The sequence below is a fragment of the Cyanistes caeruleus genome, unplaced genomic scaffold (assembly GCF_971803275.1).
Source record: "Cyanistes caeruleus unplaced genomic scaffold, bCyaCae1.hap1.1 HAP1_SCAFFOLD_221, whole genome shotgun sequence".
Taxonomy (NCBI): domain Eukaryota; kingdom Metazoa; phylum Chordata; class Aves; order Passeriformes; family Paridae; genus Cyanistes; species Cyanistes caeruleus.
This window is the reverse complement of record NW_028256004.1, coordinates 1-119,000: the sequence shown is the minus strand read 5'-3', so window position 1 is coordinate 119,000 and position 119,000 is coordinate 1. Positions and strand designations below refer to the sequence as shown.

Sequence of the window (119,000 nt, the reverse complement as noted above, 5' to 3'; positions counted from 1 at the left end):
CCGAGGGGGTTTCTGAAACAAAGCCTCCCCTCCATCCCGTCTCAGGCAAGAAAGCTGTCACGGGGTCCATGGTTCTGTTTTCTTGTTAATGCTGTAGTTATTGTTGTTTGTTTGCCTGGTTATAAATTCTAATAAAGAACTGTTATTCCTATCCTCAGATCTCTGCCTGAAAGCCCCTTGATTTCAGAATTATAATAATATAGAGGGAGGGGGTCTACGTTTTCATTCCAGGGGAGGCCCCTGCCCTCCCTAGCAGACACCTGTCTTCCAAAACAAAGACAGATGGGGAGTTTCTCCATCCTCCTTACCCTTGTGGGGCCAGCAGTGCTCTTGGTTCCTCATGCTCTTTTTGTGGGGCCTTTTGTGTCTGTGCCCCTCTGACTTAGGGGGACAGGGGATATTTGCTGCCCCCTTTCTGCTTCTGGGAAGCCTGTGCGGGCTCTTTGTCCCTCTCTGATTTGGGGGGTGCCAGTGTTGTCACCATCCCGCCAGCCCCCGGCTGCTCTTTGTCCTTTGCCAGGCCAGGGGTGTTCTCTGTCCCCTTGCAATTTGTGGGGCTGGCACAGGCACAATTCCCCTCCTCTTTGGGGGGCCTGGCAGTCTCCCCTTCCCCCTCTGACTTGGGGGATGCTCTGGGCTACATCCATCTCTTATTTTGGGGGGAGCAGGTATTTATCTCCCTTCATTTTGGGGGGCCCTAGGATTGTCTCCATCCTCCTCCAGTTTTGAGGGGCCTGGGAGAAGTCTCTGCCTTCCACCAATTTGGGGGGACTGGTGCAGGCTCCACCCCCTCTGATTTTGAGGGACAACCTGGAGGAAAGACACCAAAAGCTTGACAAAGACTGAAGGGAATGCTCTGGTTACCTTTTTTGCCAAGAGGTTCCCTTAGCTGAAGTTGCTAACAAGGACCAGACTCGCCAGCCCGCAGTGGGTTTTGGGTTGTTTTATTTCCTGGGCCCTCAGTCCTGCGTGGGACACGGGAACTGGGTGCTGCAGAGGCTGCGCCAAGGCATCAGAAATGCCCGCCCAGCACCCAAGGGTGGTAGAAGATCTGCTCCAGCACCGGCCGGTCCATGGGGTGCTTGGACAAACAGCAGCGGATCAGATGTTGGCACTCTGGGGAGAGAAGGCAGAAAGCGGCGCTCACTTGCAGAAGGCTCCTGCCCAGCTGCTCCCGGCGCCTGCAGAAGCCGGGCCACGCTGCGTGTGCTGGGAGCTGCCCTTGGCGGGGGAGCGGCACGGCAGGACAAGCGTCCCCTCCTTCAGCCAAGCGTGCCACACCCAGCCTGCCACGGGCCACCTGCTGCAGCCGGCCCTTGAGGGCACATGGACGTCCCGCGCAGCTGCGGGAGGGCCGGGCTGGGCTGCGCGGTGCCACCTGCCAAAGCCTGCCTTCTTCAGGCTGCGTACCAACCTGGAGAGACCTCCTGCGGGAAGAAGAGCTGCCCCAACACGGTGTCACGCTCGTTCTCGAAGGGCAGGAACCCACACACCATCTCAAACAGCAGCACGCCCAGGGACCAGATGGTCGCCCCATCGCCGTGGTAGCAGCGCAGGCCGATCCACTCGGGCGGGCAGTACGTGCATGTTCCTAGGGGAGACGGGCGGCGCTGCTCAGGCGCAGGCTGCTGCCTTCCAGAGCCTGGTGCCAGCCTCCTGCCAGAGGCAGGGGCTGCAGCCATGGCCACAACTTCCCCCCAAGGCGTGCCTGCCTCCCCCTGACAATGGGCCAAAGCCAAGGAACCATTCTTCAAGGCTGAGAACTCCAGCGGAGCAGCCCAAGGCCTTGCGGGCCTGCCAAGCCGAGGATCCGGGGCCCGGCTTTTGCAGCCCCTTTCTGTCGGCAGGGATTGCAGCCGGCTCCTGGGGCACAGCACCTGCCCCGTGCCCCAGGGCAGCCGGCAGCCGGCTGAATGCCGCACCCCGCGGCCCAGGAGGGAATGGGGCTGTGCAGTGCCTGGCACTGGGAGCAGGGCCCATGCTCTGGGCTCACCAGCAAACTGTGTGAAGGCCCGCTCCTGGAGGAAGGTGCCGCAACCGAAGTCGATCAGCTTCAGGTCGCCAGTCTCTGGGTTGACGAGGAGGTTCTCTGGCTTGATGTCCCGGTGCAGGACGCCGCAAGCCGTGCAGTGCTATACAGCCTCTCTGAGGGATGGAGGCTGTCAGAGATAGTGGAGGCTTCTGGCACCATGGACGTTCTCTGACCGCCTGAGCTTCTTGCACGGACGGCGGGTCTTCTCTGCTGTGCCTTCCTTGCAAGGCTTGAGGCTCTCCCAAGGATGGTCAATCTTGCTGGGAGCATCCTCCTGAAGGGATGGTGGCTTCTGGAGAAGCTGGGAGAGCCACAGCAGGGCAGGTGGCCTCACCTCATCAGCTTCTCCAGTTCTTTCCACAACGCCAGCCACATCCCAAAGAAGAGCGGCACAAATGTCCCATTGTGTGCCCAGTGCCGGATCATCCCTTCCTGCAGCTCTTGGGCCACTGCCATGCAGGGACTGCAGCTGCTGGAGCTCTCCAGAGGGCTTGCGGGAGCACCTGGCCCCTGGCGAGGGGTGGCCCGAGGCCTGGAGAACCTGGGAGCTGCAGGGGCTGCTCGGTTCCTCCATGGGCCTCTGGGCCTAACCCTGGGGCACTTCCTCGTCTGCCGCCTCCGTGGTTGCCAGTGGCCACCGGCCCAGCAGACAGCCACAGCGGCCAGCAGGAGGACAAGGGCAGCCATCAGGACACCACCGTCAGCCATGGCTACGGCACGTCCCATGGCGACTGCACTGGCAGCTGCGGGGGCTGGCCCGGTTTATATAGGGCTGGCACGGTGATGTCACAGTGCTGTGGGCAGGACAGCTGTGTGACATCACGGCCCTGCATCACACCAGAGCTTAACCCCTTTGTGACATCACGGCCCTGCATCACCCCAGCCCTCCCCCGTTCCATGGGATCCAGGAAGGGGCTCCCTGTGGGCACTCGAGCACCCTCTGGAGCAGAGGAGAAGGAAGATTCTTGTCTAAATAGGACACGGTGATGAGGAGGGGTACGGTGATGGTGTCACCTCTTTGCTGGCTGAGCATGGGACATGGATTGTCCAACAGGGGATTGCAAAGTCCATGGACAGGACAAGCCCTGCTCAGCAACATGGAAACCATCGGTGTGCTGTCCACTACATTCCCATGCTGAATCCGAACTTGGATTCAAATCCAGCTCTGTGCCTCTTTCTGGGATTTAAATGGATGTTATCCCATTGAAAACCAGTACCTTTAAAAGTTTAGGTTTCTCTGACTTCAGGGAATTGAGGTGCAAAGAAAATGAAATAGTATGATGGAGTTTGTGTCCGCCTAAAATTAACACTTTAATGAGAAATAAAATAAGGACAACGCCTATAAACCGTGCGCAGTATAGGGACAAACTGCAAAGACCAGGACTATTAAATATACTACTAAATATATAGGGTAGGTCTGAGGGCAGAGTCTGAGGGCATGGGTCCAACCACAAACTGGGGTTAGAAATATGCAAAATAATGCAACAAATAACAACCAATCAGGGGAGAGAACCGGGAACATTCTAGAAACATAACCTTATAAGGGTGAGTCGATTAACATATTAACTGCCATAAGCCCTTTCTCTTTGCCATAACTTAAACAAATGCTTCCCAAGGCTTGAACTTAATCCCTCTTTTTTTTCTGGGTGAAATTCGGCTGGCTTGGATCCCCAGCGAGGCACATTCCCATATCACATTAGTCTGTTCTTCACCCAACACTCCCTGTCCCCGTTCATTTCACACCAGCACTTCTGCTCCAGAAGGATTCTCTGAGGGACACAATTTAAAGTCCCTCATGGAATGGGAGGATCCAGATTTAACAAGTGGGAAAGAGTTTAACCCCACTATCTGTTTAACTGGTCCCGAGGGTGGAGACCTGAAGGAAACTCATGACTGGATTCAGGTCATAGATCTGCAGATGCCAAGGAGATATTAAATTATCCTCCTTGGAATTAAAGCTGGGAATTTTTCTTTCTCTGGAGCAGTAAATTAGGATGTTGATGGGCCCCCCTTCTCTGCTCGCTCTGACCCTCCTGCCCCAGCCTCGCTCGGTTCCATTCACGTTCCTCCTGTCAGGGACACTCTCCACACAGATCATGGCTCGGATTCCTTGGATCCTCAGCAGTGTTTTTCCTTGGATTTTAGCCAGGGCTGTCCCTGGTTTTGGGGCAGGCTGGAGCGTGTGGAGCTTTCTGCAGCCACCGTTAGGGGTGTGTGTCTCCCTTTTCCCCAGCAATTTCCCTCTGTCTTCCCATTACCGACGTTTCTCCTCTCCACCTCTTCCAGCTCCATGCCATGTTGACAGGAGCTCAGAAAGAGCAGGAAAACAGAAACAAGCTCCACAGCGAATTCCTGGAAGAAAAATCCATGGATGGTCAGGTGACTGCTGTGACTCCTTCCTGAAAATCAGGGCTGTTGGGAACACGGCACAGGGTGTCCCAGGACTTAGAGCTGGACACTGAACCCTCCTGGATCTCCTTGGCACCCATCCCAGGCAGGGATGGTCCTGGATATCCTCCTGGATCTGCCCCAGGAAGATCCCTGCTCCCTGGGGCGGGATGGGATGGGTAGAGGACAAGGAATGAAGGTCAGGAGAAGAGTACAGAGATGCTTCTTGCCACTGTAGCAAGAAATTTGGTGCAGTGAAAGCTCAGCTGGAGATGAAGGTGGCCAAAAATGTGAGGCACAATAAAAATTGACTTGTTAAATACATGAAAGAAAAAAAAAAATTATGGAAATTATATCATCCCCTTCCAGGATGTGGATGGTCACTTGACAAACATGGACACAGACACAGTGTAGGTTTTCTAATGCATTTACTGCCTCTGTCTTCAACACTCATCCATCCCTTCCCAGAGGAAAACACGCATTGTACCAAGGGACACTGCAAAGTCCTTGAAGAGGGCAAGCCCTGCTCAGCAGAAACCAAACCACCCCAGACTGAATCACAGCATTCCCATCTTGAATCCAAACCCAGCACATGCCAGCTCTTGGGAAGAGAGGAACCCCATGGCAGTCAAAACCAGAGCAGTGGGACAAGCATGAGCGCTTTTTGGAATATCCAGATTTATTTAGAATGGAGGCTCTGCAGAAGTTGGTGAGCTGCTATGAGAAAACTCTTGCAGTCCTCGCCAGCCATTTCAGGAGAGCTCCCCAGAGACAGAGGAACTTCTCCTCCCTTTGTCTCTGGGGGATCTTCTCCGGCACAGAGTAGTGGTTGTTTGAAGTTGGTGCCACTGTGGCGTCCTGAGATCCAGGGCCTTGACACAGGTGGCAGCAGCACTCTTCCTGATGGTGCTGCCACTTGCTCCAGGGAAGGATTCATTGCAAGGGGCTGAGCTCCGGTTCTGATTTCCAGGCTTTTCCAGGCCATGTTCATCTTCAGGGATGAGCCAGGGCTGTGATCCCTGAATTGGGTGGGGCCTTGATGTCACAAAGGGGCTGAGCGTTGGGGTGATGCAAGGCCGTGATGTCACACAGCTGTCCTGCCCACAGCACTGTGACATCACCGTGCCAGCCCTATATAAACCAGGCCAGCCCCCGCAGCTGCCAGTGCAGTCGCCATGGGACGTGCCGTAGCCATGGGTGACGGTGGCGTCCTGATGCCTGCCCTTGTCCTGCTGCTGGCCGCTGTGGCTGTCTGCTGGGCCGGTGGCCACTGGCAACCACGGAGGCGGCAGACGAGGAAGCGCCCCAGGGTTAGGCCCAGAGGCCCATGGAGGAACAGAGCAGCCCCTTAGGCTCCCAGGTTCTCCAGGCCTCGGGCCACCCCTCGCCGGCGGCCAGGTGCTCCCGCAAGCCCTCTGGAGAGCTCCAGCAGCTGCGGTCCCTGCATGGCAGTGGCCCAAGAGCTGCAGGAAGTGATGATCCGGCACTGGGCACGCAATGGGACATCTGTGCCGCTCTTCTTTGGGATGTGGCAGGCGTTGTGGAAAGAACTGGAGAAGCTGATGAGGTGAGGCCACCTGCCCTGCTGTGGCTCTCCCAGCTTCTCCAGAAGCCACCATCCCTTCAGGAGGCTGCTCCCAGCAAGATTGGCCATCGGTGGGAGAGCCTCAAGCCTTGCAAGGATGGCACAGCAGAGAAGACCCGCCATCCGTGCAAGGAGCTCAGGCGGTCAGAGAACGTCCATGGTGCCAGGAGCCTCCGCTATCTCTGACAGCCTCCATCCCTCAGAGAGGCTCAGCCAGACCTGTCAGCCTGCAGAAGGTGCAGAGCCCAGGGACAGGTCTCCCAGCTCCCTTGGACCCTTGGACTTCAACAACATGGACACATCCCTGAGCACTGACATGGCCAGGGAAAGCCCACAGGTCCAAGTGGAAGCCCAGCCCGATCCAGGGGAGCCATCTCAGGAGCAGGTGGAGGAGCAGCAAGTGTCCTGGAGCAAGCAGCTGCAGGACCACAGCTCCCAGGTGATGGTGCTGGACGTGCCAGCTGGCAACAGCCCGTGCCTTGTGGAGGAAAAGATTCCCGGGGGACCAGGGAGTTTCCTCCATCTCCAGGAAGCTGCTCCCATACAGCCACCAACTACCAGCAAGACTTCCGTACCAGCAGGTGAGACCTGAGGAGCTGTCTGAGGCTGCCATGGGGCTCTGGAGGGGCATTCGTAGGCCAGGCCAGGGCCTCTGAGACCAGCCTAGAAGCAGGTCAGAGCAAGGTGGCCGGTGCTGGCTGTGGCCACTGCACTGGCGGGCACTTGGGGGGTTCCTGGCAGCATCAGGCCCTGTGATGGAGGCATTGTCTCCTCCTCACAGCCCAACGGCACCTGTGTTCCAACGGAGATCGTGCTGATGGAGAAGGTGAGCTTTGGCTGCCGCAGAATCATCCAGCTCCTTGACTGGTTCCAGCTGCCTGACAGCTTCAGGCTGGTGATGGAGCGTCCAGAGCAATCTCGGAATCTCTTGCACATCCTGCAGGAGCAAGAGTTCCTGAGCGAGGAGGTGGCGTGCTGGCTTTTCTGGCAGGTGCTGGAGGCCGTGTGGCACTGCACCGCCTGCGGTGTCCTGCACCGGGACATCAAGCCAGAGAACCTCCTCGTCAACCCGGAGACTGGCGAGCTGAAGCTGATGGACTTCGGTTGCGGCACCTTCCTCCAGGAGTGGGCCTTCACAGAGTTTGCCGATGAGCCCAGAGCGCGGGCGCTGCTCCCAGTGCCAGGCACTGCACGGCCCCATTCCCTCCTGGGCCGCGGGGTGTGGCATTCAGCCGGCTGTTGGAGATGGTGTGCGGGTTCCTGCCCTTCGAGAACGAGCGTGACACCGTGTTGGGGCAGCTCTTCTTCCCGCAGGAGGTCTCTCCAGGTTGGTACGTGGCCTGAAGCAGGCAGGCTTTGGCAGGTGGCACCGCGCAGCCCAGCCCGGCCCTCCCGCAGCTGCGCGGGACGTCCATGTGCCCTCAAGGGCCGGCTGCAGCAGGTGGCCCGTGGCAGGCTGGGTGTAGCACGCTTGGCTGAAGGAGGGGACGCTTGTCCTGCCGTGCCGCTCTCCCGCCAAGGGCAGCTCCCAGCACACGCAGCGTGGCCCGGCTTCTGCAGGCGCCGGGTGTTGAAAGACCCCCGAGCTGTTCACCAGTCTTCACAGAAGTAATTGTGAATGCTGTTTATTTCTATTATTAACACACCTTTTATAGGGTCTACAGGGTTTGCGGGCAGAGCAAGCTACTATTGGCTAGTACACACAAGTTTACATTCTTATCCTTGTACACAAGGATATTGTTTTGCTTTACTCTCTCTTCTGCAGGCAAGTTTCAAGGATTTTAGCCCTTAATATCATGACTTATTCCAAAGGCTGGTTTGTGCATACCAGCCTTTACTAATATATAAAATATAGCAACAATTCCCCCTTTCTCTTTTTGCACAAACCAGGCTTTGGATAAGATAACACACAACTTAGGCTGTCATCCCAATTAACACTATAAGTAAAGTCCGTCCCCCTTCTAGCACAAGAGACGTCAACCATCCAGTGATGCCCCAGCTGGCGAACCAGCTTCCAGTGGGGTCACTATCTTCCTCCAGGGCATGTAACCCATCCTGTAGCTGTTGCAGTTGCTTATGGATGGAAGCTGAATGATCAGTAAGATCCAAGCAGCACATGCCTTCAAACTCCTCACAACCATGTCCCTGTGCCAAGAGCAAAAGGTCCATTGCAGCTCTATTTCATAATACTGCATGATGTACACTACTCACATTGGCTGAAAGCTCACTTAACATTGTGGATGTTAAGTTCAATCCTTCCTTAGTCCAGCAAGCGAGCCTTTTTAGGGTGGCTAAACTTTCATTCATTCAGGCTTTGCTTTGACTGTTTGATGTTCTTCATTTTGCTAGCTATATTCAACAATTGGTGTTAGCTTGGGTGGAACAAGGTTATGTTTCCCAAGATAACAGGGTCTTCTATGTGGACTAGCAGGAATCCCATTCCATGCCCTATCCCCACAGATTAGGAAGATGGAACTATGTAATCGCTTTGGTAATTGTCCTGTGAGACTGCACCACAAACAAAGGTTTTACTTTCAGTGGTAGTAACGAGATCAGCTATAGGGTTGACTGCAGCTCAGGGCTACATTACTTTGTTAGAATGACTTTTTGTCGGGGGTTCAAACATTATCTGTCCACCTGAGGTATTGGTGGAACTTAACAAATCTAATTCTTCTGAGGGTTGTAACATTGAGAACTTTGGTAATTTTTTGCTTGCCAACAGGCTTCAGGTTGTCTTAATGTGAAGCCAACAGTGCAATTGCACTCTTGCAACATTGCCAATCGATTCAGTTGAGTCTCATTACTAATTAAATCTTTAAATGCTGGAGGATCCCATTCAGGGACTCCTACGAGACAGGTGCGAAAGGATCTCCAGGTGTGGCTAGGCTCAAACACATTGACCTTTGGCCAGTTCAATGTGCCAGAGTGACCCACATGTTCTGCCTCTTTTGGATGTTAGTTAGCAGACAGTTGGTTGGGACTATACACAACACAATTACCATAAGCAGTTTGTTCCATGCAAATGACACCATATTCGCAAACTTACAGCTAAAACTCCAATCGTTAAATGAACTTTCAAAGATGCTTACACTAGCTCTTGAAGGGGGAATACTTATACTTTATCCTAACAACAATTACTACACAGGCTAAACTCTTTATCTTAACCTATTATATAACTACTTTTAACACACGTGCTCTGGTATATATGTAGTCTAAGCGTGAAAGCAATTTGCTGAAAGGGTAAACACACAACTACAATTTGCTTTATATACAGTTAAATGGAGTCTCTACACTTCTTAGATCTTCTACAGAATTTCTCTAACACGATTCAGTCCTGGAACGTTCACTGCTCCCATGATGTCAGCTGGCAGCTGGTCGGTGACTGAGGGTTTTGATGTTCAAGTTGTTCTTCAGATCCTTCTAAATCTTGAAACAAAGGATACCTGAAAAATTGGTAGAGACATAACATCATAGTAACGACATAAAAGTTCTGTTGGCAACTGTCTGTGTAGTGTTCAGACACAACTGTGTCCTGACAGGTCCACTTCTGATCCATGTCTGGAGTACCAAGGCTGTGTGGTGACTTCTCTGTTCACTGGATCTCATGTGTTCAGAGGTAGACAGTCTGGTCAGATGGACAGGTGACCTTTTTGAACCTGCCAACAAAACACAGGCACTTCTCTCCTTGAAGTTAATGAATTACACTAATCAAATGTTTTTAGGGCATCCATTTCCCCCGTTTTCTTAAAAAAAAAAAAAAAAATGAGATGTACTTCTGTTATAAACATCAACAGCAACACAAAACCATATACACAATTAATAAGAACTTATACCGGTTAAAAATCAATTAAATCATAAACATTATTAATAACATATGTAATATAAAACTACTATTAATTACTAAAACACTGCACCAGCATCCCATAGTTAGCAAACAAACAGAAACAAAACAATCAGTGAAGGATTGGGTAATCACCTCCGGAAATGATTCTCCAAGCCCACTTCAAAATTGATCCAGCTGTCATATCAACAGGGTCAAATTGCTGAGTCAAAAAGTGACTCAAATACTGATTTGGGACAGAAAACATCTGGATCTGATGGCAAACGTTCCCTCCAGGTAAAGTCAAGGCTTGGCCAGGGCCTGGCTTTAAACTGGAAAGATGCCTCTTAACTCATTTCTAGAACAAGGTTCTCAATAGCAGCAGCTAGGAGATGCTTACAGCACAGCAAACTGTTAAAATGCATTTGTACAAATCAAATGATCAGAAGCCTCGGGTACCAGACCAATTAAACCATGCAGCAGTTGGTTTAATCTGAAGCCTCTCCCAGGGCAGCTGATCCTCAGCAATGATACATCTTCTTAAAATTCTGGAAACGCTGAAAAATATGAAAGCTATAACAAACAAAACTGCAGAGATTGCAACAACCAATAGAACCCCTGATGAAGTCAAGGGTGTCACAGACTGCATTCCCTTCTATCCACAAGCAGGTGTTCACCAGTGTTCCATCACAGCTGTTTCAGTTGTGGCTGTCTTCATATCTCTAGGAAAATAACTATACTTTGCAGTTTAAACAAGTGTCTCCAATAAAACATAAAACAATTTAAATTAAACAATATTTAAACCTAACAATAATTATATATGATAAAAGAAAATAACAAACTTAACCTTAAAAAAATATCTAAGTTAGAAAACTTAACTTAAAAACATTTAAGCCTAAACATTATAAAACTTAACTATCCTTAATTCTATTAACACTTAATCTATATTAAATAAAAACATTCAAGCCTAAAGATTATAAAACTTAACTATCCTTAATTCTATTAACAATCTATATTAAATAAAAACATAACTTAATATTATTCTGTTAGTACAAAAAGCAACTAAAAGTTTGATATATACTTTTTAAACACAATATAACAGTAACATGAATTCACTATAAAGATTATAAGAATGTAACAAATACATCACAATTCTATGTCATCTAGCTTTGAGAATAACTCATAATAACTGCAAATGTTACTAAAAATACTTATTTGCCTAGTATATGCTTAAATTGGTTAGGATTTGAAAGTGCTGTTTTTCTAGAGAAAAACCACAACAACACAGGATTTGGCAAGTTGCCATCCAGCTTTTGTAGCACTTTTCAGAAACATCAAGTCCAATTTCTAAACTAAAGTCCAAAATCCAAATTGGTATATGTGTTTTATATAACAAAAGAACTCACATTAAAATTACCTTATTAAAATTGTGGAAAAAACAAGCAAATAGATAATATATACTTTAACTTAACTTTGTCTTGTACAGTAAAGTTCGCTTAACTAATTATTTTTTAAACCATAAATCTCTTCTGTAGATAACATTAATTGGAAGGTTTTCCTAGAAGCTGTAAATCATACCATGTTTTAACCTTGGGTTCTAAAACCAATTATTGCAAGGCAACTTCTGTTAAACACTTTTTCTCTCTCTTTTTTTTTTTTTTTTTTTTTTTCTTAAATGTTCAAAGAATCACAGTAACTTCTCTAGTAAAATCTTAAAAACTGCAATTGCATAAACTCATAATTACTTAAAACACAAAATTAACTCTACAATGGCATATAAAAACATTTTGAAAACCCAATAAATTATGACTTTTTAACAAACTGGGTATTATCTGGGTGCTTCTTCTTAGAGAGGGAGCAGGGGGGTGAGCTGCCCACCCTGCTGCTGCTGCTGCAGCTCTGCTCTTATCTTCCTTCACATTCTCTACATACTCTTGCAGCGAGGAAAAGGGAGAGAAAGGAAAAGAAAACCTCACAAAGTTAACTTTAACAAATGCAGTTTTTTCTCTCAATCTCTCTTGTTGTTTGCCGATAGAGGAAAAAAGGGCACGATTTTACAAGAGCAGGCGATGTTACACGAAAAGTCTCTCATGGCCAGGTGCTGACAGCAGCGATCATTGCAGCTTATCAGCGTGGCCTTGGAACTTTTCTTGCGCTGCTTCTGCCCCCAGGGTGCCTTTGTTCTCACAGAGCCCACCTCTGTGCTCCCCCATGTCCCCCTGGTTCAGGTGGAAACCAATCTAAATTTGGCTTCTTTTCTTCCAGGGTGGTAAAGATGGAACTTTAATAAGATTGTAATGCTAAAAGTGACTTCAAAAATGAAGCAAATATTTCTGGATGTATCACATCCTGCCATAACTGAACAGATTCTGTTCGTTGTTTCAGCGTTCGCTGTGGAACTTTTTTTTTTTTTTTTTTTTTTCTTTATTTTCTTCTCTTTGACTCTCCCTCCCTCTCTCCATGGGCAGCATAGATAGGAGTGCTTGTCCAGCAGTGGGAGGTAAAGGCATCTGCCGCTGTGACGCAGGTAGAATTACGGGGCTCACAGCCTCAGCATATCTCACTTTTCTGTCTTTTAAGGTACTAATTAATTGCCGTTTCCCATATCAGAGCCGACATATCAGTCCGTTCTTGCACCGCAAAAAGCAGTGTGAGCACTGCAAATGCCCATGACAATTAGCCCATATAATGAGCATATCCAGATCCTTTTCCTGGGCTGCTTCGCCTCGTTTAACGAGGATGCAGAGAAGCAGTTTTTTAACCGCCGCAAACTCTGCCTCCATGCTGACGGCCACCCGCAAGGGGGAAGGTTGCGACCCTTCTACCACGCCCTTGCCTTCCTGGGCCCCCCCCAGCAGCCTGACTTTCCACGTCCTACCGCTCAGCGTTTCACCGCACTCAGGCTGCCTATCCGGTGCCGATCCAAGCCCGCGACGTCTAATGCCCAGATCCACTCCGCTGACTCCAAAGCCCCTCTGCCCGCAGGGGTGTCCTTGGTCGGAGCGCCAGATGTTGAAAGACCCCCGAGCTGTTCACCAGTCTTCACAGAACTAATTGTGAATGCCGTTTATTTCTATTATTAACACACCTTTTATAGGGTTCTACAGGGTCTGCGGGCAGAGCAAGCTACTATTGGCTAACACACACAGGTTTACATTCTTATCCTTGTACACAAGGATATTGTTTTGCTTTACTCTCTCTCCTGCAGGCAAGTTTCAAGGATTTTAGCCCTTAATATCATGACTTATTTTAAAGGCTGGTTTGTGCATACAGGCCTTTACTAATATATAAAATATAGCAACAACAAAGTTCCACAAAATCTAAGAAACATCCCTCACAATTCTTCAAGTTTGCTCCAAATACCACAAAATTCAAGAAAAATCTCACCAAACTGCAGAAATCTTCTCAAAACCCCACCAAATTCCAGTAACATCCCACAAAATCCCCAGAAATTTCCACAAAATCTAAGAAAATACCTCAAAATCCTTCATGTCTCCTCAAAATCCACAGAAATTTCACAAAACTCCCAAAAAATCTCCTCAATATCCAACAATATTAAAGAAAAATCCCACAAAATTGCAGAAAACCCCCATACAATTCCCTAAAAGTTCTCAAAACCCCACCCAATTCCAGTAATATCCCACAAAATCCCCACAAATTTCCAAAAAATCAAAGAAAATATTACAAAATTCTACGTCACCTCAAAATCCTTCAAAATTGTACAAAAATCCCACAAAATCTCAATGTCCTACAAAATTCAAGAAAAACCCCACCAAATTGCAGAGAAATACCACACAATTCATTAAAGGTTCTGAAAACCCCAGGAAATTCCAGAAACATCCCACCAAATCTCCACAAAATTCAAAAAATCTAGGAAAAATCCCTCATCATTCTTCAAGTCTCCTAAAAGTCCCACAAAATACCAGAAAAAATTCCAACAAAATTGCAGAAAGCTTCTCAAAACCCCACGAAATTCAAGTAACATCCCACAAAACCACAAGAAATTTCCTCAAAACCTAAGAAAATTCCTCAAAATCCTTCATGTCTCCTCAAAATCCCTCAAAATTCCACAAAACTCCCACAAAATCTCCTCAATATCCTACCAAATTCAAGAAAAATCCCACAAAATTGCAGAAAAATCCCACACAAATCATTAAATGCTCACAAAACCCCACCAAATTCCAGAAACATAGCACCAAATATCCATAAAATAGCTCAAAATTTAAGAAAAATCCCTCATAATACTTCAAGTCTCCTAAAAATCTCAAAAAATTCCAGAAAATCTCCAATAAAACTGCAGAAAGCTTCTCAAAATCCCACCAAATTCCAGAAACATCCCACCAAGTAACCATAAATTCCCACATAACCTAAGAAAATACCTCATAATTCTTCAAGTCTCCAGAAAATCCCACCAAATTCCAGAAAAGACTCCAACAAAACTGCAGAAAGCTTCTCAAAACCACACAAATTCCAGTAACAGCCAACAAAACCCCACAAATTTCCACAAAACCTAAGAAAATACCTCAAAATCTTTCGTGTCTCCTCAAAAACCCATCAAAATTCCACAAAATTCCCACAAAAATCTCCTCAGTATCCTACAAAATTCAAGAAAAAACCCAACAAATTGCAGAAAAATCCCACACAAATCATTAAATGTTTGAAAAACCCCAGCAAATTCCAGAAACATCCCACCAAATCTCCACAAAATAGCACAAACACTAAGAAAAATCTCTCACAATTCTTCAAGTCTCCTCAAAATACCAAAAAATACCAGAAAATTCCACAACAGTACAAAAAAATCCCACAAAATTCCACAAACATCCCACCAAATTGCCACACATTTCCACAAAATTTCAGAAAAATCCCACAAAATTCTTCAAGTCTCCTCAAAATCCCGCAAGATACCACACAACTCCCACAAAATCTCCTCAATATCCTGCAAAATTCAAGAAAAATCTGACAAAATTACAGAAAAATCCCACACAATTCCCTAAATGTTCTCAAAACACCAGCAAATTCCAGAAACATCTCACAAAATCCCCACAAATTTCCACAAAATCTAAAAAAATACCTAATAATCCTTCAGGTCTCCGGAAAATCCCTTAAATTTCCACAAAACTCCTACAAAATCTCCCCAATATCCTGCAAAATTCAAGAAAAATCCAACAAAATTCATTAAATGTTCTCAAAACCCCAGAAAATTCCAGAAACATCCCACCAAATCTCCACAAAATTCTACAAAATCTAAGAAAAATCCCTTACAATTCTTCAAGTCCCCTCAAAATCCCTCAAATTTCCAGAAAAAAATCTCAAAAACTTCCCCACATCTTCCCAAAACCCTACCAAATTCCAGAAACGTCCCACAAAATCCCCACACATTTCCACAAAATCTAAGAGAATTCCTCAAAATCCTGCATGTCTCCTCAAAATCCCTCAAAATTCCACAAAACTCCCACAAAATCACCCCAATATCCTACCAAATTCAAGAAAAATCCCTGGAAATTTCAGAAAAATCCCATACAATTCCCTAAATGTTCTCAAAACCCCACCAAATTCCAGAAACATCCCACAAAATCGCCACAAATTTCCACAAAATCTAAGAAAAATCTCTCACAATTCTTCAAGTCTCCTCAAAATCCCACAAAATACCCGAAAATTCCACAACATTACAAAAAAATCCCACAAAATTCCACAAACATCCCACCAAATCGCCACATATTTCCACAAAATTTCAGAAAAAACCCTCACAATTCTTCAAGTCTCCTCAAAATCCCGCAAGATTCTACAAAACTCCCACAAAATCACCCCAATATCCTACAAAATTCAAGAAAAGTCACACAAAATTTCAGAAAAATCCCATACAATTCCTTAAATGTTCTGAAAACCCTACCAAATTCCAGAAACAGCCCACCAAATCTCCAAAGAATTCCAAAGAAGCTAAGAAAAATCCCACAAAATTCTTCAAGTCTCCACAAAATCCCTCAAAATTCAAAAAAACTCCCAAAAAATCTCCTCAATATCCAACAAAATTCAAGAAAAATCCCACAAAATTGCAGAAAAATCCCATACAATTCCCGAAATGTTCTCAAAACCCCACCAAATTCCAGTAACATCCCTCAAAATCCCCACAAATTTCCACAAAATCTAAGAAAAACCCCTCACAATTCTTCAAATCTCCTCAAAAGCCCACAAAATACCAGAAAATGTCACAACAGTACAAAAAAATCCCACAAAATTCCACAAAATTTCAGAAAAATCCCACCAAATTCTTCAAGTCTCCTCAAAATCCCTCAAATTTCCAGAAAAAAATCTCACTAAATTCCCTAAATCTTCCCCAAACCCTACCAAATTGCAGAAACATCCCACCAAATCTCCACAAAATTCCAAAGAAGCTAAGAAAAATCCCTCATAATTCTTCAAGTCTCCACAAAAACCCACAAAATTCAAGGAAAATCTCACAGAATTGCAGCAATCTCCTCAAAAGACCAACAAATTCCTGAAACATCCCACAAAATGTAAACAAATTTCCACAAAATCTAATACCTCAAAATTCTTCATTTCTCTGCAAAAGCCCACAAAATTCCACAAATCTCCCACAAAATCTCCTCAATAGCCTACAAAATTCAAGAAAAATCCCACCAAATTACAGAAAAATACCACACAATTCCCTAAATGTTCTCAAAACCCCAGCAAATTCCAGAAACATCCCACCAAATTTCCACAAAATTCTAAAGAAGCTAAGAAAAATCACTCATAATTCTTCCACTCTCCACAAAATCCCTCAAAAATCAAGAAAAATCCCAGAAAATTCAGAAAAATCCCATACAATTCCCTAAATGTTCTGAAAACCCCACCAAATTCCAGAAATATCCCACAAAATCTAAACAAATTACCACAAAATCGAAGAAAATACCTCAAAATTCTTCAAGTCTCCTCAAAATCCTTCAAGATTCCAGAATGATCCCACAAAATTATTTAAACTTTTGCAAAATCCCATAAAACTCAAAAAAAATCCCATGAAATTGCAAAAAATTAAAAAAAAATCCCTCAATCTTCTTAAACCCCCAACAAATTCCAGAAAAATCCCACAAAATATCCTCAAATTTCCACTAAATTCCACAAAAATCCCAAAAAAAATTCCTGAAACATCCCACCAAATTCCAGAAAAGTCCCACAAAATTATTTAATCTACATTTGTCTAGGGAATTGTAGATCCCGGCTGCTCTTGCCCCTCTTCTGCTTGCCACCTGAATTTTAGCAGTACAGCTGCAATTGCCTCTTTCAATCAGTGCTACCCACTGTGCTTTTGTCACGGGGAACTCAGGATTTTTGTTTCAGGCATCATGATCACTAGAGATCAAAATGCTCCCAAGTCCGTCAGCACTAAGTCGAGGAGAATTAAAGCCACACAGGTCACATTTGCAGTGCTCAAACACAGCCCTGTTGCTGCTGCTGCTGCTGCTGAAATAGAATCAACTGACAGAGGCCATCACAGAAATTGCCTCTGCAGTGGCAAATAAAATGAAAAAATCCACCAGGAGAAAGAAAAACCAGAACTTCCCAACTCGCTTCATTGTTTCTTCTGAGCAGCAGCAGAAAAAGGAACAGGGCACCTTTCAGGCAGCTCCACAAGCTCAGGGTTCTCATTTCCTGGGGAATCTGAGATGCAATTTGCCTTGTTAAAAGGGTAAAAGCAAAGGGAATGAACTGGGAATTATTAGGAAAAAATGACCCTTCTTACACACAAAGTTCACCAAGTCATTCCCTGCATTTCTCCTTTTCACATTCTTTCTCTCACCCACTGAGAGCTCCAGCTTATCATGTTCTGCTGCTTATCATCAACTGATTGTGCTCTTGATTTCTCCCAGTGCAAGAGATGTAGAATCATCTCAACTGAACACAGAAACAAACTCCCTCTGTCAGCCCATCTTCATGTTCCAGATCACTTTCCAGATGTCCATGGGGCTGTTGGAATGATGAGCTCTCCACTGCTGGCTGCAGGCTCTGGAGATTCTTTCTCCACATTCAGCCAGGCTTGTATTCCCCAACAATTCCTGGTAGCCCATCATGTTTTCTTTGGGTAGAAGAGGAACAATGAAAACCTCACCAATGGCACAACTCCCCTGTGCACAAGGAAAAGAAAGAACAAGTTGTCAAGTTCTTCAAACATTTGTCCTGCTTTGCTGCAAGAGTTGTGCTGCACTCACAGTGTGGGAAGCCAAGAGAAGCTGCAGCTGGGGGCACATCTTGTGACAGGAGCTGCGCCTTGTTCTCCAGGACAGGTTTTTGGAAAGAACAGATGGGGCTGGGGAGAAGATTCTGGGAAAATTGAAACAGCTTTTTTAAGAAATTAAAATAAAATCCAAAGAAACAAACAATATGTTTTTCTCTATTTTTCTCTATTTATTTTTATGTTCTCCTTTTCCATCTTGCACTGTTTCTCCATCGCATTCATTCCAAATGGCTCTCACCTCTAAGATTTGAGACTTGGCAAGTTTTAGACACTGTAAAATACCCTGAGCTATAGCCAGTTTGCCTTGCCCTGTTTTCCTTGGAAAGCAATGCTGGAGACACAAGTGCAGTGCTTGGCTCAGGTACAAATTCTGCATTCAGGGAATGTGCTCAGACGGTGTCTGAGCCTCAGCAGGGACAAGGCACAGCAGCAGCCAAGGGCATTGCTGTGGCCCTGTGCAGGAGTCCAGACTCTGGCTCTTGGCTCAGCAGGGCAAAGTTGCCGTGTTTGGCCAGGCTCAGGGGCTGCCCGGGGAGCGCGGGGCTCGGGGCGGGGCCGAGCGGGCAACGGACAAACGGACACGGGGACAAACGGCCCCGGTGCTTCAGTTGCAGCGGCAGCGGCGGCAGCGGCTAAAGGAGAGAATTAATCCATTTCTGTGTCTCCTCTCCCTCTCCCACTGTCCCGGATCCTCTCCTGATCTCCCTTTTCCTGTGTCCCCTTCTTTTCCAGTTTCCCTCTCCCCCTGCCCACCCGGGCCATGCCCCCAGCCCGGCCCCGGCCCCGTCCCTCCGCGGTCTCGCCTCCGCCCAGCTCTGGCTGTGCTGGCGCTGGCGCTGCTGGGCGGGCATCATTGCCAGGGGCTGGGGCGGCATCGCTGCCCTTTGGCTCCGCCTGGCCCGACCCCGACCCCGACCCCGACCCCGGCCCCGGCCCCGGCCCCGGCCCCGGCCCCGGCCCCGGCCCCGGCCCCGGCCCCGGCCCCGGCTCCTCCCGGGGCCCGCGGAGGACACAGGCGGTGCGGCCGCTGCCGCCGCCTCCGCTGCGGCTTCCCCGGCCCGAGCTCCGCCGCTGTCGCGTTCCAATGAGGGAACGCCTGCGGGTGCCCGGCCCGGGGAGCTCGGGGAGCGCTCGGGGGCCGTTCCTGGCCCCGGGCCGAGCACTGACGGCCGCGTCTCTTCCCCAGGGAAGGCGCAGCAGGCCCTGCAGCAGCGCTACCGAGTGGGTTCACTGCTGGGGCGCGGCGGCTTTGGCAGAGTTTTTGCGGCCACTCGGCTCTCGGACGGACTCCCGGTGAGCAGAGGGGCCGGCGGCGGGCGGAGGAGGAGGAGGGGGCGGAGGAGGAGGATGGGGCTGGACACGGTGGGCGGTGAGCTGAATCCGCTGTTCCCTTTGGCTTGCAGGTGGCCATCAAAAAGGTGCCACGGAACCGCGTCCGGCACTGGGGCGAGCTGGTGAGTGAGCGGGGCCAGCGGCAGAAGCCGGGCCGTGCCGGGCGGGGATGAGCCGGGGCCCGGCAGGGTGGGAGCCGCCAGGACACCTGCAGGGAGAGCGGGCGTGGGGCCAGCGGAGGGCACAGAGCATCCCGGGCTGGCTGAGGGCTTCCCGAGCCCTGGCACGGCCTCAGCCCCACTGACGGCACCGTGCTCCTCCCGCAGCCCGACGGCACCAGCGCACCCCTGGAGATAGTGCTGCTGGACAAGGTGTCCACAGGCTTCCCCGGTGTGGTGCAGCTGCTGGAATGGTTTGAGCTCCCCAACACCATCGTGATGGTGCTGGAGCGCCCGGAGCGGTGTCAGGACCTGCGGCGTTTCATTCGGGCACGGAGGTTCCTGTCCGAGGAAGAGGCGCGGGAGCTGTTCCAGCAGGTGCTGGCGGCCGTGCGGCACTGCACCAGCTGCGGGGTCCTGCACCGAGATATCAAACCTGAGAACGTCTTGGTAGACCTGGACACCGGCGAGGCAAAACTGATTGACTTCGGCTGTGGCACCTACCTGCAGGACACAGCCTGCACTCAATTTGCAGGTGAGCCCACACAGGGGTGGTGATCCTGGTCCTGGCATCTCCTGGCCCAACCTGGGTGTGGCAGCAGGGATTCTCCCAGGACTGGGGCTGGGGATGGGGCAGCCAGCCTGACAAAATCCCCCATGGGTGGGGGTAGCAGAGAGGGGGAGGCAGAACCTGTGCACCAGCTGGTTTGGTGTGCAGGTGAGAATGGGCTTGGACTGCTCTGCTCACCTGGTTTGCCTTGGTTCAAGATATTTTTTGGGCAATGCCAGCAGGGAGGATGTGGGTATGGTTTTTCCCCAGCACTGAGTGGGTATTTCCCTTTGTGTGTCATGGTCGGGCCTTGCCAGGGTTTCCGCTGCCCTCTTCCAGCACCAGTGGCTTCTTTTCCAACCCCAGGTTTGTACCCAAGTCCCAGGTGCTGGTGAGAGGGCAGCAGGTCACCCCGTGTGCCACTGGGGCAGCCCCCACATGCCCAGGGATGCTGGGGCCAGGCTCTGGGAGCAGCAGCATCCCCCTGATGAGCTCCATCCATATTCCATAGGAACACCGTCATACAGCCCCCCGGAATGGAACGACTTCGGCTGGTACCATGGCGAGGCAGCGACCGTCTGGTCCCTGGGCATCCTGCTGCACGAGATGGTCTGCGGGGAGCACCCTTTCAGGAGGGGCAGGAACATCAGATGGGGCCAGCTCCCGCTGCCACAACGGCTCTCCCAAGGTGGATCCTCATCTCTGGGCACGGGGGGAACACCAGTGCTGGGAGACAGCAGCGGGCTCGTGAGCATCCCGCTCTGGCAGCTGCTGAGGAGGTGGCACATGTCCTGCTCTCCTGCTCTCCTCCAAAACAAAGAATTGATGGGAAAGTTTAGGCCCAGCTCTGAGCACATCCAGCGTGGCCTGGGCACGAGAATAGTGGGGCAAAGCCGACAGGAGCCTTCTCCAACTGACCAGTGGTTTGTGGTTTCTCTCCCCAGACTGCCAGATTCTGATCAGGTGGTGTTTATCCCTGAACTCCTTGGACAGGCCCTCATTAGAAGACCTGTCCTGTGATCCCTGGATGCAGGATGTTCATCAGCCCTAGAAGAAGGGAGAGAGCCACAGGCACAGTGATGCAGGGACCTGGTAAGTTACAGCTCCACACATGCCCTGGCAATCAGCAGCAAAGAAACCCAGACTTTTTTGTCCTGCCTGTGTCACTGCACTGCGGTCATGGAATGGGAGCACACAGCCCTTGTGCTGGAGCTGAGCTGCTCTGCCCAGCACTGGTGGGCACCATCTGAGCTGGTTTTGCTTGTCCTGCTTCACTGACAGCCGGGCCCTGGGCAGAACCGTGACAGCCTGGTGTCACCCCAGGGAAGAAGGAGCCCCTGGAGAAGCTGTACCAGGTGGGGCTGCTGCTGCTGCTGCTGGAGACATGGAGGACAACAGCAAGGATGACAACCTCTTCCTCCACCTGGCCAGCGGGATCTGGCGATGATGGACTTTGATTCTGGCACCTTCTTCAAAGCCAGGCTCCACAGGGAATTTTCAGGTAAGTCCAGACCCAGGGGGATGCTCCAAGATTTGTGCATTGGCCGGGAACCAAAGGTTTCCCTTTCACTGGGGCAGATGCAACTGATTCCTCAGTGGCTGCCCAGCTGGTTTTTGGCAGGGCTGGGGACGTGGGCTGGGGTGGTGACGAAATGGGAGTGGGATCCTGGCCCTGCCAACAGCCCCCAGCACCCACCGTGCCCCGGGCTGGGGCTGGGGCAGCCAGCCCGACACAAACAAACCCCCATGGCAGGAGCACAGGTGGGACTCCAGAACCTGAGCACGGCTGCTTTGCTGTGCAGGCAAGGAAGGGCTTGGGCTGCTCCACTCCCCTGCTTTGCTTTGGGATCACCGTGATTTTGGGGGACAGTGCAGGGGGAAAGGGAGAAAGCATGGGCTTCTCTCACCCATGGGTGGGTTTTTCCCTAGAATGTAGGCGTTGGGCCTTCCTCAAGCTCCTGACAGACATAAGATTTTTTTACCATTTTTCTTGTTTCTTCTTTTTGTCTGTGACCTATTTTCATTAATTTGTTGTTTGTTTTTCTAAAGGAAGCGTTCCAGGTGGGGTCCAGTCTGGATCAGGAAGTGCTTGGGACCAGCTGTGGCGTGGATGGGCCGTGCCCTTGGAGAAGACTGAGGACATGGTTTGGGACCAGCTTTTCTTGTGGCAGCGGATGGTGTGAGGTCGGTCCTCATCTCCTTGGCATGGCTGGGACAAGAGCTTTTGGGAGATGGCAGCGGGCACAGGAGCATCCCGCTCTGGGCAGCTGCTGAGGGGCTGGATCTGCCGTGGCTGGCTGCAGGCTGGGCACATGTCCTGCCCTCCTGCTCTGCTCCCCAAGGCAGCAGTGATGGGCAGCTTTGGGCCCAGCTCTGAGCACGGCCAGCATGGCCTGGGCACCGCGGCTGGCTGGGACAAGGGGACAGGAGCCGACAGGGCGGTTTCTGCTTTCTCTCCTTGCAGCCGGGCTCTGCAGATGCTGAGGCTGCTCTGGGCTCTGCCAGGGCTCTGCTGGGCTCAGCACTGGGCCGGGATCAGCCAAAGAAGAAACGCTGTGACCTGCAGCAGAGACTTGAGCATTTTGGAAATGCAGCTCAAGTCTGCACAGTGTCCACCACCAAGGGAAAACATGACACCTCCCAAAAATTAAACTTGTTCCATAACTTCTGAAATGAAATCCATCTGGGATGACCCCAAATGACATTTTTCAGCTTCCTCAAGCTGTAGCTCAGCCCTTCTCTGAACAGTTCTGTCCCCCACCTGCCTTTTACTTCACAACTGCTCCCTCCTTTCCCCCAGTGAGTTCCCAGCCCATCACAGTCTCCATCACACTGCAGCCTTCCTTGATGCACCTCTCCACGAGGAAAGCCAAGCCCCAGTCTCAGGGACTGTTGGGGGTTAGGTGTCTTTCTTTTTTATTTCTGGCTTGCCCATAGGATTTTTACCCATTAGTTTGGGGTAAAACCTAACTGTGGGTACTTGGTGGGTGCTTGAAAAAAGACAAAGAGTTTGGCCGGGACCAAGGAGGGAAGGGGGCAGGAAAAAAAGGAGGGTGGCAACAGTTTGGTGGGCTTTCTTCAGTTTTGGAGAAGGACACTTCGGGCGCAGAGTTGTTGTGGTGGGGAGAAGGGAATTTCACCATCACCCACAAAGAGCTGCTGCTGCTTCTCCTCCTCGCCTCTTTGTTGGTGGCCTCACACCCCCTGTCCTGACGGGACGTGTGGCAGTGCCAGGCACCGCCGCGGAGCTGCTGATCCACCTCAGCCACCGGCCCAGGATCTCAGCTCATCCCTGCTGTTCCAGCTGAGTGTTCCTCAGAGCCCTGCAGGAGCACCGGGATTGCCCGCCCGAGGGGGTTTGTGAAACAAAGCCTCTCCTCCATCCCGTCTCAGCCGAGAAAGCTGTCACGGGGCCCCTGGTTCTGTTTTCTTGCTAATGCTGTAGTTATTGTTGTTTGTTTGCCTGGTTATAAATTCTAATAAAGAGCTGTTATTCCTATCCTCAGATCTCTGCTTGAAAGCCCCTTGATTTCAGAATTATAATAATTCAGAGGGAGGGGGTCTACATTTTCATTCCAGGGGAGGCCCCTGCCCTCCCTAGCTGACACCTGTCTTCCAAAACAAAGACAGATGGGGAGTTTCTCCATCCTCCTTACCCTTGTGGGGCCAGCAGTGCTCTTGGTTCCTCATGCTCTTTTTGTGGGGCTTTTTGTGTCTGTGCCCATCCAACTTAGGGGGACAGGGGATATTTGCTGCCCCCTTTATGCTTCTGGGAAGCCTGTGCGGGCTCTTTGTCCCTCTCTGATTTGGGGGGTGCCAGTATTGTCACCATCCCAGCATCCCCCGGCTGCTCTTTGCCATCTGCCAGGCCAGGGATGTTCTCTGTCCCCTTGCAATTTGTGGGGCTGGCACAAGCACAATTCCCCTCCTCTTTGAGGGGGCTGGCAGTCTCCTCTTCCCCCTCTGACTTGGGGGATGCTCTGGGCTACATCCATCACTTATTTTAGGTTGCCAGGTATTTATCTCCCTTCATTTTGGGGGGCCCGGGGATTGTCTCCATCCTCCTCCAGTTTTGAGGGACCTGGGAGAAGTCTCTGCCTCCAAGCAATTTGGGGGGACTGGTGCAGGCTCCACCCCCCTCTGATTTTGAGGGACAACCTGGAGGAAAGGCACCAAAATCTTGACAAAGGCTGAAGAGAACACTCTGATTACCCCTTTTGCCCAGAGGTTCCCTTAGCTGAAGTTGCTAACAAGGACAAAACTTCCAGGCCCGCAGTGGGTTTTGGGTTGTTTTATTTCCTGGGCCCTCAGTCCTGCGTGGGACACGGGAACTGGGTGCTGCAGAGGCTGTGCCAAGGCATCAGAAATGCCCGCCCAGCACCCAAGGGTGGTAGAAGATCTGCTCCAGCACTGGCCGGTCCATGGGGTGCTTGGACAAACACCAGCGGATCAGATGTTGGCACTCTGGGGAGAGAAGGCAGAAAGCGGCGCTCACTTGCAGAAGGCTCCTGCCCAGCTGCTCCCGGCGCCTGCAGAAGCCGGGCCACGCTGCGTGTGCTGGGAGCTGCCCTTGGCGGGAGAGCGGCACGGCAGGACAAGCGTCCCCTCCTTCAGCCAAGCGTGCCACACCCAGCCTGCCACGGGCCACCTGCTGCAGCCGGCCCTTGAGGGCACATGGACGTCTCGCGCAGCTGCGGGAGGGCCGGGCTGGGCTGTGCGGTGCCACCTGCCAAAGCCTGCCTGCTTCAGGCCGCGTACCAACCTGGAGAGACCTCCTGCGGGAAGAAGAGCTGCCCCAACACGGTGTCACACTCGTTCTCGAAGGGCAGGAACCCGCACACCATCTCCAACAGCAGCACGCCCAGGGACCAGATGGTCGCCCCATCGCCGTGGTAGCAGCGCAGGCCGATCCACTCGGGCGGGCAGTACGTGCGTGTTCCTAGGGGAGACGGGCGGCGCTGCTCAGGCGCAGGCTGCTGCCTTCCAGAGCCTGGCGCCAGTTTCCTGCCAGAGGCAGGGGCTGCAGCCGTGGCCACAACTTCCCCCCAAGGCCTGCCTGCTTCCCCCTGACAATGGGCCAAAGCCAAGAATCCATTCTGCAAGGCTGAGAATGCCAGCGGAGCAGCCCAAGGCCTTGTGGGCCTGCCAAGCCGAGGAGGCGGGGCCCGGCTTTTGCAGCCCCTTTCTGTCGGCAGGGCCGGCAGCCGGCTCCTGGGGCACAGCACCTGCCCCGTGCCACAGGGCAGCCGGCAGCCGGCTGAATGCCGCACCCCGCGGCCCAGGAGGGAATGGGGCCGTGCAGTGCCTGGCACTGGGAGCAGGGCCCGCGCTCTGGGCTCACTGGCAAACTCTGTGAAGGCCCGCTCCTGCAAGAAGATGCCGCAACCAAAGTTGATCAGCTTCATCTCGCCAGTCTCCGGGTTGACAAGGAGGTTCTCTGGCTTGATGTCCCGGTGCAGGATGCCGCAGGCGGTGCAGTGCCACATGGCCTCCAGCACCTGCCAGGAAAAGCCAGCGCGCTGCCTCCTCGCTCGGGAACTCTTGCTCCAGCAGGACGTGCAAGAGATCCCGAGATTGCTCTGGACGCTCCATCACCAGCACGAAGCTGTCAGGCAGCTCGAACCAGTCTAGGAGCTGGATGATTCTGCGGCAGCCAAAGCCCTTTTCCATTAGCACAATCTCTGTTGGAACACAGGTGCCGTCGGGCTGCGAGGAGAAGACAATGCCTCCATCACAGGGCCTGATGCTGCCAGGAACCCCCCGAGTGTCCGCATGTGCAGCGGCCACAGCCAGCACCGGCCACCTTGCTCTGACCTGCTTCTAGGCTGCTCTCAGAGGCCCTGGCCTGGCCTGGGAATGTCCCTCCAGAGCCCCATGGCAGCCTCAGACTCACCTGCCGGTACAGAAGCCTTGTTGGTATTTGGTGGCTGTATGGGAGCAGCTTCCTGGAGATGGAGGAAACTCCCTGGTCCCCCGGGAATCTTTTCATCCACCAGGCACAGGTTGTTGCCAGCTGGCACGTCCAGCACCGTCACCTGGGAGCTGTGGTCCGGCAGCTGCTGGCTCCAGGACACTTGCTGCTCCTCCCCCTGCTCCTGAGACGGCTCCCCTGGATCGGGCTGGGCTTCCACTTGGACCTGTGGGCTTTCCCTGGCCATGTCAGTGCTCAGGGATGCGCCCATGTTGTTGAAGTCCAAGGGTCCAAGGAAGCTGGGAGACCTGTCCCTGGGCTCTGCACCTTCTGCAGGCTGACAGGTCTGGCTGAGCCTCTCTTAGGGATGGAGGCTGTCAGAGATAGCGGAGGCTCCTGGCACCATGGACGTTCTCTGACCGCCGGAGCTTCTTGCACAGACGGCGGGTCTTCTCTGCTGTGCCATCCTTGCAAGGCTTGAGGCTCTCCCAAGGATGGCCAGTCTTGCTGAGAGCAGCCTCCTGAAGGGATGGTGGCTTCTGGAGAAGCTGGGAGAGCCACAGCAGGGCAGGTGGCCTCACCTCATCAGCTTCTCCAGTTCTTTCCACAACGCCAGCCACATCCCAAAGAAGAGCGGCACAGATGTCCCATTGCGTGCCCAGTGCCGGATCATCACTTCCTGCAGCTCTTGGGCCACTGCCATGCAGGGACCGCAGCTGCTGGAGCTCTCCAGAGGGCTTGCAGGAGCACCTGGCTGCCAGCGAGGGGTCACCCGAGGCCTGGAGAACCTGGGAGCCTCAGGGGCTGCTCGGTTCCTCCATGGGCCTCTGGGCCTAACCCTGGGGCGCTTCCTCGTCTGCCGCCTCCATGGTTTCCAGTGGCCACCGGCCCAGCAGACAGCCACAGCGGCCAGCAGCAGGACAAGGGCAGCCATCAGGACGCCACCGTCACCCATGGCTACGGCACGTCCCATGGCGACTGCACTGGCAGCTGCAGGGGCTGGCCCGGTTTATATAGGGCTGGCGTGGTGATGTCACAGTGCTGTGGCCAGCACAGCTGTGTGACATCACGGCCCTGCATCACACCAGAGCTTAACCCCTTTGTGACATCACGGCCCTGCGTCACCCCAGCCCTCACCAGTTCCACGGGAGCGAGGAAGGGGCTCCCTGTGGGCACTCGAGCACCCTCTGGAGCAGAGGAGAAAGAAGATTCCTGTCTAAATAGGACACGGTGATGAGGAGGGGAATGGTGATGGTGTCACCTCCTGGCTGGCAGAGCATGGGACATGGATTGTCCAGTTGGGGATTGCAAAGTCCATGGACAGGACAAGCCCTGCTCAGCAACATGGAAACCATCGGTGTGCTGTCCACTACATTCCCATGCTGAATCCGAACTTGGATTCAAATCCAGCTCTGTGCCTCTTACTGGGATTTAAATGGATGTTATCCTATTGAAAACCAGTACCTTTAAAACTTTAGGTTTCTCTGACTTCAGGGAATTGAGGTGCAAATAAAATGAAATAGTATGATAGAGTTTGTGTCCACCTAAAATTAACACTTTAATGAGAAATAAAATAAGGACAACGCCCATAAACCGTGCGCAGTATAGGGACAAACTGCAAAGACCAGGACTACTAAATATACTACTAAATATACAGGGTAGGTCTGAGGGCAGAGTCTGAGGGCATGGGTCCAACCACAGACTGGGGTTAGAAATATGCAAAATACTGCAACAAATAACAACCAATCAGGGGAGAGAACCAGGAACATTCTAGAAACATAACCTTATAAGGGGTGAGTCGATTAACATATTAACTGCCATAAGCCCTTTCTCTTTGCCACATCTTAATCAAATGCTTCCCAAGGCTTGAACTTAATCCCTCTTTTTTTTCTGGGTGAAATTCGGCTGGCTTGGATCCCCAGTGAGACCCATTCCCATATCACATTAGTCTGTTCTTCACCCAACACTCCCTGTCCCCGTTCATTTCACACTGGGATTTCTGCTCCAGAAGGATTCTGTGAGGGGCACAATTAAAAGTCTCTCATGGAATGGGAGGATCCAGATTTAACAAGTGGGAAAGAGTTTAACCCCACTATCTGTTTAACTGGTCCCGAGGGTGGAGACCTGAAGGAAACTCATGACTGGATTCAGGTCATAGATCTGCAGATGCCAAGGAGATATTAAATTATCCTCCTTGGAATTAAAGCTGGGAATTTTTCTTTCTCTGGAGCAGTAAATTAGGATGTTGATGGGCCCCCCTTCTCTGCTCGCTCTGACCCTCCTGCCCCAGCCTCGCTCGGTTCCATTCACGTTCCTCCTGTCAGGGACACTCTCCACACAGATCATGGCTCGGATTCCTTGGATCCTCAGCAGTGTTTTCCTTGGATTTTAGCCAGGGCTTCCCTGGTTTTGGGGCAGGCTGGAGTGTGTGGTGCTTTCTGCAGCCACCGTTAGGGGTGCGTGTCTTCCTTTTCCCAGCAATTTCCCTCTGTCTTCCCATTACCGACGTTTCTCCTCTCCACCTCTTCCAGCTCCATGCCATGTTGACAGGAGCTCAGAAAGAGCAGGAAAACAGAAACAAGCTCCACAGCGAATTCCTGGAAGAAAAATCCATGGATGGCCAGGAGGCTGCTGTGGCTCCTTCCTGAAAATCAGGGCTGTTGGGAGCACGGCACAAGGTGTCCCAGGACTTAGAGCTGGACACTGAACCCTCCTGGATCTCCTTGGCACCCGTCCCAGGCAGGGATGGTCCTGGATATCCTCCTGGATCTGCCCCAGGAAGGTCCCTGCTCCCTGGGGCGGGATGGGATGGGTAGAGGACAAGGAATGAAGGTCAGGAGAAGAGTACAGAGATGCTTCTTGCCACTGCAGCAAGAAATTTGGTGCACTGAAAGCTCAGCTGGAGATGAAGGTGGCCAAAAATGTGAGGCACAATAAAAATTGACTTGTTAAATACATGAAAGAAAAAAAAAAATTATGGAAATTATATCATCCCCTTCCAGGATGTGGATGGTCACTTGACAAACATGGACACAGACACAGTGTAGGTTTTCTAATGCATTTATTGCCTCTGTCTTCAACACTCACCCCTCCCTTCCCAGAGGAAAACACGCATTGTACCAAGGGACACTGCAAAGTCCTTGAAGAGGGCAAGCCCTGCTCAGCAGAAACCAAACCACCCCAGACTGAACCACAGCATTCCCATCTTGAATCCAAACCCAGCACGTGCCAGCTCTTGGGAAGAGAGGAACGCCATGGCAGTCAAAACCAGAGCAGTGGGACAAGCATGAGCGCTCTTTGGAAAATCCTGATTTATTTAGAGCAGAGGCTCTGCAGAAGTTGGTGAGCTGCTATGAGAAAACTCTTGCGGTCCTCGCCAGCCATTTCAGGAGAGCTCCCCAGAGACAGAGGAACTTCTCCTCCCTTTGTCTCTGGGGGATCTTCTCTGGCACAGGGTAGTGGTTGTTTGAAGTTGGTGCCACTGCAGAGTCCTCGGAGCCGGGGCTTGACACAGGTGGCAGCAGCACTCTTCCTGATGTGCTGCCACTTGCTCCAGGGGAGGATTCATTGCAAGGGGCTGAGCTCCGGTTCTGATTTCCAGGCTTTTCCAGGCCATGTTCATCTTCAGGGATGAGCCAGGGCTGTGATCCCTGAATTGGGTGGGGCCGTGATGTCACAAAGGGGCTGAGCGCTGGGGTGATGCAGGGCCGTGATGTCACACAGCTGTCCTGGCCACAGCACTGTGACATCACCACGCCAGCCCTATATAAACCAGGCCAGCCCCCGCAGCTGCCAGTGCAGTCGCCATGGGACGTGCCATAGCCATGGGTGACGGTGGCGTCCTGATGGCTGCCCTTGTCCTGCTGCTGGCCGCTGTGGCTGTCTGCTGGGCCGGTGGCCACTGGCAACCATGGAGGCGGCAGACGAGGAAGCGCCCCAGGGTTAGGCCCAGAGGCCCATGGAGGAACCGAGCAGCCCCTGAGGCTCCCAGGTTCTCCAGGCCTCGGGTGACCCCTCGCTGGCAGCCAGGTGCTCCCGCAAGCCCTCTGGAGAGCTCCTGCAGCTGCGGTCCCTGCATGGCAGTGGCCCAAGAGCTGCAGGAAGTGATGATCTGGCACTGGGCACACAATGGGACATCTGTGCCGCTCTTCTTTGGGATGTGGCAGGCGTTGTGGAAAGAACTGGAGAAGCTGATGAGGTGAGGCCACCTGCCCTGCTGTGGCTTGCCCAGCTTCTCCAGAAGCTGCCATCCCTTCAGGAGGCTGCTCTCAGCAAGACTGGCCATCCTTGGGAGAGCCTCAAGCCTTGCAAGGATGGCACAGCAGAGAAGACCCGCCACCCATGCAAGAAGCTCAGGCGGTCAGAGAACGTCCATGGTGCCAGGAGCCTCCGCTATCTCTGACAGCCTCCATCCCTCAGAGAGGCTCAGCCAGACCTGTCAGCCTGCAGAAGGTGCAGAGCCCAGGGACAGGTCTCCCAGCTTCCTTGGACCCTTGGACTTCAACAACATGGGCGCATCCCTGAGCACTGACATGGCCAGGGAAAGCCCACAGGTCCAAGTGGGAGCCCAGCCCGATCCAGGGGAGCCATCTCAGGAGCAGGTGGAGGAGCAGCAAGTGTCCTGGAGCCAGCAGCTGCCGGACCACAGCTCCCAGGTGACGGTGCTGGATGTGCCAGCTGGCAACAGCCCGTGCCTGGTGGAGGAGACAATTCCTGAGGGAACAGGGAGTTTCCTCCATCTCCAGGAAGCTGCTCCCATACAGCCACCAAATACCAACAAGGCTTCCGTACCAGCAGGTGAGACCTGAGGAGCTGTCTGAGGCTGCCATGGGGCTCTGGAGGGGCATTCGTAGGCCAGGCCAGGGCCTCTGAGAGCAGCCTAGAAGCAGGTCAGAGCAAGGTGGCCGGTGTTGGCTGTGGCCACTGCACTGGCGGGCACTTGGGGGGTTCCTGGCAGCATCAGGCCCTGTGATGGAGGCATTGTCTTCTCCTCACAGCCCAACAACAACTGTGTTCCAAAGGAGATCGTGCTGATGGAGAAGGTGTGCTTTGGCTGCCGCAGAATCATCCAGCTCCTCGACTGGTTCCAGGTGCCTGACAGCTTCGTGCTGGTGATGGAGCATCCGGAGCAATCTTGGGATCTCTTGCACATCCTGCTGGAGCAAGAGTTCCTGAGCGAGGAGGCGGCGTGCTGGCTTTTCTGGCAGGTGCTGGAGGCCATGTGGCACTGCACCGCCTGTGGTGTCCTGCACGGGGACATCAAGCCAGAGAACCTCCTCGTCAACCCGGAGACTGGCGAGATGAAGCTGATGGACTTCGGTTGCAGCACCTTCCTCCAGGAGTGGGCCTTCACACAGTTTGCCGGTGAGCCCAGAGCGCGGGCCCTGCTCCCAGTGCCAGGCACTGCACAGCCCCATTCCCTCCTGGGCCGCGGGGTGCGACATTCAGCCGGCTGTTGGAGATGGTGTGCGGGTTCCTGCCCTTTGAGAACGAGCGTGACACCGTGTTGGGGCAGCTCTTCTTCCCGCAGGAGGTCTCTCCAGGTTGGTACGCGGCCTGAAGCAGGCAGGCTTTGGCAGGTGGCACCGCGCAGCCCAGCCCGGCCCTCCCGCAGCTCCTCGGGACGTCCATGTGCCCTCAAGGGCCGGCTGCAGCAGGTGGCCCGTGGCAGGCTGGGTGTGGCACGCTTGGCTGAAGGAGGGGACGCTTGTCCTGCCGTGCCGCTCTCCCGCCAAGGGCAGCTCCCAGCACACGCAGCGTGGCCCGGCTTCTGCAGGCGCCGGGAGCAGCTGGGCAGGAGCCTTCTGCAAGTGAGCGCCGCTTTCTGCCTTCTCTCCCCAGAGTGCCAACATCTGATCCGCTGCTGTTTGTCCAAGCACCCCATGGACCGGCCGGTGCTGGAGCAGATCTTCTACCACCCTTGGGTGTTTGGCGGGCATTTCTGATGCCTTGGCGCAGCCTCTGCAGCACCCAGATCCCGTGTCCCACGCAGGACTGAGGGCCCAGGAAATAAAACAACCCAAAACCCACTGCGGGCCTGGAAGTTTTGTCCTTGTTAGCAACTTCAGCTAAGGGAACCTCTTAGCAAAAGGGGTAATCAGAGCGTTCCCCTCAGCTTTTGTCAAGATTTTGGTGCCTTTCCTCCAGGTTGTCCCTCAAAATCAGAGGGGGTGGAGCCTGCACCAGTCCCCCCAAATCGGTGGGAGACAGAGACTTCTCCCCAGCCCCTCAAAACTGGAGGAGGATGGAGACTATCCCCGGGCCCCCTAAACTGAAGGGAGATAAATACCTGGCAACCCAAAATAAGAGATGGATGTAGCCCAGAGCATCCCCCAAGTCAGAGGGGGAAGAGGAGACTGCCAGCCCCCCCAAAGAGGAGGGGAATTGTGCCTGTGCCAGCCCCACAAATTGCAAGGGGACAGAGAACACCCCTGGCCTGGCAAAGGGCAAAGAGCGGCCGGGGGCTGCTGGGATGGTGACAACACTGGCACCCCCCAAATCAGAGAGGGACAAAGAGCCTGCACAGGCTTCCCAGAAGGAGAAAGGAGGCAGCAAATATCCCCTGTCCCCCTAAGTCGGAAGGGCACAGACACAAAAGGCCCCACAAAAAGAGCATGAGGAACCAAGAGCACTGCTGGCCCCACAAGGGTAAGGAGGATGGAGAAACTCCCCATCTGTCTTTGTTCTGGAAGACAGGTGTCTGCTAGGGAGGGCAGGGGCCTCCCCTGGAATGAAAATGTAGACCCCCTCCCTCTGAATTATTATAATTCTAAAATCAAGGGGCTTTCAGGCAGAGATCTGAGGATAGGAATAACAGTTCTTTATTAGTATTTATAACCAGGCAAACAAACAACAATAACTACAGCATTAGCAAGAAAACAGAACCAGGGACCCCGTGACAGCTTTCTCGGCTGAGATGGGATGGAGGAGAGGCTTTGTTTCACAAACCCCCTCGGGCGGGCAGTCCCGGTGCTCCTGCAGGGCTCTGAGGAACACTCAGCTGGAACAGCAGGGATGAGCTGAGATCCTGGGCCGGTGGCTGAGGTGGATCAGCATCTCCGCGGCGGTGCCTGGCACTGTCACACGTCCTGGCAGGACAGGGGGTGCGAGGCCACCAACAAATAGGGGAGGAGGAGAAGAAGCAGCAGCTCCGTCTGGGTGATGGCGAAATTCCCTTCTCCCCACCGCAGCAGCTCTGCACCCAACGTGTCCTTCTCTGAAGCTGAAGAAAGCCCCTCAAAACTGTCCCCATCCTCCTTTTTCCTGTCCCCTTCCCCCCCTGGGCCCGGCCAAACTCTTTGTCTTTTGTCAAGCACCCACCAAGTACCCACAGTTAGCTTTTCCCCACAACTAATGGGTAAAAATTCCATGGGCAAGCCAGAACTAAAAAAAAAAAGGGACACCTAACCCCCAACAGTGTGTCTTAATCCCTCTTAGAGTAAATATTATCAATTAAATGCAACTTCCTGTTTAATTGCAGAAATGGAAAAAATGTTCCAGAATTCTAAAACTACTTTGAAAACTATGTTATTAATATGGAAAAAGGGAAGAAACATTTGGGGATTGCTTCCTACTAAAATAATTCTAAATGTTTCAAAAAATTTCTAATTTTTAAAAATAAAAAATAAAGATAACAAGGTGGGTTCCCCAAGCCCGGCTGCTGCCTGCCCAGCCAAGGCTTTGGCCAGCCAAGCAGCTGTGCCAGTGCTGGTGGTACCAGCCAGAGCCCAGAGCAGAAGCCCAAAGGTGTTGCTCAAGCTCTGCCTTGGCAGGAGGGTCCTGCCTTCAGTCCTGTCCAGACACCAGGGCCAGCACTTTCAGGGACAGAGGGTCCTGTTCTGGGTGGTGGCCGCACAGCAATAAGCTGATAACTCAGCATTGGCAAGGAAAACAGACACGGGCTTGGAGACTCAGGAAGAGAGGTGCAGTTCTCCCTGACTGAGTGTAGTGATTTACAATCACACTGTTATAAATGCATATCATATTATTGGCTTTTTGCAAATATTATAAAGAATGTTATATGTATAATATTAGAAAATCTAGCTGTATTAATATGGTTTCCTTTATTTCTGTTATTGATGAAACATTGAAATAGTGGTATAATACATATATGTTAAGCTTTGGCATAGTATTAAAACAAAAACTACTTTAGTTTGTATAACCCAAAGACTGCAAAAGATAGCTGGAGACTCCCCCTACATTCAGAAACTATCTTACCCAGATGAAGACAGCAGTGACCAGAACTCTGGGGGAGGAATTTATTGCATTTCTGTTATCAGGAAATGTAAATCTCATTGGCGCCAAGAAGATTGATCTATTGGGAAGGGGGCAAGAGAAAACTAAACAGAAGTAAACCAAAGATCCTAAGAAGAATGTATGAATATGCATGAGAATATATGGATATGTAGTAGGATTCTGTTTTTAAGGGACAATTCTTTGCCAGTAAGGTGTGCTCTCTTGGCTGAATGCAGAGACACCTGGCCGTATCTATGTACTTTATTTTTAGCTCCAAATCATCTTTTTATTAAACCTTTAAATTCTATAAGAAAAATATGTGAACCTCATTTTTCACAACACTGAGCTGTTTGGCCGGACATCTGGAGGTGCAGAGGCGCTCCTGTAGAGAAAGAAAGTGGCTGAGGCCCCCAGCTGCCGCTGGCACACAGGGACCCTCCTGCACAGCAGGGCCCAGAGCTGCCAAGGCTCCCCAGCACGGCTGGAGCTGCTGGCACAGCTTGGCCCAGCTGGACAGCTGCCCCTCAAGGCCCTGGAGAGCAGGGGATGGCTCTGGGCAGGGTCCCTGGCCAGGAGCGGGCCCCAGAGCACCTCTGCCTGTCAAGGGCAATCTCGTCCCTGCTCTTTCTCCTGCCCACCTTGCTTTGCCTCTGCCCGCTGCTCCTGGGGCTGCTCTTGGCCAGGCAGCCTCAGTGGCAGCCAGCACTGGCTGCAGCCCCAGCGGGCTCCCCAGGACAAGGCCCAGCAATTAAGAGGCCAATGAAAGGTCTGGGCAGCAGCAGAACTCTCAGCAGAGTTATTTGGGCAGCCATGGACTATCCACAAGTCCACAGCAGCCTCACTGGGAATGTTTCTATTCTACAATAACTTTCAAAAGAAGCTGTTTGAGGGAAAGATGAACGAAACACTCACTGTTTTCTCCTGCAGGCATACCAGATTCCAACACCGCATAAAACGAAGAAATGCACCAAACAAAGCAGGCCTGCCATTAATTCTAGCCAACAGCGTGTTCCTTGACAGAAACCTCTTCCGATGCCCTTCTGGGAATTGGGAACACGTGTTGTGCCAGCTGCATCTGTGGGAGCAATGGGCAGCGTGAGGCCTGTGCTGTGCTCCACTGCTGAGCTGGCAGCACGGTGGGTATGTCCAGGATATTCCCTGTTTCCCCCAGAGCTGGGGCCTGCAGGCACCTTGGCACCCCTTGGCACAGGCTGTGCCACACAATAAAACCCAGAAAGCTGAGAGGGGGACCTAGGGACAGCACAGCTGCTTGGGCAGTGGCTCCTTCCAGGGACACGGTCCAAACCCATCCCTGAGCAGCCACTGCCACCCCTGACCCTCCCTGCTCTGTGACAGCCCAAGGGGACAGAGCCAGGCCCTGTCAGGGGCCAGTGCAGCCCCTGCCCAGTTGGGAGCCAGGGCTGGCTGTGGCCCTGGGATCGCAGCAGGGCTCCCACTCGGGGCTGCTCCTGTGCCTTGGGCCTCTGGATGCTTAGGGCCAACTCTGGGAGCAGCTGCAGTGGGATGGACACTGGTGCAGGAATCCCGATTCCCAGGGGCTGGGAATGAGCTCCAGAGGCCTGGAAGCTGCAGCACCTCCAGCTTTGGCTGCTGCTCAGCCATGCAAGGAGGGGCCCTGTGGGAAGAGCTGCTGGCACACAGCCCCACCAAGGGCTGAGCCCAGCACAGCAATTACCTCCTGTGCCTGGGCCCGTGCCTGCAATTGCCTCCCTTCGTTCAGGAAATGCCGCCTTCCATAGAGCCTCTCTGTCCATCCCTTGAGAAAGGAAGAGGCAGAGCTGGATCAGATGGAACCATCACATAGCAGGGAAGTGGCCTCTTCAGGAGGCAGTGCTTGTCAAAGACATGGAAGAGGATCAGGAAAAGGCCCAGGCTCTCTCTTGTCCAAACCACCACCTCTCCTGATCTGCTCAGAGACCAGGAAGTTGCAGAGGATCTCAAGGTGTGCATGGGCCATGGTGCAGTTTGGGTTCCCTGTCTGCTGATGCCAAATGCCTTCCTGCAGAGGCTGGGCAGAAACTGCATCCGGGCCAGGCTGGGAAACAGCCCTGCAGGGCTTGAAAGCAGCAGCAGGGCAGCGAGGCTGCCATGGATCCCTTCCCATGGTGCAGGGCATGGCATGTCCAGAAAAAGCCCCCGGCTGCTGCATCTCAGGAAAGGCTGAGGGAAATGCACCCACCACGCCCTTTGAGCAGTTCCTTCTCTATTTCTTTCAGGATGTGGTGTGACTCAAGTGATTCTTTCTGTCCTGTGGCTTTGTTCTTCCCTCTCAGAGGACCTTAACAAAAATAGTTCCATTTGCCAGGAATGGATCCCAGAAAAGCAATGCTCAGCCTGTGGGTACGGCAGGGACACACCACTCACCCCTGTGATGGGAGCCGGGCTTGCGGGCAGTGATCAGCAAAGGAGCTGGGAAAGTCCTCCCTGCAGACACACCTGTAACTCAACAGCCACAGAAGCTTCTGTCATCTCTTCTGATCTGCACAGGCAGCACTGAGCCTCAGGAGCAGTGAGAGGATCACACAGGGAGAGGGCACACATGTGCATGGCTCTATCCTGGCACCATCAGCGATGCTCTCCTGGCCAAGCCTTGAGCTCTGAGCTGGCAGCTCTCCCAGGGGGAAAGGCCTTAACCTACCCTCACCATCTTCCAGAGCCTCAGTCCTGGGTGTGGGTTGGGAAGCCAGATCACCTTCAGCAAGAGGCTTGGCTGAAAAAAAAGGTAGGACAGAACAGCTCCCGTGGCTCTGTAGGAGACCCTCAGGCTCCCTGGGGCTGGCAAAGGAGCCACACAAGTCACAGCCCTGGGGCACAGCCCTGGGCCTGGCCCTTCCCTCTCTGCTCTTCTCCGTGGCTGCACAGAGCACATGGAAGGAGACACTGGCATTACACACGGGAAGAGATTGGCAGCTAAATGCTCCTTCCTCCCACTGGTAGTGACCTGTGGGATCCCTCAGGGCTCCAGAAGGGAGCAGGGCGAGGTTTCCAGAACCCATCAAGCCTGAGATTATGTTAAGAGATATAGCACATGAGTGAGCTCTTGCCGCCTTGTCATTTTGTGTTCTGTCAGTAAAGGGAATAGAAGAACTTGCCTCCAGCATTCTCCAAGATATTCAAAGTATCATTCAGTAGCACTTCCAAATAATTGAGGTTGTGTTCCAAATCTAGAAGGGAGCACAGATCAGAACTGTTTCCATGGTGTTCCGAGATCCCCTTCTATCTTAGGGAACGGGGCAGTGCAAGGGAGTCGCGCTAAGGCTGTGGGTGCCAGATGTCAGTGGACATGGCCACAGCTGCAGAGGGGCCTGGGGGCTCTGGGCTGGCTCCTGGTCACTCTCCACCCTCTTTGCAGGCCCTGTGCAGCATCCCTGGGAGAGGTTGCTGGAGCAGCCCAGGCCCCACTGGGGCCCTCTCTCTGCCACAGCTGAAAGAATTGTAAAAGCAATGGGGAAGAACTACAGCAGGCAGTGCCACAACTGTCCCTCAGGCCCTCCCTCCCTCCTGCCCACGTTCTGCTGGGACAGCTCTCCCATCCCATAGGGACTGGGCCAGGCTCTTTCAGGATACAGTGGAACCTTGCCCTCCCCCTCTGCCTATTCCCCACCATGGGCACCCCTTTGCAGCTGCTGCCAGGTTTTGGGACGTGTCTCCCATGGAGGGACCCCAGCAGGACTGCTCAGTAGCCAAGTGCCCTGAGCCTGCTGGGGATAATTCCACTGGGCTGTGCCGGTCTTGTCCGGGCTGTGCCTGCACTGCCCAGCAGCAGAGATGGCAGCTCAAGCCTCAGCAGGGCTCAGGCCCAGGGGCACAGCAATTACCTCCTGGGACTGTGACTGTGCCTGGCATGGCCTCCCTTCCTGCAGCAGAGGCTGCCCATGGGCCACTGCTTCCTCCGGGAAACGCTGCCTTCAGCACAGCCTCTCCTTCCGTCTCTGGAGAAAGGAAGAGGGATACATGCATCAGGTGGGGCTGTTTGTTCCCCAACATGAAGGTGGCATCTTCAGGAGGCAATAGTTGTCAAAGATATGGATAAGTTTCAGGAAGGCATCCAAACTTTGGAGCCAGGCCAGCCACATCTACCACAAGACTGGGAAATTGCAGGGGATTTCAGGGTGTGCATGGCCCATGGTGCAGTTTGGGCTCCCTGTCAGCTGATGCCAAATGCCTTCCTGCAGAGGCTGGGGAGAAGCTGCAGCCAGGCCAGGCTGGGAAACAGCCCTGCAGGCTGTGAAAGCAGCAGAGGGGCAGCAAGGCTGCCATGGATCCCTTCCTGCTGTGCCTGGCATGGTGTGTCCAGATGTGCAGAGAAAGCCCCCGGCTGCTGAGTCTCAGGAGAAGGCTGAGGGACATGGACCCACCACGGCGTCTCTCCAGATCACTCAGCCTCTTCTCTTCTGTAGGTTTGTTCCTCCCTCTAGGAGAACCTTAACAGGAAGTATTTCCATTTCAGATGAATGGATCCCACAGAACCAGGGCTCAGCCTGTGGGATCAGCAGGGACACACCACTCACCCCTGTGATGGGAGCTGGGCTTGCGTGCAGCAACCAGAAAAGGAGCTTGAAATGTCCTCGCTGCAGACACACCTGTAACTCAACAGCCACAGCAGCTTCTGTCACCTGCTTCCTGCCAGGGTGTCAGTGTTTATTCCTTGTTGGGACAGTGAGAACGTACCTGCATGGGGCTCCAGAGGCAGAAAATCTTCATGAAGCCAAGCTGCTGGAGAAGCCTTCCTACCACCCTCATCTGGAAGGGAGCACAGATCAGAACCATTCCATGGTGTGCTGGGACCCCCTTCTGCCTTAGGGAACTGGGCACTGCAAAGGGGTTCAGGTAAGGCTGTGGGAGCCAAATGTCAATGGACATGGCCAAAGCTGCAGAGGGGCCTGGGGAGCTCTGGGCTGGCTCTGGTCACTCTCCACCCTCTTTGCAGGCCCTGTGCAACATCCCTGGAAGGGCAGTGGGACCAGCCCAGGGCCCCTGAGGCCTCTGTCCCTCCCACAGAGAAAACCCTCCCTAAAGCCCTGGGGAAAACCATCCCCAACACTTCCCAGGGAGAAGGGAGCACTGTCCTGGGAAAGGGGACTGAGGCCGCCGGCTCACCTGCTCGCCCTGCTCGCCATGGAGCAGCCTGGGCAGCCCTGTCAGGCAGGGCCACTGCCAGGAGGAGCAGGAGGAGGAGGCGCAGAGCAAAGGCCATGGTGCCTTGCCCACTGCCAGTCCTGCAGCTCTTGCTGCCACCACTGTCCTGACACCGCTGTCCCAATGTCAGCACCGCTGCTGCCGCCGCCGCTGCTGCCACAACAGTCGTGGTCAAGGACTGACTGCTCGGTCCTTGTGGTGCTGGGCAACCACGGGGCTCTGCGACCTCTGTGACCTCAGAGCCTGCTGTGACTTCAGCCTGCTGTCACCCCAGAGCCTTCTGTGACCTCATGGCCTTAGATGTCTATGGATGCTAAATCTGAACCAGAGTGCCTGTAGTTATTGCAGGCCACATAGCTCTCAGGCCTGACTGAAGCTGGCCTGGGAAATTCATGAGAAGGAATTAAAACAATTCTCAGAGATACTAAAACAGCCTTGCAGGTGTTGTTTTGCAACCTGTTGTTTCTCCTTGCAAGAGACAGTCAAGGGGGGCAGAGTGCCCCTGACCAATGATGGTGGTGTAGTACTTTGTTAACCAATAAGAGTTTCCTTTCTGTACTTTTCCACGTATCTGTCTATAAGACAGAGCTGAAGCAATAAACTGAAGAATTCTCCTGTCGTGACTCCCTTGAGAGTCCATGGTCGTTCTTCCTAGCCGTTCCCAATCGGAGCGACATCTGGTGACCGCCCGACGTGATGCTGAACCGACCCCTGAGGTCTGGTGACCGCCCGACGTGTGGTGCAGTCGACCCCCGAGGTCAGAAGGCAACCGACGTGATCTGCTAATCCCCTGAGGGTAAGCAGCGAGCGGGAAAAAGCCAGCCCTTCCCCCTAGAGGGGTAAGTGGAATTCCCCCGGGCTTTCCAAGAGGAAGCTGGTTCTGGAAACCAACGGGATAGTGGAGCCCTGCCAGTGAGCGGGTTTGGAACGGTCGTCTTGGTGAAGCAGAGCTCAAAAACCCCGGGTCCGAGCCGTTAGCGTGTGTGTGATTACATTCGCCGAGCCGCCGAGATAAAGTCCTCATAATGAAGGACTGCACTTCAGCTGATGAACAGCTGGTCTACCTTGCATGGCAGGATGCCCTGCCCCGCATGGGACTCAGTGTTTCTGAAGATGCCATGCGTGCTTTATTCCAGTGGGTTAAAGAGCAAGGTTTTAATATAACTATGGACAATGCCTTTGATCTCGAACTTTGGCTGTCAATAGAGAACCATTTACGGTCAAAATTCATGAACGGAGATATCAGCGTGTGTAGCCTAGCAGCCACCTGGGGAGTGCTTTTTAAAGCGCTGAAACGGAGCCAGTCTAAGGACAGTGAAACCGTAGATGAGCTGCATAGTGCTCTTTTAGCTCTGCCCAGACCCTCGGAGAACCTTGGCGGCGAGCGAGAGCAACCCGCAGCCCAGAGATCTCCCTCTCCAGAGAGGTTTGAGCGGCCGCCATCCGCAGAGCTGGGCGCGCGGGCTTTGCCAACGGGAGACTGCCCGCCTCCGCCTGTGCCACCCGCAAAGCCTCCGCCGGCGCCAAAAGCGCCACCGCCAGCCGCATAACCTGCTTTCTCCAGCGCCTCCGCGCTGTCCGAACTTCTTCCTTCTGTGCCGCAAACAGAAACGCAGACATCCCCGCTGCGGCCCGTCAGCGCGGTGGGGCAGGGGGAGAGAGTCAGCGCTCAACTCCCCCGCGCCCGGTGCGCGGGCCACCGCCGCCGAGGAGTCCAGGCGCGGATCCAGAGCGCGGCGGGCCGCCGCCGCCGAGGCGGGGGGAGGGGAGGGGAGGGGAGGCAGCGGCCGCGTTCCCCCTGCGCCTGCCCGCCGCCACCAGCCGGGGTCCGGCCGGCCGCCGGCCGACCGCGGGCGGAGGAGTGGCGGGGAGAAGGGAGGCAGCGGCCTCGCCTTCCCCCTGCGCCTGCCCGCCGCCGCCGGCCGCGAGAACCCCGAAAAACCCGAAATCAAGCCCAGATCAGAGGCCGGGGCCAGGCCCGTTGCAGGCATCGCGCCCCCCGCGCGTCCGAAGCACCGGCGAGAAAGCGCGGGGGGGGCCGGCGAACCTCGCTCTCCCCGCGCGTGCGCGGGACGACTCGCCCTCACGGTCCCCCCGCGCTCCAGCGGGGAGGCGCGGGAGGGAGAGAGAGCACTTGCCGTGCTCCGCTCCCGATCTGAACTCTAGCAGCAGCCCCCCCGCACCCATAAAGGTGGCGGGGGGAGAGAAAGACAGCGGCGGGCCGCTCCACCGGGACTTTCTGCATCGACCCGAGGAGATGCCTCGACGAAGTCTGTCAACTCCAGCGGCCTGAGCCGTGCCAGCGTCCTGCGGGACCCAAATTTACTCACTCATTTTGTATCTTTTAAATTTTGTGTTTACAGAGCTGACAAACAGCCGTGAAGAGATAGTAACTTCAAATTCCCTAAACCTTCCTGAAATTCATGAACTACTGTTCAAACCCGACGAACAATAACAGCAACCATGAAAACTTTATAAATCCCTCAAAAATCCTTCAATTGTATGTGAAAAAAAAAAAAAAAAGAAAAAAAAAAGCGGGATAAGAAGAGGGGATCAAATTGCATATAAATTGCATTGTGCATTGTTTTTATCACTTTAGTGTTCTTTCAAACTACTCTATTGACATGTTAGACTGTCAATTCGAACAGACTAACAATGTTGTATATAGTTTTGTATAGTGTGTGTATTAATTCACTGAATTAGAAATATTAGACTCAACCATCAAATCCTTGCAAGGAGAACAAATCCTAAATACCAAAACATAAACCAAAATTCTAAATTAATTCTAAATCAGCATCCATTCCAATTTCTAGTAAAAGAAACCTCTTGTGCTGTGTTTGTTCCTTTTCTGAAGGGCCCAACAGAAAATTACAAACACAGTACATTTTTTTTTTCCTAAGCGAAAAAGGTGAGTTATGGATGCTAAATCTGAGCCAGAGTGCCTGTAGTTATTGCAGGCCACATAGCTCTCAGGCCTGACTGAAGCCTAGCCTGGGAAATTCATGAGAAGGAATTAAAACAATTCTCAGAGATACTAAAACAGCCTTGCAGGTGTTGTTTTGCAACCTGTTGTTTCTCCTTGCAAGAGACAGTCAAGGGGGGCAGAGTGCCCCTGACCAATGATGGTGGTGTAGTACTTTGTTAACCAATAAGAGTTTCCTTTCTGTACTTTTCCACGTATCTGTCTATAAGACAGAGCTGAAGCAATAAACGGAGGAATTCTCGTGTCGTGACTCCCATGAGAGTCCATGGTCGTTCCTTTCTAGCCGTTCCCAATCGGAGCGACAGCCATGGACACCAGCTCAGACCTGGAGCCAGAGCCCGTTGCCATGGCAACCATTTGCAGTCCCATCCCCAGGCTCATGGGATCCCAGAGCCACAGAATTGGCTGAGTTGGGAGGGAGCCATGGGGATCCTCCAGTCCAACTCCTGGCCCTGCACAGGACACCCCAACAATCCCAGCCCGGGCCTGGCAGCGCTGGCCAAACGCTGCTGGAGCTCAGCCAGCCCTGGAGCTGGGAGCCTTCCCTGGGGAGCCTGTTCAGTGCCCCAGCAGCCTCGCGGGAAAAACCTTTTCCTCACATCCAGCCTAAACCTGCCCGCCTCAGCTCCAGCCGCTCCCTCCACTCCTGGCCCTGGGCACCAGAGGGAAGAGGTTCCCGCAGCCCCCAGCCAGGGACCCGCTCCCAAGGCTGCTGCCATGGCAACCAGGCCTGGCACCAGCTGGGATGCTCGGTTTCCACGGGCTGGGCTTCAGGAATGGCATTCCCCAATTTCCTGCTCCTGCTGAAACCGCGCTGCTGTTCGCTTCCCTCCCACCTCCCATGGAAAGCACAAAAGGCAAAGATCCCAAGCTGGGATAAGAACAATTTATTGAGAACAGCAATGGGATAAGGAACAAACAGACACAGAAATAATTTTGGTAACAGAATAGATAAGAAAAACTATTACAGGGAAAAATAAACAACCACAGACTAGCTCTTCCTGCCCACGTATTTAGTCCTGTCTGGAAAGGACACTCTTCTCCTCTGGTGAGAGAGAGGGAGTCCTTTACCTGCCCCTGGCAACAACCTGAGATGGGATTGAATATAACGAAAGGTCCATGGCCAGACCCTCATGTTCTTTGATCCCACATCATGACATTGCCATGGGCAGGAAAAGGTACAGGTGTCTTCCCAGCATGGATCACAGGTAACATGGATCACCAGGTCTCTTCCCAACGTGGATCCTGCAAGGGCAGATGAAGCTGGACCAGTGAACAAAGCTCTTCCTGCACTTTGGGGCAATCACAGGGTTTCCCTTAGTGGTGCCTCCGTTGGTGTTGGGTCAAGGTAGAGCTCTGGCTGAAGCTCTTCCCACACTGGGGACACTCATAGGGCCTCTCCCCAGTGTGGATGCGTTTGTGGGTAATGAGGTTGGATCTGTGGCTGAAGCTCTTCCCACATTCCCCACACTCATAGGGCCTCTCCCCAGTGTGGATGCGCCGGTGCCTGACGAGGGTGGAGTTTTGCTTGAAGCCCTCCCCACAATCAGAGCAGTGGAAAGGCCTCTTATCCGTATGAATTTGCTGGTGCCTGAGGAGAGTGGAGCTGGCCTGAAACCTCTTCCCACATTCCCCACACTCATAGGGCCTCTCCCCAGTGTGGATGCGCTGGTGAATGGTGAGGGTGGAGTTGTACTTGAAGCCCTCCCCACAGTCAAGGCAGCGGAAGGGCCTCTCATCCGTGTGAATCCGCTGGTGCACGAGGAGACTGGAGCTGGTCTGAAACCTCTTCCCACACTCAGGACACTCGTAGGGCCTCTCCCCAGTGTGGATGCGCTGGTGGATGATGAGGTGGGAGCTGCAGCTGAAGCCCTTCCCACATTCCCCACACTTGTAGGGCCATTCCCCAGTGTGGATCATCTGGTGGCAGATCAGGCTGTTGCTCTGGCTGAAGCTCTTCCCACACTCCAAGCACTTGTAGGGCTTCTCCCCATCCTGAAGCTGCTCATGGACCACCAGCTCAGAGCCCCGGCTGGATCTCTGGCCGCCTTCCCGGCACAGGGTGGGTCTTTCCTCCTCAGAGCACCCTGGGATGGGTTTGGAGCCCCTCCTCCTGCGGGATCTCTGGGGATTTTCCTTCCCGTTGGATTCCTGCACTGTGGAGCTGCTCAAAATGGCCTCTTCCATGAGGTTCTGCTGTGGGGATTTGTCCTCCCTGGTCTCCATCCTCAGCTCCTTGTCTGGGGGAAGAAGGACAAGGAGAGGATGGGATTTGCCTCCGTGCCAGAGGGAAGGGGAAGGAGATCCCCCCAGTGTGTCCCCGGCAGGACGGCGTCGGCAGCGGGGTTGCCCTGCAGCCGGGGGCCAGGCTGGGCTGGGAGATGGAGCAGGAGAGAGGGGGAAAGGGGCACTGACTTCCTCCTCACCTGCCTGGGTGTCCTGGGGCATCTTCCTCTTCCTCGTAGCCTCCTTCTCCATCCAGCCAAGGTTTGGGAATGGGAAATCCTGGTTTGGGGAAATATAACGGATGAGCACATTGAGTTGATGTCCCACATTGTCCACACATTGATGTCCCTCTGCCCAAGTCCATCTCTAGATGTCACCAAACATCTGGGGTCTGTAAAAAGCTCCCAAACATCAAGATTCAGCTCTGAAAATGCCTCACAGGAGTCCCCCATCTCTCCTCTCTCCCCTTTGGTGTTGAGGGGTTCCCCCGGTCCCAGCTGCTGGGGATCATGCTTGTACTGGGGGTCCCTGTTTGCTCTGTCGCTGCCCTCCCCAGGCTGCTGGGAGTTTCAGGAATCCAAAAAGTTCCCCCTGTTTCCATCTCCCCACTTAAGGATTCTGTGACCTCCCAAAATCATCCCAAGGGGCATTTTCTGCTCAGCTTTGGAGTTCTTCATTCTCCAAACATCTCCCCCAAGAAAACCCCAACCCAGGAACCTCCCAGGATATCTGGGCCAAGCTCCCCCTCCTTGGTCACCTGTGGGATGGGGGATGATGATCCCACAGGTACGGGATTGTGAATTCAGGGAGTGCTCGACCTCGTGGTTCCTTCTACTTTCCCTGATCCTCTTTTGTCCCTCCTCTTCCTCCTGCTCCTCCTCCCTAACTCCACCTTCTTCTGCTACTTCCATCCCTTCTCTCTCTCCTTCTTCATCCCTCCTCTTCCATCCCTCCTCCTCCTCCCCCAGGAGCAGTGACACCCTCGGTGCCCCGTTCCCAAACCCCTCACAGCCCACGGCAGGAGCGGGGATGGAGCCGGGACAGGTCGGGATGGGCAGCGCGGGGCTCTCCGCTGCTCCCACCCGCTGGGGACGGGGGGAACCCGGCCCGGGGAAAAGGAGAGGGAAACTGGGAAAATTGGGGGCTGCAGATCCAACCTGGGGCTGGCTGGGGACCCTGGCTGGGGACTGCCAGCCCTTGGGGCTCCTCTGGGGAGATGTGGGACCGGGGAACACAGAGAGGGCTGGGGGATCCCAGGAGTGGCAGCACTGGCAGGGACTGGTTTGGACTGGGGTAACTGGAACCTTACTGGGGTAACTGGGAATGACTGGGAATGAGCACAAGCATGCTGAGGGCAACTGGGATATACTGGGAGTGTCTGTGACCATACTGGGGGGATTGAAATCACACTGGGAACAACGGGAACCATGCTGGGGACAACTGGGAGCGAGTGAGAGTGACTGGGCCTACGCTGGGTGCAACTGTAATCACACTGGGAGGGACAGGGAGCAACTGGAACCATCCTGAGGGTAACGGGCATCCTACTGGGATCACAGTGGGAGCAGTTGGGCCATGCTGGGCAAGACTGGGACCATACTGGCAGCAACTGGGACTGCACTCAGGGTGACTGGGAGTGGCTGGAGCAACTGGGATCAGGCTGGAAGCACCTGAGGAGTGACTGAGAGCAACTGGGATATACTGGGAGAGACTGAAACCACAGCGCAGGTAAATGGGAGCAACTGGAACCACACTGGATAATCCTGGGAGCAGCTGTGCCCATGCTGGGGTCATACTGGGATCCTACTGGAACTAGCTGGGATCATACTGGGAGTGACTGAAAAGGTGCTGGCTGGGACTGGAACCATACTGGAGGTGACTGGGAGCAACTGGGCCCATCCTGGGAGTGACAGGGAGTCACTCTGGCCATGAGTGGAATCACACTGGGAGGATCTGGGAGTGACTGGAACCATACTGGGAGTGACTGAGATTGTAGTGGGAGTGACTGGGATCATCCTGGAAGTGACTGGAACCACACTGGGAGTGACAATGGCTCCTACAGGGATAGCACTGGGAACCACTGGGATTACAGTGGGTGCGAATGGAACCCGACTGGGGGTTACTGGGAGCTACTGGGCCCATGTTGGGAGGAAAATGTGGACACATTGGGAGCAACTGGGATCAACTGGAAGGTACTGGAACCATGCTGAGGGAACTGAGACCACAGCTGGAATCATACTGGGAGTAAGTGGGAGTAACTGGGAAAGAATGGGATCATTCTGAGGTAACCAGCACCTTGCTGAGGCAACTGGGATATACTGGGAGTGTCTGTGACCACACTGGGAACAGCTGGAACCACAGTGGGGCAACTGGGAGTGAGTGGGACCATGCTAAGATGGACTGGGACTATTCCAGGGACAACTGGGATCATACCAGGAGGAACTGGGAAGAATTGCAACTATTCTGGGATCACACTCAACTGGGATCATACTGGGATCACAGTGGGAGCAGCTGGGTCCCTGCTGGCTGAGACTGGGATCCCACTGAGGGTGACTGGAATCATACTGGGATTGACTGGGAGTGGCTGGGAACAACTGGGATCATGCTGAGAGCAACTGGGAGGAGCTGGGAATGACTGGGAGCGTGCTGGGGCTGACTGGGATATACTGGGAGAGACAGGGAGTCCCAGGGATCACACTGGAGGCTACTGGGGTCACACTGGCACTGCCAGGGAGCAACTGGGGGCCACTGGCCTCATACTGGGAGTGACTGGGATGTGACTGGGAGTGACTGGGATTAGACTGGGAGTGACTGGGATCAGACTGGGAGTGACTGGGATCAGACTGGGAGTTACTGCGATGATAATGGGAGTTACTGGGATCATACTGGGAGTGGGAAAGAAACTGGAAAATTGGGGAAAAATGGAAAAAAAACCAGGATAAATTCAAGGAAAATGGAAGGGAAAATTCAGGGAAAAAGAAAAATATCAAGGTGAAATAAAAAAAAATTAAGGAAAAATCAGGAAAAAATTGGGAAAAATTTGGGAAAAACGGGAAAATTTGACAAAAAATTGGGGAAAACCAGGAAAAATTTGGGAAAAAAAAGAGGAAACTGAAGAAAAAATTGTGAAAAATCAAGGAAAAAAAACAGGAAAAGAAAGTGCAAAAAAATGGGAAAAATCAGAAAAAAAATCAGGAAAAAATGGGGAAAAATCAGGAAAAAATAGGAAAATAAGGAAAAATCTGGAAAACACAGGAAAAATATAGGAAAAATATGGGGAAAACCAGGAATAAAACTGGGAAATAACTGGGAAAGGTCAGGAAAAAAATCAAGAAAACAAAGAGGAATAAAATCTAGGAAAAAATGGGAAATAATTAAAAAAAATTGGAAAAAAACCAGGAAAAAGCAGGGAAATTTGAGAAGAAATTGGGAGAACGCTAGGAAAAATTTGAGAAAAGAAGAGGGAAATATCAGGAAAAAGAAGGAAAAAATGGGAAAAGCATGAAAAAAATTGGGGAAAATTTGATAAAAATAAGGGAAAATATCAGGAAAAGAAAGACAAAAATCCCTGGGAAAAAAATCAGGAAAAAATTTGGAAAAATCAAAGAACAAACAGAAATACTTGAGAAAAATGTTGGAAAAAATCAGAAAAAAATTGTGAAAAAAGAAGAAAAATCAAAGGAAATAAGGGAAAAAATCTGGAACAAAAAAAATCATAAAAAAACAATGAAAAAGAATCAGGAAAAAACTGGGAAAACCAGAAAAATTTGGGAAAGGAAAAGGGAAAAATCAGGGGGAAAAATGGGCAAAAAAACGGGAAAAACTGCAAAAATCAAGGAAAATTTTGAGAAAAGATTGGGAAAAAACTGAAAAAAAAATCAGGAAAAGAAAGAGAAAATATCAGGAAAAAAAATCAGGAAAAAAATTTGGAAAATTGAGAAGTGAGAGGAAAGAAACCTAAAAAAATCAGGAAAAATCAGTAAAAAAACTAGAACATACAGGGAAATAATCAGGGAAAAACTGTAAAAAATTGGGGACTAACAAGGAAACAATTGGGAAAAGACGAGGGAAAATCAGGAAAAAATGGGGGAAGAAATAGGGAAAAAATGGGTAAAAATGAGGAAAAGAAAGAGGAAGAAGACTGGGAAAAATTTGGGAAAAATTAAGGAAAAAATCAGGGAAAAAATGAGGAAAAGAGAACAGGGAAAAAAAACCCACAGATAAATGGGAAAAAAACAGGGAAAAAGCCAGGAAATATTTAGAAAAAAAAAGGCAAAAGTCAGGAAAAATTAGGAAAAAATGGGGGGAAATTGGGACAAATCAGAGGGAAAATTCAGGAAAGAAATGGGAAAAAAATTTGAAAAAAATTATGAAAAATGAGAGAAAGATCAGGAAAAGAAAAAGTACATGAAAACTGGAAAAATCAGAAAAAATAATGAAAAAAATTGTGGGAAAATCAGGGAAAAATTTGGGAAAAATCAGGGGAAAAAACAGAAAATGAGGGAAAAAATTAAGAAAAAGTAGGGGAAAATCCAGAAAAATTTGGGAAAAGAAGAGGGAAAAATCAGGGGAAATCAGGAAAAAATCAGGAAAATTTGAGAAAGAACTGGAAAAAAAACCAGGAAAAAAATTGGGAAAAAAAGAGGGGAAAATCAGGATAAATGGGAAAAAAAGGAAAGAAAAAATTGGGAAAAAATTGGGAAAATATTAGGAAAATATTGGGAAAAATCGGGGGAAAAGTGAGGAATATAAAGAGGAAAATAATCTGGAAAAATCAGGAAAAAACAGGAAGAAAGGGGACAAAAACTGGGAAAAAAATGGGAAAAATCAGGAAAAAACCAGGATGGAATCCAACTATCCCATTTTTCCATGGAATTTTGGGAATTGCCTGCCTGGGAGTTTGTGGAAGAATTTCCAGACCTGGCAATCCGGGGACTAGGGAAAAATGGAATTGCGGATGAGCTGCTCCAGGTTTTTTGGAAGACTGATGGCTTGGTCCTCTTCCAGCTTCCAGAACATTGGGATGAATCCCACACCTCCTTCTGGCTGGAAATCATGGAAAAATCATGGAAAAATCATGGGAAAGCTGTGATTTAAATTAATGGAATTTTGCCACCAAAGCACCTTTTTTCCCACCAAAATTTCTATTTTTTTTTTCCCAAATTTCAATTTTTGGGATAATTAAATGGGGAAGATAGGGGAAAATGGGGAAAAATAGGATAGAAATGGAGGAAGAACGTGGAAAAGTCGGGGGAAACTACAAAAATATGGGGGAAAACTGAGAAAAATGACAGGAAAAATGGAACAAAAATGGGGGAAAATGGAGCCAAAATTAGGGAAAAAAATTGGAAAAAAATTGGGAAAAATTGGGGAAAATGGGATGGAAATGGAGGAAAAATTGGGAAAAATGGGAGAAAGAAATGGAAACAAATTGGGATAAAATTGTGGAAAAATGAGATAAAACCAGGATAAAAATGGGGAAAATAATGGGGAAAACTGGGGTAAAAATAGGAATAAAAATGGTAAAAATGTTGCAAGAATGGTGGAAAATATGGAAGAAAATGGGGAAAATAGGAGAGAACATGGGGAAAAAACTGGGGAAAAATGGAGCAAAAATATGGTAAAATGGGGAAATGGGGAAAAAACAGATTAAAAATGGAAAAAAATGGGTAAAATAGGAAAACCTGGGGAATAATTTGAGTAAAAATGGAGGAAAAATAGGAAAAAAAAATCATAAAAACTGGGAAAAAATGAGGAAAAATGAGATAAAAAAGGGAGAAATGGAGGGGAAGAGGAAAAAAATGGGGAAAAATGGGGAAAAATAAAAAAATAGGATAAAAATTGGGAAAATAATTATGAAAATGGGATAAAATTAGAAAAAATAGAGCAAAAATGGGATAAAAATGTGGAAAATGGGATAAAATGTAGACAAATTGTACTCTAATAGGGAATGACTGGGAGTGATTTGGCTTATCGTGGGGTGCAGAGGAAACTGGAGCCACACGGGGTGAGCAACTGGGCAATGCTGGGAGCAGCCACTGCCGGCACCGGGAGCCCCGAACCCCTTTCCCGGCCATGCCGGACCCGCATCCCCCCGGCCCCTTTGCCGGGGCTCTGCCGCCACCGCCACCGGGACCCCCCAAAAACACCTCCCGGGGACCCCCGGGGTGCCCCCGAGGGGCATCTGCGGCTCGGCTCTGGAGCCCTGCCATCCCCAAACATCCCCCCCAAAAACCCCAAAGCCAGGGAGCCCCGGGGTATTTGGGGCGAGCTCCCCCTCCCCGGGCACCTGCGGGATGGGGGGCGATGGTCCTGAAGGAGCTGCAGATGCAGAGAGCGGGGAGCGCAGGTGGAGCCTCCTCTGCCTGCTCCAGCTCTTCCTCCTCCTGCTCCTCCTCTTCCTCCTACTGTGTCCCTCCTCTTCCTCCCCCTCTGTCCCTCCTCTGTCCCTGGGCATGGTTCGGAGCCCTCGGGTGAGCGGGGCCGGGCCGGGACACGATGGGAAAGGGCTGGGTCCCCCCCAAACCGAGCTGGGGACAGCGGAGGTTTGGGGGAACAATGGGAACGGGGCGGGACAGGGGAACAGGGGGAGGTGGGAGCACTGAGGGTCCCCCAGTTCACCCCAGGAGCCCCAAGCCCCGTCCCAGCCCCCCCAGTTCCCCCCGCAGCCCCGGCTGAGGGGGGCTCAGCCCAGGAGCCGCCGTCGTTCGGGGCTCCCCCGAGTGCAGGAACGGGAGAGTTCCCGGCTCGGGGAGGCCCCAGCACAGGAGGGGATCTTGTCCCTCTTCCAGGGCCCTTCAGGGTCTTCAGGCCCCTCTCAAGACGAGTTTTTCTCTTTTTCAGGTTTTTTGGGGGGGATCCCACCACTACAGGGGTGTTTTTTCCTCCCCATTTTAGGATGTTTGTGCCGCCGAAGCCCCACAAGCCCCTTTTGAGGAGGGGATCATGACGGCTTTAAGTTACATTTTTAGGGATAGGTTGTTTTGGGGAACCTGCTGGTGATGGACATGGGGACCCCATGACAGGTATGAACCTTCTCAATGTCTGTATGGGGTTTTGCGGTTTTGGGGAGTTTTTGGAGCATCCAGGGCTGTGTTTGGGATCAGGGGAGGTTGGGGTGTCCCGGGGGGTTTGGGGGTTCTCGGCAGGTTTGGGGGTACCTGGGCAATGCGGGTGGCAGTGCTGGGGACCCCGTGCCGGGTTTGAACCTTCTCACTGCCCACGGGCAGCGTCAGCGTGTTCAGGGAGATCCTGGGGGGCCCGGGGGGTCACCCCAAATCCCAGGGACCCCAAATGCTGAGGGACCCCCCGAACTGCCCTCACCGCAGGATCTGCTGCAGGCAGGGGGGCACCAGCACTCGGCCCCCACCCTCCACCATCACAGGGGGGCTGTGGAAGAAATCTGGGGGTGCAGGGACAGGTCGGGTGGGACCCCCAAAGTCCTGGGGGAGGGGACACAGGGGGACTCACAGGAATTCCTGGTGTGGGGGGATGAGGGGGGACCCAGGAAGAGTTGGGAGGGCTGGGTGGGTCATCGGGGACCCCCAAGAGTTTGGTTGGGTGGGTGGGGATGGCAAGGAACAGGGCGATCCCCAGGATGGAGTTGGGGGTGAACTGGATTGGAGCTCCCATGGCAGTGGGATGGGAAGATCTGCCCATGGAATTCCATGGGAATGGAATGGCAGTGACATCCATCTGGGGAATTCCCATGGGAATGGGACAGCAGTGGGAACCATCCGTGGAGATCCCATGGGAATGCGATGTCTGAGATCCATCCATGGAATTTCCGTGGGAATTCCCAGGTTCCCAAATTTTGTCCTCCCCGATCCCACATTCCCATTCCCATATTCCCATGGGAATTCTGCCCTCCCCACCTTTACACTCCAGCGCCTCCCGCCCATATCTGACATATTTCCGGAGACATTCCCTGCAGCTGTGAGCCAGGGAATTTGTTAATCCCTCAGCCTGGATCTCAGGGATCCCCATGGCGGTGCCACAGTTGCCATCGCAGCCCCACACATCCCCCAGCCCCGGCTCCCCCCGCTCAGCCCCGCTCTGGCTGTGCCGCTGCTGCAGCATCTGCAGCTCCCCGCTGGCCCCGCCATTGGCGCCGCTCTTTGCTGCCCGCCAGTGGCAGCCCGAGGCTGCAGTGACGTCACCGGTCGCCGGGCAGATCCCGGCGGCGCAGGGCGGCCAAGGCGGAAGCGAAAGTGCCCGAGGGAGCGCGGGGGGAGGGGACGGGGCAATTCCAGGGAATTCCCCTGGATCCCCTCCCGGGATCCCCCGGGACCCTCCTCGGCCGCGCACTGCGGGACCCCCGGGACAAACTGGGCTGAACTCCCGGGCCCTGCGCCCAAACTCTGCCTGCAACCCGCCGGCTTCGGCCCAAAGCGGGGGAAGCCCCGGGATCCGCGGATCCCATTTTTCCTGCGGCTGCGGCTCCCCAGCCCCGGCGGAGCAGGAGCGGGCGCTGGGAGCCCGAGCCCCGATTCCCAGTCTCCTTCCCTCTCTCTCTGCTGCTCTCTCCCTCTTTTTTGGGTGATCAGAAATGCCAGAGCGGCTGGAGAGCCCCGTGCCCAGCTCGGCTTTCCCTGGAAAGGGAGGCCTGGGGGTGCGGTGCCCCGGGATGGCCGGGAATGGGGCTCCGGGGGTCCCCGGGCTGACGGAACCGGGGGATCCAGGGGCTGCCAGGGGAGGATCCCCGGGAAAGGGGGTGCAGGGCGCTGTTGGTGCAGGAGAAGGGGGTGCAGGGGGTCCCGGAGCTGGGGAAGGAGATGCGGGGGGGTCCCAGGGCCCAGGAATGGGGATCCAAGGGGGTCCCAGGGGGGCTCCCCAAAGCCCCTCCCAGGGCACAGCAGGAGCTGGCTCAGGAGCTCTGGCAGAGACAAAAGGGGGTGAGCCCAGAATGGGGGAGTCGCAGGTGCTCCTGCGGGGGGACACGACCCCCGGGTACCCCTCCTCACCTTCTCCCATGTACCCCAACAGAGCCTCTAAATGGATGAGCAGAGCTCGGTGACTGCAGTATGAAACTTGTTCAGTGGCACAGGAGGATTTAGAATTGAGGACAGGGGAAGGGTTTAACCCAGCCTCCTGTTTGAACAGCCTGGAGAGGGGGCTGGGGAGAAACCCATGCCTGCATTGAATTGAGAGAGATCCAGACCCGGGCTGGGAGAGATTTGAGACACACCCACCTTTGGACTTTGCTGTCCACAACACTCTGTCACATAAAGGTAAAACCTTACAAAAGAAAGGACTTGTAAAGTCATGGTTTAGGATTTGTTACTTGGGTTAAGTATAGCTAGCAGCTAGCGAGATAAGTTCCCAGGCAAAAACATCTTGAGAGTGATGTGTACACTCGCCATTACCAACCAGTGAACTGAGTTCCCAACCAACTGGAATTAAGCACGGAGCCTTCTGATAACCATGTAAATATAAGCTGTGTGCAATAAAGCTTTGGCTATGGTGGAAGAAGAAACAGGTGTCATTGTCCATCTCTACTACGACACACCCAAGCAGGACATCGGGTCCTGCCGAAGCAGTGGAAAGAAGCAGCTCTGGTGGCCAAGTGGCACGGCCCATTCCAAGTGTCCCTGAGCACAGAAACAGCCCCAGCACAGCTGAACACGGGGGGACCCCTCAGCCTCGGCTCAAGGGCTCTGCAGCCCCGCAGATTTGGATTTCCCGGCTGCAGCAGGAGGATGGGAGCCGCCCCTGAGCCTGCACTGAAGGCAAGGCAGCAGCAGCCAGGGCTCCCCAGCGGGGGAAGCCCCTGGGCCTGCCCACAGATCCTCTGCTGAAATCCTCGGCCTGGGCACCCTCCTTTGGCATCTCCAGCCCCTGCGGGACAATCCTGGCTGGCACTGCTGGAGCTTCAGGGCTTTCTGTGCCTGCCCTCGCCACAGCTGCTGGGGAAGGCACCGTGAGAATTCCACTCTGGCTCTCAATTACACTCACACTCTGGGCTGGCTGGGATTAGAGTATTGGAAAATAGACCAAGTGTAAAATTATTTTTTATTTGAATTCTCCAGTCAGGCTTGGTTTGCATTTGCCTTGGGGAAAGGAATTTTAAAGGGGTTTTTAAAGGGATGTTCCACCACTCAGCAGAGATGAGCTTAACATCTCAATTGACTGGGAAGAGCCAAAAAGATTCCCACAAAGACAACGACCATCAACAAAACATCAAGGCCCCACAGCAAACATCAACCAACATCTACCCCAGACACTGCCCTGGCACAGCTGGAGACACCTGGTCTGGAAAAGGCTGAGCAGGAAATCCAGGAGTGCAGACCTAATTCACATCAGAGACACAGAAATCCGGGTTCAACAGGAAACCAAACACTAAGGACTCCACAACTTGGAAACAATGAACACTAAACCAATGGATTTCTATGGGTTCAGACTGAATGAAGTTTAGGAAAGATCTAGTAAAACTCACATGTCATGGAATGATTTTCTCTGCACATGCAGACTATGTGTGGTTGAAATGATTCTGTTCAGAATCAAGTGATGCTTTATTTCTCTAAAGACATTGTTGGAGAGTTTTTGCTTTTCACAGTTTCAGTGAAAGGATTACTCCATTGGAAGAATTTTTCATAATTATTCTACTTTTATACTGTCAGTTCTGTTTGGGCCAGGGGTGTGAGAATCAGTTTTTAGTCAGAAGAGAAGAAAAAGAAAATACTTGATTTCTTTCTAATTTTTGTTTTTATGTTTGTGCGTGGCTCTTAGGGATGGCAACATTATGGTATGGGTTTTTCCATGTTCACCTTTAAGCTGCATTTTGAAAAGTAGAAGAGTTTGAAAGGTGGCTTTTTAAAATGTAAAGAGTTAATAGAAAATTGTTAAAAAAAAACAACAAAGAAACAGCAGATGGGGGAGGGAGCCCTCCATGTGAGTCATCCCATGGCTGCCCTGGAAGAGAAGCTTCATTCCAGGCAGCCAGGAGAGGAGCTTTAGAAATGCAAATTAACACCTCTGGGGCAAAGCCTGGACAATGTACCAGGGTGTTCCTGCCTGGGGGAGGAATTGGGCTGAATTCCTCTGCCCCTCACCCCAGCTGTGCCTGGGGGCACAGATGGAATTTGCACAGCTAAAGTCAGAGCCCATGGTGAGGATATCTGACTCTGCAGCAGAAATTGGTTAAGCTAAAAAGGAAAACTGCAAATGGAGATTGTTGTGAAAACTTCACTATAAAAAATGGGGGAGAATCATCCCACTCCCCACCCCAACTTGTGCTCTCACTTTCTGTGTTATCCAGGGTGAATTAGAGCACTGGGGTTTTTTTGCTACCCCAAGTTAAGGGAAATCAGTTGGGAATCCAAGTATGTGCTGATTTAATTAGAGAAAAGCCCAAAATTGATGCAACCCTGGCTGGAGGGAGCACCCAAAAATGGGGAAAATATGAACAGCCACCAGAACAAATCCTGCAACACCATGGGCCAGCCCCGGGGAACCCTAATGAATTCATATCCGGTACCAGAGAACCCATTTATCATTTCCATGGCATAATTAGATTACAGGATGTCTTCAAAATAATACCAACCAGACAGCTCCAGTTCCTGACTTTCTTCACAACCAATCCACCCAGATGAGGAACACATTTCACCATGGGATGGAGTCAGATTATCTTTTAGCAGGAAAAGGAGGCAGCGTTTGTGGAAAATTAAATGACTCAAACTGCTGCTGGCAAATAGGTCACAGAGGAAAAGTGGAGAAACAGATAACAAAAGATATAAGAAAAGAGCTCATGTACCAGTCCAAATGTGGAAAGGATGGGCATGGGCAACTTTTTGTGGTTCCCTGGCAGACCATGGGTTAAACGAATGCAGTTTCTCCTCTCATGTGCTACAGCAACTCTCATCTTTTCACCATGCACACACCTTGCTGAGTGCAGCTCATTCAGCAGCTGAGCAAGGGGATGCAGGGGGCAGCCAGGCCTCCTGAGCCACAAACGGCTACAAAAGGACTGAGAATGAGGGCACTGAGAGCAATCCCAAAATCAAAGAACACCCAGGAAAGAAAAAACAGAGCCAATGAGTGAATCTGCTTGCAGATAGGGCCAGGGACTTGCACATAAGGAAACAATGGGAGAAAGCCTCAGTTTCAGAAAATGTTACCAATTGACAAGGACCGCTGCTCTGACAAAGTCCCGCTAAATTCCTGAACTTCCAGAAGAACAAAGACTTAACAGAGCCATCAATATCGGATGTTCTACAAAAGTGGGGGGTACATATTAACCGGGACATGCAGGAGGCAGATGGGGAAGTCTGAACCTTCCAAGCACCTCCGCCAGTGGGGAAAGGGACAGGGACACGCGGCCGGGAAAATCAGGACAAAAACGAGGCCGCGTCCTCCAGCAGCTGGAGAGAGCGCACGGCAAATGCCCCACGGCCTCTCCCTTTGGGCAGCAATAAAGTCACTCTCACACCGCTCCTCTGCCTCCTTTGGCCACACAAACCTCTGGCGCCGGGAATTTTCCCGCCCAGCCCCGGGCACAGCGCAGCCACCTCCGGGCTACCGACACGAACCGGGACGAGCCAGCGCTGCTCCGGCACCGGCTCCTGCCGAGGCCCCAGCGGGAAGGAGACCGCGGGCAGCCGCTCCCGCAGCGCCCTCACGCCAGGGCCAACACGGGCCAGCCACGGCACAACCCACCCGCCACAGCCCCCCGCCGCCCCCTCCCGGGCCCGCAGCGAGCCCCGAGCCCCCGCAGAACCGAGCGCGGCTCCCACCTGCGATGGCTGGGGCCGCCTCCGAGCTCCGCCGCCGCCTCACCGGGCTCCGGCCGCTGCCGCCGCTGCCGGGCCCGCACAGACGCTCCGGCAATGGCGGCTCTCTTGCCCCACGGCCGCCCTGGGGGCGCCAGCGGGGCCGGGGTTGTCCCCGCTCTGCCCAATCAGCGCGCGCCAGAACCACGAGTGACGGCAGCAGCAGCCAATCGCAGCCAGTGGCGGGCTCTGCACACGGCACAGCCCCGCCCCACGCTCTCAGGGCCCGCCCCGGGCTGTGTGAGGGGAAGGGCGGAGATGAGGAACAGGCCTGGAACGGGCCCGGCCCGAGCCGCCATTGAGCTCCGAACACAAACAAAGTTCTCCGCAGCTCCCAGCCCGCCTTTCCCTGCCCTGGGTGTTCGGTGGCTCCGGCTCAGCGGGAAGCCCTGGAGCCTCACTTCTCCCACCTCTAATTAGGAGCATCAGTGCATCGCTCGTATTTCTCCCAAAAAGGGAAAACTGCCCCAAATCCCTGTGGATGAGTGGGGGAGGAGAGAGATTTCTGGCAGAAAACTCAGAAAAGGATCATGAGAGGTAAATTAATACCCCTAAAACCAGCTTCCCCCCACCCCTCCCTCCTCCCAGCTGTGCCTCCTCCCCCGGCAGTGCAGGTGCGGTGAATTACAGGGCCAGGAGACCTTCTGCTCCCACTAACAAGCCTTTATTAGAGAGAACTGGGCCTAGAGGTGGGGGCTCGGGGTGCACGCTGCCGCTGCGGTCGATGTGGAGGAGGAGGATCACACAGGCCTGTCGTCATCCACTGTCAGCAGGACTGGAGCCTCTATCCTCGCTAGGATTGCCTGGAGGCTCTGTTTCAGGCTCGAAGGTCTAGGGGTGTCTTCCCTCTCAAGTCCTGCCCAGGTCATGGCAACCAGCTTGCCAGACTGAGATTGGCGCACCCAGTCTCCCCAGGTCCCCGCTGCCTCCACAGTGGGGTCCTCCAGATGTTCCCTGAGCGTGGCTCGTTGTCCAGGGCTGTCTTTGCTCCCAGGTGGTAATATGATTTTAATATGCACCCATGTGCAAGTCTTTATGGGAAATGGGGAAGTTCATCCTGGGCAGCAGCGGCTAAATTGCCTGACGGGTTGGAAGAGAATAAGGGATGGGGATACAAATGCAAGGATAAAACAAGTACAAACTTCTTGACAGTGGGCCCTTTTAGGGCTTGCAACACCAAAAAGAAATAAAACAAATATGAACTCCTTAACAGTGAACCTTTTTGGGACTTACAACACCAAAACCCCTTATCCAGGGACCCAAACTGGGATTGAAACATGAACATATAATTTGAACATTGGGATTTTTATTTATAACAATATCTCCCCTCTTTTAATTTGACCAGGCATCAGCCTGTGTCAATTTGTTGTTTCAGGCTCCTGGTAGTGAAACTTCTTTAGTCTTTGATATTGGTCATATACCCTTTTTGCTGCTTTCCGCTCTGAACTTTCTAATATTAGGATCTTAGTTTTTCCATTCTCTTGGGTTATTTCTAATGAGTTGTAGATCGTGCTGCTAGACTGTATTACTGAGGTAATCATTCTGATCAAACACAGGATGATGCAGGGAAGAAATAACAGTCCTGCTAGTCCTGCTATACCAATGAATGCCACCTTTTTCCACCAGCCCTTAAAGGACCAGAAACTATCCCACCAATCAGTATTCAGGATCGGCATCCATTCTTGGTTCCCTACGTAGGAGATTTTTCTGATCTCTTTAGAAATGTTCCAGATTACTTCACTTTTATCATCTATTTCTAGGCAGCATTCAGAGGTGTTGAACTTCCCACAGATTCCCCCCTCATCAGCGAGAAGGTAATCTACTGCCAGTCGGAGTTGGTACACCAGGTACATCAGGTCTGGGAGAGGTGGTCACTTATATGATCAAGGCTGGGGCTGTTTTGTTCCATGTTATTTCAATTACAGCTTGGAGCCTGATTATTCTGTTTAACATGTATATTGGGGTCCTATATCCCCAGGACCCATCCTGGGCCCAGGTCGCTGGCCCATAAGTTCTTATTATTTCCTCCAGGGTCCAGACTGTTCCTTTCCAATTCTGGGTCCCTCCTGTGCTTATTACACTCCTCTTCTTCCTTTTTAGGGGCCTCTTTAGGTTGTCATATAGTGGTACTCCAAGCTCTGAGCTAATCTCTTTTGGGAGCAGGAAGAAAGCTGGCTTTATCACCCCAATCGTGCAGCTACCTGACCAGTCTCCTGGTAGATGTGTATAAGCTGCATCCTCGCAGATCCAAAAGAAATCATCTGGGGCTTCCCAAAAACCCTCCCTGTCTTCATAGGGGTACTCCCAATGCTTTGATAGGCTTCTAATTCCCCAGAAGGGATTGATCCCTTTTTCTGCACATTCATAAGGGTTATATCCTTTGTGATGAATGCACCCTTCTTCCCTTTTCTCTAAGGATCAATATTGGTTGGGCTCTTGGGGAACCCATTTAGTTCCTAGATTCTTCGTTATATCTTTTGCATGCCATCCGCCCCACCAGGGTTCTATATCTTTTTCCAGTATGTAGAATACAGTCTTCCCCAATTACCTTAGCCTTTAATTCCCATTTTTCTCTTCTCCTATACCCTAGTGTGCTTTGGCCGTCCCCAGTTCATTTTATGCTTAAAATTTCTCGAGGTTTCAAGCTAATTCCCTCCCAGGGCCAAATATCAGACATTTTAGTACTCCCACATACCCAACAATCAGTTATATTTAATTCCTTGCTGATGTTTTCAACTAAATCAATGAACAAGTTCTTCCCACTCAAATTTTCCCATTCTTCATTTCCCACCCTCATGTCCACTCTTTTCTCCTTTACTATATCAGGTTCACCTTTTACTGGTTCGTTCTTTTCAAAGCACAGCCAAGTATCCCTCATGGGACAGTCTCCCAAAAGACGTTCTCTAAAAGTGGCCATATTTCTGGTAATCCAATATGTTTTTCCGTTTTCCTGGCATTCTTCTAATTGTGATTTGTTGTAACAAGAAGGACTCAAGTTTGTGTGGACCCTTACCAGGGACCCTAGATTTTCCCCATCATACAAGGGATAATAACGTTTCATGCAAGAGTCTGTCCCCATGGCATTGGTGAGGTGCATTGCTATCACCAGACCTACCATGAGCCTTGTGATGATCCTTTTAGGCTCCCTGCAGTCCGTGACTCCCAAGAGTCCAGCAGGAACCATGTTTGATCTCCCCTGGTCTTGCCTCTTGGGGTTTTCCTCACACTTTTTTGGGAGTCTGGGTCCAAGGCTTACAGCTTTATTATTTTTTTTGTCCTTCTCCTTTTTACTGTTGTCGGTTTTGGTCTTGGGAAAAGCTGCCCAGGGAGGGATATAGTCTTGGCTAGGAAATTGGAGCCTTATTCGGGGGGGAGGGGAGGGTTATTTTACTTTTTAAAATAATAATAATAATAATAATAATAATATAGTTACAAGTTAAGCACAACTGGAAAGCACTTTAACATGAGTTCACAAACTTTAAAGAAACACTTAACCACAAATGTAGCAGCCAAGAGAACACTTAACAACAACTGTTGTAATTCCAGTTCCTGGATGGGGACTTTAGTCTCTGGGTTTCCTTCTTAAGGTTATTTTCAAGTCCTTGGTGTTGGGGACAACAGTCCAGTTAGAGGGATCTTTTTCAGAGTTTACTTCCCCATCTGGTGGTGCCACTGGTCCTTTAACTCGAGTCACGTGTGTCCACCCTTTTTCCCGGGTTCTCACAGCCGTATGTGTGGTGAGTTGAACTTGGTAGGATCCTTCAAACTTTGGAGTGAGAGGAGAGTTAGCCCAAGATTTTACCAATACCCAATCCCCAGGGTTGATATGGTGTGTGTCTACCTCAAAGGGAGGAGTTTGAGGGAGATACCCTTTTTTCCTGAGGTTTTCTAAAGTTATAACAACAGTTTCCAAATACCTCCTTGAGGTTTCTTCCCCTTCCGTATACTGGGCAGTGCTGTAAGGAGTAATTAGGAAGGGGAGTCCAAATAACATTTCATAGGGGGATACCCCTAAATCTGCTCGAGGTCGGGTTCTTATCTGTAATAAAGCCAAAGGGAGACATTTTATCCAATCTAATTTAGTCTCCAGAGTCAGCTTGGTTAAGGTCGTTTTTATGGTCTTATTCATCCGTTCTACCCGACCAGAGCTCTGGGGATGCCATGGGGTGTGTAACCTCCACTTTATCCCCAGGGCTTCAGTGGTTTCCTGGAGGACACGGGCAGTGAAATGGGGGCCTTGGTCCAAGTCTATGTTATTGATTAACCCATACCTGGGGACAATATGTTCCAAAAGTATTTTGACTACTACTCTTGCTGTTTCATTCCAAGTGGGAAAAGCCTCTGGCCAATGGGTCAGGTTATCTACGATCACTAGCAGGTGTTTGTATCCCTGTGCTAGAGGCATTTCTGTGAAATCAATTTGCACATTTTAGAAGGGTCTCTCCGCTAGTTCCCTCCCCCCTGGTACGGGTTTCGTCATCACTCGTTGGTTTACCCTTTGACACGTTACACAGCCCTGAGTGATGGCCTTTGCTATATCATAAACCCCTATGCAGATGTTCTCCCTCAAGGAGTGGTCACATAGACCCTGCGTCCCCCAATGTGTCAATTTGTGTATTTCATCCAATACCCTGCTGTTGCAGTCTGCAGCTCCAGGATCTCATCCAGGGAAGCAGCAGGATTCTGGGGACCAGCATCAAACACCAACCGAGATGGGCTCCCGTTCATGAAACCATTTATTCAGCATGGGAACAAAGTCAGGTCCAGAACAGAGAGCTCTGAACAGAGGCACAGCAGGGGTTTTTGACGGACAGAACCCCCGAGGGTTTCCACCTTTGAGGGTGGAGTTCAGGGTCAGGGACCAGTAGAAGCACACCAAGGGAGAGCCCCTCAGGGACTCAAACCCAATCAGAACTCCTGGGCCACCCTTCTCAAGGGATTTGGGGTGGGACAATGTAACTCTTTGTCTCCCTGAGGCTGCTACCACACCACTATAATATTTTTTCCCCTGATCTATCATGCTGAGCACCATGCAAGGCTGTAGAGAGGTCAAGAGAACCTCTGTTTTTAAAACTCTGCCCTGCAGCTATTCCTTATGGTGCTGTCAGCAGGGAAGACATTTTGTCTTCTAAAACCTTACCTCTGATAGTTTTTCCATCTGAAAACTATCTGGGCCAGGGGCAGCACCCAGGGACCTGCCCTGCCTGGGGGAACCTATACCTGGATCTTATAACTAAGTATCAGAAACAAGGGCACACACTCTGTATTCCAGACTCCAACGTTTTATTCTTATTCTTAATTTTCCATGTTTTAAGTACTACTACGTCTTCATCTACTTCAGCTTCTACCTCTTCTTCCTAATATTCCTATTCTTATTCTTTATCATTTTTTGGTTTCTGGAGGGTCTTATGCAGGTTTTAGTGGGGGGGGAGGGGTGTTGGGTTTTTTTCTTTGCTATTACTACTTCCTAAAAACAACTTTCTTTTCTTTTGTTAGAATTGTGTGTGTTGCAGTCCAGCAGGCCGCCGTCGTGTCCTGGGAGCAACACCTCCTGTCTGTGTCCATTCCTCATGGCCAAAGTGCCCCAGGATCAGCATGGAGTCCTTTCCTGAGGAGAGGAAATGGCCTTGGAGTCCAGCAGGGAGGAGCTGGAGCCAGTGTCCCTGCAAAGGGCCAAGAGCCGTGTGGCTGTGGCCCTCGGGGACCCGGTGCAGGGGTGCTGCTGGCGGTGCCAGGCTGCCGCTGGGAGCCGATGACTTTCCAGGTGCCTTCCCGGCCGGACGATGGGCCGGGATGCGGCGCTGAGCCCCGGCAGCGAGGGTCCCCCTTCGGGTGCCGCTTTGGGCTGCCGTGTGCCCTTGGGGAGCCGCCCCGGGGATGCCGCAGAGCGGCCGGGGCCGGCTCAGCCCGCAGGGCCAGCGCAGGCCGGGGCAGCCCGTGCGGCTCCCTCGGGGCGCCGGGCAGGCCGCGGGGCAGCCGCCATCTGCAGCCCAGCACTGCTGGCAGCGGGCGCTGATCCTGTGGCTGTGCCGCCAGGCAGGGGCAGCGGAACAGCCCCCGCAGCCCCTGCAGCCCTTGCAGCGCCCGCAGCCCCCGCAGTGCCCGCCTCAAGAGCGAGCGGCCTTTCCTGTGGGGAAGCGGCTGCCCAGGAGAAGAGACATCTTCCACCGTGGCTTGGGCTGCCAGAGGGCCAGGCCCGGCACAGAGTTGCTCTTGCGGGCACAGCTCGGGCTCCTGGCACTCCACCCAAGCTTCTCGAGGGACAGGCAGCAGGATTCCCTCTTGGGCTAAATCTGCCAGTCTCTGCTGCCTGGCCTCTTCTCCTTCCTCGTGCAGCTCCAGGACGCTCACCTCATCCCAGTCATCGTCCTCCCGCTGCCAGGCCTTGAGCTGGCTGCACAGGATGTCGCAGTATTCCCTGCTGTCCTGAGCCAGCTCTCCATCACTGTCATCATCCCAGCTGGACCTGAAGGATTTTCTCTTTGCTTTGCCTCCAGTCACCTCCTGGCCATCCTGGCACAGCTCTTGCTTGCGGCAAACTTCCCAGTCCAAGAGTGCCCGGCGGCTCGTGCCTTCTCCTGGGGACAGCCGCTGCTCAGGAGATTCTTCCCAATCTGAGAATTCCTGACAGTGATCGCTGTCCGCCTGCCACGGCTCCTGCTCCCTGCACTCGCCCCACTCGGAGACAACTGGGGAGGGCTCTTGCTCCCTGCCCTCATCCCAGTCCCAGAAATGCCAGTAGCTCCCCCATACTTGGACCAGCTCTTGCTCAAGGCCTTCATCCCACTCAGAGAGCTCCTGGCAGCTCTGGGCTTCTCCTGGGGACAGCTGTGGCTCAGTGCAGGCTTCCCCTGGAGTCCCTTGCTGGAACTTGTTCATTTCTCCTCGGCAGAGCTCTGGCTCTTCCTCAGCGCAGGACTCCACGGCTCCTCTCCTCCCTCTGCTTGCCCTCTCAGCCTCCTCCTGCTGCTCCCTCAAGGCCTGGGCTCTCTGTGAGCTGGGCCAGGGCCTGGGGGGCTGGGACTTGGGCTTCGCCTTCTCCTCCTCCGTGCCTGCAGTCCTCTGGCACACACAGGTACCTGGACACAGCCACTGTCCTGGGACTGACCCAGGCCCCACAAGCCCTTTATATACCCCCCAGCCGGGGCGGGGCTCTGCCATGTCACAATGGACATTGGGCAATGCAAGGTCCCGCGTCACCACGGGCCCTGACGCACCGTGCCTGTGTCACAAAGGCCACCCCGGCACCCTGTGCCTGTGTCACAAAGGCCACCCTGACACACCGTGCCTGTGTCACAAAGGCCACCCTGGCACCCTGTGCCTGTGTCACAAAGGCCACCCCGGCACCCCGTGCCTGTGTCACAAAGGCCACCCCACACCTCTTCAACAGCCCAAGGCACCAGGAGCGGCCTGGAGCGGCCCAGGCCTTGGGGGATTGCAGCCCCTTCTTCTGAGCCGCTCCTTCAAATGATCAGGAGTGGCTGGGGCCAAGTGAAGGTGCAAAAGGAGACCGTGTGTGTCTTCGTTTGAAAGACAGGGGCCTGCTAAGGGAGGCAGGAGGCTCCTTTGCAATGGAAAATGTAAACCCCCTCCCTCCCAATTATTATCCCTTTGAAAGGCACTCTCTGGCAAAGATAGGAGGACAGGAAGAACAGTTTGTGCTGCTTTTGCATGAATTGCTATTTGGTGAGCAGGGAAGAAGCCCCCCATGGAAATGATTTTACTGAGAGGAGCTGCTAAGCGAGAGCTGCCCCTGTGCCAAGCAAAATCCAAGAGCTGGCTAGCTGTGGGAACTGACTACCTATTAAAGCATTTAAAAAGCTGGATCCACCTCTGTGAGATTGACATTTTGCAGACAGGCAAGCCCGGGAAATCTCTCTCTTGCTTCCACCTTTGAGGAGGTACCCGGCTGCCGGTCGGGCCGGGCCCCGCAGCACTGCGGCCCTTGCAGTCGTGCTGACAGTGGCCACAACAATCCTTAAAGCTTCAGGGTCCCCTGACACCCGGGCAACCGAGGAGGAAATTAAAGGAGCGGGTTCGCTGGAGTCCCCAGAACCAACTGGAATAGGAAAATCAAGTAGGGATGAGGCCCATAAAGCCTGCGCAGCACAGGAGCAAAGTGCAAAGACCAGGCCTAGGGGCAGACACAACAATATCTAGGGGAGGTGTGAGGGAGCAGTCTGAGGGCATGGGTCCAGACACAGACTGGGGTTAGAAAGATGCAAAATACTGCGACGAATTGCAACCAATTGGGGGAGAGATACGGGAAGATTCTAGAAACATAACTTTCAGTGGGGTGACTTGATGAACACATGAATTGCCATCAAGCCTTTGGCAAGTGCTTCCCAAGGCTTGAACTCAAAGCCTGCTGCTTCAGGGCTGAAGTCTTTCTGGCCCTGTGTCCCAGAAGGGCTGAATCGCACAGGCTCGGCCTGGCGGGGCCGGGCTGGCCCCAGCAGTGACCGGGTGGGGACGGGAGGCTGCGGGACCCCGGTTGAGGCTGGGCCGGACCACGGCTGCTCACACCTTGCCGAGCCTAAGCCGTGCCCCGCTGCCGGCCCCTGCTGAGCTGGAGTCCGCTGGGCTCCGGGAGGAGCTCCGGGTGGGTCCAGGCCCACTTGGCCATGGCCTGTGCAGCACATGGTAATTGAAAGAAATTGGCCAGGAGACAAGACTCCTGTTTGATGCCTTTATTAGGATTCAGCTCTTGGGGTGGCGGGGGCCCAAGGGGTTGTTTGCACCACGGCCATTCCCACACTGTCAGCTCCAAAGAGGAGACACAATTCAGCTTTGCAGCACACACTGCAGAGCTGGGGCTTCCATCCTCATGAGAGTAGCCAGGGACCTGTCATCCTGGTTCACTGTCTAGGGCTGTCAGTCCTTTCCAGTCCTCTTTAGGTCATGGTGATGCAGGAAGATGGTTTCTAAGCAGGCTTAGGTGATGCAGGGAGATGATCTCGCATCATAGCTTGCTCAAATATGTTTCCTTGTCCTTTTATTCCTCTGTTAGCTCATTGTTTTGGTGTCCTGCATGCCTTAGTTTGCATTTTACTCGGTTACACAGCTTCCTGGGAGTTTCTTTGTTCTAGTGTGGCACAGCGACCATGGGAGTTGCCTCATTCTGTGGCACACCTTTCTAATGGGTTGCTTTTGTTAGTTGGATTTAGCCCCCATGGGAGCAGCTCTGTTACAAGGTAGCAGGGAAGTAAGGGGAAAGGGTACAAGAATGTCTCATATGAACCTTTAAAGCACTTCAGAAACTGGTAAGTAATTAACATTACTAATAACCATCCGAGTAAACAAGGGGTACAAGGTTTACAAATGGGATAAGAACATTAACTGTACCTAACTAAACACAGTATTTTATCCGGGGTGGATTTCTTCAGAGATTTTATTCATGACATGTGCCTGCAAGGATGCGGCACCTCTCTGAGCTGGGGGAGAGGCCAGGGCTGCACAGGGGGATGTTGTTGGCAGCTCCATGAGGACGCTCTGGGATGCTGCCCTGGGGTGTCCAGCGCAGTGGGGATGGATCAGCCCCTGCTCTGCTGCTCCTTCCCGTATCCCCCAGGGACCTTGCAGAGCCCCAGCCATGCTGTTTGCCCCCAGCCTGCCCACGGCCAGCCTGGGGCTGCTCACGGGGGTTTTCTGTGCTGAGCTTTGGCCTGGCCGTGTTCTTGAGAGAGCCTGGGCAAGGAGCCTGGAGCCCCCAGGCCCTGCCCTGAGGCGTCAGCGCTGCCCCAGCAGTGCCCATGGCCTGTCCCTGCTGCAGCCCCGGCACTGCCACCCCCAGGGCTGTGCCCGGCCCCAAGAGCACTCAGGCCCTGCAGCAACACCAGGGCCAGGAGGGCAGCGGGGCAGTGGCACGGGAGCAGCACTGGCAACACCAAGTGCTGCTGCTCCTGGCCACAGCTGCTGTGCCAGCACTGATCTGCCCCAGCTCTGCACACAGACACTGCTGCTGCATTTCCAGAGAAGGGAACAAAAGGGACATCTCTGGAGAAAACTTTGCTGGGAGATCCTTTAGTTCCTTTAAAGCCACCAAGACCTCAGCTCCTTATTGACAAAGTGTGTGGGCACAGGGAAGGTGAAGAGAAACAAAATGAGAAATGGCACAAACAATGACATTTCTTTGTGGACAATATTGAAAAGTAAAACAAAGAAAAAGAACCTCCAAAATGAAACCACCAAGAAGTATCAAAGATTACTTTTATTACAAGTGATTTGCAGAAAGTGGCCAACAGTTTAATGTTTCTGAAATGATCCAGTCATCAGTGTCCACACTGCAGCCTTGAGCTCCTGGTTCCTCAGGCTGTAGATGAGGGGGTTCAGGGCTGGAGGCACCACCGAGTACAGAACAGACAGTGCCAGATCCAGGGATGGGAAGGAGATGGAGGGGGGCTTCAGGTGAGCAAACGTGCCAGTGCTGAGGAACAGGGAGACCACAGCCAGGTGAGGGAGGCAGGTGGAAAAGGCTTTGTGCCGTCCCTGCTCAGAGGGGATCCTCAGCACAGCCCTGAAGATCTGCACATAGGAGAAAACAATGAACACAAAACAGCCAAGTGCTAAACAGACACTAACAGCAAGAAGCCCAAGTTACCTGAGGTAGGATTTGGAGCAGGAGAGCTTGAGAATCTGTGGGATTTCACAGAAGAACTGGCCCAGGGCATTGCCCTGGCACAGGGGCAGGGAAAATGTACTGGCTGTGTGCAGCAGAGCAGTGAGAAAGCCACTGGCCCAGGCAGCTGCTGCCATGTGGGCACAAGCTCTGCTGCCCAGGAGGGTCCCGTAGTGCAGGGGTTTGCAGATGGACACGTAGCGGTCGTAGCACATGATGGTCAGGAGATAAAACTCTGCTGAGACGAAAAACAAAAAAAAAAATAGTTGGACTGCGCATCCTGCATAGGAGATGTGTCTGGTGTCCCAGAGGGAATTGTGCATGGCTTTGGGCACAGTGGTGCAGATGGAGCCCAGGTCAGTGAGGGCCAGGTTGAGCAGGAAGAAGAACATGGGGCTGTGCAGGTGGTGGCTGCAGGCTACGGCGCTGATGATGAGGCCGTTGCCCAGGAGGGCAGCCAGGGAGATGCCCAGGAAGAGGCAGAAGTGCAGGAGCTGCAGCTGCCGCGTGTCTGCCAATGCCAGCAGGAGGAAGTGGCTGATGGAGCTGCAGTTGGACATTTCTTCACTCTGGCCATGGAGTGCTGTTGAAGGAGGAGACAGTGACAAGTCAGGAGAGACTTTGCTGAGCAATGTCCATGTCCCTTCTCCCAGCCCTGCTCCAATTTTCCTTTTCTCAGAGCCCTTCCTTCAGCCCCGTGCCTGGAGCTCTGCTGGGATCTGGCCTTGTTGCTGTGATGAGCAGGGGCTCTGCCCATGGACAGTGAGGAGTGAGCTCTGTTCTGCAGCAGTGGGGTCTTGGGAACGGGGTCAGGGGCCAGTCCTGGGGTTGGACTGCATCAGCCCAAACTGCTCCTGAGGCAGAGGAGCCTGGCAGCATCTCCTGTCCCAGGGGTCAGGAATGGTGATGGCCAAAGGCCGTTTGAGAGGGTTTGGGTGTGCCCAGAGAGATCAGAGAGAAATGTGCAATGCAGGAGCATTGGCTGTAACTCAGTGGAGGGTGCAGGGAGCTGCTCTGTCACTCCATCTGTCCCCAGATGCCCTTTCTGAGACTGAAGGCAGGCACTGTGTTTCCCTGAAAATCAGCCTGACACAGCTGAGAGCAGAGGGACCCACAGCACAGCAAACTGGTTCAGCCTTTCTCAGAGTCTCAGCCCCACTCCTGGCCAAGGACACTCTTGTCCCCAGTGTCCCCTGGAGACAGCTGACAGCTTGGGTGGCATCCCAAGGACACACCAAGGGTCCTGTCCATGGCACTGCTGGAGGAGAGTCGGGTCATTCCCAGCCTCCCAGCCTGCCCTGCCCAGAGCTCCTGGGGCAGAGGGAGCTGGGACATCCCATTGCTGTGCCCAGCCTGCACAGGAGGAGCCCAAGGGCTGGGCCTGCCCTTCAGCTGGAGCTGCCATTCCCAGAGAGCTGTCAGCAATGCCAGGAGCACCTGGGCAAGGCAAGGAGAGAGAGCCAGGCCCTGAGGAAAAGCCTTTCCTTGCCCAGCCCTGCCCAGCCCCTGCCAGGCAGCACCAGTGCAGGACAATCACCCTCAGGTATTTGCATTGAGACATTTGCATTGAGACATGTGTCTTGGCATGGGGATCTGTAAAAGAGTAATCATGGAATAGTTAGGTTGGGAGAAGACTTTAAACATCCCAGCACAGCTTTGTGGCACTTTCCCCCCACTGCCTGCCCAGGGCTCTGCTGCCTGGAGCTGTCCCTGCCAGCAGCTGCTGCCCTGTGCCCAGGGCTGGGCCCTGCCAGCACTGCCCCAGCCCAGCCCAGCCCTGGGGGCTCAGCTCTGCCCTGCAGAGCCCTCCCAGCTCAGGGCACTGCCCAGGGGCAGCTCTGGCTCTGCAGGCTCTGATGGCAATGGCAGAGCAACCCTGAGGAGGCTGGAAAAGGACACTGATGCTGCCTGTAAGGGACCCTGTGCTGATTTCTGTCAGTGCCTGTTTAAGATCTGAGAATTTTCTTTTTTTAATTTATTGCAACCTGTCACAAGAGGTTGAATAGAGAAATGAAATGAGAGCTGAATATCAATGTGCAATTTCCCATCCAGGCAACCCAGAGCACTAGATTAAAAAAGCACAAACTTCCCTTTTATGCAGCCCCTGTATAATTTACTTGGTGTAGTCCATGGGCAGAATGGCTGAAAGCACATTAGCAATCTCCTGTGAACCTACTGATCACTAAAAGTGTCTCAGGGACTTGTCAAAATTTGTATTACCTTTATAATTCAGAATACCTTTAATATTTTAAAATTAAGAAATAAAAAGAAACAATAATAATAAATTATTATAAAATAATTTAATATTTATCCTCCTCCTCCCTGCCATTCTGAAATAGTAGGAAACTGAATACAAAGTCTTAGGAAATTTCCTCATTTTTATCAAAATCCTTGCCTTGGAAATATTCCTTGACAGATCAGAAACCATCAGCAGTTCAGAGCTTCAGGAGCATTCACCTTCCCTCCACCAGAAATACTCAGAGCTGTACTCACAGAGTCTGTAGGCACTGGCATGTTCCAGCTTTAGGAGATGCCTCCAGGAGCTGCCGCTGCATTGTCCTGCAGCCAGAGGCTTCCTGTGTCAAGGGCTGGCAGGGATTCTGCCCCAGGCACTTCTCAGCACCTTCCCAGCCCTAACTGATTGAAGCTCTCTGTGCCTCTGGGCTGTGCCCAGGGTGGCTGCAGGCAGTGCCCCAGCCCTGCTGGGCTGGCAGAAGAGCTGCTCAGCAAGAGAAATGTGCTTTTGAAGCTCTTCTTGGTTTCCAGGAGCTGCCTCTGTGCCAGGAGCCCGGCCCAGCTCAGCAGCACAGACACAGCAGCAGGACTTTAATGAGCCTCTTGGGGCTTTGTGCTGGGGCCCTGAACATCAGTCCCTGACAGGGAGGGGAAGAAAGCTCTCAAGAACTCCAAGTCAGAATCCAACTCTAAAGTTTCTTTCACTTTTAATGGGTCCCACTGAGGGATGTGACTGAGAAAGTGTCCCCAGGCCCCAGGCAGAGCAGAGAACTGGAGGCACTGATGACAGCTGGGGACAAAGAGAAGCCAAGGCTTGGTGCCCTGGGCCACAGCAGCCAATGCTGTGCCAGCAAGGGCTGTGAGGAGACACCTTGTCCTGAGGCCCTGGGGCCTCCTGGCACAGCCCCAGCAAGGCTGGCCACTGTCACCCCCTTGGCCTGCCCTCAGCATCCCCCCTAGCCCACATGCCAGTGGCCTCAGGGATCTGCTGGAAGGAGTCCCTGGGGAGCCTTGCTCAGGAATGGCCCTGGGGGCTCCTTCATGCTCCAGGGACTGCAGCTTTTTCAAAGGACTTTGGCTTTTGCCTTGGAGTCTCTGAGAGCTTTGTGCAATCCTGGCCTCCAATTATCTGCTGTAATTAGTCCCTTGAGAGCCTTTGTCAGTAACAACACTCAGTGGGGCTCATTAATGCTTCAAGGTACTTCAGGTTCTTAAGGTACTTTCCTTTTTCCTTCCCACACTGAGTCTCTGAGAAGTTTGTGCAATCCTGGCCCCAATTATCTGCTTTAACGAGTCCCTTGGGAGCTTTGCATTGACACTCAGTGGGGCTCATCAATACTTTGAGATACTCAGGGCTTTTTCAGCTACTTTGGATTTTCCTTTTCACACTGAGTCTCTGGGAGGTTTTTGTGCAATCCTGGCTTCCAGTTCTCTCCTCCAAGGAGTCCATGAGGAGCCTGTGTTGGGGATGGACCTCAGTGGGATCCATTAATGCCTGGAGACACTTTGGGTGTTTCCTCTGACTTGGGCTCCTGGAAAGGTTTGTGCAATCTCCTCTCAGGCCCTGAGGTTCAAGGGCTCAGCTCCAAATGCACCACGGGACTCATTAGGATCAAGCAAATCCTAACAAACCATGGCTGTGCCTTGATTTCCCTCTGGTCTGGTGCAGTTCTTAGGAAAGTTTCCTACAACAGTTATGGAGAAATAGTTCAAAGAGCTTCTAAGAAATATGTATTCCTATTATAAAGGGTGTCTTTTATTCCTGTTCTCTTTAGAGCAGAGGTGATTGCAGCATTCAGTGATGGATATTGATCCAGGGTCTCTCCTAAGGAGGTCTGGCCAGCTCAGAGAAGCTGTGCCTTGAGGTCTGACCCAGTGGGGACAACCTTGCTCCACATTCCCCAGCCCCATCCTGTCTCTCCTCACTCTCCTGGGACCTGCTTTGCTCGCAGAACTGGCTGCACTCAGGCAAAGAGGGGTTTTCCTTCTTTGATTTTAGCAATCTAAAACTGCTGAGTTTCCCCATGGCAAACAGACACCCTCCTCAAGTGTGTGCCAAGGCCAAGGTGCCACCAAGGAGGTTCCCCTTCCCCAAGGCAGAGCCACACAAGGAATGTTTCAGACACACAGGGAGTTCTACAATAAACACAGCCCCAGTGCTGGCTGAAGGCAGAATTAGAGCAGCTGCTGAAGGACAGACAAGCTTTGAACTCCTTGCAGCTGAAAGCACCAAGTGGGTTGTTGGGAGGTGTGTGAGTGAGGGAAGAGTGAGGGAAGGGAAATGCAGAGAGCCCTGGAAGTGTTTCTGTGCAGACAGGCTGCTCCAAGGGCAGCGTTGGACTTCTCTGGGGGAAACTGTGAGGGAGGTTGGGGCAGAGTGACCTCCCCAGTGACCTCGAGATGTCACACAGCCACCTGGGATGTCACAGCCCACTCAGTGGTGTCACACAACCTGCTCTGGGATGTCACACCACCATTCTGTGATGTCACATCTCTTCCTATATGCCACAAAACCACCTCGTGATATCACATATCCTCCTGTGATATCACACAGCAACATTTGATGTCATAGTTCACTCTGTGATGTCACAGTCAGTATTGTGATGTCATACAACCTGTCCTGAGATGTCACATGGCTCTTCTATGATGTCACTGCCCACTTTAGGATTTCATATCACCACCATGTGGTGTCACAGTCTGCTCAGTGATGTCACAACCCTCTCTGTGATATTCTTTATCTAACCTCTAGTGTCATAGTCCTCTCTCTGATATCACCACCCACTAAGTGATATCACCCAGACCACGCTGTGATGTCATGCAGCCACACTACAATGTCACAACCTGCACTGTGATGTCACAGATCTCCTCTATGATACCGTAGCTGCTCAGTGACCTCACACAACAAACTCTGTGATGTCACAGTCCCATCTGTGACCTCACACAGCCCACTCGGAGCTGTCACACAGCCCCTTTCTGACATCACAGCTGCTCTGGGGCTTCAGGACACAGCCACAGAGGTGCTGCTGGGACACAGCCCCCTCTGGCACATCCCACAGCCCCTGCCGGTGCTGAGCCCCTGGCAGCTCTGTCTGGGCCTGCTCTCTGTGTCCCTGAGCTGCCCTGGCAGGGCCCCAGCCCTGCTGGGCTGTGCTCAGGAGCTGCTCCTGGCCAGAGCTGTCTCCCTGCTGTGGTCTGTTCCCATGGCAACATCTGACCCATTGTTATGGTCTGTTTCCATGACAACCATCACAGCCCCTGTTGCTATGGTCAGTCCCTTGGCAGCTCCATGGAGACCCCATGCCAGGGGTGGTTGCCATGGACACCAGCTCAGACCTGGAGCCAGAGCCCGTTGCCATGGCAACCATTTGCAGGCCCATCCCCAGGCTCATGGGATCCCAGAGCCACAGAATTGGCTGAGTTGGGAGGGAGCCATGGGGATCCTCCAGTCCAACTGCTGGCCCTGCACAGGACACCCCAACAATCCCAGCCTGGGCCTGGCAGCGCTGGCCAAACGCTGCTGGAGCTCAGCCAGCCCTGGAGCTGGGAGCCTTCCCTGGGGAGCCTGTTCAGTGCCCCAGCAGCCTCGCGGGAAAAACCTTTTCCTCACATCCAGCCTAAACCTGCCCGCCTCAGCTCCAGCCGCTCCCTCCACTCCTGGCCCTGGGCATCAGAGGGAAGAGGTTCCCGCAGCCCCCAGCCAGGGACCCGCTCCCAAGGCTGCTGCCATGGCAACCAGGCCTGGCACCAGCTGGGATGCTCGGTTTCCATGGGCTGGGCTTCAGGAATGGCATTCCCCAATTTCCTGCTCCTGCTGAAACCGCGCTGCCGCTCGCTTCCCTCCCACCTCCCATGGAAAGCAGAAAAGGCAAAGATCCCAGGCTGGGATAAGAACAGTTTATTGAGAACAGCAACGAGATAAGGCAAAAACAGGAACAGAAACAATTTTGGTAACAGAAAGGATAAGACAAACCATTCACAGGGAAAACTAAAATACCACCAACTGACTCTTCCTGGCCACGTATTTCCTCCTGCCAAGAAAGGACACTCTTCTCCTCTGGTGAGAGAGAGGGAGTCCTTTTCCTGCCCCTGGCAATGACCTGAGATGGGATTGAATATAATGGACCATGATCACAGTCTCACATTCCTTGATCCCACATCATGACATTGCCATGGGCAGGAAAAGGTACAGGTGTCTTCCCAGCATGGATCCCAGGGAACATGGATCACCAGGTCTCTTCCCAATGTGGATCCTCCATGGGCGGATGAAGCTGGAGCAGTGCACAAAGCTCTTCCTGTATTTTGAGGCACTTGCAGGGCTTCCCTTACCGGTGCCTCCGTTGGTGTCTGCCAAAGTTAGACCTGTCTGAGAAGCTCTTCCCACACTGGGGACACTTGTAAGGCCTCTCCCCAGTGTGGATGTGTTTGTGGGTATTGAGGTTGGATCTGTGGCTGAAGCTCTTCCCACATTCCCCACACTCGTAGGGCCTCTCCCCAGTGTGGATGCGCCGGTGGGTGATGAGGTTGGAGTTTTGCTTGAAGCCCTCCCCACAGTCGGGGCAGCGGAAGGGCCTCTCATCCGTGTGAATTCGCTGGTGCAGGACAAGATTGGAGCTGCTGTGAAACCTCTTCCCACACTCAGAACACTCGTAGGGCCTCTCCCCAGTGTGGATGCGCTGGTGGATGATGAGGTGGGAGCTGCAGCTGAAGCCCTTCCCACATTCCTCACACTCGTAGGCCCATTCCCCAGTGTGAATCATCTGGTGGCGGATCAGGGTTTTCCTCTGGCTGAAGCTCTTCCCACACTCCAAGCACTTGTAGGGCTTCTCCCCATCCTGAAGCTGCTCATGGACCACCAGCTCAGAGCCCCGGCTGGATCTCCGGCCGCCTTCCCGGCACAGGGTGGGTCTTTCCTCCTCAGAGCACCCTGGGATGGGTTTGGAGCCCCTCCTCCTGCGGGATCTCTGGGGCTTTTCCTCCCTGTTGGATTCCTGCACTGTGGAGCTGCTCAAAATGGCCTCTTCCACGAGGTTCTGCTGCGGGGATTTCTCCTCCCTGGTCTCCATCCTCAGCTCCTTGTCTGGGGGAGGAAGGACAAGGAGAGGATGGCATTTGCCTCCGTGCCAGAGGGAAGGGGAAGGAGATCCCCCCAGTGCGTCCCTGGCAGGACGGCGTCGGCAGCGGGGTTGTCCTGCAGCCGGGGGCCAGGCTGGGCTGGGAGATGGAGCAGGAGAGAGGGGGAAAGGGGCACTGACTTCCTCCTCACCTGCCTGGGTGTCCTGTTGCATCTTCCTCTTTCTCGCAGCCTCCTTCTCCATCCAGCCAAGGTTTGGGAATGGGAAATTCTGGTTCGGGAGAGAACAATGAATGAGCACGTTGAATTTGAAGGTCCCTCTGTCCAAGTCCCTCTCTAGAAGTCCCTGGGTATCTGGGGGGTCTTGGTTTGAAAGGAAAGGTGTTTGCTAAGGAAGGCAGAAACCACCATTGAAATTGATAAAAATGTAAGCAACAACCCTCTCCAAATTATTATAATCTTGATATCAAAGTGCTCTCAGATAAAGATATAGGAATAGAAATAATAGTTCTTTACTAAAGGAAGAAAAATGAAAATGCAGCAATACAAAAGAAAAAAAACAACAAAAAAACAGCACTCTGAGAGAGTCAGAATACAACCTGACACCCTGTTGGTCAGGGTGCTGGTAGCAGTCTGATTAAATGGTGGCTGCATTCCTCCTGGAGTGACTGATGTGGTTCTGTTGAAGCAGTGATCCTGTAGAATATTGTAGCTTACCTCTGAAGTTCCGGTGCTGTAGATGGGTCTGGTCTCTCCTCTGGGAATCCAGTGGACAAAGACTGCCTGTGGTGCTTTGATGCTCTGATTATATTCTTGCAGGAATACTTGGCTCCTCCCCCTGGGTGGAGCATCTCACAATGGGATGATGTCATTTTATCATTCCTCCAGTGAGACTCAATGGCCCATTAACAGAAGATATCCCCCTGGAGGGAGGATGGGTGGTGGAAGAGATAAAGAACACTGCCCCACCTGGTTTTAACAGCTGGCCCATTAACAGGAGACATCCCCCAGTTATGAGGGATGGGTCATGAAAGAGATAAAGAAAACTGCCCTACAAGGTTTTAACAGATAGTGATAGAATACATACTTTTGGTTACATCTTGCATTGCAACCCAAGACATGGGGTACATAAAAATTTTACACCACCAAAATTTGGCCCTGAAAATGCCTCCCAGGAGTTCTAGTTCCATCTCTGTTCTCTCCCTTTTGGTGTTCAGGCTTTCACCCCTGTCCCAGCTGCTGGGGGTCACACTTGTACTGTGGGTCCCCTGTCTACTCGGTCCCTGACCTCTTGCTTGGAGTGCCAGGAATTTGAAAACTTCCTCCCATTTCCATCTCCCCACTTAGGGATGCTGGAAGTTTTTGGGGTCCCATGGTCCCTGCTCCCCTTATTCCCTTCTTGGGGGTGCAGGGGGACCAAGGAGACCCCCCTGCCCCTCTCTATGCAATTGAGGGTTCCACGAATCATGGCGCTCCTCCTCTCTGGGCTCCCCACTTTGGGGTCCTGGGGGACACAGGGCTCTGCTCCTCCAGGCTGCCTCTGCCAGCAGCTGCCACTGGGAACCCCAAATGTCCCCCTAAAGGACATTTTCTTCTCAGCCTTGGTGTTCTTCATTCTCCAACAATCACCCCCAAAAAACCAACCCAGGAAGCCCCCAGGATATCTGGGCCGAGCTCCCCCTCCCTCGTAACCTGTGGGATAGGGGGGGTGTTGATCCCATGGATGGGGGGGCTGTGAATTCAGGGAGTGAATCCCAGCTTGACTGGGATATACTGGGCCTGAGATCATACTGGGATAACAAGCACCTAACTGGGATTACTAGGAGTGTCTGGGAATGTCTATGGACATGCTGAGGGCAGCTGGCATATACTGGGAGTGTCTGTGATCATACTGGGGATGACTGAAAACACACTGGGAACAATGGGAACCATGCTGGGGACAACTGGGAACAACTGGGAGTGACAGGGTCTGCACTGGGGGCAGCTGGGCATGACTGGGACTTTGCAGGGAGCAGCTGGGATCATCTGGGGAGCAACTGGAACTATACTGGGGCCAACTGGGTGCAACTGGAATCACACTGGGAGGAACAGGGAGCAACTGGAACCATCCTGAGGGTAACTGGCATCCTACTGGGATCACAGTGGGAGCAGTTGGGCCATGCTGGGCAAGACTGGGACCATACTGGCAGCAGCTGGGACTGCACTCAGCGTGACTGGGAGTGGCTGGGAGCAACTGGGATCAGGCTGGAAGCACCTGAGGAGTAACTAGGAGCAACTGGGATAGACTGGGAGAGACTGAAACCACAGTGCAGGTAAATGGGAACAACTGGAACCATGCTGGATCATCCTGGGAGCAGCTGTGCCCATGCTGGGGTCATACTGGGATCCTACTGGAACTAGCTGGGATCATACTGGGAGTGACTGAAAAGGTGCTGGCTGGGACTGGAACCATGCTGGAGGTGACTGGGAGCAACTGGGCCCATCCTGGGAGTGACAGGGAGTCACTCTGGCCATGACTGGAATCATGCTGGAAGGATATGGGAGTGATTGGAACCATACTGGGGGTGGCTGGGTGTAACAGCAAATACTGGAAGTGACTGAGATTGTAGTGGGAGTGACTGGGAGTCACTGGGATGCTTGGTTCCTCCCCCTGGGTGGAGCATCTCACAATGGGATGATGTCATTTTATCAGTCCTGTACTGAGACTCAATGGCCCATTAACAGAAGATATCCCCCTGGAGGAAGGATGGGTGGTGGAAGAGATAAAGAACACTGCCCCACCTGGTTTTAACAGCTGGCCCATTAACAGAAGATATCCCCCAGTTATGAGGGATGGGTCATGAAAGAGATAAAGAAAAATGCTCCTCTAGTTTTTAACATGGTGATAGAATACATACTTTTGGTTACATCTTGCATTGCAACCCAAGACATGGGGTACATAAAAATTGTACACCACCAAAATTTGGCCCTGAAAATGCTTTCCAGAAGTTTTCCATTTATGTTCTCTCCCTTTTGGTGTTCAGGGTTTCACCCCTGTCCCAGCTGCTGGGGGTCACGCTTGTACTGGCGGTCCCCTGTCTACTTGGTCCCTGACCTCTTCTGGATGCTGTGAGTGCCAGGAATTTGAAAAGTTCTTCCCATTTCACTCTCCCCACTTAGGGATGCAGGAAGTTTTTGGGGTCCCAGGGTCCCTGCTCCCCTTATTCCCTTCTTGGGCGTGCAGGGGGACCAAGGAGACCCCCCTGCCCCTCTCTATTTAATTGATGGTTCCTCGAATCATGGCACTCCCCCTCTCTGGGCTCCCCACTTTGGGGTCCTGGGGGACACAGGGCTCTGCTCCTCCAGGCTGCCTCTGCCAGCAGCTGCCACTGGGAACCCCAAATGTCCCCCTAAAGGGCATTTTCTTTTCAGCTTTGGTTTTCTTCATTCTCTAATCATCACCCCCAAAAACCCAACCCAGGGACCCCCCCAGGATATCTGGGCCGGGCTCCCCCTCCCTCGTCACCTGTGGGATGGGGGGGTGATGATCCCACGGCTGGGAGGGGGCTGTGAATTCAGGGAGTGAATCCCAGCTTGACTGGGATATACTGGGCCTGAGATCATACTGGGATAACAAGCACCTAACTGGGATTACTAGGAGTGTCTGGGAATGGCTATGGACATGTTGAGAGCAGCTGAGATATACTGGGAGTGTCTGTGATCATACTGGGGATGACTGAAAACACACTGGGAACAATGGGAACCATGCTGGGGACAACTGGGAGCAACTGGGAGTGACAGGGTCTACACTGGGGGCAACTCCAGCTGGGCATGACTGGGACTTTGCAGGGAGCAGCTGGGATCATCTGGGGAGCAACTGGAACTATACTGGGGCCAACTGGGTGCAACTGGAATCACACTGGGAGGAACAGGGAGCAACTGGAACCATCCTGAGGGTAACTGGCATCCTACTGGGATCACAGTGGGAGCAGTTGGGCCATGCTGGGCAAGACTGGGACCATACTGGCAGCAACTGGGACTGCACTCAGCGTGACTGGGAGTGGCTGGGAGCAACTGGGATCAGGCTGGAAACACCTGAGGAGTGATTGAGAGCAACTGGGATATACTGGAAGAGACTGAAACCACAGTGCAGGTAAATGGGAACAACTGGAACCATGCTGGATAATTGTGGGAGCAGCTGTGCCCATGCTGGGTCATACTGGGATCCTACTGGAACTAGCTGGGATCATACTGGGAGTGACTGCAAAGGGGCTGGCTGGGACTGGAACCATACTGGAGGTGACTGGGAACAACTGGGCCCATCCTGGGAGTGACAGGGAGTCACTCTGGCCATGACTGGCATCATACTGGGAGGGCCTGGGTGTGACTGTAACCATACTGGGGGTGGCTGGGTGCAACAGCTCATACTGGGGGTGACTGAGATTGTAGTGGGAGTGACTGGGATCATTCTGGAAGTGTTTTTCTGTAGATCTTCTGTCTTTCTGGTCTCTTTTTATTCTCCTTCCTATCCTACGTACCTGGAATATTTTTGGATATCTTAATGTTACCCAAAATCTTAAGGGTTAACACTTTTTAGGTTAAATGAGCTAAGTTTGCAAAGTTAAGGCTATGGTAAGAGTTCTTTGTGCAGTTGGATGTTGTATTAAACCCTTTGCCATAGTTCCTTGATTGTCTGTATTTCGTCAGTTAAATTTTGTGTCATTTTGACCTCTTAGCTCAGTTGGTCAGAGCATGGTGCCAGTATCACCGAGTTTGTGGGTTCAATCCTTGTGTGGGCCATTATATTAAGAGTTGGACTTGATGGTCCTTGTGGGTCCCTTCCTACCAAGAATATTCTTTGCATCTGTCCATGCTGAGAAGATCTGGTTGTTGTTTCTCCTGTGCACCAAACTCAAGCACAGGAACCTTTGGTTACCACCAGCATTGAAGTGTTCTGGGGTGTTACAGCCCCGCAGGCTAACAGTGACCTCTTGTTTCCATAAGGCCCCAGAGTGTCCCACTGGTCCCTTGGTTCCATGGGCCCAAGAGTGCCACAACGATCCCCTTGGTTCCACAACTTCCCATGGTGTCACACTGGCCCCTTGGTTCCATAAGGATCTGGAGTGTCACACAGGTTTATGGCATTTGTCCTTGCTGCCCCTCACATCCCACTGCCCCACAAAGAGCCCCAAGCCACCCGTGAGGGACAGGCCCTGCTGGGCCAGGCCTGGGCTCAGGGCTTGGCCTTTCTGCTTCCTCCAACCCAGCCAGGGCTTGCTCAGCATTGCAGTTCCCTGCTCAGAGCCTTTGGTTCCCGGCAATCCTGGCCTCCAGGATCTGTTCTCACCAGTCCCTGGGGAGCCTTGGGCAGTCCCTGCCCTCAGTGGGGCTGATTGATGCTCCAAGGGACTTGGAGTTTTGCTTCTGACGCCTTGAGCAGCTTCATCAGTTTGAAGGAGGGACAAAGGAGGATCAGGAAAAGGAGAAGGAACCACGAGGTCAAGCACTCCCTGAATTCACAGCCCCCCCACCTATGGGATCATCACCCCCCATCCCACAGGTGACCGGGGAGGGGGAATGTGGCCCAGATATCGTGGGGGGTCCTTCTTGGGTTCTGCTTTTTGGGGGGGGATGTTTGGAGAATGAAGAACTTGAAAGCTGAATGGAAAATGCCCCTTGAGGGGATACTGGGGTGTCTCAGCATCCCTACGTGAGGAGATGGAAACAGGGGGAACTTTTCATATTCCTGGCACTCCCAGCAGCCTGAAGAGGTCAGGGACTGAGTAGACTGGGGACCACCAGTACAAGCGTGACCCCCAGCAGCTGGGACAGGGGTGAAAGCCTGAACACCAAAAGGGAGAGAACAGAAATGGGGAACTTCTGGAAAGCATTTTCAGGGCCAAATTTTGGTGGTGTACAATTTTTATGGACCCCATGTCTTGGGTTGCAATGCAAGATGTAACCAAAAGTATGTATTCTATCACCATCTGTTAAAACCTGGTAGAGCAGTTTTCTTTATCTCCTCCATGACCCATCCCTCATAACTGGGGGATATCTTCTGTTAATGGGCCAGCTGTTAAAACCAGGTGGGGCAGTGTTCTTTATCTCTTCCACCACCCATCTTTCCTCCAGGGGGATATTTTCTGTTAATGGGCCATTGAGTCTCACTGCAGGAATGATAAAATGACATCATCCCATTGTGAGATGCTCCACCCAGGGGGAGGAGCCAAGCATTCCTGCATGGATATAATCTTATAATCAGAACACCAGAGGCAGTCTTTCTCCACTGGATTCCCAGAGGAGAGACCAGACGCATCTACAGCACCAGAACTTCTGAGGTAAGCTGCAATCTTCTATGGGATCATTGCTTCATTAGAACCACATCTGATACTCCAGGAGGACTGCAGCCATCATTTAATCAGACTGCTACCAGCACTCTGACCAACAGGGTGTCAGGTTGTATTCTGACTCTGTTGGTGGGTTGTTTATTTGTTGGGTTTTTTTTTTGTACTGCTGCATTTTCATTTTCCTTTCTTTAGTAAAGAACTATTATTCCTGTTCCCAGATCATTACCTGAGAGCACTTTGATTTCAAGATTAAAAGAATTCGGAGGAGATGGGATGTTTACGTTTTTATCAATTTCAATGGTGGTTTCTGCTTTCCTTAGCAAACATCTTTCCTTTCAAACCAAGACACCGCAGATGCCCCGATGATTTCTAAATATGGACTTGGTAAGAAGTACCATCAAAGTCCATGTCCTCATTCCTAGTTTTCTCCTAAACCAGGATTTTCCAATCCCAAACCTTGGCTGGATGGAGAAGGAGGCTGTGAGGAAGAGGAAGATGCTCCAGGACACCCAGGCACGTGAGGAGGAAGTCAGTGCCCCTTTCCCCCTCTCTCCTGCTCCATCTCCCAGCCCAGCCTGGCCCCCGGCTGCAGGACAACCCCGCTGCCGACGCCGTCCTGCCGGGGACGCACTGGGGGGATCTCCTTCCCCTTCCCTCTGGCACGGAGGCAAATCCCATCCTCTCCTTGTCCTTCCTCCAACAGACAAGGAGCTGAGGATGGAGACCAGGGAGGACAAATCCCCACGGCAGAACCTCATGGAAGAGGCTGATTTGAGCAGCTCCACAGCACAGGAATCCAACAGGGAGGAAAATCCCCAGAGATCCCGCAGGAGGAGGGGCTCCAAACCCAGCCCGGGGTGCTCTGAGGAGGAAAGACCCACCCTGTGCCGGGAAGGCGGCCGGAGATCCAGCCGGGGCTCTGAGCTGGTGGTCCATGAGCAGCTTCAGGATGGGGAGAAGCCCTACAAGTGCTCGGAGTGTGGGAAGAGCTTCAGCAAGAGCAACAGCCTGACCCGCCACAGGATGATCCACACTGGGGAATGGGCCTACGAGTGTGGGGAATGTGGGAAGGGCTTCAGCTGGAGCTCCCAACTCATCATCCACCAGCGCATCCACACTGGGGAGAGGCCCTACGAGTGTCCTGAGTGTGAGAAGAGGTTTCAGAGCAGCTCCCATCTCCTCAGGCACCAGCAGATTCACACGGATGAGAGGCCCTTCCGCTGCCCCTACTGCAGGAAGGGCTTCAAGCGAAACTCCCACCTCATCACCCACCGGCGCATCCACACTGGGGAGAGGCCCTACAAGTGTCCCCTGTGTGGGAAGAGTTTCTCAGACAGGTCTAACTTGGCCCAACACCAACGGAGGCACCACTAAGGGAAGCTCTGTGAGTGCCCCAAGTGCAGGAAGAGCTTTCTCCACAGCTCCAGCTTCATCCCACCTTGGAGGACCGACATTGGTAAGAGACCTGATGATCCATGTTCCCTGGGATCCATGCTGGGAAGACACCTGTACCTTTTCCTGCCCATGGCAATGTCATGATGTGGGATTAAAGAACATGAGGGTCTGTCCACGGCCCTGTCAGTATATTCAATCCCATCTCAGGTCATTGCCAGGGGCAGGAAAAGGACTCCCTCTCACTCACCAGAGGAGAAGAGTGTCCTTTCTTGGCAGGAGGAAATACATGGCCAGGAAGAACCAGTCGGTGGCATTTTAGTTTTCCCTGTAAATAATTGGTCTTATCCCTTCTGTTACCAGAATTATTTCTGATGGTGTTAATTCATCATCTCATTGCTGTTCTCAATAAATTGTTCTTATCCCAGCCTGGGATCTTTGCCTTTTGTGCTTTCCATGGGAGGTGGGAGGGAAGCGAGTGGCAGCGCGGTTTTAACAGGAGCAGGAAATTGGGGAATGCCATTCCTGAAGCCCAGCCCGTGGAAACCGAGCATCCCAGCTGGTGCCAGGCCTGGTTGCCATGGCAGCAGCCTTGGGAGCGGGTCCCTGGCTGGGGGCTGCGGGAACCTCTTCCCTCTGGTGCCCAGGGCCAGGAGTGGAGGGAGCGGCTGGAGCTGAGGCGGGCAGGTTTAGGCTGGATGTGAGGAAAAGGTTTTTCCCGCGAGGCTGCTGGGGCACTGAACAGGCTCCCCAGGGAAGGCTCCCAGCTCCAGGGCTGGCTGAGCTCCAGCAGCGTTTGGCCAGCGCTGCCAGGCCCAGGCTGGGATTGTTGGGGTGTCCTGTGCAGGGCCAGCAGTTGGACTGGAGGATCCCCATGGCTCCCTCCCAACTCAGCCAATTGTGTGGCTCTGGGATCCCATGAGCCTGGGGATGGGACTGCAAATGGTTGCCATGGCAACGGGCTCTGGCTCCAGGCCTGAGCTGGTGTCCATGGCAACCACCCCTGGCATGGGGTCTCCATGGAGCTGCCAAGGGACTGACCATAGCAACAGGGGCTGTGATGGTTGTCTGCTAAGGATCAGATTTGTTACAGACCCTCAGAGGGGCTCCATGGAGACATTCTAATAGACTCCAGGCTGTTCAAGAGCTGGAATGTCACAGGCAGAGACAGGGGCTCCACAGAGACCTCCCAGGTGTTTCTGGGGATGCTGAAGAGCCGTGTGGTCACACAGAGTCCCAGCAATTCCATGGTGACATCCCAGGGGACCCTGGGCTGCAAAAGCACCGCTCTGTCACAGGCACTCCTGGGGGCTCCGCGGTGACATCCCAGGAGTCCCCAGGCTGCCAAAGAGCTGGGATGTCACAGACACTCCCAGGGCTTCCTGTCATGGTGTTGGGGGTTAGGTGTCCTTTTTTTTTAGTTCTGGCTTGCCCGTGGAATTTTTACCCATTAGTTGCTGGTACAATCTAACTGTGGATACTTGGTGGGTGGTCGACAAAAGACAAACAGTGGCCGGGCCCAGGGAGGGAAGGGGGGCAGGAAAAAAAGGAGGGTGAGGACAGTTTGACTGGCTTTCTTCAGCTTTGGGGAAAGACATATTTGGGCACGGAGCTGCTGCGGTGGGGAGAAGGGAATTTTGCCATCACCCAGACGGAGCTGCTGCTGCTTCTCCTTCTCCCCTCTTTGTTGGTGACCTCACACCCCCTGTCCTGCCGGGACGTGTGGCAGTGCCAGGCACCGCCGTGCAGCTGCTGATCCACCTCAGCCACCGGCCCAGGATCTCAGCTCATCCCTGCTGTTCCAGCAGAGTGTTCCTCAGAGCCCTGCAGGAGCACCGGGACTGCCCGCCCGAGGGGTTTGTGAAAACAAAGGCTCTCCTCCATCCCATCTCAGCCAAGAAAGCTGTCATGGGGTCCCTGGTTCTGTTTTCTTGCTAATGCTGTAGTTAATGTTATTTATTTGCCTGGTTATAAATACTAATAAAGAACTGTCATTCCTATCCCCAGATCTCTGCCTGAAAGCCCCTTGATTTCAGAATTATAATAATTCAGAGGGAGGGGGTCTACACTTTCATTCCAGGGGAGGCCCCTGCCCTCCCTAGCAGACACCTGTCTTCTAGAACGGAGACACTTTGCCAGCAGGTTTACAAAGGGAACTGGGATCTAAGCTGTGCCCTCTGAACCAACAGAGCCAGTCTCCCTTCAGGGTGAGAAGCCACAGCCTCAGTTATAGCCCTGGGTGCCTCCTGTGCCCCAGAGAATGGCCCAGCTCACCTGGCCCGGCCTGGCCTGAGCAGCCCGGACTGGCCTCAAGGGATGGGCTCCACCTGCCCGCTGTGCCCACAGGCCGGGCCCCAGGGCTCACAAGAGGCTTCCTCCCAGCTTTGCAAAACCTCAGCCAAGAGTGTCCCCTTTGCTGTGCTGAGAAGAGTAAAAAACCCTCTCAATTTAACCCTGCTGCACTCCTCATGGGGGATCCCTGCACACCTCAGGAGAGAGCCCAAATTTTCCCTGTGTGTCTCATGAGGTGCAGGCCCAGGTGATGCCACTGAAGGAAATGTGCCCTCACAGCCCAGGGACGCTCAGCATGGGCTCCCCCAGCCCCTCAGGGCCCCACCGCTGGTCACAGCAGCCCCTGCCTGGCTCCTGCCTGCCCACACCGTGGGCACCCCCGGCTGTTCCTGGACATGGAGCTCAGCCAGGGCTGGTGCTGTGTGGGCTGTGCTGGTGGTACCAGCCAGACACTGGGGTGACAGCTCCATCTCTTTATTAGAACAAAAAGCATGGGCCAACCCCTGCTCTGGTGCACAGGGGCTGCCCAGTTTCAGTCCTGGCAGGGACCAGGGCCAGGGGGCTCAGGATCAGAGGGTCTCGCATGGGAGGTGGGGGTCTTGGGATGCCCTCAAGATGGGGATGCAGATGTAGCTTGGCACATGGGGACAGATGTGAAGAGCGGGGATGACAGATGCAGCTTCTCAGTGACCAAAGTCTTTCGCCAGTCTTCTGAAGCTGCAGAGGTGCTCCTGTGGAGAGAGGAGGTGGCTGAGGCCCGCAGCTGCTGCTGGCACACAGAGACCCTCCTGCACAGCAGGGCCCAGAGCTGCCAAGGCTCTCCAGCATGGCTGGAGCTGCTGGCACAGCTTGGCCCAGCTGGACAGCTGCCCCTCAAGGCCCTGGAGAGCAGGGGATGGCTCTGGGCAGGGTCCCTGGCCAGGAGCGGGCCCCAGAGCACCTCTGCCTTTCAAGGGCAATCTTGTCCCTGCTCTTTCTCCTGCCCACCTTGCTTTGCCTCTGCCCGCTGCTCCTGGGGCTGCTCTTGGCCAGGCAGCCTCAGTGGCAGCCAGCACTGGCTGCAGCCCCAGCGGGCTCCCCAGGACAAGGCCCAGCAATTAAGAGGCCAATGAAAGGTCTGGGCAGCAGCAGAACTCTCAGCAGAGTGTTTTGGGCAACCAAGGACTAGCCACAAGTCCACAGCAGCCTCACTGGGAATGTCTCCTGACTATGAGCAGCCTTTCAAGAAGCTGTTGGAGGCCGAGATCAGGAAAACACTCACCGTTTTGTCTTCCAGCAATACCAGATTCCGGCACAGCACGCCATCAGGAAAAGTGCTCCACCAGCCACAATGGCCATTAACTTAATCAAACCATGTGTTCCCTGGTAGAAAACTCTTCTCATGCTTTCCCAGATATTCTGAGCATGTGCTGTGGTGCCAGCTGCATCTGTGGGGGCAATGGGCAGCGTGAGCCTGTGCTGTGCTCCACTGCTGATCTGGCAGCACGCTGGATATAGCCAGGACATTCTCTGTTTCCCCCAGAGCTGGGGCCTGCAGGCACCTTGCCACCCCTTGGTACAAGACTGCTCAACCCCCTGAGCTTGAATGCACAATTTCTCTGTGCTGTGCTGGTCTTCTCCAGGCAATACTTGTCAAAGACATAGATAAGGATCAGGAAAATTCCTAGGGTTTTGGAAATGCTCCAGGGCCCTCCCTCTTCCAAACAGACCCTAAACCTGAACTACCCCGATACCAGGAAATCTCAGGGGATCTCAGGGTGTGCATGGCCTGTGCTGCAGTTTGGGCTCCTGTCAGCTGATTCCAAATGCCTTCCTGCAGAGGCTGGGGAGAAGCTGCAGCCAGGCCAGCCTGGGAAACAGCCCTGCAGGCCGTGAAAGCAGCAGTGGGGCAGTGAGGCTGACATGGATCCCTTCCTGCTGTGCCGGGCATGGTGTGTCCAGATGTGCAGAGAAAGCCCCCGGCCGCTGAGTCTCAGGAGAAGGCTGAGGGACATGGACCCACCACAGTGTCCCTCCAGATCATTCAGAATTATGTGCAGATATTTGAGTTCCCCCACTGCTACATTACTATCTCCTATAGGTTTGTTCTTCTTCCTCAGGGGAACATAATATAAAGTATTTCCATTTCCCAGGAATGGATCCCACACAACCAGTGCTCAGCCTGTGGGATCAGCAGGGACACACCACACCCCTGTGATGGGAGCTGGGCTTGCTTGCAGAATCCAGCTCAGGAGCTGGGAAAGTCCTCCCTGCAGACACACCTGTGACTCAACAGCCACAGAAGCTTCTCTCATCTCTGCTGTACAGGCAGCACTGAGCCACAGGAGCAGTGAGAGGATCACGCAGGACGAGGGCACACACATGCATGGCTCTGTCCTGGCACCTGCAGCGATGCCGCCCTGGCCAAGCCTTGAGCTGGCAGCTCTCCCAGGGGGAAAGGCCTTCACTTACCCTCATAATCTTCCTCATCATCAGGCTCAGTAACTGATATGGACGGGGAATCCAGATCATCCTCATCATCAGGTTCATCTGCAAAGAAAGGCAGGACAGAACAGCTCCTGTGACACTGCTGAAGATTCTTCTTCATGCTGGAGTGGCAGTGAGTGCACCTGGGTGATTGGTGCCCTCCAAGGCACTCCCTCATCTCCACCTTCCACTCAGGAGCAGGGGCAGGGGGACCACGTGCCTGCAGTGGCCTCACACTGGGATGGAAGGAGCCCCTTGAATGGAAGTCAGGGGAGAAAGGACTCCCTGGAGCTGCCAGCAGCTCTGAACTGAGCCCCAGGCAGGGCCAGGGCTTGGCAGCGGCAGCTGGAGCATCTCAGGTTCCCTGGGGCCAGAAATGAGCCACACAAGGCACAGCCCTGGGGCACAGCCCTGGGCCTGGCCCTTCCCTCTCTGCTCTTTTCCATGGCTGCACAGCGCACACGGAAGGTGACATTGGCATTGCACACAGGAAGAAGATTGACAGCTAAATGCTCCTTCCTCCCACTGACAGCAATGCTGTGGGATCTCTCAGGGCTCCAGAAGGGAGCAGGGCGAGTATGGATGCTAAATCTGAACCACAGTGCCTGTACAATTGCAGGCCGCATGGCTCCTCAGGCTGCCTGAGAAAATAGCCTGGGAAAAATATGAGAAAGAATTAAAACAATTCTCAGAGATGCTAAACAGCCTTGCAGGTGTTGTTTTGCAGCCTGTTGTTTCTCCTTGCAGGAGAGAGTCAAGGGGGGCAAAGTGCCCCTGACCAATGATAGTGATGTAATACTTTGCTAACCAATAAGAGTTTCCTTTCTGTACTTTTCCACGTATCTGTCTATAAGACAGAGCTGAAGCAATAAACTAAGGAATTCTCGTGTGGTGACTCCCTTGAGAGTCCATTGTCGTTCTTTAAAGCCGTTCCCAATCGGAACGACATCTGGTGACCCCGACGTGATGCTACACCGACCCCTGAGGTCCGGTAACCCGACATAAACTGCAGCCGACCCCTGAGGTCAGAAGGCAACCGACGTGATCTGCTAATCCCCTGAGGGTAAGCAGCGAGCGGGAAAAAGCCAGCCCTTCCCCCTAGAGGGGTAAGTGGAATTCTCCCGGGCTTTCCAAGAGGAAGCTGGTTCTGAAAACCAACGGGATAGTGGAGCCTGCCTGTGAGTGGGTTTGGAACGGCCATCTTGGTGAAGCAGAGCTCAAAATTCCCGGGTCCGAGCCGTTAGCGTGTGCATAATTGCATTCGTGGAGCCGCCAAGATAAAGTCCTCATAATGAAGGACTGCACTTCAGCTGATGAACAGCTTGCCTACCTTGCATGCAGGATGCCCTGCCCCGCATGGGACTCAGTGTTTCTGAAGATGCCATGCGTGCTTTATTTCAGTGGGTGAAAGAGCAAGGTTTTGATATAACTATGGACAATGCCTTTGATCTCGAACTTTGGCTGTCGATAGAGCACCATTTATGGTCAGAATTCATTAACGGAGATATCAGCGTGTGTAGCCTAGCAGCTACCTGGGGAGTGCTTTTTAAAACGCTGAAACGGAGCCAGTCTGAGGACAGTGAAACCGGGAGGAGAAACTTTGATGCTGAAAGTTCCTCCGTTGTACAAGATAAGAGACCGGGAGATGAAACCGTAGATGAGCTGCATAGTGCTCTTTTAGCTCTGCCCAGACCCTCGGAGGACTTTAGCGGCGAGCGAGAGCAATCTGCGGCCCAGAGATCTCCCTCTCCAGAGAGGTTTGAGCGGCCGCCATCCGCGGAGCTCGGCACGCGAGCTTTGCCAACGGGAAAGCGGCAGGAAAGCAGAGACTGCCCGCCTCCGCCTGTGCCACCCGCAAAGCCTCCGCCGGCGCCAAAAGCGCCACCGCCGGCCGCCGCAGAACCTGCTTTCTCCAGCGCCTCCGCGCTGTCCGAGCTTCTTCCTTCTGTGCCGCAAACAGAAACGCAGACATCCCCGCTGCGGCCCGTCAGCGCGGCGGGGGAGAGAGAGAGAGTCAGCGCTCAACTCCCCCGCGCCTGGCGCGCGGGCCGCCGCCGCCGAGGAGTCCAGGCGCGGATCCAGAGCGCGGCGGGCCGCCGCCGCCGCCGAGGCGGGGGGAGGGGAAACAGCAACCGCGTTCCCCCTGCGCCTGCCCGCCGCCACCAGCCGTGGTCCGGCCGGCCGCCGGCTGACCGAGGGCGGAAGAGCGGCGGGGAGAGGGGAGGCAGCGGCCTCGCCTTCCCCCTGCGCCTGCCCGCCGCCGCCGGCCGCGAGAACCCCAAAAAACCCGAACTCAAGCCCAAATCTGGGGCCGGGGCCAGGCCCGTGGCAGGCATTGCCCCCCCTGCGTGTCCGAAGCACCGGCGAGAAAGCGCGGGGTGGGCCGGCGAACCTCACTCGCCCCGCGCGTGCACGGGAGGCGCTAGCCCTGCGCCCACTGCGCTCCCCCCGCGCTCCAGCGGGGAGGCGCGGGAGAGAGAGAGAGCGCTTGCCGTGCTGCGCTCCCGATCTGAACTCTAGCAGCGGCCCCCCCGCACCCATAAAAGTGGCGGGGGGAAAGAAAGACAACGGCGGGCCACTCCACCGGGACCTTCTGCACCAACCCAAAGAAATACCTTGACAAAGTCTGTCAACTCCAGCGGCCTGAGCCGTGCCAGCATCCTGCAGTCCCTGCGGGACCCAAATTTACTCACTCAGTTTGTATCTTTTAAGTTTTGTGTTTACAGAACTGACAAGTTTTGTGTTTACGAAACTGACAACCAGCCACGAAGAGATAGTAACTTCAAATTCCCTAAACCTTCCTGAAATTCATGAACTACTGTTCAAACCCGATGAACAACAACAGCAACCATGTAAACTTTATAAATCCCTCAAAAATCCCTCAATTGTATTTGAAAAAAAAAAAAAAAAAAAAAAAAAAGCGGGATAAGAAGAGGGGATCAAAGCAGCATAAATTGCATATAAATTGCATTGTGCATTGTTTTTATCACTTTGGTGTTCTTTCAAACTACTCTATTGACATGTTAGACTGTCAATTCGAACAGACTAACAATGTTGTATATAGTTTTGTATAGTGTGTGTATTAATTCACTGAATTAGAAATATTAGACTCAACCATCAAGTCCTTACAAAGAGAACAAATCCTAAATACCAAAACATAAACCAAAATTCTAAATTAATTCTAGATCAGCATCCATTCAAAGTTCTAGCAAAAAACTTCTTGAGCTGTGTTCGTTCTTTATTCTACAAGGGCCCAGTAAAATATAGAACAAACACTTCTTTTTTATTTAACAGAAAAGGGTGAGTTATGGATGCTAAATCTGAACCACAGTGCCTGTACAATTGCAGGCCGCATGGCTCCTCAGGCTGCCTGAGAAAATAGCCTGGGAAAAATATGAGAAAGAATTAAAACAATTCTCAGAGATGCTAAACAGCCTTGCAGGTGTTGTTTTGCAGCCTGTTGTTTCTCCTTGCAGGAGAGAGTCAAGGGGGGCAAAGTGCCCCTGACCAATGATAGTGATGTAATACTTTGCTAACCAATAAGAGTTTCCTTTCTGTACTTTTCCACGTATCTGTCTATAAGACAGAGCTGAAGCAATAAACTAAGGAATTCTCGTGTGGTGACTCCCTTGAGAGTCCATTGTCGTTCTTTAAAGCCGTTCCCAATCGGAACGACAGGGCGAGGTTTCCAGAATCCATCAACCTTCAGACTCTCAAGGGAAATGGCACGTGAGTGAGCTCTTGCCACCTTGACACTGATTGTTCTGTGCAGAAAGGGACATTGAGAACTTGCCTCCAGCATCTGGCAAGGTCTTCAAACCACCATCTACCACCACTTCCAAATGTTCCATGTCACGATCCAAATCTAGAAGGGAGCACAGATCAGAACCATTCCATGGTGTGCTGGGATCCCCTTCTGCCTTAGGGAACTGGGCACTGCAAGGGGGTCAGGTAAGGCTGTGGGAGCCAGATGTCAATGGACATGGCCAAAGCTGCAGAGGAGCCTGAGGAAAGCTCTGGATTGGCTCTGGACATTCTCAACACCTTTTCCATGCTCTGTGCAAAATCCCTGAAAGGCAGGCACTGCCAAGCAGCAGAGATGGCAGCTCAAGCCTCAGCAGGGCTCAGGCCCAGAGGCACAGCAATTACCTCCTGGGACTGTGCCTGGCATGGCCTCCCTTCCTGCAGCAGAGGCTGCCCATGAGCCACTGCTTCCTCCGGGAAACGCTGCCTTCAGCACAGCCTTTGGGTTCATCTCTGGAGAAAGGAAGAGCCACAGCTGGATCAAATGGAACCATTCCCCACTGGGGAGGTGGCATGTTCAAGAGGCAATATTTGTCAAAGTCATGGATAAGGACAAGGAAAACACCCAGGTTATTGGGGCTGGCCAGGGTCCTCCCTCCTCCAAACAGCCCCTACACCTGATCCAGCCTGAGACCAGGAAATTGCAGGGGATCTCAGGGTGTGCATGGCCCATGGTGCAGTTTGGACTCCCTGTCAGCTGATGCCAAATGCCTTCCTACTGAGGCTGGGGAGAAGCTGCAGCCAGGCCAGGCTGGGAAACAGCCCTGCAGGCCATGAAAGCAGCAGCAGGGCAGCAAGGCTGCCATGGATCCCTTCCTGCTGTGTTGGGCACTGCGTGTCCAGATATGCAGAGAAAGCCCCCGGCTGCTGAGTCTCAGGAGAAGGCTGAGGGACATGGACCCACCTTGTCCTTCTTGCAGAATTTTCTTCAGCATTTGCCTCATGGGTTTGGATGGCTCATGGGGTTTCATAACTCCTGTAGCTTTGGAATTTCCTCTTGGAGGACCTTAGAGCAAAATAATTCCATTTCACAGGAATGGATCCCAGAATGCCAATGCTCAGCCTTTGGGGTCAGCAGGGACACACCACTCACCCCTGCGATGGGAGTCAGGCTTATGTGCAGCAACCAACCCAGGAGCTGGGAAAGTCCTCCCTGCAGACACACCTGTAACTCAACAGCCACAGAAGCTTCTGTCATCTCTTCTGATCTGAACAGGCAGCACTGAGCCTCAGGAGTGGTGAGAGGATCACGCAGGGCGAGGGCACACATGTGCATGGCTCTGTCCTGGCACCTGCAGCGATGCTCTCCTGGCCAAGCCTTGGGCTCTGAGCTGGCAGCTCTCCCAGGGGGAAAGGCCTTCACCTACCCTCACCATCTTCCAGAGCCTCAGTCCTGGGTGTGGGTTGGGAAGCCAGATCACCTTCAGCAAGAGGCTTGGCTGAAAAAAAAGGTAGGACAGAACAGCTCCCGTGGCTCTGTAGGAGACCCTCAGGCTCCCTGGGGCTGGCAAAGGAGCCACACAAGGCACAGCCCCGGGACACAGCCCTGGGCCCGGCCCCTTCCCTCTCTGCTCCTCTCCGTGGCTGCACAGAGCACATGGAAGGAGACACTGATATTACACACGGGAAGAAGATTGACAGCTAAATGCTCCTTCTTCCCACTGGTAGTGACCTGTGGGATCCCTCAGGGCTCTAGAAAGGAGCAGGGTGAGGTTTCCAGAACCCAACAAGCCTGAGATTATGTTAAGAGATATGGCAAATGCTCTTGCCACCTTGTCATTTTGTGTTCTGTCAGTAAAGGGAATAGAAGAACTTGCCTCCAGCATTCTCCAAGATATTCAAAGTATCATTCAGTAGCACTTCCAAATAATTGAGGTTGAGTTCCAAATCTAGAAGGGAGCACAGATCAGAACAGTTTCCATGGTGTTCCGAGATCCCCTTCTACCTTAGGGAACCAGGCAGTGCAAGGGAGTCGCGCTAAGGCTGTGGGTGCCAGATGTCAGTGGACATGGCCACAGCTGCAGAGGGGCCTGGGGGCTCTGGGCTGGCTCCTGGTCACTCTCCACCCTCTTTGCAGGCCCTGTGCAGCATCCCTGGGAGAGGTGGCTGGAGCAGCCCAGGCCCCACTGGGGCCCTCTCTCTGCCACAGCTGAAAGAATTGTAAAAGCAATGGGGAAGAACTACAGCAGGCAGTGCCACAACTGTCCCTCAGGCCCTCCCTCCCTCCTGCCCACGTTCTGCTGGGACAGCTCTCCCATCCCATAGGGACAGAGCCAGGCTCTTTCAGGATACAGTGGAGCCTTGCCCTCCCCCTCTGCCTATTCCCCACCATGGGCACCCCTCTGCAGCTGCTGCCAGGTTTTGGGACCTGTCTCCCATGGAGGGACCCCAGCAGGACTGCTCAGTAGCCAAGTGCCCTGAGCCTGCTGGGGATAATTCCACTGGGCTGTGCTGGTCTTGTCCGGGCTGTGCCTGCACTGCCCAGCAGCAGAGATGGCAGCTCAAGCCTCAGCAGGGCTCAGGCCCAGGGGCACAGCAATTACCTCCTGGGACTGTGACTGTGCCTGGCATGGCCTCCCTTCCTGCAGCAGAGGCTGCCCATGGGCCACTGCTTCCTCCGGGAAATGCTGCCTTCAGCGCAGCCTCTCCTTCCGTCTCTGGAGAAAGGAAGAGGGATACATGCATCAGGTGGGGCTGTTTGTTCCCCAACATGAAGGTGGCATCTTCAGGAGGCAATAGTTGTCAAAGATATGGATAAGTTTCAGGAAGGCATCCAAACTTTGGAGCCAGGCCAGCCACATCTACCACAAGACTGGGAAATTGCAGAGGATTTCAGGGTGTGCATGGCCCATGGTGCAGTTTGGGCTCCCTGTCAGCTGATGCCAAATGCCTTCCTGCAGAGGCTGGGGAGAAGCTGCAGCCAGGCCAGGCTGGGAAACAGCCCTGCAGGCTGTGAAAGCAGCAGCAGGGCAGCAAGGCTGCCATGGATCCCTTCCTGCTGTGCCGGGCACAGCGTGTCCAGATGTGCAGAGAAAGCCCCCGGCTGCTGAGTCTCAGGAGAAGGCTGAGGGACATGGACCCACCACGGTGTCTCTCCACATCACTCAGCCTCTTGTCTCCTGTAGGTTTGTCCCTCCCTCTAGGAGGATCTTAACAGAAAGTATTTCCATTTCAGATGAATGGATCCCACAGAACCAGGGCTCAGCCTGTGGGATCAGCAGGGACACACCACTCACCCCTGCGATGGGAGCTGGGCTTGCGTGTAGCAACCAGAAAAGGAGCTTGAAATGTCCTCGCTGCAGACACACCTGTAATTCAACAGCCACAGAAGCTTCTGTCACCTGGTTCCTGCCACGTTGTCAATGATTATTCCTTGTTGTGACAGTGAGAACATACCTGCATGGGGCTCCAGAGGCAGAAAATCTTCATGAAGCCAAGCTGCTGGAGAAGCCTTCCTACCACCCTCATCTGGAAGGGAGCACAAGTCAGAACCATTCCATGCTGTGCTGGGACCCCCTTCTGCCTTAGGGAACTGGGCACTGCAAGGGGCTCAGGTAAGGCCGTGGGAGCCAGATGTCAATGGACATGGCCAAAGCTGCAGAGGGGCCTGGGGAGCTCTGGGCTGGCTCTGGTCACTCTCCACCCTCTTTGCAGGCCCTGTGCAACATCCCTGGAGGGGCAGTGGGACCAGCCCAGGGCCCCTGAGGCCTCTGTCCCTCCCACAGAGAAAACCCTCCCTAAAGCCCTGGGGAAAACCATCCCCAACACTTCCCAGGGAGAAGGGAGCACTGTCCTGGGAAAGGGGACTGAGGCCGCCGGCTCACCTGCTCGCCGTGCTCGCCACGGAGCAGCCTGGGCAGCCCTGTCAGGCAGGGCCACTGCCAGGAGGAGCAGGAGGAGGAGGCGCAGAGCAAAGGCCATGGTGCCTTGCCCACTGCCAGTCCTGCAGCTCTTGCTGCCACCACTGTCCTGACACCGCTGTCCCAATGTCAGCACCGCTGCTGCCGCCGCCGCTGCTGCCACAACAGTCGTGGTCAAGGACTGACTGCTCGGTCCTTGTGGTGCTGTGCAACCACGGGGCTCTGGGACCTCTGTGACCTCAGAGCCTGCTGTCACCTCAGCCTGCTGTCACCCCAGAGCCTTCTGTGACCTCATGGCCTTAGATGTCTGCTCCAAGTGTACTCCCATCTGTACTAGAGGACTGCTCTGACTGTGAATCTTTGACTTCATCAAAGGGTCATTGCTAAACAAAACCTTGGTTTTGCCTGCTGACATTGCTGGTCAGACGGTGTCCCAGGAGATGCTCTTGATGGTTGCCTCTTTTCCTGGGCACGGCACTGGAGGAGGTCCAGGCCCAGGTGATGCCACTGAAGGAAATGTGCCCTCATCCCAGGGATGCTCAACACAGACTCCCCCAGCCCCTCGGGGCCCTGCCTCTGGTCACAGCAGCCCCTGCCTGGCTCCTGCCTGCCCACACCAGGGTCAGCCCTGCCTGCTCCTGGACATGGAGCTCAGCCAGGGCTGGTGCTGTGTGGGCTTTGCTGGTGGTACCAGCCAGACACTGGGGTGAGAGCTCCATCTCTTTATTGGAACAGAAGAGCTGTGCTGGGCCCTGCCCTGGCAGGAGGGACCCATCTTCAGTCCAGGCCACAGAGCAGGGCGGGTCCCTTCAGGGACACAGGGCCTTGCTTTGGGTGGTGGCAGCATCTGCACAGCAGCAAGCTGGTAATGCAGTGTCGTGGTTTTAAACCAGAAACTAACAAAAAAATTACTTATTTTTTGCGGTGAGATACGGATTAGAACAAGAGCAAAACAGGCTTAAAACTTAAAAGGAATAAAGAAAGTTTATTGACAAAATATAAGAATAAGAACACCAGAATAAACTTCCAGAAAACTCCTTTTATCCCCTACTACCCACCATTCTTTTGTTCACATGACAACACAGAGACCAAAGAACCTTGGAACTTTGGTGTCCAGAACAGTCCCTATTCTCGCTAGAGTCTTTTTATCAGTCTTTGTAGAGAAACAGAAGTCTCTTTCTGCTAATCTATAGAGTTTCTCACAAGAAAACTATTTCTGCTATAGTTTTCTATTGCCCTGATGTCAGCTGCCCAGAAATGCTGCTATCAGAGCTCACTCCTCCCATTTCACATCACTCTGAGGTGTGTATGGGCCATGAGTCTAGGGATGGCATTTAAAGGATGAGTTATTCAAAGGCAAAAGTCTTCTTCATCTGTCCTTGTGAGCTCTACTGGAAAACAGTTTTCTCATTGGCTCTCGAGGCCTCAAATTTTCGCTTCACCCTGTTCCAGCACCTCACCGCACCACAATCACTCTACTTTTTACTCAAAATTCACACTTTGAACACTCCATTCCTGCCCATATACTGTGTCATGAATTGAAGGAGTTTTTTCAAGACCTTATTGTCCATTCCCATAGCCTCAAGAGAAAGGTATTTCAGCTCATAAAGCATTTTCTTATTCTCTACCCCTTCTGAAACTTAATTATTTTCTTACTGTCTCCGATAGTTTTATGAAGTCTCTTTACATGTTGATTACTCTCTTTTTCTTTCTCTGGATAAAAAGATTAATCTGCAAGTCTCATCTGGGTAATGAAAGGGTTAAAATCTTGCCCAGGCTTTTGTAGATGGTTCTGTGACTTCTGCCGGTGCAGGAGCTGGAACTGTCTTTGATAGAAGATTCCTCATGGCTGTTCTGGAGAGTGTAGTCGCCGCTTTAGCCCGCTGCAGGTTCAGAGCCCCTTTCTTTCTTCACTCGGCAGTCTCTAGTAAATTTAGTCACAGCAAAACCTGCAGCTGAGCCAGAGATTGGCTTGGCCCGGCCAGAGCCCAGGGAAAGCTCCCCACAAGCCCCCATCTCCTGACCGGGAGACATGGCAGCTCAGCCCAGCCCCCGCCCGGCCGCATGGGCAGGCAGGGAACGGGAGGCCTGGAGTTCTGTTACCTTTCACAGCCAGGAAACAAAGAGCCTAAGAGTGCTCTGACTTTACATCTTAAGGTAGGGTTCACAAGTTGATCTCCCTTTTCAATGGTTAAAATTGCTGTCAATTCCCAGTAATGACCAATAATTGGTCAGGAGAAGGGACTCCTTTCAGTCCCCAGCAACTTCAACTTCCTTAGCTCTCACAACCACCTTAAAGGTAAAGTCACCTCATGACAGGGACTTAGAAAGAAAGTTAGGTTTGGCAAGCCTGGGAAAAGTAGGCCCTGGGAAATGTTAAGCCTTGTGCTTGCTAAAGATCAGGTCAAACTGCACCTGTGTAATCAGTAGATGTTCATGATACAATTGTTAGATATGATTAGATATAATTATTGTTTAAAGAACATGAGGAACAATGTTAGGGGGCTGGGGGGGATCACAAGAAATCCATGCTTGGGTAAAAACAATGCATACAATAAAACAATGTAAGTTTAATAATTAATACATAAGTTATATAATGATAGAGTATAAAAGATGTTCAACTCAAAATCGGGTCGGGTCAGATTTGGGTATGTGTACCCCTGACACCCAGAGCTCTTTAATAAAGCACCTTCATATAATCCTTCATGATTATGTGTGTTCCTGAACGCTAACATTTATATAATCAATAATCTCACAGTGCAAAAATATTCTGATAATCCTGTCATTTTGAATCATTTTCTTTCACTGCAATCCTCAGGCGAGGTGCACCTGCCTCGAGCGGAAGTTTGGGTGAGAGACCTAACCACTAACAAGTGGCAAGGCCTGTGTGAGCTCATCACCTGGGGTCATGGGTATGCATGCGTTTCCACAGATACTGGGATACAGTGGATACCTGCAAGGTGCATTGGCTCTGATGTGCAACACCAAGGGCAGAAAGCAGCCAACAGGTGGCCCTTGGATGATGATCAAGGTACCAATGATCATTCAGATGGTCCTTCTACAAGCAGAGAGTGAGCATTCTTCCCTATGACTGTCAGTTCTGAGCAGACTGACGACGTTTTGTTTGCTGTGTGTTAACTAGTTGTATTAGAGTCAACCATCAGTTCTTTGCAAGAAAAACAATACTTATCGAGAATTCGGTAACATGCCAGAAAATCTCCCTGATCATTCTAAATCAGTGTCCATTCAATGTTCTGTTGGTAACTGAAAGGAGACCTCTTGTGCTGTGTTTGCTCTCTTTCCTGCAGGGGCCCAGCAGGAGATTACAAACACTGCTTTTTATTTTTAAAACAAAAAGGAGACCTCTTGTGCTATGTTTGTTCTCTTTCCTGCAGGGGCCCAGCAGGAGATTACAAACACTGCTTTTTATTTTTAAAACAAAAAGGAGACCTCTTGTGCTGTGTTTGTTCTCTTTCCTGCAGGGGCCCAGCAGGAGATTACAAACACTGCTTTTTATTTTTAAAACAAAAAGAGGGAATTATGCATGTTAAATATGAGCACAAACAGGGAGCACAGTGCCTGCAGAAAAGCAGGCTGCATAATTTTCTCAGTGTCGCCTGAGAAATCCTAAGAAGGAATTAAAACAATCCTCAGAGATAGAAGACAGCCTTGCAGGTGCTGTTTGTCAGTTTCTTGCTTTCTTGCGAAAGAAGGTTGATGGGTGGTGAACCCCAATGACCAATGATGGTGATGTCTTAGTTCCAATAAGACCAATTAGAGTTTTACCTTTCTGTACTTTCATGTATCAGTCTATTAAAGAAGATCTGAGGTAATACACCTTAGGCTTTCCTGTACAACTCACAAGAGAGGCTGTGCTGTGCTTCTCGCCGTTCCCAATAGCGCAACATTTGGCTTTACAAACAAGCTGTGGGTCTGCTGATAAAATGAAACTATCACTGAGAGAGAACAGAAACAATGGGATGGATTCAACTGAAAGATGAAAGAAACACTGGGGAAACACCATCAAATTCCACAATGGTTAAGAATTAAGAAGAGGATTATGCATTGGCGGGGTGGGGGGGGTGGTGCTATCCCAGGCATCAGACGTTCCGGGAAGTCTGTACCTCTCAAGTCCCTCAGCCTATGGGGAAACAGAGAAGGGACATATGGCCGGGAATTAGGATAACAGGGAGGCTGCGCCCTCCAAAAATTGGAGAGACCCCAGGGGAATGCCCCATGGCCTATCTCTTTATTTGAATGAAGTAAAAGGACTCCCCAGTCTCCTTTTTGGACATAAACCTCTGGTGTTCATGGATTAATTTTCCTGACACTAACAATTAATATGAAGTTCAAAACTCCTAACCTAGGTAATTCAAAATATGAAAAATATGAAAGCTAAAACTTAAGGCATCACACCCTGAGGGGCTGTGGAATTGAATAATTCTGGGGTGGGATTGAGTAGCATTCAGTGGCACTGAGTGGTTTTGAGGTGACACTGAAGCCTCTCATCTCTATGAGTGCTAAGAAATGGAGACAACTACACCAAATACCCCCACAAACCCCAAATCCTCCCAAGTATATCCTTGAACCCCAGTTTCCCTTGAAGCTCTAGTAAAAAGAAAGGCTTTAAAGGTCTTGGATGAATTTGTTCATTTTTACCCCGATTTTGTCTATTTTAAAGGGATGAAGATGAATTAAAAGAAAATTAGGACTGAAACAAAAGCACCACCAGCCCAGTGTCTTCCCAATGCAGATCAGTGGAAACAGAGGTCATCAGGGCTCTGCCCAACGTGGGTCCTCTGATGGGGAATGGAGCTGGAGCACCACACGAAGCTCTTTCTGCACTTGGGGCACTCGCAGGGCTTCCCTTACTGGTGCTTCTGTTGGTGTCTGGTCAAGTGAGAGCTCCTGGAGAAGCTCTTCCCACACTGGGGACACTCGTAGGGCCTCTCCCCAGTGTGGATGCGTTTGTGGGTGTTGAGGCTGGAGCTCTGGCTGAAGCTCTTCCCACATTCCCCACACTCATAGGGTCTCTCCCCAGTGTGGATGCGCCGGTGGGTGATGAGGGTGAAGTTGCGCTTGAAGCCCTCCCCACAGTCAGGGCAGCGGAAGGGCCTCTCATCCGTGTGAATCCGCTGGTGCTTGAGGAGATTTGAACTGGTCTGAAACATCTTCCCGCACTCGGAGCACTCATAGGGCCTCTCCCCAGTGTGGATCATCTGGTGGATGGTCAATTGGAACCTCCGGTTGAAGGTCATTGCACACTCCCCACACTGATAGGGCCGTTCACCAGTGTGGGTCCTCTGGTGGCAGATGAGGCTGGAGCTGTGGCTGAAGCTCTTCCCACATTCCCCACACTCGTAGGGCCTCTCCCCAGTGTGGATGCGCCGGTGGGTGATGAGGGTGAAGTTTCGCTTGAATCCCTCCCCACAGTCAGGGCAGCGGAAGGGCCTCTCATCCGTGTGAATCCGCTGGTGCTTGAGGAGATGGGAGCTGGTCTGAAATTTCTTCTCACACTCAGGACACTCGTAGGGCCTCTCCCCAGTGTGGATGCGCTGGTGGATGACAAGTTGGGAGTTGAAGCTGAAGCTCTTCCCACACTCCAAGCACTTGTAGGGCTTCTCCCCATCCTGAAGCTGCTCATGGACCACCAGCTCAGAGCCCCGGCTGGATCCCCGGCCGCCTTCCCGGCACAGGGTGGGTCTTTCCTCCTCAGAGCACCATGGGATGGGTTTGGAGCCCCTCCTCCTGTGGGAACTCCATGGCTTTTCCTCCCCGTTGGATTCCTGTGCCGTGGAGCCACTCAAAACAGCCTCTTCCATGAGGTTCTGCTGTGGGGATTTGTCCTCCCTGGTCTCCATCCTCAGCTCCTTGTCTGGGGGAGGAAGGACAAGGAGAGGATGGGATTTGCCTCCGTGCCAGAGGGAAGGGGAAGGAGATCCCCCCAGGGCGTCCCCGGCAGGACGGCGTTGGCAGCGGGGTTGTCCTGCAGCTGGGGGCCATGCTGGGCTGGGAGATGGAGCAGGAGAGCGGGGGAAAGGGGCACTGACTTCCTCCTCACCTGCCTGGGTGTCCTGGGACATCTTCCTCTTCCTCACAGCCTCCTTCTCCATCCAGCCAAGGTTTGGGAATGGGAAATCCTGGTTTGGGGAAATACAAGGGATGAGGACATTGAGTTTGCAGGTCCCTCTGTCCAAGCTCATCTCTAGAAGTCACCGGACATCTGGGGTCCATAAAACCTCCAAAAAACACCAAGATTCAGCTCTGAAAATGCCTCCCAGGAGTTCCCCATCTCTAGTCTCCCCTGTCTTCAAGGAGAGAAGGTTCAAGGGTTCCCGCCTGTCCCAGCTGCTGGGAGTCAAGCTTGTACTGGGGACAACCTGTCTGCTCAGTCCCTACAATCCCCAGGCTGCTGGGAGTGCCAGGAATCCAAAAAGTTCCCCCTGTTTCCATTTCCCCACTTAGGGATGGTGAGACCCCCCAATGTCCCCCCAAGTAGGATTTTCCCCTCAGCTTTGGAGTTCCACATTCTCAAAAAATCCCCCCCGCAAAATAAACCCAACCCAGGGACCCCCCCAGGATATCCGGGCAAAGCTCCCACTCCCCCATCACCTGTGGGATGGTGGGTGATGATCCCACAGGAGGGGGCTATGAATTCAAGGAGTGCTCAACCTTGTGGTTCCTTCTCCTTTCCGTGATCCTCCTTTGTCCCTCCTCTTCCTCCCTCTCCTCCCGTTCCATCCTTCCTCCTCCTCTTCCTCCCTAACCCCACCTCCTTCTCCTACTTCCATCCCTTCTCTCTCTCCTTCTTCCTCCCTCCTCTTCCATCCCTCCACCTCCTCCCCCAGGAGCAGTGACACCCTCGGTGCCCCGTTCCCAAACCCCTCACAGCCCACGGCAGGAGCGGGGATGGAGCCGGGACAGGTCGGGATGGGCAGCGCGGGGCTCTCCGCTGCTCCCACCCGCTGGGGACGGGGGGAACCCGGCCCGGGGAAAAGGAGAGGGAAACTGGGAAAATTGGGGGCTGCAGATCCAACCTGGGGCTGGCTGGGGACCCTGGCTGGGGACTGCCAGCCCTTGGGGCTCCTCTGGGGAGATGTGGGAGGGGGGAACACAGAGAGGGCTGGGGGATCCCAGGAGTGGCAGCACTGGCAGAGACTGGTTTATACTGGGATCATCCTGGCAGTGGCTGAGATTGCACTGGCTGTGTACTGACATCATACTGGGATCAGACTGGCAGTGAGTAGGAGCCTCCAGGGGGCAATTGAGACCAGGTTGTGAGGAACTGGGAATATGCCCTGCAGTCCCCAGAACCCCGGGATCGCCCCCCATAGGTCCCATGTGTCCCCCAGACCCTTCAGGATCCCCGAGTGCCCCCTCAGCGCCCGTTCGAGGCCCCCCAAAGTGTCCCTGGATCCCTGAATGCTCCCGACCCCACAGATTCCCCTTCCAGCCACTGCTGGGAATTCATCTCCCATCATCCCACAACACAGTTCCGCGCCCAAACCTCCTGCCGTGCCCCGCGACCTAAAGAGCCCGGTCACAGCTCCCCAGGTTCCCCCCAAGTGCTCCCGAGCCGTGTACATTCGCCCAGAGCACCTGCAGCTCGGACGCAGAAGTGTTCTCCAAGCGCTTCCCCACACCGCCGAACGCGCCTTCCGAGCCACTTCCGGGACTACAGCTCCCATCATGCTCCGCGGCGCCCATAGAGCGCTATTCCAGCCGGGACTTCATCTCCCGTCATGCCCCGCGTCCCACCGGAACCATTGGAGCTGCGCCTTCAACTCCCGTGATGCTCCGCGGCACCATTAAGCCTCATTATACCGGCGCCTACAACTCCCATCATCCCCCGCGACCCAGAGATTCCCTGTTACAGCCCCCCAAGTGCCTGCCTGGACCCCGAAGGGCCCCCAGATTCCCCTCCCTGACCTCCAAGTGCCCCCCTGGACCCCCAGGTGTTCCCCCTGACCCCGAACTGTCCCACAGAATCCCTAAGTCCCCCTCCAAGTGCCCACCCGGCTCTCCCAAGTGCCCTCCAGACCCCCAAGTTCTCTCTAAATTCCCTCCCCCGACCCAAAACTGCCCCAAATGTTCCTCAGAAAAGTCTCCATGGATCCCAAAGTGGTCCCTTTCACCCTGTCTGAGAATAATTTAAAAATGATGATCAAAGGACTAAAAATAGGAATAATGAGCATAAAGAGGGTGAAAGAGTGGTCAATTAATTAAAGAAGGGGATTGTGGTACTTAGAAGCAAGGATCAATAACGGGTTTCGTTCCTAAAAATGTATCAATTCTTTCATATAAATATAAAAATTAGGTTAGAAAAATACAGAATAATATTATAATAAAAAAATATATTTTTTTTAAAATAAATTAATCAGATTTTAATGATAAAGAAAAGTTGATAAATGTTCTCAATGCTTTGGGATGTCAGTCACAGGTGGGCGATGTCAGACATGCTGAGGCTCGGGGTGAGGAGCAGGTTGTCCAAACAGGAGCAGCCCACAAGGGGCTCATTCTTCTCTGTGACCAGACCTCCTCAGGAGACATTCAGCATCAAGATCACTTGAGGAATGCTTCTGTCACCTCTTCTCTCAACTAGAAAAGAAAAAAATACACCCTTGGTTTAAAAAAAAAAAAAAATGTGGTGGATTTTCAAATCTTCCTCCTCAACAGAACTCCAAACTGACTCCAAGCAGCTGCACAAGCCTTGGACTTGAAGACAAGGGAAGGAAGAGAAAGAGCCCCGAGGCTTTCTGTGTTTTAATGAACCCCAGGTGCATTTGGGGCTGAGTCCAGCACCCTCAGGCACTGAGAGAAGGTTGAAGAAGCTGCTCAAGGAGTCAGAAACAAAACTCCAAGTCCCTTGGAGCATCCCTGGGCCCCACTGACTGCCGGCTCCTGGCACACTCAGCCATGGCATGGTCCAGTCTCACACTGGGACACCTCCTGCACCAAAATTCTACCCTGGCAGGGACTTTTCTTTCTCCTCCCCTCCAGGCTGAACCTGGCAAGCTGCACTTTGGGGAGGTTTCCTTCTCTTCCCACTGCCAAGGAAAGCTGTGTCTCCTGCTGTTCACAGACAGAGAAGAGCTGCTGGGGGATGTGGTGGTTGGAGGCTGCCTGGGGTACAGTGACCATGAAATCATCGAGTTTTGAAATATTCTGTGAAAGAAGGAGGGGCATCAACAAAACTCCCACACTGGACTTAGGAAGAGCAGACTTCAGCCAATTAAGGATGCAGATTTGGGGAGTACTAAATCAGCTACTGAGTTTTTCTAAGGGAAAGAGCCTTTTAAAACAAAGGATTCCAGGAAGGATGGACACACTTCAAGAAAAAAGTCTTGAAGGAGCAGGAACAGCCTGTCCCTCTGTGACAAAAAATGAGCTGGTGAGGAAAATGACCAACCTAGGTGGGCAGGGAGCTTTTGGAGGAACTCAGGGAAAAGATGAGGGTGCATCACCTTTGGACAGAGGGGCGGGCAACTCAGGAAATGTTTAAGGATGTCATTAGGTCATGCAGAGAGAAAAGTAGAGAGGTGAAAGCTCAATTAGAGCTTAACCTGGCTGCTTCTGTGAAGGATAATAAATATGTGTTTATAAATACATGAATGGCAAAAGGAAGGCCATGGACAACCTCCATTCCTTATTGGGGGGGATATGGTTACCAAAGATGAGGAAAAGGCTGAGGTACTTAACCCCTTCTTTGCCTCAGTTTTCAACATTAAGACAGGTTTTCCTCAGAACAAGTGTTCTCCTGAGCTGGTAGATGGGGACAGGGAGCAGAACAGCCCCCTGTAATCCAGGAGGAAGCAGTCAGAGACCTGCTGAGCCACTCAGATGCTCACAGGTGGATGGGATGGGATGGGATCCATGCTAGGGGGATGAGGGAGCTGGTGGATGAGCTCCCCAAGCTGTTCTCCATCATTTCTCCTCATCAGTCCTGGCTCACTGGGGAGGTCCCAGAGGACTGGAGGTGCCAGTGTGAGCCCATCCCCAAGAAGGGCTGGCAGGAGGCTCTGGGGAACTGCAGGCCTGTCAGCCTGAGCTCGGTGCCTGGTGAGGTTTTGGAACAGATCCCCTTGAGTGCCATCACACGGCACCTCCAGGATGGCCCAGGGCTCAGACCCAGCCAGCGTGGCTTTAGGAGGGGCAGGTCCTGCCTGACCAACCTGATCTCCTTTTATAACCAGCTGACCCGCCTGGTGGGTGCGGGAAAGGCTCTGGATGTGTCGAGCTGGACTTGAGCAAGGCCTTGGACACGGAGAGCCGCAGCATTCCCTGGAAAAGCTGCAGCCCACGGCTTGGACAGGAGCACTCTTTGCTGGCTGCAGAACTGGCTGGAGGCCGGGCCCAGAGAGTGGTGGGGATGGTGCTGCATCCAGCTGGTGTCCAGTCCCTGGTGGTGTCCCCAGGGATCTGTGCTGGGCCCAGGCCTGGTTAATATCTTCACTGAGGGTCTGGCTGAGGGGGTCGAGTCCAGCACTCACAAATTGCAGATGACACCAAGCTGGCTGCGAGTGGGGATCTGCTGGAGGGCAGGACAAGGAGACACAGCCTTGAGCTGCACCAGGGCAGGTTTAGGCTGGACAATAGGAAGGAGTTCTTCCCAGAAAGGATGATTGGGAATTGGAATGGGCTGGCCAGGGGGAGGTGGCAGAGTCACTGTCCCTCTCCAGTGGTCTGGGGGAGTGACATCAATCTCTGTTTAATAACTGATTTTGCTTTAAAACAATTGCTTCAAAAATTCTTCCTGTTACACCCTGAGTGTCTGTGCTGGTTTTATATTAGTTGATATTTGGTGAGGAGGGAAGAAGCCACCCATGCAAATGACTTTTTCTAGGAGGGAGCTGCTAAGAACTTCCTCTGTGCTTAGCAAAACCAACAGCTGGCTGGCTCTAAGAATTGTCAAGGTATTAAATAATTTAAAAGCTGTATCCTCCTGTGTGAAATCCACATTTTAAAGACAGGCAAGCCCAGGAAAGCTCTCTGTTGTTTCCAGCTGTGAAGAGTTAACTGGGTGCTGGTCAGGCCGGCCCTGCTCCAGCCTGGCCTGCACCGAGCCGGGCTCCGCCAGGCCCCGGGAGCGGCTCTGGGCTGGGCCAGGCCCCTTCACCACGGCCCGTGCGGCCCCAGCGGCTGCCGGGCACAGGGAGGGGAAGCCATCGGCCCGCAGCTGGGATTGAAGGGAGCAGGGGCCTGGGACCAGCCATGTGGGCAGAACAGCCACGACTGCTCTGGCTGGGCCCCCTGAGATCTTGGCACAGCCCCAGCACTGCCTGAAATCCATCACCGTGACTGCTTCGGCCACTGCCCGGCAGAAACCATCATGAGCATCTGCAGGTCTGGGTGAGATATGAACTCTTTCTGTGCACAGGTGAGACCTGCAGATCTCCATCCTCCCCTTGGGTGAGAGGAAAGGACAGAGCGGGAGACTAATGCCACAAGTATGGTAGGCAACACCTGTCTTCATATGTCACTGAATTAGAGAAAAACTCTCTCCAGGGCAAATTATGCAACACTTTGCCTCACAATCCATCAGTCTTAATTACAGTGAGTGGTAGATCTTAATTACAATCCAATTAGAGCATATCGACGTTGTATGAATGGCAAGAAGAATTTGCTTGTCAACAGATGAATATGTCCCACTCGAGAATGAACAAAATCTGCCTTTCCTTGGAAGAAAGTAGACATGGAGCAATGCAGTATTTGGGTTTTATCCAGTGATAAATGGGGCAAGAAGTTGTAACAACTCACCTGTTTTACAGAGCACAAGTACTGATAGAGCCAATAGTGCACCCACATTGAAGGGATCTTCAGGACATTCCTTTATTTCTTAACAAGGAATGGGCAGCAAAATGCTGGCATTTATCTGAGCTGGAAGTCATGTTCCTCTCCTGTTTCTCCTTGAGCACACTGTTCTCTGCAGACTTCACTGTGCAGCCCATCAATCCTCTCTTGGCCAACAGCTAAATGGCACAACTACCAAAACACAGGTGCCGGCATCATCACCCCAGCATTATTCCAGCATTGCTTTGCTGGTGCACAGGTGCACAGAATGGCTTGGCTTGGAAGGGACATTTAAAGGCCATCTAGTCCAGTGCCCTGCAGTGAGCAGGGACACCTTTAGATCAGGTTGCTCAGAGCATGAGCTTGAATGTCAGCAGGGATGGATACCTACCTCTCTGGGCAATCCGTGCCAGGGTTTCAAAACCCACAGTGTAAAAAATGTCTTTCTTATGTCTAGTCTGAATCTACCATCTTTTAGCTTGAAAACATTCCCCCTCAGTCTTGTCACAACAGGCCCTACTAAAAATTCTGTCCTGTCTTTTTTACAAGCCCCCTTAAAGTACTGAAAGGGAGCAATCAGGTCTCCTTGGAGCCTTTTCCCTTCCAGGCTGAACACCCCCAGCTATCCCAGCCTGTCCCCAAAGCAGAGGGGCTCCAGCCCTCAGAGCATTTTGTCCCTCCTCTGGACCAGCTCCAACAGGACCGTGTCCTTCCTGTGCTGGGCACCCAGAGGTGGATGCAGTACTCCAGGTGGGCTCGCAGCAGAGCAGAGGGGTGGTGGAATCACCTCCTTCAAGCTGCTGGGCACCCTCCTTTGGGGGCACATGGCTGGCTCATGTCCAGCCTCTCTCCTTGCAGCAGCCACAAGTCCTTCTCAGCAGGGCTGCTCTCCATCCCTTCATCCCCCAGCCTGTGAGATCAGCTGGGCTGGGACCCTGTCATAGCCCTTGGACAGAGCTGCTGGGCAGGATGAGCTCCCTGGTGAAGGAGGCAGATCCCACTCCCCACACAATCCCACCCTGGCCATGAGGTCACAGCAGCCTGTGGGGTGACAGCAGGCTGAGGTGACAGCAGGCTCTGAGGTCACAGAGGTCCCAGAGCCCCGTGGTTGCCCAGCACCACAAGGACCGAGCAGTCAGTCCTTGACCACGACTGTTGTGGCAGCAGCGGCGGCGGCAGCAGCGGTGCTGACATTGGGACAGCGGTGTCAGGACAGTGGTGGCAGCAAGAGCTGCAGGACTGGCAGTGGGCAAGGCACCATGGCCTTTGCTCTGCACCTCCTTCTCCTGCTCCTCCTGGCAGTGGCCCTGCCTGACAGGGCTGCCCAGGCTGCTCCGTGGCGAGCAGGGCGAGCAGGTGAGCCGGCAGCCTCAGTCCCCTTTCCCGGGACAGTGCTCCCTTCTCCCTGGGAAGTGTTGGGGATGGTTTTCCCCAGGGCTTTAGGGAGGGTTTCCTCTGTGGGAGGGACAGAGGCCTCAGGGGCCCTGGGCTGGCCCTGCTGCCCCTCCAGAGATGTTGCACAGGGCCTGCAAAGAGGGTGGAGAGTGACCAGAGCCAGCCCAGAGCTCCCCAGGCCCCTCTGCAGCTTTGGCCATGTCCACTGACATCTGGCACCCACAGCCTTACCTGACCCCCTTGCAGTGTCCAGTTCCCTAAAACAGAATGGGATTCCAGCACACCATGGAATGGTTCTGATCTGTGCTCCCTTCTAGATTGGGATCGTGACATGGAGTACCTGAAAGCCCTGGCACATAATGGTTTGAGATCCATGGAGAATGTTGGAGGCAAGTTCTCAATGTCCCTTTCTGCACAGAATAATCAGTGTCAAGGTGGCAAGAGCTCACTCACGTGCCATTTCCCTTGAGAGTCTGAAGGTTGATGGATTCTGGAAACCTCGCCCTGCTCCCTTCTGGAGCCCTGAGTGATCCCACAGCATTGCTGTCAGTGGGAGGAAGGAGCATTTAGCTGTCAATCCTCTTCCCATGTGCAATGCCAGTGTCACCTTCCGTGTGCCCTGTGCAGCCACGGAGAAGAGCAGAGAGGGAAGGGCCAGGCCCAGGGCTGTGCCCCAGGGCTGTGCCTTGTGTGGCTCATTTCTGGCCCCAGGGAATCTGAGATGCTCCTGCTCCAGCTGCCAAGCCCTGGCCCTGCCTGGGGCTCAGTTCAGAGCTGCTGGCAGCTCCAGGGAGTTTTTTCTCTCCTGTCTGCCAAGCAAGGGGCTCCTTCCATCCCAGTGTGAGGCCACTGCAGGCACGTGGTCCCCCTGCTCCTGCTCTTGAGTGAAAGGTGGAGAGGAGGGAGTGCCTTGGAGGGCAGCAGTCACCCAGGTGCACTCACTGCCACTCTGGCCTGAAGGAGAAATGGAACTGCTTTCCATTAAGGTCCTCCTAGATGGAAGAACCAAGACACAGAAGACAAGAAATCCCTGGAGGCATCCCAACTTTTGGACAAGATGCTGAGTGACCTGGAGAGACGCCGTGGTGGGTCCATGTCCCTCAGCCTTCTCCTGAGACTCAGCAGCCGGGGGCTTTCTCTGCACATCTGGACACGCTGTGCCAGGCACAGCAGGAAGGGATCCATGGCAGCCTCGCTGCCCTGCTGCTGCTTTCATGGCCTGCAGGGCTGTTTCCCAGCCTGGCCTGGCTGCAGCTTCTCCCCAGCCTCTGCAGGAAGGCATTTGGCATCAGCTGACAGGGTTTCCAAACTGCAGCAAGGGTCATAAACAACCTGAGATCCCTTGCAATTTCCCGGTCTTGGGCTAGATCAGGTGTAGGGACTGTTTGGAGGAGGGAGGGCCCTGGCCCAGCCCCAATAACCTGGCCTTTCCTCTTGATCCTTATCCATGATTTGACAAGTATTGCCTCCTGAAGATACCACCTCACCTAATGGCGAACAGTTCTATCTCATCCAGCTGTCCCTTTTCCTTTCTCAAGTGCTGGAGGAAATGTCTGTGCAGACAATGACATATGCTAGAGGAAGCAATGTCTCTGTGCCAGCTGCTGATGCAGGAAAGGAGGAGATGCCAGGCCCAGGCACAGGAGGTAATTGCTGTGCTGGGCTCTCCCTCGGCTGGGCTGTGTGCCAGTAACTCTTCCCCCATGGCTGGCCCTTGCATGGCTGAGCAGCAGCCAAAGCTGGAGGTGCTGCAGCTTCCAGGCCTCTGGAGCTCATTCCCAGCCCTTAGGAAAAGGGACTCGTTCACCAACATCTCCCTCCCACAGCAGCTGCTCCTGGAGCTGGCCCTAAGCATCCAGAGGCCCAAAACACAGGAGCAGCCCCGAGCGGGAGCCCTGCTGTGAGCCCAGGGCCACAGCCAGCCCTGGCTCCCAACTGGGCAGGGGCTGCATTGGCCCCTGACAGGGCCTGGCTCTGTCCCCTTGGGCTGGGGGAGCTGTCACGGAGCAGGGAGGGTCAGGGGTGGCAGTGGCTGCTCAGGGATGGGTTTGGCCCGTGTCCCTGGAAGGAGCCACTGCCCAAGCAGCTGTGCTGTCCCGGGCTCTGCTCTTGGCCTTCTGGGCTTTGTTGGGTGTCACAGCCTGTGCCAAGGGGTGCCAAGGTGCCTGCAGGCCCCAGCTCTGGGGGCAACAGAGAACGTCCTGGCCGTATCCAGTGTGCTGCCAGCTCAGCCGTGGAGCACAGCACAGGCTCACGCTGCCCATTGCTCCCACAGAAGCACTTGGCAAGTCAAATATAAATGCTGAGAATGCACCGAGCACCCCAAGAGTGTTCTGCCCGCAGGATGTGCGCAAGTCCTGCATGATAGGCACTGTAGTGACACTGTTCACAGTGCCCCTTTCCATGGTTCTCTGCTATGTTGGATTCCGGTGGTGGAAGGACAAGAAACGGTAAGTTGTTGTTCATCTCCACCCTCCAGCTTCTTGAAAGGCTGCTCATAGTCAGGAGACATTCCCAATGAGGCTGCTGTGGACTTGTGGATAGTCCTTGGTTGTCCAAAACACTCTGCTGAGAGTTCTGCTGCTGCCCAGGCCTTTCATTGGCCTCTTAATTGCTGGGCCTTGTCCTGGGGAGCCCGCTGGGGCTGCAGCCAGTGCTGGCTGCCACTGAGGCTGCCTGGCCAAGAGCAGCCCCAGGAGCAGCGGGCAGAGGCAAAGCAAGGTGGGCAGGAGAAAGAGCAGGGACGAGATTGCCCTTGACAGGCAGAGGTGCTCTGGGGCCCGCTCCTGGCCAGGGACCCTGCCCAGAGCCATCCCCTGCTCTCCAGGGCCTTGAGGGGCAGCTGTCCAGCTGGGCCAAGCTGTGCCAGCAGCTCCAGCCGTGCTGGGGAGCCTTGGCAGCTCTGGGCCCTGCTGTGCAGGAGGGTCCCTGTGTGCCAGCGGCAGCTGGGGGCCTCAGCCACCTCTTCTCTCCACAGGAGCACCTCTGCAGCTCCAGCTTCCCAGCCAAGAAGGCACGACTCTCCCTCGCCCCCAGGGAGCCCAAAGACTGTCCGGTTTGACAGCTCTCAGACGTGGCCTCAGAAGGAGGAATCGTTCCAGAAAGCAGAACACCAGCACTCCGTGCCTCCTCCACGGCCCCCCAGCCCGGCTGTGAAGCAGAAGCCCCCTGAGATCCCCCCACCTCCTCCCCTCCCGAGCCGGCCACCCTGGTCCAGTTAGGACTGAAAGTGGGCCAGTCACGGCAGGGCTTGGGCCACCAACAGCTTGGCCCATCTGCTCTTTGCTGCAAATAACACGTTACCTGTGGGTAACAGCCAGAGGCAGTTTTCCTACTGTTTTACTTTCAACAGGGAAGGGCTGAAGATTCTTCCCATGCCTCGTCTCATCCTTCATTCTTTTGATTTTCATATAGCTAGGTGCTTGCTGAATCTTTTCAAAGAACTTTATTAACACTTCATGTTTTACCCCACCTAGCAAGGGAAAAAAAAAAATAAAAAAATTCCTCAATTTAGACTTCATTTTTACTGTGGTTGAGCCTCTCAGATTTTGAGCAATTGATTTTCCATGGTACTTCTTCCCTTTTCCTTCCTATCTACCAAAAGTTCGTCTGGACAGGAAAATCAACAGAATTACTAAGATTCACCTCAAAACCCAGAAGAGAATCTAGCACAAAATATTCTCCCTGTGTACTGCAAAACAAGAAATATTCAGAGGAAAATACTGTGGGAGCTGAGGCTCGTGGAACTCCCAGAATCCTGAGCCTGCAGAGGAGGCAAACAGCCCTGGCAGTGGCTGAGGGGAATTCTCCTCAGACTCCTCAGAAAGTGTGTCACTTCAGGAGGGGAAAGCTTTTAAACTTTGCCTTACCTTCCTCCTGTGCTAAAATGTAAGGCTCCTCCTGAGAAAATACTGAGCTACAAAACAATTCTCCATTCCTTAACAAAGCTACTCAGGTGCTCGACTTAAAGAGTAAAACTAAATGTGGTCAGAAATTTCCCATCAAAGCCCATTTGCAGAGAAACCCCACCATATGTGAGCAAATATTTATTAGCACGAGTTCACCCTAAAGATTGCTCCTTTTTTGTCCCAGAGAGAATATTAGAACCATTTGCTCTTGACAGGACTCCTTGGATGGCCCCCAGATCTGGCTCCTCACCACGCCTTGCCTGGGCTGTTCATGCAGCCGGGTAGCACCACCTGACTTTGCCACCCTGTTCAGACCTTGGGCATGGCTGGTGCCACGGTCCCCTCTGGTGCCACGGTCCCCTCTGGTGCCACGGTCCCCTCTGGTGCCACAGTTCCCTGCTGGCTTGTGGCGTGTCCCTGCTGCTGGAGGAGTCCTGCTCGTGCTGCTGCCGGTGTTCAACAAGGCCGGTGCTACTCCCCAGCCAAAGAGGGACTAAAGTCACTGCTTTTGGCAGCTCATTGGAACGAGTTCAACACTTCCTCATCTCTATCACAGATAAAAACCCACATACTCCTAAAACCCACATACCAGTATTATAAACTCACCCAATCTACAAAGGTGAGGAGGCCTGAGTGAACAGAAGGTCGGCTTTCAAGCACATTGGGTTTTTAATTTAGTGGAAGCACTCAGCTGTTCACTTATTTGCCAGACTGGATTGCGTGATGCTCTTCTTTTGCTCATGTTAAAGAGGAGCCATGGAGAAATTAGCTAAGAAACCAGAAACATTTGAGGCTCAGGTCTGGCACACAAATAGAGCAGGGTGGCACCTGCCCGCTTTTCCCGCATCCCTTTTCCTGCTGGACAAAGGCGGATGCAGCTCTGCTGGGGGCACCATGGAAAGGGTTCTGATCTGTTCTCCCTTCTAGATTGAGATCAGAACATGGATTATCTGAAAGCCCTGGCACATGGCAGTTTGAGATCCATGGAGGATGCTGGAGGCAAGTTCTCAGTGTCCCTTTCCACACAGAACAATCAGTGTCAATGTGGCAAGGGCTCACTCACATCCATTGCCTCCTGAAGATGCCACCTCCTGTAATGGTTAACAGTTCTTATTGTTGTGGTGTGTTTTGTTTGAATGGTTTCTCCCATTATTCCCCTAAGTCATTGGTTTGCTCCTAGTTTGTATCCTCCTACTGACCTATCAAATCCTGCCTCAAGCCCACCCCTTGTTTTCGAATGTTCCCCATCTGTCATTACACCCATTTGTCAGTCTTCCCTTAGGCCAGCCTCCTACCTGAACCACCCCTCTGGAAATCCCCTGATCTCCAATGCCCCATTGGCCCATGTGACCCACTCTGCTCCCCTTGTTTCCCCTATTGTATTGTTGAATGGAACCTTCCACTCCTCCCACAGCTTCTTCCTATTGGTTAAAATTTTGTACCCTCCCTCTGGCCTCCCCCATATAAAAACCCACACTCAGTTGTGTTCTTGGTCTTCAGTCCCTGGACCCTCCAGTGGAGTAAAAGCCTTTGGAACCCATACTGGAGGTCTCCTCCTCATCCTTGTCTCCACCATGTGCCTACCAATATCCTTGTGCCGTGGAGCATTTGCTCTAAGCCGCACCTTGGGTCACCCCGCTGCCGAGTGTCACGATCCCCTAACACAAGTGGGAGTCGTGAGAGGTTCGTTTGATCTTAGAGTGCAAAAAGGACCCCGGGGGATTTCAGTTTAAATCACAACAGCACTAAGGCATCTTTATTGTAGTGCCAGCAACATGGGTTATGTGATAGAGGAGAGGGAGAGATAGAGGGAGAGAGGGATAAAGGAGGCAAAATGCAAAGAGAAAAAAGGGGGGGTTATAGTTACCAACAGACGAGACGGGGTCACCGGTGTCTTCTTCCACGGGGAGATCTCTCTCGAAGAAAGTAACTTGGAAAAGTCACTTTTACAGTCTGTTTCAAAGCAAGGGGCAGCTGGCCAAGAGGTGGGGAAATTCCCAGGCTATTGTGATGAGACCCCTTGCTCTGGGAAGCAGGTGTAAGGTACAGAACAGGCCGCTCCTTACAAGTCCCTGCTCAGCAGCAGGAATGAAGGCAGTGTACCTTGACAGCACAACAAGCACACCTGCAAACCATCACCTGGCAAGCTTCCACCTCAACCAGGCCAGAACCCCTGCACAAATTCCCTCGGAGTGTTCAGGGTCTTGGTCTCTGTTTTTGTGATGGTTGTGAGGCAGATGAGGGAAACTTCAGACTGTCTCTTACACCCTAGTAACCCCAAATGACACCAATGAACCCAAATTACCACAAATAACCCCAAATTACTCTAAAGGACCCCTCTGATGCCTCACCTGACCCCAAATTACCCCAATGACCCCACAGCTGACCCCACAGGGCATGGACATTTACCCCCTGGTGAGCTCGGTCCTATACAGCCCCAAATCCTTCAAAAATCCCCAAAATTTGACCCTGGGAACTTCCTGGATGAGCAGGGTCAGTTCCAGTGCAATGAGGCCTTTGTGCCCTTCTCGGCCAGTGGGCACCCCAAAAATCCCATAAATCCTTGGGGTGGGGCCCTAAATCCTTCTGGAATCCCAAAAATCCCCAAATTCCTTTGGGGTGGGGCCCTACATTCTTTTGGGATCCCCTAAATCCCATAAATCCTCGGGGTGGGTACTCCAGACCCATTTGGGACCCCCACCCCTGAAACCCCCAGACCATTTGGGGACCCCAATCCCAAAGCTCCCAGACCATTTTGGGACCCCCCAGACTCTGAAGCTCCCAGACCCTTTAGAATCCCCTAGGCCCTTTTGGTATCCCCAACCCCTGAAACCCCCAGCTCCTTTTGGGACCCCCTGACCCTTTAGACACCCCCACCCCTTTTGGGACCCCCAGGCCCTTTTGGGACCCCCAGCCCCTTTGGGACCCCCAGCCCCTCTGGAGACCCCCACCCCTTTTGAGACCCCCGACCCTTTGTGGTGGGGCGGTGCTGACGCCCCCTCCCCACAGGGCAGCGGCTGTGCCTGGGGGAGGCGCTGGTGCGGGCAGAGCTGTTCCTGTTCCTGACCTCGCTGCTGCAGCGCCTGCGGCCGCGACCCCCAGCACCCCCCGAGGAGCTGCCCACGGCCCCCCTGGAGAGCGGCTTTGCCAACATCGTGCCCCCCTTCCAGCCCCTCCTGCTGCCCCAATGAGACCCCTCCCAAATTCCAGACTGCTCCCCAAATTCAGGAACTGCCCCGGGACCGGGACCCTTCCCCATGGATTGAAAATCTCCCCCCAGATCCTCCCCAGATTCCACTCCAAACATCCCCCTCGCTTCCAGCTCAGGATTGGGCTCTGATGAGACCCCTCCCCAAATCCCACCCCCAAGATGCCTCCCCATCGCTGGAAAATCCCCCCAAATCCAACCCAAACCCTGCCCCAAAATGGGGAATCCTCCCTGAGACCCCCCTCCCCCCAAATTCAGGACGCCTCCCCAAAATGCCCCTTCTCAATGGGATCAGGACCCCTCCCCATCAATGGAAATTCCCCCAAACCCAAAAAATTCTCCCAAATCCCCTTCCCAAAATCAGAACCCCCCCAGGACCCCTGCACTTCCCCCCAAAACCACCAAATTCCTCCCCAAAAATACCAAAATTCCTCACAAATCACCCCAAAAACCCCAAACCCCCCATACTCCCCCCAAAGTCCCAAATCCACCCAAGACTCAAAATCCCACCCCAAAACTCCAAATTTCCTCCCAAACCCAAATTTCCCCTCAAAACCCCAGAATTCATCAAAACCCCCAAAATTTCCCCACCCCCCCAAATTTCCCCCAAAACCACCAAATTTCCCCCCCAAACCCCAATTTCTTTCCCAAAACCCCAAATCCTCCCCCTGAGAAACCCAAAGTTCTCCCTAAAACCCCAAATTTCCTCCACCTACCCCCAAATGTTACAAAAAAAATCCTAAAATTTCTGCCCTAAAACCTCAAAATTCCCCCAGGACCCTCAAAGTTTCTCCCCAACACCCCAAATTTTCCCCCAAACCTCCAAATTCCCCCAAATTCCCAAATTCCACCCCAAAACCTGGGAGACTCCCCTGCAAAAAAACAGCAACTCCTCCCCAACCCGCCACCCCAAAATCGCAACTCCCTCCCCAAAAATCTCCAGAAAAGTTGAGAATGTAAATTTTTTATTTCATATTTTTCACACCTTGGGATGGGGGGGAAAACACCAGAATTGCAGTGATTTTTCCTGTTTTTTGGGGGAATGGGTGTCTCCCCAAATTTTCTAGCCCCCCCAGGTGACCCCTCCCCAAAATTCCTGCCCCTGAGCCCCCCCAATTAAGTACAAATAAATTAAAAGAGGAAAAAAGAATACAAGGGTGGGGAAAGGTAAAAATAAAGAAAAACAGAAAAAAAAAAAAAAAAAAAGAAAAAAAATCCCCTCAACCCAATTTGGGGGGAGGGGGACAAAGGATATATCGAGGGAGGGGTCGAATTCCCAGGAAATAATTGAGGGACCCCCCCCAAAAAACTGGGGGAACCCCCCCCCAAAAAAATTTCACTTTTAAAAATGCCAAAACCAAAAAAAAAACTGGCAAAAAAAGGTAAAAAAAACTGAAAAATTTGGGGGGAACCCCCAAAAAATGCATAAAAAATGTGGGAACTCCCCCTTGAATCAAAGGGATTTGGGGGAATTTTTTTCCCAGAAGCAGTGGGTTTTTTGGGGGTGGCAGGGGAGGAGAGACCCCCTGCAAATTCCTGGAGGTGTCCCCAAGACACCGTCTGTGGAGGCAGTGGAGGGAACAAAAAGGCCAGTTTAGGGAAATTAAGGGAATTTGGGGAGATTTGGGCAAATTTTAGGGAATTTTTGGATTTTTAGGGGGTCAAGGGCGGGTCTCCAGTTTGCAGAGCCTTGCATTCCAGGGCTGCAGGATCATGTCCAGGGAAGCCACAGTTACCAGGAACAGGCATGGGACACCAACAAGATGGGATTCTGCTCAGGAAACCATTTATTCAGCTCAGGAACAAACTCAGATCCAGAGACAGCCCCAAACAGAGGCAGGGAGATGGGGTTTGACAACCAGGGTGGAGTTCAAGGTCAGGGACCACTGGGAACACAGCAAGGGAGAAACCCCAGGGGCCCAAACCCAATCAGAAATCCCTGGGCTGCCACCCCACGAGGGGTCCAGGGTGGAGTTTCTTCCTGGGCTCACAGGGCCCATCCTCTGAGGCAGAGGGATGGAATTCACTCTTGCCCACACCCCTCACTTTAACAATGTTCATTTGAAACTCAATCCTTGCCTCCCTGGGCAGGGGCACCTCACACAAAACCTCACTCAGTAATGGGCTCCCCCTCCATTCATCATCCCCAAACTTTGGCTGTCTCATTCCAGACCCCACCTCACCTCCCCAATCCCAACCCCAACCCATCCCATCCCTGCTGGACATCAAGACCCCCTTCCCAAGCTCTATTTCCCCCATTTCACACCTCCCAAACTCCATCACATCGATCCTGCCCCACCCAATGCCCATCTCACCCCTCCTGATCTGCATCCCACTTCACCCAATCCCCTTCCAAACCCATTCCACCTGATGCCTTCAGAAGGCTGACCTAGAACAGGGGCTGGACAGAGTTAAGAATAAAGTTTATTAAAAGGCCTTAAAGGATACACCTTGGGCAGTACAAGAACCTGGCCAGGGCTACACCCAAGATGGACCAAAAATGGTCACAAAAATGATCATGAGGTCTCACATTTTTAGAATTTTAAGTCCATTTGCATATTGGGGCTCATCTTCCAGTTACAGCTTCAGATGATGAATTCCCATCCTTCTTGTTTTCTCTCTTCAGTCCACCCTTCTTCATGCTTTTGGGCCTGGAACTTGTAGCGACTGTCCTTGGTATCAAGCTAGAAAAGGAATTGTTTTGTCTACCTACTCTGTGAAGAGAGCTCACTAACACTTAATAGGAAGTTCAAAACTACAAACCTAGGCAGTGCAGAATATGAAAAATAGGAAAGCTAAAACTTAAGACATCACACCCTGAGGGGCTGTGGAATCCAGGAATTTTGGGTGGGATTGAGTAGATTTCAATGGCACTGAGTGGTTTTGAGGTGACAGATAGAACTCGCTCATCTCCTTGAGTGCCAAGAGATGGAGACAAATAAACCAAATACCCCCAAAAACCCTCCACATTACCTCCCTGAATACCAGATTCCCTTCAAGCACTAGTAAAAAGTGAGGCTTTAGATGCCTTTGATGAATTTCTTGACTTTTTACCCCAATTTTGTCTATTTTAAAGGGATGAAGATGAATTAAAAGAATATCAGGGCCAAATCAAAATGACCACCAGCCCAGTGTCTTCCCAACACAGATCACTGGGTCCGTGGGTCATCAGGTCCTGCCCAACGTGGGTCCTCTGATGGGGGATGGAGCTGAGGCAGCACACAAAGCTCCTCCTGCACTTGGGGCACTCACAGGGCT

General features: G+C 52.9%; 5 protein-coding genes across 8 annotated transcripts; 2 read left to right on the top strand and 3 right to left on the bottom strand.

Annotated features, from left to right (window-relative positions):
* Positions 1–30,517: 30,517 nt before the first annotated feature.
* LOC147645598 (serine/threonine-protein kinase pim-1-like) lies at positions 30,518–35,197 on the top strand. Its single transcript, XM_086874442.1, has 3 exons — positions 30,518–30,610; positions 31,007–31,373; positions 35,172–35,197. The coding sequence occupies exons 1-3, from the start codon at positions 30,518–30,520 to the stop codon at positions 35,195–35,197; spliced, it is 486 nt and encodes a 161-aa protein (XP_086730568.1).
* LOC111944811 (uncharacterized) lies at positions 32,812–95,611 on the bottom strand. Of its 3 annotated transcripts, none has more exons than XM_086874438.1 (8): positions 95,406–95,611; positions 38,937–39,008; positions 38,084–38,197; positions 37,358–37,429; positions 36,904–36,975; positions 35,941–36,701; positions 33,425–35,319; positions 32,812–33,346 (listed from the first exon to the last, which is right to left on the bottom strand). In XM_086874438.1, the coding sequence occupies exons 1-6, from the start codon at positions 95,500–95,502 to the stop codon at positions 36,595–36,597; spliced, it is 534 nt and encodes a 177-aa protein (XP_086730564.1). In that variant the 5' UTR covers positions 95,503–95,611; the 3' UTR covers positions 32,812–33,346; positions 33,425–35,319; positions 35,941–36,594. The 3 variants fall into 3 exon arrangements, with proteins under 3 accessions (XP_086730564.1, XP_086730565.1, XP_086730566.1); XM_086874439.1 differs by lacking the exon at positions 95,406–95,611 and adding an exon at positions 39,366–39,582; XM_086874440.1 differs by lacking the exon at positions 95,406–95,611 and adding an exon at positions 39,366–39,582 and having other exon boundaries at positions 33,425–34,626; positions 35,157–35,319; positions 35,941–37,429.
* On the bottom strand, positions 43,260–57,436 carry LOC147645597 (uncharacterized). The gene is made up of 3 exons (XM_086874437.1): positions 57,342–57,436; positions 44,814–44,892; positions 43,260–44,627 (listed from the first exon to the last, which is right to left on the bottom strand). The coding sequence occupies exons 2-3, from the start codon at positions 44,863–44,865 to the stop codon at positions 43,705–43,707; spliced, it is 975 nt and encodes a 324-aa protein (XP_086730563.1). The 5' UTR covers positions 44,866–44,892; positions 57,342–57,436; the 3' UTR covers positions 43,260–43,704.
* Positions 95,612–99,969: 4,358 nt separating the features above from the next.
* LOC147645596 (uncharacterized) lies at positions 99,970–101,554 on the bottom strand. The gene is made up of 2 exons (XM_086874436.1): positions 101,503–101,554; positions 99,970–101,316 (listed from the first exon to the last, which is right to left on the bottom strand). The coding sequence occupies exons 1-2, from the start codon at positions 101,552–101,554 to the stop codon at positions 100,310–100,312; spliced, it is 1,059 nt and encodes a 352-aa protein (XP_086730562.1). The 3' UTR covers positions 99,970–100,309.
* A 6,810-nt stretch (positions 101,555–108,364) lies between these two features.
* On the top strand, positions 108,365–112,146 carry LOC147645595 (uncharacterized). Of its 2 annotated transcripts, none has more exons than XM_086874434.1 (4): positions 108,365–108,587; positions 108,944–110,272; positions 110,902–111,076; positions 111,604–112,146. In XM_086874434.1, the coding sequence occupies exons 2-4, from the start codon at positions 110,176–110,178 to the stop codon at positions 111,845–111,847; spliced, it is 516 nt and encodes a 171-aa protein (XP_086730560.1). In that variant the 5' UTR covers positions 108,365–108,587; positions 108,944–110,175; the 3' UTR covers positions 111,848–112,146. The 2 variants fall into 2 exon arrangements, with proteins under 2 accessions (XP_086730560.1, XP_086730561.1); XM_086874435.1 differs by having other exon boundaries at positions 108,371–108,587; positions 108,944–109,015; positions 109,613–109,711; positions 110,165–112,146.
* The last annotated feature ends 6,854 nt before the right edge of the window (positions 112,147–119,000 follow it).

What these genes read in the sequence shown, in the direction of transcription:
- LOC147645596 (XM_086874436.1), bottom strand. Translation starts at nt 101,554, where the DNA reads ATGGAGAAGGAGGCTGTGAGGAAGAGGAAGATGTCCCAGGACACCCAG. An exon ending in GTCCCAGGACACCCAGGCAG is followed by an intron (nt 101,317 to 101,502) that starts GTGAGGAGGAAG and finishes TTCCTCCCCCAG; the next exon opens with ACAAGGAGCTGAGGATGGAG.
- LOC111944811 (XM_086874438.1), bottom strand. Translation starts at nt 95,502, where the DNA reads ATGGCCTTTGCTCTGCGCCTCCTCCTCCTGCTCCTCCTGGCAGTGGCC. An exon ending in CACAGTCACAGTCCCAGGAG is followed by an intron (nt 37,430 to 38,083) that starts GTAATTGCTGTG and finishes GCTCCCTTCTAG; the next exon opens with ATTTGGAACACAACCTCAAT. An exon ending in TATCTTGGAGAATGCTGGAG is followed by an intron (nt 36,976 to 37,357) that starts GCAAGTTCTTCT and finishes CTTTTTTTTCAG; the next exon opens with CCAAGCCTCTTGCTGAAGGT.
- LOC147645597 (XM_086874437.1), bottom strand. Translation starts at nt 44,865, where the DNA reads ATGGAGAAGGAGGCTACGAGGAAGAGGAAGATGCCCCAGGACACCCAG. An exon ending in GCCCCAGGACACCCAGGCAG is followed by an intron (nt 44,628 to 44,813) that starts GTGAGGAGGAAG and finishes TTCTTCCCCCAG; the next exon opens with ACAAGGAGCTGAGGATGGAG.
- LOC147645598 (XM_086874442.1), top strand. Translation starts at nt 30,518, where the DNA reads ATGGGCGCATCCCTGAGCACTGACATGGCCAGGGAAAGCCCACAGGTC. An exon ending in GGGAGCCATCTCAGGAGCAG is followed by an intron (nt 30,611 to 31,006) that starts GTGGAGGAGCAG and finishes TTCTCCTCACAG; the next exon opens with CCCAACAACAACTGTGTTCC. An exon ending in GGCCTTCACACAGTTTGCCG is followed by an intron (nt 31,374 to 35,171) that starts GTGAGCCCAGAG and finishes TTTCTCCTGCAG; the next exon opens with GCATACCAGATTCCAACACC.
- LOC147645595 (XM_086874434.1), top strand. Translation starts at nt 110,176, where the DNA reads ATGTCTGTGCAGACAATGACATATGCTAGAGGAAGCAATGTCTCTGTG. An exon ending in GCCAGGCCCAGGCACAGGAG is followed by an intron (nt 110,273 to 110,901) that starts GTAATTGCTGTG and finishes TTGCTCCCACAG; the next exon opens with AAGCACTTGGCAAGTCAAAT. An exon ending in TGGTGGAAGGACAAGAAACG is followed by an intron (nt 111,077 to 111,603) that starts GTAAGTTGTTGT and finishes TTCTCTCCACAG; the next exon opens with GAGCACCTCTGCAGCTCCAG.